General features: G+C 33.9%; 5 protein-coding genes across 5 annotated transcripts; 2 read left to right on the top strand and 3 right to left on the bottom strand.

Annotated features, from left to right (window-relative positions):
• Positions 1-47,736: 47,736 nt before the first annotated feature.
• Positions 47,737-51,869, bottom strand: LOC133197089 (NFX1-type zinc finger-containing protein 1-like). Its single transcript, XM_061332927.1, has 3 exons — positions 48,831-51,869; positions 48,346-48,735; positions 47,737-48,014 (listed from the first exon to the last, which is right to left on the bottom strand). Exons 1-3 carry the CDS (start codon positions 51,859-51,861, stop codon positions 47,947-47,949), a joined length of 3,489 nt encoding a protein of 1,162 aa, XP_061188911.1. The 5' UTR covers positions 51,862-51,869; the 3' UTR covers positions 47,737-47,946.
• A 26-nt stretch (positions 51,870-51,895) lies between these two features.
• Positions 51,896-54,903, bottom strand: LOC133196097 (NFX1-type zinc finger-containing protein 1-like). The gene is made up of 2 exons (XM_061332038.1): positions 52,081-54,903; positions 51,896-51,901 (listed from the first exon to the last, which is right to left on the bottom strand). The coding sequence occupies exons 1-2, from the start codon at positions 54,901-54,903 to the stop codon at positions 51,896-51,898; spliced, it is 2,829 nt and encodes a 942-aa protein (XP_061188022.1).
• Positions 54,904-75,524: 20,621 nt separating this feature from the next.
• Positions 75,525-100,083, top strand: LOC133196096 (kin of IRRE-like protein 3). Its single transcript, XM_061332037.1, has 7 exons — positions 75,525-75,723; positions 76,147-76,494; positions 76,769-76,879; positions 77,015-77,036; positions 77,210-77,286; positions 99,727-99,781; positions 99,886-100,083. Exons 1-7 carry the CDS (start codon positions 75,525-75,527, stop codon positions 99,917-99,919), a joined length of 846 nt encoding a protein of 281 aa, XP_061188021.1. The 3' UTR covers positions 99,920-100,083.
• A 272-nt stretch (positions 100,084-100,355) lies between these two features.
• LOC133197088 (amyloid-beta precursor-like protein) lies at positions 100,356-121,987 on the bottom strand. Its single transcript, XM_061332926.1, has 11 exons — positions 121,822-121,987; positions 114,577-114,744; positions 112,748-112,865; positions 111,966-112,178; positions 107,984-108,180; positions 107,378-107,473; positions 106,269-106,427; positions 105,679-105,907; positions 105,403-105,498; positions 103,532-103,722; positions 100,356-101,844 (listed from the first exon to the last, which is right to left on the bottom strand). The coding sequence occupies exons 1-11, from the start codon at positions 121,894-121,896 to the stop codon at positions 101,584-101,586; spliced, it is 1,803 nt and encodes a 600-aa protein (XP_061188910.1). The 5' UTR covers positions 121,897-121,987; the 3' UTR covers positions 100,356-101,583.
• Positions 121,988-122,294: 307 nt separating this feature from the next.
• LOC133197087 (sialin-like) lies at positions 122,295-139,427 on the top strand. Its single transcript, XM_061332925.1, has 13 exons — positions 122,295-122,370; positions 122,740-122,914; positions 123,284-123,369; positions 123,605-123,698; positions 123,908-124,053; positions 124,349-124,436; positions 125,960-126,053; positions 127,870-127,999; positions 129,512-129,661; positions 131,685-131,817; positions 137,120-137,265; positions 138,612-138,704; positions 139,047-139,427. The coding sequence occupies exons 2-13, from the start codon at positions 122,767-122,769 to the stop codon at positions 139,209-139,211; spliced, it is 1,473 nt and encodes a 490-aa protein (XP_061188909.1). The 5' UTR covers positions 122,295-122,370; positions 122,740-122,766; the 3' UTR covers positions 139,212-139,427.
• The last annotated feature ends 4,752 nt before the right edge of the window (positions 139,428-144,179 follow it).

Raw genomic sequence — 144,179 nt, 5'->3', positions numbered from 1 at the left:
TACACTTTAATCTATAAATTTTATACTTTAATCTGTAAAATTTACACTTTAATCTGTAAAATTTACACATTTATCTGTTGAATTCACATAATCAATTTGGCAACTTCATACATCTTAAGTAACACGCCATAAAGCCAACAAACCGTGAATCCTGCATGATAAAGTTTAATTTTGATTCATTGAACAATAAATGCGGAAAATAATTACTTATAAGATAGTATATATATATATATATATATATATATATATATATATATATATATATATATATATATATATATATATATATATATATATATATATATATATATATATATATATATATATATATATGGATATAATACTAATAGTAAACAATCCAGTATGACTGATATGAGAATTTCCTACAATATTTGAGAAAATTATGAATTCAGTGGATTTGAAGAGAAAATCAAACACACTTATTTTCTCAATGAATATGATATTGATATCACTGTACGCAAATTCATTTGATGCGCTCAGCAGTTCAATTATTGATAGCATTAATTAAATTACACTCTACATGTATTACGGGCAACAATTGAATTACTTATTGAATTGAGAATTTTTAGATATTAACTAATCAAAATATTTATCATTAAAGTATATACATGTATGAATAATTAAAGTATATGAGTTTATATTAATTTTAAAACAGCATAGAAATCAATATCCTTTGATCAATGTTGTTTATTTTTACGTTCTAAAATGACCGTAATTTTAACTGTTATATTTTACATTATGATCATAGACTCATAAATTTGTATATCAATCTGAACTGCAAATGAGAAGATATCTTAGATCTATATTATTTACTGTTCGTCGCTCTTTACTATAGTACTAAAGAAATATACTGGATTGAAAGCAGATTCCCGATATTTTGCTGGGGGAAAATTACGAGGCCCATGAGCAAATCGCCCATCCTTACTTATCATTTATACATGTATAAACTTTTATACAAACACTTGTGATCATCTCAGCTTTATACTATTTTTCAAATGTCATAGGTATAACACAATGAAACGACCGTTCAATTATTTTAGGAATGACTCTAATTCTTGGCCAAATTATTCGAGTATAACCTGGTTTGGGTCAGTTTACGCTTTATAATCCGCGAAGCGGATTATAAAACAGCGTAAACTGACCCAAACCAGGTTATACTCGAATAATTTGGCCAAGAATTAGAGTCATTCCTTATAATTTAATTTTAAAATCATTAAATAACTATGGGTGTAAAATTTCGTTGCTTTTTATTAGTTCAAATTTGACGCTCAATAATACAACCGTAGTAACGGAAGTAACGGAAGTGATGGGAAGCGAGGGGAGGTAAAAACTGATACATAGGCCTAGCAGCTTGTTTACATGTGGTAAGATCGAATTATTGTTTGAAGTTAAAGGTATATTTATTAAATCTGGAATTTTCCATGAATCCCGAGGACTGGAAATGAGAGGATTGTATGCATACAGATGATTCAGCTGGTTGTCAGGGGAGTGTGTCCCCATACCAAACCAGGTTATACAGAAATAATTTGTGTTCTTTTTTGGATATTAACCAATCAGAGGCTAGAATACAAACAAAATTAAATTATTACAGATTACAGTAAAAGTTTTTCAGATTAAAGTGTAAAATTTACAGATTAAATTGTAAAATTTACAGAATAAAGTGTAGAAATTAAAAAAATAAAAAGTGTCAAAATGACACCAAAACGCTTCCGTAGTTTCTACACAATCGATATGTTCATTTTATTATGAGAAGAATTTTTTTTTTCATTGCTATATTGCTAGGTGAAGGGATAGTAAGACTTGACAAACAGGGTCGGCAAAAAATCGGAAAATGCTCATATTTCCCAGGACAGTACTAGTGGGAAAAACTGGTAATTACCGGAAATTACTGATATTTCCCGGAAAATACAGGGAAATGAGAAATAGCTACAAATATAGCTATAGATTTTTTTTATTTCCTTAGCAGTATTCATTCTTCATTTTAGAAGTTCACTAAACTTGTAAGTTCACTACAGTCCGTGACTGTTACCAGTCGAGCAATTTAGAGGTATGTGCTTGTAGAATCGTGATAAAGTGCACATATCCACTCCACTAGAGGCAGTTGCAATGCGCACACATGATCATTTTTCAGGAAGCCTGGGACGAGAATCAATCAACCTTTAAATTATCGACTACGCATTTGAAGGTGTCCAAACTTTTGTAGTACAGATAATGGGATGTTGTAATTCTTTTGTGTATCAAAATATAAAATATAAAAATTTTGTGCAATACAAGGTCAGAAACCTACAAACTTTTAAAGTGCTTTTAAGTCTATTGATTTCAATAAAAAAGAATCTTACAACCGAGGTTTGGTGAATTCAATCATTTTTTGAAAGTAAAAATGATTCAACTTATAATGCATATAGAAAGTTACATGTAAACAAGAAATAAAGGGCTGCATTGAAAACTACATGTGGTAAAGTTATTTAAAAAATAGTTCATAATGTTGAGTAGTATTTATAATTCCCGGAAAATAAATAAGCAAAACAGACATTTTTTCGGAAAAAAATAACGCAATACCGGGTATATAGGTATTTCAATCTTCGAAAGTAACTATATATTCAACAAAAAATTGTTTTTAATGTGTAGTAAATCTATTTTTTTTTTTGGTTAAAAAGTATTTTTGATTGCACAATTACAAACATATATTACGTAAGCATTTTTTTTTTACACCTAACAAATATTTTGGTATTTTATTAAAAAGAGCCCTATGCAGATGCAATTGGATTTCTTCTGTATCAGTGACAAGTTCCTAGGACGATGGATCTGAATTCAACAAATTTTGTAAACCTCGTGGCAAAATGTAAAAAAAAATCGATTTAAAGATGAATATTTAATAAAGGAAAAAAGAGATTTGATTTGTCTACCTGAGCGGTGTGTCTGTCCTCCTTATAAGCGTATTTGCCCTGTTGTAGTATATTTTACTCTATACCAAAAGATCTGACCACCTTAAAAGAGTGTCCTTGGTCCTTAATTAAGGTTCTTTCTCCATTTTCAGAGATCTCTCTGAAAGGTCTCTAAAGGCCTTCGTTCTCTTAACAGCGTGATTTCATTATAAAAGAGGGTGTTTGCTCCTCACCAGATTTTTTTTTAGCAGGGGGTATTTCCTCGTTAGCAGAGAGTATTTCCTCTTACGCAGAGGGTTTTCTCCTCCTTATAAGAGGGTCTGTCCTCCTCATCAGTTTTTTGTCTCCTAAACAAAAGGTCTCTTCTCATTAGCAGAGGGTCTCTTCCATGTAACAGAGCTTTTATTATTTTTAGGAAAAGGTGCCTTCTCCTTAGCAGATAGCCTTTCCGTTTAACAGGCCAATTTTTTTGCATCGATATAATTGAAAATTAACTTCAAATTCAATATGTAGTCAGAATATATATATATATATGACTGCCGTCATGAGAAAAGGGCCCTTATCTTTTGACGTCACAATGCCCAGAAAACGACGTCAAAGTCGCGGTATTGTAAACACGGAAGTAAATTTTGTTGACTGCGTTTTTGTAGAAATACACGTGTAGATAGAATGAATTAAACTGGATTTCCTGGTGTGAAAAAAATAAAATCATACGAATTTCGAAGCGGAAAATTTTAATAAATAACATTTTTACCATTTAGTACATGTATTTATTCAGGTTTCTGTATTAATATTCTGTATAACATAATCCAAACGTTATGTTGAACGCATTATCAGATAGAGTGATTAAAAGCAACGTCTATATATGATGCAAGGCTACAGATATATACTAGTATATATATTTTTTTCTTTTTTTGACTGAGCTATTTGAAAATGCTTATATTTGACTTATACATTGATGTATTAATTAGTCATAGTACTGATAGGTAGTTAGTACATACATTTATATTTTTTTCAGAGGGAGAGAGAGGGGGGGGGGGAGGGGGGGCACTCAATGCACATATACATGTACGCGTTGTTTAAAAGTAAAAATACTTCTTTCATTTGGAAAAATATATTGGTATAATGTTATGACATATTTTTTTTTATTCCATTGCTCATCATATCAATAAGCGCAGTTAGACCAGTTCAAGTGTGTGGCGTCGTTTTCCAAGTGGAGATTGGGGGGGGGGGTATAATTAACAAGCCAAAAAAGTCTCCAAAGGTATAGATACTGTAATATGGGAAATTTGATGTTCCTATCACAACAATGGAAGGGGAGTGTATGCGGCAAAAGGCCTTTTCATAAATAAATAACAGCATGAGAATACTCTCCGGGAAAAATTTGGGGGGGGGGGGGTCCCTCTCCCCTTTGATTATACTGCCTAAGGATCAAAGAAAAGTGATGTGCGTATGTCTCTGGTAAATATGTAAGTTTTGAAATCGGGCATAATAAACATGTGTACATAGCATAAAAACTTGCACTATCGAATGTTTTCAAAGTTTTTTGTGTCTTTTCCACAATATTTTCGTATCCATTGTTTACTTGTAATCGATACGATATACCCCGATGAGCTTGAGATAAAAGATACCACACAGCCTGACACATCTGATTCATATTTGGATATTTTACTTGAAAAAGACGTTAATGGTAATCTAACAACCAAGCTTTACAATAAACGTGATGACTTTAACTATTCAATCGTCGACTTCCCTTACTTATGCAGCAATATACCTTCATCACCTGCATACGGGGTATATATCTCTCAGTTGATTCGATACGCAAGAGCATGCTCTACGTATGTACAATTTCTAAAACGAGGTAAATTACTGACAAACAAGTTGATGAAACAAGAATATCAGCTGTCTCGTTTAAAGTCATCATTTCGTAAGTTCTATGGTCGATACAATGACCTTGTCAGCAAATACAATTTATCATTGAGTCAAATGCTGACTGACGTTTTTCATACTGATTGTTAGGCCATTATTTACACACTGAATTGTCGACGGATTTTTCCGTAATTTCCCGATCATGACAAGGAGCTCACGGCAGGTGTGACCGGTCGGCAGGAGATGCTCACTCCTCCATGGCACCTGATCCCACCTCTGATGTTTGCAGGTCCGTGTTTGCTCTGCTTCTATTTTGTATTGTTTAATGGACTTTTGAGCTCGATTACTGTTCGTTATCTCCATATATTTCATTGTACATGTAAGAAAGCTCAAATCGAGAACTAATAAACGGTGAAATTACACGATCCCGGAAAACAATATTGCTGATGAATTTCATAATACAAAGTTTTTGCTTTAACAAAAGTTGAAGTACATTGTTATCATAAATATCGAAAAAAGTATTATTCTTTGATAACAAATACCTTTTTTCTATTTTGTTTAATTTGTTCTGATGAAAGTCAGCTTGAAATTAATTGAACTTGCATTTTGTTTAGGAATTAAATACAGTTAAGGTGGACCCCCCCCCCCCCCGAATAAGTAAACAACAGTCACTTCGATAGTAGTTTTATTCTTGAAAAAATGTATAAAGCAGAAGAAACAATAGATTAGGTTTTCAAGAAATTTATTTCGGATAAATGGCGATATGACGACAACCTTTGGTAGAAATAGAAAAAGTACTAGTAACAAGCTTAAGTGGTCGTGGGTGTCATTCAAAATGATATAAAAATTCTCAAATTGTCAATTTTAACATCAACTGCAAGCTCATTAAAGACAATCAACAGCGGCGGATCCAGAAATTTCATAACAGGGGGCGCAGTAGAAGGCAGGGACTCTGAGGGCTGCATTGAAGCCTCCAGCGGGTGCAGAGCAAGGCCCTGCTGGGGTCCGGGGGCGAATCCCCCGGAAACTGACGAATTCTAACAAATAAGAGGTGTTTTTTCCCTTGATTTTAGGATAATACAAACAAATTTTTTAAAAAAAAATTCAAATGGGGGGGGGGGGCACGCCCGGTGCTGGATCCGCCTTTGATCAAGAAATCTACATCATTGGAAAAATGAAAAAAAAAAAAAATAAAAAATAAGAGAACCGGTAATGATTTGAGCGAAAAAGGAGACGGGTTTTCACATCCAACTTTGTTGCTGCTGGTCTGTAGCTCGTTGATCTGCACAAAGAATTTAGAATAGAAAACCGGAGAGTTACAAGACGAACTATTGTAAATATAGCTTTATATTTGTTTCTTTCTGTGTACTACTATATTTCATTTGCCAGCTCAAAATATTGCAAACAATGAATTCCTAGCATGCATTCTACTTTTATTTCATGATCGTCTGAGAAATATGAGGATTTATTCAGTCAAGAAAAATCATATTTCCCGAGTCGAATTCGTTGACAAAAAGCATGACGACGACAGGGATATATAAAAATTTATGGCCTTGTCACTTAGCTGTCTGAAACCAATCAGATAACTCTTATATAGAACAATTATAATGAAGTTTAATAAATTCTGTTTCTTCTTCTTTTAAAACTTTGATGCCTGTGAAATATGTAAGGAAGAGTTTAATTTTTGTGAATAAATGAAATAAAGAAATGGATCAAAAATAAGCACGCGCGCGCACACACCTTTCAGCGTTTATTAGCTAAAATATTACAGGTGATTGCCGACTATTTTTCTATGTTTGGCAGGTAAGAATTAATTAATATATGATCGCATTTAGAAACATTTATTACAGAAACTTCATTTTGAGATTACAGTAGCGGCCCTTTTACAAATGTTTGATTTGTTGTGTACAAATGTTAGTAACGTCGAGAAGAGGAAAATATTTGAAATTTCACAGTAATGATTAAAGATAGCAAAGGTAAAAAAAAAAAAAAAGAAAAGAAAGAAAATAAAGGACAGAGGCATTTATAACAGCTTTTGATAACATATGATTTACTTGTAAAGAGAAATAAGTTGACAAACGTATGAATTTTCATACAGGGGCTATACTTTTATGAGACAATCCTAAGACCTGATTTTGTACCTCTATTTTCTGTTTCTACTTCATAAGTAAGGCAGGCGCAGAAACAAAATTGTATGAACAATGAAAATTTAATTTTTTTTTCAGCGTATACAAAAGAAAATGCGTTTGGAATTTTAAATAGAAAACAAATATTCTAATTGATCTTCCCTTACTCCAGAACTGTGTAGATTTTTTTTTTTTATATTTTAATGTACAAGTGCTTTATATATTCTTTAATTGAGCTAGAATAGAATGCCTAGTATGGAATTATTCAGTACATGCATTTTATTTTCGAATGAACATAATCCGTTTCTAGAGCCTGTCTAGCCCCCCCCCCCCCCCCCACCTTTTTCCAAATCCATGTAACTAGATCTGCCTCTAGAATTGTAAACATGTTAGAACAAAGGCAACTTCAGGGTTTATATTGACAAACTAGTAACTTGGAAGAAGAAATCAAATATCGGCTAGAGTTTATACGTATTATTAAGTTTATTTAATAATTTAAAACCGAATTTTACGCTCGTGACGTCATAACGTCTTCATGGAATAACGTCAATGTTGTTTTGATGCGCCTTACTAAAATGATCATAAAATAGAGAAAAAATAAGATATCTTTAAAGGTATTTGTATTTTTGCATTCAGAAAGAGTCAGGCTATCAAAATTTACCAAAAAGTCATTTTGTGAAATTTTGACCTTAAGGGCCCTTTTCTCATGACGGTAGTCATATATATATATATATATATATATATATATATATATATATATATATATATATATATATATATATATATATATATATATATATATATACATATATATAAATGTATATATATCAGGCTTGGGGTAAGGCTAAATGTAATGGCTAAATGTAATGGTAATGCATCGCAATGCATTACTTGAACTCAAAGAAATGCTAGTAAACTTTAAAGCCAAAATATTTGCTTTACATGTAATGGTAATGTAATGCATTACATTTTTCAAATCCAGAGTAATGCTGACATTACCTAGCATTATAAAGCATTATTTAGTATATACCTATTTTAATAATTTTTAAATGAACATGGAAATTATTGTTTATATTGAATAATTTTTTTAATGATAGAATTGAATGAATAAAGTTAACCTGTTTAAATAAAATCTCTGTATCTATTTACACTATCTACACTTTATATTCTGTTGAAAGTACAATTACCACACATTAAAATTTTCATACTTATTTTAGATAATATTTAATTTCCGAGAATATTTGAAAGAGTTTTTAAGAAAGTACTTTTAAAAAATACTTCCACTAATTAATGTTTTTCTATCAATCTCATTTTGACACAACATCATTAATGCAAATATACAACTACTGTTAAACGGAGAACAATAGACAAACATTCGCTGACTGTGTGTAAAGTCAGTGAAAAAGTGGGCGTCCTCATTATCGTTCGGAGATTCAAGAAATAGTGATGAAAATAGCTTCGTACTTTGTAAAAACATATTTTTTATTAATGTGATTACTTTAAGTTGTAGAAAAGATGTTGACCATTCCTTCAATTAAAAGAACAATGCTTGTTTCGAAAGTTTATTTTGCCGCAATTTCCGCATGTCCTTAAGTACAGTCATCCTTTAAATTAACATTCATCATTTAGTTTTGATGGGATGTGCATGTTTATGAAAAGCACAATTTTTTTTTAATTTCTATTGTAATGCATTACTTTACTAAAGTAACGGTAATGTAATGCATTACTTTACAATGTAATTCACCCCAAGCCCCGAGTCGTGGCGGAAGTGTGTATCATTATAGAAAGTGAATTTCTTTGTGCTTTCTATATTAATATTTCTTAACTTAGGGCAGTAATATCTTTATTAGTTTAACAAGGCCGAGTCTAATTACTTCTACCCTAGATATTTTGATAAAATTTCTTAAATGAATTTTTACTATAATACTAATTTTTTTTAAGATTAAAAAATCAAATGTTTACCATCCCGATTTCTTACGGGGTCATCTCAAAAGTTGTCAAATTTTACTATTGGACCGTAAGGGAATTTGTTGGAAAAGCGCCAAATTATAACATTTTCCCCATTTTTTTTTTGTATTTCTGCCCTAGAGATTTCCTTTTCATTCAAATACATGAAAATTATTGTAAAAAGGCACCAATTCGTGAAATTTCAAAAAAGTTAACCATCTGGTTTGGTCTAGGAATTATTACAAAGTTTATTTTTTTCCTATGCCCAATTCCTCCAAATTTGCCATATTACGGCGTACATTATATATATATATATATATATATATATATATATATATATATATATATATATATATATATATATATATATATATATATATATATCGGCGCAGATGAATTATTTTGATAAAAAATAACCATGTTTAGATTGCTGGTATGTTTCTTTTGATGTTCTGTCAACAGTTTTTAATAAAATTTCCATGGACGTCTTGAATACTCAACGAGTTATGCGTCGTTCTTCAGCGTCATGCATTGCTTACAGAACCAGAAAACAGTGACGTCGTGAAGGCCATTTTAGCGTTTATTCTTAATTATTGTCTTAAAAACACATTTAAAGACCCATAAACGTTACAGATAATATAATATTATGCATTTTTGTATTAAAATTACACTACTTAGGATAGGTGTTCTGTTGCAACTACGACTGCATGAAACAAAAATCTGCGCAAAGATATGCGCACTCGAATTAGACTCGGTCTCGTTAAGAGTTCTTGTAAAATGTGCTTCATAAATAAAAAAAAATAACTTCATTACAGTGTGTATCGGTAACGATCCACTAATAAAACTAATGTCCAACTTCCAATCTCAGTGACTGTGTTCATAGTGTAGGGCGGCGCTGCGAGAATTCCATTGGCATCGAAAGCAAGTTTTATTGACTTGCCTGGATGGCCGAGCAGTCTAGCATGCTGTTCCTGTACTGCTAGGGCACAGATTCCGTAGGTCGAGAGTTCAACCCCGGATTGGGGCGGACGGGTATCCTTATAAAAAGTGAATTTCTTAGAGCACTCTCTCTCTCTCTCTCTATATATATATATATATGAGATTGACAAAAAGGAATAAATTTTATATATATATATATATATATATATATATATATATATATATATATATATATATATATATATATATATATATATAAGGAATAACTGTCTAATTTTTTGGATTCATGATGCGATCAATCGAGTGGCTTGCGTGATAATTTGCATAAACGCCGAAGGCCTTTATGCAAAAAATTATCACGCAAGCCAATCGATTGATCATCGTCATGAATCCAAAAAATCTGACAGTTATTCCTTATATTTACATGCTCCTGATTCTGCAAATTCCCGTGCTAATAGCCCGGCTTCTGTCTCTATTTGTCCCGCCCCGCACATGATTTTTTTTAACCGCGCCTATCGATGAACCAGTAGATTTATGTAGAAATAAAGTATTTTTACAATTTGTAATTTTATCTCGGACAAAGACATTGGAAATGTAAATATATATATATATATATATATATATATATATATATATATATATATATATATATATATATATATATATATATATATATATATATATATATATATATATATATATATATATATTGTTATACAGATAATGAGTCGTTAGATTGGTATGGAAGTACAGATGATGGTTTTGTTACTAGTGATAAATCACCTGTCCTAGGATGAAAATCTCTGGGGTATGTTTTACAGAAATTTAATGCCCTGTTCACACGGAGAGTTTAATTCGAATTAAACGTGAGTTATTGCGAATTAAATTTGATCCGCGTTCACACGGAGAATTTAATGCGAATTAGTTTAATTCGAATTAGTTTACTGCGCATTAAATTATTTCGCATTAGCTCCGTGTGAACGCTAAGCGAAGCTAATTCGAATTAAATTTTGACGCATACTTAAGTGCAGAATTAAGTCACAGGCCACATGTCGATGGTCAAATACAGGTACTTATGCTATCTTTGAGTGGAAAACAAAGGAAAATGATGTTAATCAATGTGTACAGACACTATGACATTATGTCAAATGTATCTGCTCGGCACAATGTGACGTGATTTGTAAATGACGTCATAATAGCCTCACTGAATAGTCTTGTTGTAGAAATTTATAATTCGCATTAGTTTACTTCGCATTAGCTGTCGTGTGAACGCAATTTAATTTGCATTACTTTAATTTGCATCATTTTACTTCGCATTAATTTACTGCGAATTAAACTCTCCGTGTGAACAGGGCATAACACATGATATTCGCGCAAGACTGTTCTGACCCCAGATCTTTTTGTGACTAACAAAAACATTTGTTAGACGGTGTTGTGTAGATATTTTAGTGGCTGCAGGTGTTTCGAAAGGTTAAGGAGGGAGGGAGTCCAGTATGCTCACTTACTTATTGAAAAAAGTATGTTGGCCTGGTATGTATATTTTACTCTCCAGTAATGACCAATGATCGAAATCTGTTTAACATTACACAGTACATAAAAAAGAAATGAAAACACATGTAGATAACTTGTATAATTTCTTATGGAGAAGTTAATTCCTTCACGGTACTAGGCAATCTACAGAGAAATTCTTTGTTCACATCAATTGAATTTTGATTTGTTAGTTTCCAATAGATGCATATTTTTTCTTTACAAAAGATGAAAGATGTTAAAGAGTAAATAAAATGTAACTGTTTATTATAATGTTATATTAACTTTAACAAAATCAAGTGTGTGAAACATAGGCGAATCCATCATTTTCTTATATAGTTATAAATATCTAAATTACAGTTGTAATCATTTAAACTAAATATTAAAAGTAATTTTCCTGCATGGAGTCATTTTTATGAGTGAAAGTTGTTTATCACATTAGACAGCACAAGGTAAAATATATTATTGGATAAGTTAGTTTAATCACATTCTTGGTGCTGAGGTGTCAACAATATGAGCATACTGTCTTCATCTTCCTCATTCATTTAATGTATATACGTGTATTCACTTCAGCGACAGAGTTTCATCAAATGATAAAAAGCATTGGAACAAGATAAAGAATCAGAGTCCACAAAGGAGAGTTCTTGTAATTCAGTACATATGGCATGTCAAACGTTCAATGTTGTATAATATTATAATATACTTATATAATATTGTAAATTTTTTTTGATTGCAATGTATAATTTTTTTATTTGTATTGTATGATTTTTATTTGAATTCTATAATTTTTCATTTGTATTATATATTTTCCATTTGTATTGTATGTTTTTTTATTTGTATTGTATAATTTTTATTTGTTTTCTAAAATTTTCTATTTGTATTGTATAATTTTCAATTTGTATTGTATAAAATTTCTCATTTGTATTGCATATAATATAAATGGAAAATTAAACAATACTAATGGAAAAGATCGAATATTGCAACGTTTCACATTCCATAAGTGCATGCACAAATGTACAGTTCTGTGTAAAGATCAAGTTCACAAAATGTTGAAATTTGATCGCGGAAATTGGTTAATTCTCCGTTTATTGTGCAAGGCAATATTGGACTTCATTGTATTCATTTTCACCATCATTGGCGTAGCATGTTGATTTCACGTTGACGTTTGACCTACAAATTAGAAGTACCGGTAAGTAGATATGTAAAGTAGAAATTAGGTACAACTTGGAAAAAACAGCAAAAATACACGGAACCTTACCTTTTCTGTGTTAAGGCATTACTATTCTGGATTGTCTCTATCAAGAGAAAAAACGTCGTTAAACAATCATATCGAGATTCCATAGAAACAGTTTACTTAGATGAATAAAATGCAAGTATTTAAGTTTCAATTATTTAAGGAAAAATTGCACATACTACGGGGTTTCCTCATAACACAGAGGTAAAGAGTGATTAACACAATACAGGCCATTACAGGAATCGAACAAAGAGATGTCCAGAAGTAGATCCTACAAAAATCTAAACAAAAAATATCACGACACAATAAAATAATACTGTACATAAAGTTCTTATCTAGTAAATATTCCTAATTATTATTTTTCATGCTAAGTTTGATAAAAATATAGGCCAATCAATCCTCTTCTTTAAGAAAGTGAATTCAATGGATGAATAATGTAGAAAAAATCCAAGATGATATCAAAGACACTTTTTTGCCTAAATTACATAAATAAAATAGTAAAAAAAATAATTTAATGTTCTTGGTATTAAATTTCCTTTAAGACAGAAGAAATTGAAAATAAGAAATGGACCTTAGATCTCAGGTAATGATCCAAGGAATATCTTCAAGCTAAGTTTTCCTTTTAAGAACTAGTTCTCAAATAAAACCAGGCAAAATTGAAAAGAATCCACGGGGTGGGCGGGGGGTGGGGAGGGTCTACTTTTTCATAACTGATTATAGTTTCTAAATAAACATTATGCAATAAAGTATTACATAATAATATTGAATTATTTTTTATTTGGAATTGACAAAATTTAAGCAAAATATCAATGATTTACCTGATATGTGTTTCTGGATAATTTTGCATGAAATTATTTGAGGCAATCACTTAAAAATAGGTTGACGTCATGAGGAATAGAAAAGACCTAAGAGCAAAGCATATGTTGATTAATCTTTAAATCCTTACCATAATTAATAATAATTTACCTGTACCTATAGATTTTTTTTGAAACACAAGACCGTAAGAGAGAGAGAGAGAGAGAGAGAGAGAGAGAGAGAGAGAGAGAGAATCAAAGAAATGATGAATTCAGAAATACTCTTTTTTTGTGTCGCTGGATTATTTACCTTTACTGAAAGGTTCATTCTTTGCCGTTTTAAAATCAGGAAGCGAAAACGTAGTCTTGACATCACCTGCATTAATGTATTACGAGCATATTATAAGAACGTTTTGTTTGTTTGTATTTTGTTTAACGTCCCTCTCGAGAATTTTTCACTCTTATGGAGACGCTTATGAGAACATAAAATACATGTAGTTAGAAAAAAATAAAAAATGTTCTAGATTTTTTCTTCCTCTCCCCCACATGTCGAAATATATTTTTCGGGAATTACTGACTTTTCTAGATTTTGGGACAAAAATGTCAACACTTACCGGAGTCTGAATGCATAACCTCTAAATGTTTTGATGGTACCGTGGTTGAAAGTGACAAACAATCAGGAAGAATACAAGTGCTCTTGTATTAAATGATAAGAACGCAATGAATTGTTTAAAGAAGCTTCAATTTAATATTTCAGATCTTCTGGATTTTTTACTTCCTTGTTAAATGTATTCCAGTAATTATTTACTTCATTGGATATACGAGGGTCTGATTTTGTGGACACCAAATATTTTGATGTTATCGTTCTTGATGTTAATAAATGATTGTCCAGTGGGGATGTTTTTGACGTATATATTGGTATAAGTAAGAGTAAATTAAATAAATAAATGAAGTCATTTATCTGTTTAAATTCACTGTTTTGCATTTTTTATCGTAATGGATTTCGAAATATGTGCAGAACAAAAAGAAAAGCATAAAATATAACTTTCACGGATAAAGATCGAGACGAGAGATAACTCGGTTCAATACACAAAAACAACAACAAAAGAAAAGAAAAAAATCAAAATACTGCTTACTGAGTTTTTGTGTTGAGGGGGAAGCTTGAATCATACAATCTGTATCAAAATAAAATTTCATTTCATTATGATGATCAACAATTTACTTATATTGAATGTTAAAAGGAAATCATGTGTTAATTAATTTCATAATTCGAATGAGAAGCAATCGGTTAAAAACTCTTCTATATACTGTAAAATCACATATCTTCGTAGGGTCAAATTTTCGTGGTTTGAAGAAAAAATATTGGTTCGTGGAAATTTGATTTCGTGGATGAAAACTGTTTAGTAGTTGAGTATATGAAATTTTACATTTCGTGGTGGACATGAATTCGTGGGACTCTTCGTACCTCGAAAACAACGAAAAATTAACCCCCCCCCCACGAAATTAGTGATTTCACAGTAATATATTTTAGATATAAGACAATGAAATATAATCAAAGTATCAATAAATTCCAAAATATATTCCAGTACACGTATCATTGAATCAAAACAGAACAAACATTGAAATGGAATTAAAACTTTCTTCTAACAATTATAGCAAAACATTGATCTGTGAATTTGACTTCAAAGAATTCATTTTTCCCTTCAAATTCTTCCTGTTAAAAAAAACAAAACAAAAAAAAAACAAGGAAATTATCTACAAACCTATTCTGGAAAGAGCTACCAATGCGAACTGTAACACTTTTCTCTTTTTTAATCCCAGACATCGCACGGTTATTTCCTCCTACTGGTACCCATGTTATTGTGTACATCTGACCTGGTTCTGCATCATGATATGTGAAATTATTAGTTTCGGTAACGAGGCTGAGAGAATATTTCGGGTCATCTTTTATCCTGATTACTACTTGAAACTGAACATAACTTTCTGAACTCCATCGTAAAACAATTTTACATCCAACTACATCGGCGAAGTTTTCAAATACTTCAGACGCGGCATCTACATTGTAGGAAAAATAATTAAGAACAATAATTTTTGAAACAACAATTACAAACTTCTAGATTGTTAAATTCTACCCACACAGCATAGACATACAAGCTACCATTACAAGGTTCATGTATAATGAATAGGGCGTGTCTCTTCTGTAATTGATATATAATAATATATTTTAAATACAAGTCGCGTCAGTTGCTTTCATAAAACAACAAAATTTGGAACTAGTTATTTTGGAATATTTAATTATTTGCCACAATGTATTTGCAAATCAAAATAATGGCATATATGCAAATTTAAGTTTCATATTATGTTAGAACTCTAATTAAAAATCATTTTTTATCCTCTAAATAATATAAGGTCTTTTGCATACATAGTTGCAAAAATGAACATTATTCTTTTTTTGTAAAATCCACCCTTCCCTCAAAAGAAAATTCTCACGGCCAAGATTTGTTGAAGTCGAGCATTTGTCAAGAGGAAAAAATAACTATTCAGGATGTAAAAAGGAAGTGACATGTACATATAAAAGAACCAAATGCAAAGTACATGAAGTGCACATGGTTTATTATTATGCATAATGCAAAATACATGAAGTATCTATAATTCCAGGAAAATCAATAAGTGAAACGGATGTTTGTTTCATAAAATTACATTTTAATATAATATCCGGCTATTTCAGTCCTTTTAACTAACGATAATAAACACAGACAGGTTATGGCTGGTAATATTTGTTTAAAATTATTATTTTCAGCTGCATTTTATAGATGACAATAACTCTGTTACATGTACAAGTCTTTAACACATAACCAGCATTTTTTCTGTTCATAAACTTTCTTATCAAAGGATAACTCTGTGCACATGCAATTGGATTTTTCTTGTACTTATGATAATTTGTTACAGAAGATGGGAAAATATGGAGACTGAGGCATTACTTAAAAATTCTTAAACTTATCTGTGCAAAATTGTAATGACCATACAAATGTATGTTAAAATTTTATTTGAAAAATATTTTTATATACTTGTATTAACCGAAGATATTCATCCCTAAATCCTATGTTATATTTGAACCAGCGGCTTAAGATTTGTATAAGTTACTGATATCAGATAAGATCTAGTTATTTAGATGTATACATGACAGGTTGTTTAACCAAAGTTTTAATGATATATATATATATATATATATATATATATATATATATATATATATATATATATATATATATATATATATATATATATATACATATATATATATATATATAAAAGAAGAAAACACTTGCCTGGCCTTCAACTCGACTTTAGATATATCGACGATGTATTATCAATTAAAAATAGTTACTTCCATTTATATGTCGACTGTCACTCGATATATCCCAGTGAACTTAAAGCTGAACACGATTCGTAAAAGGAATGTGTCCGCCATATTCGATTGGTTTCTCGCTATATCTGAGGGCCCTTATATAAAGCCGCTGACTTGGTCACTGTTCAGTGTAATCAATCGTCACTGGTGTAGACAGACGTATGCTATACTGCACTCGGTAGTGACAAAATATAACTGTGTACTTCTTCTAATGCAGGGGAGAAAGATATCAAAGAAACTTACAACAGTTGCACTGGTCAGTGCAGCATACAAACAAACACTTCTAAATACACATAACTGCAATAAAATGTAAACAAAGGTAATGCAAGATAACCGGCACGAACACGGGTCGCCATTCCACGCCGATACCCGTGACAATAAAGCAGTCAGGTGTAAAGAATGCGCAGAGTATACCCCGATGCTGTTATCGTAGATAGTAATATCGAAAATGGCCTATACTTATTTACGAGTCGTGTTCAGCTTTAAAATAAATAATACCACAGGGTCTGACATATCTGTTTCATATTTGGATAATTTACTCGAAAAAGACGTTAATGTTAACCTAACAACTACGTTTTATGATATATATGTTTTTTCCCGATCATGACAAGGAGCACACGGCGGGTGTGACCGGTCGGCTGGGGATGCTCACTACTCCATGGCACCTGATCCCACCTCTGATGTTTGCCTGGCTCCTGATTTATATTGTTTGAATGGAATTTTGAACTTGAATAATGTTCGTTATCCCCATATTTCATAGGTGGTTATTGGTCCCTGCAAAATTGGTAAGAAAATATGTTTAGATACCATGGTGTTCTAGACAACTTATGTTTCGCCTGCGGTTTTACTCATATTTGTCTAGAAGTTTGACGATTCTTTTCAAACAAATAATTTTTGACTCAAGACGTACTAGTAAAATATATGGAGATAACGAACAGTATTCAAGCTCAAAGTCCATTAGACAATACAAAATAGGAGCAGAGCAAGCACGAACCTCCAAACATCAGAGGTGGGATCAGGTGCCATGGAGGAGTGAGCATCCCCTGCCGACCGGTCACACCCGCCGTGTGCTCCTTGTCATGATTGGGAAATTACGGAAAAATCCGTCGACAATTCAGTGTGTAAATAATGGCCTAACAATTAGTATGAAAAACGTCAGTCAGCATTTGACTCAATGATAAATTGTATTTGCTGACAAGGTCATTGTATCGACCATAGAACTTACGAAATGATGACTTTAAACGAGACAGCTGATATTCTTGTTTCATCAACTTATTTGTCAATAATTTACCTCGTTTTAGAAATTGTACATACGTAGAGCATGCTCTTGCGTATCGAATCAACTGAGAGATATATACCCCGTATGCAGGAGATGAAGGTATATTGCTGCATAAGTAAGGGAAGTTGACGATTGAAAAGTTAAAGTCATCACGTTTATCATAAAGCTTGGTTGTTAGATTACCATTAACGTCTTTTTCAAGTAAAATATCCAAATATGAAACAGATGTGTCAGACTCTGTGGTATCTTTTATCTCAAGTTCACCAGGATATATCGTATCGACATAAGAATGAAAATAGCCATTGTTAATTGACAATACGTCGTCGATATATCTAAATGTCGAGTTGAACGCCACAGCAAGTGTTTTCTTCTCTTCACGTACAAGATTTTGGACAAATTCTGCTTCATATGAATACAAAAAAAGGTCTTCTAATAACGGGGCGCAATTGGTACCCATACGAATTCTAATAGATTGTTGGAAGACCTGGTCTCCAAAAACCACATAGATATTGTCAATCAGAAACTCAAGCATCTTTTTAATGTCACCTTCAGAGTACTTGTGTGTACAATCAGAATGTTTTTTAACAAAATAATTTTGCAAATGACCAATGACAAGGTAAGTATATTTACGAGTTCCATTTTTATTGAAAAAGCAGCTGTCAATGATATCAAAAAGCCTGGACTTTAATTTATCGTGGGGAATGGTTGTGTATAAAGTTGAAAAGTCGTAAGTTTTTAAGCTGTTGATTTTGGTAAAATCTTGTGATTTCAAATTTTCCAAAAGTTCCTTGGAATTTTCAAGTATCCACATCTGATTTACACCACTTCTCGAATATATTGTTGCACAGTACTCTTGAAGTTTCTCCTTCACCACTGTTAATATCTTAGTGAGGAGTAAAGATAGAGGCTTGGTTGAACATTTACTGGAACCCGCTATGTATCTTTGTTTGTAAGGATTTTTATGAAGTTTCGGAATCCAATATAAATATGGTAATTCGAATTCATTTTGGTTGTTAGGAATATTAAAAATATTCAAAACTGACATATGATTCTGAAGAATTTCTTCCTTAGAAAGGGAACTATGAGTATAAGTTGGATTACCACTTGTAGAATTAAATCCAAGTTCCTCTAAAATACATTTAATATAATGAGCCTTACAAACAAAGACAATGTTGTTACCTGCATTGTCAGCAGGGACCAGTACGTACTGATCATGTAATCTATCTAATTCTTTTTTCACTCCTGGATTATTGAATACAGAAGGATAGATGGTTTTCATATTGCCTCTCAATCTTTTAATGCGCGATTTTAACATACATCTGATACATTTAATCCATTCTGACAAAGTGTCAAGGTCTTCTTTTTCATGTCTGGCCAATCGCCTGGCGTAGTCCTCTATAGAATCCATAATATTTATGACATTCTTACGCCAGTTGAAGGATCTGGGTTCCCTAAATTTAGGACCTTTTAAAATTAGTGATCTAAGGTCCTCATTATTAACTATATTTACGTCACCAGTAATTACGTGTCCAGCAGGACTATAGTTATAGGGCGAAGAACATGAACACGATGGAGGATTATGTTTCAGATATTCAATATCCAGGCCCTGTAAAGTTTTCTTGTAATTAAAAAGTTTGACTAGTATTTGACGATATTTATTTCGATTTTTAAGTCTTTTAATGAAATATAGGGAAAAGACAACTCATTTATGCCTGTAACTTAATAATGTCTCTGGTTCTATGCTAACAGGCATTAATGTTAACTGGTTTGATGTTTATTTTTAGTTTTAGTAACTCTAGCCTCTCCTGTGCCTCCTCCTTCTAACACAGCTAATCCTGGTCGCCGTGGGAAACACAGGACACGGATTGTTGAATTACTATGTTTTTTTTTGAAAGCCTCAGTTCTTGTTCCATTATCTTATAACACAGAAAAATTCTGAAGGATATTCGTGGATCGCTACTCTTGCGAAATAATTTTATAGACTTAATTTTCTCATTTATTAATTAACTGTAGTATTCCAAGGAACGCATGTGAGTAAATAAAAAAATGACCAGACACATACTTATTAACCTGCACTAAAAGAATAGGCATTGGGAATAAATTTCCACGTCTCAGCATGTCTTTTGATATTGTTTAAATACCGGCCAAATATCTCATTGATATCTCAAGTCACAAAAAGTTATGCCCAAAAATGATGCCAAAATGTCAGGAGTGTAACACCTTTTTGTAACATTTTGAAAATTCAATATTTTTTGAAAGATCTTTGAAATAAATAGTAGTGGTTTATGTTGGAAATAAAATTTTTCCTGTTAAAATTCAAAGTATTGAGCTTTAATGTAGACTGTTGTTCGACCAAATTGTGGTCATGGCTGATGCTGAAAAAAATATTATACCATGTCAGGAGAGCAACAGAAAAAATGTACTGTTGCCAAAAAACCCCATTGATTTTAAAAATCTGTATGAAAATGAAGTCCAAAAATAGAATTTTTAAAGTGTAAAACAATAACTGATACATGTATACCATTTACCCTCTAAAGTGCTATACAAATCACAAGCAGCATTAATGAGAGTCAAGTATCTGTGCATACCCAATTATGTCAGTAGTATAACATTTGTTGTTTTGCATGGAAAAACCTTTATCAGTATATGATTCTCTGAAATCCATTTTGGAAAATAAAGACACAAAGAACATTTTTAGATCTATCAAGTACAGGGTCTGTCTGTGTTTTAGATCTATATTTCTATGGTCGGGAGTGCAACACATTTTTTTTTATAAAGCTCCAAGTTCTATGATGAAAAGATTTCTATTCATACTGAAAATATTCTTTAATAAATAATGATCTATTTGAATAATTTATTTCTTATTTCTTATTTCTTATTTATTGACAGTTTTATTATTAAAATATGTCTTTCTCAATTTTATCAATCCAGATGTGTTTTTATCTTTTTTTTTTTTTTTTTTTTTTTTAATTTTTTATGAATGAAAAAAAAAAACCCAACAGACATACACACTGAAAAATTGTAATAAAATTCAAATAATTCCACCTCAACTTCACTGAAACAACAGAACACATTCTGATGTAATTTATCCTATTTTTGCGCACTATGGTTTTAATTTAAATTTTACAGCAGGCAGGAGAGCAACAAAACTGTTTTTAAATTATCAATGAACTTCACTTATCTTTGCTAAAAATAAATTGTAGAAAATGTTTGATACTATTTGTAGTTCAAATCAGTTTGTCTATCAACAAATTACAGATATTGTTTAGACATTTTACAGTCAATTCACCACTTAACATATATTTATATATTTTTAAATATATAATACGAAGCAAATAATAATATTTTGAAGTAAAGAAAAACTATCAAAACCGACCAACTGATTTACTAACTTTGAATGTGTAATTGTGTGTTATTATTTTTAAAACAATATTAATAAAATTCATATCAGATGTGAGAAGTGCGACAAAATAAGGTAAAATAGGATTACTTCAAAATCTAATATTTTTGGAAGAAAACTTGTATATAAAAATTCATTTTTGGCTTAGATTTAAAGAAATGACTTATATGGACTAAAAAAAAATTTTTGAGTAATTAATTGTGTCATCTTTCTTTTATATTAAAACTTTTCAAACCAGAATTGAAAAAAAAAAATTGATGTAAAATAATCAAAAAGTCAACTTCTTTCACATGTACAAGAGAGGAAACTCAATCAAGGTTTAGATCTAATCATTTAAACCATGACACCATTTTGAAGCATAAAAAGCTATAATTTCTTTTGGTTATGTATTTTAGAAAGTCTTTTAGGGTGTAGTAATATTTTCTTTTTTCAAATAAAGTTTTACAAATAAAAATTCTGAAACTTTCATGCAATTGTCTATTCAATTGCCACTTCAGGAATTTTAACTAGAATGCATGTACATTATGATGATATAAGTGAAAAATATGTTATGGTTAGTTGAACATTTTTAAAAAAATCAATTTGGTGGTCATTATATATGAATTAACCCATGTGTCGCTTGCTTTGTAGCTTCATAAAAGATGTAAATAAATCTAAGAGTAGTCACCTATCTATTTACTACTAGCAATATAGTTTATGCATTTGCCTGCAAAGTTAACTCAGTTTAATCAAACCGACCGGTACAGCGGAATTTTTTATTATTTATTTATTTATTCTCGCAAAATAGGTCAATGCTCAAGTGGACTGTATTTTTCATAATATTTTATGAGTAACAGTGCACATACTAAATTGTGGAGAATTATCTCATAAAAGTCAAAAATATGCTGTATATCGGCATTTTGAACTATTTTGAAAAGAAGATCAAAGGTCTTTTTTGCAAAAGCCCATAGTGCCAAGCAATGTATGTGCAAAATATCAAATCCATAACTCTTACAGTTCTCGAGATTATGATATAAAGTGTGATAGAGGGACAGACGGACAGACAAACAAATGCCGGATAAAGTGATCCCTTATAGTGTCATTCCGTTCTGCAGGCGACAAAATCCCCATCATCATACGGGAACCAAAATTGAAATGTTTCCACATTTGTTGGCAGTAGTAGAAATAAACCCCAAATGTTCCCTTCTTCTTGTAGGATATTTACTTCTTCATTTCGGATTTCTACTTCACTGCAAGAAAATACATTTAAATGTCTAATGCTGGCTTATTAATTTCAAAATCTTGATAGAGGATGACTAGTGTACTGAAAGGTACGCATGGTCTCTTTTATAGTTATCTTTCTTCCTTCAATATCTCATTAAAAATTAAGAAAGGAAAAAATGAATTAATTAATAAAAAGAAATGCTCTAAGACATATCTTTATCTCAGAATTTAAAACTCCTTTGAGGATCTGTAGTCAGACAACAAATAGATAAAAAAAACAACATAAGATATGACACCCTTCAGGGGCGTAGCTTGATTCAAAATTCTAGTGAGGCAAAACCATAGGGGCAGGGGGTATGGGGCCGCCTTAGGCCCCAAGTAGGTTCAGGGCAGCACCATGGTGGTGGTGGTTGGGGGAGGGGGAGAGTAGGGGGAGCACCATACACCCCTCCGGACAGAATATGGATTTGGGCGTTTTATCACACTTCTGCACAGAAGTTTAGTTAATTTTGCCGGTTTCATACCACATATTATTAAAGTATTTAATTAAAAGAGCATCGTCAGAAACCCACGAGGTAAGAGAAGCTAGACCGACCACAGGTTTCCGACGTTGGTAAAAGAGTTAATAAATATGTTTACTAAAACTAAAAGATTTTAAGATGAATACACGTTTTTTTAACTTTTGTTTTTATTTCGTCAAAACTATAATTGTCAAACATTTATCAGTTTTTAATTTTTTCCAATCATTGCCTACTTGGATTTTTCATTTATGGAGGTAGAGCCCGAACCTTAATGGTATGAACGTACATTATAGAATTGCTTAAATTATAATTTTTACAAGATATTTTCTGCAATGTATTATAAACTATGGGAGGGAGTGTTGGTGGTTAAAAATCTAGTGAGGCAGTTGCCTCATTGCCACAATGGAAGCTACGCCCCTGCCCTTTCAATTTTATGCGGGGGGGGGGGGGGGGTGTAACTGTTCTGCTCAACAACTTTCCATTTTTAATTTGCAAAAGACACATCTCATTTCATTAAATACATTTGTTAAGATAAGGCCAAAATAACGTAAGCTAATTCGCATTTCTGTTTTTTTTTCTCTCAACGATATGCAGAGAACTTTCCCGATAACGTGTCACTGTGACGTCACTCACTCCCCTACAAATGAATTTGGGACCTTTTATTTTCCGGTATTCTGCAAATTGTAATACCGAGGAGTTTGCAGTAGCTCTCGTGAGATTTAGTAAGACTACAGCGAAACTGTTAGCGGATAAGGTAAATTATTCCCGGAAGAAACTTAAGATTATGATCGTGATCGAAACGCAGGTCATGACCATGAACCAAAGTTCTTTTTGGAGGGGAGGGGGTGTGTGTGTGTGACGTTTATCCTTATCACCAGTAAGCAGCAAAGCTCACAAATAATCGTGCTTCATATATCTTCTTTTTTCTTTTTGTTTTACTACGACAGTTTAGTTGGAAACTTTTTAACGTTATTCCTTTAGCGTCATAGTGCAAAAATTATTGATTTATTGTTTTAGTTTACGAAAGCCGCTAATTTTTTTAAAATGAATCTATTACGTAAAAAAAGCCATGTGATTGCTCAATCCTTTTAGTAAATCGCATCTTGATATTTTTTATGCCATCTATATTTATTTGTATTTTTTTTTTGGACTGTATTTTTCGTCTGTAATTTTATTGGCACAGCACATTGAAAAATTATTTTGCAAGTAGTAACGACTAGGTGTTGGTGTGATTCCTATCTTTAAAAATTGGAAAGAGCTACCGCGCATGTGTCTACTGCGCAGGTAGAAACCCAGGAAGGTAGGTCGATTATTGGGAAGATCATTCACAAGAATATGTAGGCATATATTTTTAGATAATTATTACATGGCTAAAAAATAATTTGTAGATGCTTATCCTATTTTGATAAAATCTGATACTATAAATTACCTTGACAGTTACAATGGCAGAAAAAAATAGAGGAGTTCTATATATGCACTATATCAAGTTTTCCTCTTTTCTTCCAATCAATATTGAAATTTCTATTTGGAATTTCTCGTAAGAAACATGCGTTAAAAACATCACGAATTTCAGTAGATGATTTTTAAACATCAAATCTCCAATTAGCAATGTTTTATTATAATAAACAACAAAGATCGTGCGCTTATGTCCAGCTTTCTATCTTAAATGGGATATGTAAAAACTCTGTCTACATGGGCATGTTGCAAGATTAACAAGCACTTATAATAAAGTTATTTCTTTAATGTACTAAACCCTGAACTTGAATTTGTCTCAATAAAAAAGACAGAAAAGAAAAGTTGGTTTCTTATGGGATAGTCAATCAAAGAAAAATCTAATTAAACGTCACACTTCAAAGTTAAAAAGGATAATAAAAAGTATATAAAATAGAAAAAAAAAATAGAAATATCAAGTGTCACTAATCAATTACTAAAACATCATCTTACGTTGATTTTTTTTAATTTCAGTTTAGTTTTTGGATTACATTTTAGTTTTTCCTATGGATTAAATCTCTTTGTCTGGCATTAATTATTTTGTTTGTTTATGCATGTTTTGCTATTTAAAGAAAAAACTCCTCAGAACGACAGGTATGCCAGGTGTACAAGCATAATCAAACGACGCCTCTTTCGTTCTCACTCCTGTTTCACTCAATATGAGATGCTCTTACATCACCGTTAGTAACACCTTAGTCTTGAATTCGGATGATTATTGAATTTTTTAAAATCAAAAGGTTCTGCAATCTCAATAAATGAAAATAATGTATTCAGTCAGTTATACTTATTATGTGAGAAGAGAAAACGAAAAGCCTTATTGTGCAAAGAAGATGGGCGTATTTAGGGGATCTCATGTACGAATCATTCAAAGTTTAGATGTCCTGTCAGGGCTATTGCGCAAAACGATGATTTGTCACTATTTAGCTAAAGAATCAAATTGAGAATTTTAATGCATATAAAATACATAATTGACTGCACAGATGTATTTCAGATCGAATTCAAACAAATTGATCAAGTAGGGAAAAAACAGATCTTGTCCATATCCCTTCGAACCATTGTTTTCCCCTCAAACCAAGAAAATCTGACCCATATGACCCATTGAAATAAGTGGTTTTAGAGTAGTTATCATTTTTTAAATTTTGTATTTCCTTCTCCGTAGTAAATTCAAAATTTACAACAGAATGATTGACGACAATTTAATTCTATGGACAAGAATGATCACAATGTAACCAAAACAAAATAAAACAAGAATTAAAGGGTAAAATAATATAATGACTTTAAAGGGGTTGCTTAGCAACGGAGTATTTTTCTCAATTTTCGGACAGTTATTTTCATTTTTTTGCTAATCCTAGACACATTTATGTATTCCAGCACATTTTAAAGTCAGATATTAGCTCATAAAATTAAAAGGGATATAAAGCAGATAAATTGTCTTAAAGTTTGACCTCATTAAAACTATTTTTAGGAGATCAAAGGTCAAATAAGTGCAAAAATTCATGAACTTTTCAACACTTTTCAATATTCTTGCCAAAATTTTACACAATGGATGCTGAAATAGAAAATTCTGAATATACTCTCAAGAAGGCATCATGCTGAGCTGCAATATCCGTACACATTTCAGTTCAAATATGTGTTTAAAGACCTTTAATTGGTTGCTAAGCAACAACAACATTTTAAATTTTTTGGCAGTATATATTTGTTATCACTCATTCTAGACATTTTTTTGTGCATTCCATGATATTGCAAGTACGATATGAGCCAAAATAATGTAAAGAACATAACTGATTTAAGTTTTGACCCTGACACTACTGTTCTTGGGGGGGGGGGGGGGGTCAAGGTCATATCAGTATAGAATTCTCCCTTAAATTGCAAGAATATATCAATTTTAAATGCTGCAATTATTATGGATATATCATCTAATAGTTGACATAAAAAAATGTGAACAACAAAATCCTGAGAGAAATTTAAAAAATGAATTAATCTTTTTTATTTTGTATATCTTGGTTGCCATTCCAAAAATACATCTAAAACTTGTAAACTGAAATAAAATTTGTTAAATGTGATTACATGTATATCAACTTTAGTGACACATACTATTAAACTAATATGGTAAAAAAAGTAATGCAAGCAGTATAAAAAATTTTCATAAATTATACAGTTAGTACTTATTTCATAATTTTCAAAAAACTTACATTTTTCTTACAAGAATTATCTTACATTTTCTATTTTTAACAGATGTTCTATATTTACTGAGTCACTTGTTAAAACATTTTTGTCATTTGATAAGCATGAAGAAACCTCACAAGATGGGCAATGCATGGAACTTGGAATCTCTTTTACAAATTAGTGACTTTTGCATTACAATTCTTTCATTCACCTAACTTATGTGACATGTATTTGCTCATCTTTGCGAGCAAAGGATTCTGATCTGCTACTCTGCTCACAGACCCTTTGCCTATCATGCTATTAAAAGTCAGGATTGTTCATCCTCATTCAGGTACATCACCTGATCTTGAATCACAGCTTGCATCATACATAAAGAGCATCTGTAAATTAAAAGTGAAGTACCTGAAGAATAAATAACAAGCAGATAGGTTTATTTGTTAGTAAGTTTGCAATTCTTTATCTGCAATATAGATTCCAGATTATATTATGTGCACATAATCTTCATGTTGGATGATATGCCATAGCAATTTAAAGAATGGAATGTTATCTTATGAGTCATTGTTTACAAGGTTTTTTTTTACTGACTAAAGAAAGAAGATATCGTCATTTACTATACACTTGCTGATTGGTCAAATGATGTCAATAAAACTCCAAAAAACTCCAATTAACCCCAGAAAAAATCCTGACTTTTGATAGGAAAATAGATCAAGAATTTTTGAGAAGAATAGCAAAACCATTGGCTGGTGAAGACATCATTCACAAGCCATGTTTGATGAGGAACATTTGACTTGGTCTTTTCAGGCAATAATAAATTGACAATGCAAGTAAATTATAATAAATTCAGGTTGTCAAAAATTTGAAGTACAATTTGTGAACGGGGTTTCTTGTGTTCTTATTTAAAAAAAAAAACAGAATTCACAGCCATGATATCAAGTAAATAAAAAAACCCCCAGTACTTTCCACCAGTACAACTATGTTCCAATTTATGATGCATATTTACTAGCAAATTAAATTGACGGAGACCCGCAGCTGCTATACATTTCCTAAAAGATTTGGCTAATATAGGTTTTTAATTTTTTTCCTTCACTTAAGTTAACTTGAATTTCAATGAAAAATCACAAACTGGTTTGGCTGAACAGTGTTGTAAATATTACATAACAGTTACTACTACATGAATACAATTTTTCTGTTAAACAAATCCATTTTCTTGATGCCATTAAAAATAACCTTAATTTTCATGGATTTTTCCGCAGACTTTGATTCAACAAAAAAATAAATAAATAAAAAAAAAAAAATAAAAAAAATAAAAAAAATAAAAATAAATAAATAAACTAATTGATTTTATCACAAGATTTTTCTGGTAACAGTGATCAAGGGGTACAATAAAGACTTGACATGTCATCTTGGAGGGAAAAAATAATAATACATGGCAATAATTAACGCAAAACTGTTAAGTCAATCAGTTCAAAATGTGATCTTTTTACCCAAATATACAAATCCAGAAATATTGCCAGCTTGACATAATCATCTCGCATGTTCACAGGTATAAGATGTATATCAATACAAATAAGTCGCATGTCTACACAATTATGTTGCATCTATGATTTTCTGCCCCCCCCCCCCCCACCCCCACCCCTACTTGCAAGATAAATTATGTTAACACACGAGAAAAGTATGTCAACATGCAAAATAAATATGTCTACATGCGAAATAATGTTAAAGTCGTTGGTCTTGAGAGGTTTACTTCATTACTTATCAATCCCTTTATATATTTATAAAGGATACGATCTCAGACCTAACACTTTTCGCGTACTTGTTTTAGTGCAAATTTGTCGCAAAGTTAAATACTGAAAGCAAGCAAGCACTACATTTTTGCACCCAATCTTGGCGGAATTGAAAGAAATTATGAGAGCAATTAATACGTACAAGTTAACGAATGTTTTTCGTATTCAGATTTTGAATTGTTGAACAGTACGGACATGGTATACTCTTCACGTCACGAATATATACAGTTGAACTCCGGTGTCTCGAACACTGATATCTCGAATACCATGGATATGTAGAAGTGATATTTAAGTACTTACTGCTTATTCCTTCTGTATTCTACCCTGGATATCTCGAATCCTCGGTTATCTCGGAAGTATTTTTTTGGTCCCTTCGAGTTCGAGATAATGAGGTTTGACCATATATATATATATATATATATATATATATATATATATATATATATATATATATATATATATATATATATATATATATATATATATATATATATATATAATAAAAAGTCTCAGTGGTCGGAATAAAATACTTAAAATAAAGAAGAAAAACACGAAAAACCTCAGTAAAGCTTTAGGCCTTTCATTCTATCTTCAGAAGCTTTACAAAATAAACAATAATAATTTAATTTTGTTTGTATTCTAGCCTCTGATTGGCTAATATCCAAAAAGGAACACAAATTATTTTAGGAATGACTCTAATTCTTGGCCAAATTATTCGAGTATAACCTGGTTTGGGTCAGTTTACGCTTTATAATCCGCGAAGCGGATTATAAAACAGCGTAAACTGACCCAAACCAGGTTATACTCGAATAATTTGGCCAAGAATTAGAGTCATTCCTTATAATTTAATTTTAAAATCATTAAATAACTATGGGTGTAAAATTTCGTTACTTTTTATTAGTTCAAATTTGCCGCTCAATAATACAACCATAGTAACGGAAGTAACGGAAGTGATGGGAATCGAGGGGAGGTAAAAACTGATACATAGGCCTAGCAGCCATGTTGTTTGGTTACATGTGGTAAGATCGAATTATTGTTTGAAATTAAAGGTACATTTATTAAATCTGGAATTTTCCATGAATCCCGAGGACTGGAAACGAGAGGGTCCCCAGAAAAACGCGCTAAAATATAGTGTCGCCGTAGGCGACTTCAGTATATATGAGATCGCGTGAGCGATCGAAAAAAATTAAAAGTATGAGGTTTTTAGCCTTTTTGACCCCAAAATCGAATTCTACAGATAAAAGTTTAGTTTAAAACTTCGTTTTTAAACGAAGTTTTTAACCTCGTTTTCTGAAAAAAGTGATTAATATTATTTATTCAGTGAAAAGGAGACCAAAAATAATTGTCAACAGAACGCGTGCGGCGCATGCTTAGTGCCGCTTCTTTCGTACTTAGCCATTTTTTCATGTAAACAAACCAAAGAGATGTCGTTAAAGCTGAATTAAGATCTTGCAAAAATACAGATGCAGCTGAATTTCTTATTTTATCTTTAAAAAAAAACAAGACACTAACCCTAATCCCTCGGATGGTAAGTGAGGACTAACCCAAATCTCCCGGGCGGATGCTAGACTAACCCATGTGCGAGGACTAACACTAATCTCTTGGATGGATGCGAGACTAACCCTAATCAGTTGAAAACTTGTGCAAGGACTAACCCTAATCTCTCAGGTGGGTGCAAGACTAACCCTAACCAGTCAAAAAATGTGCAAGACTAAACCTTATCAGTTGAGTGACGTAAATCTTACGTCATAACGCAATGAGCGCGCGGATCTTGCGGATCTGGGGACCGGTAAAGTAAATTATCCTGCAACTACCCCTTGTATTGACCTAATAAAGGTAACCTAATGAACCAAAGCTTTATTCGGTCAATGCCCTAATAATGCCTCGTGCACGTATTCCAACGTTCTAAAAGCATTGTGACGTCATGAATATTGCAATGTTTACGCCATGGCGTCTTAGTTTCAACTGCAGAGATGTACCTAAATCGGTTGAAAACAGCTCGTTTTGGAGGTCCTGTAAAAATGTGTTGCAGGATAAACAAAATACATGGAGACTGTCTTGAAATATAAGCGATATCTGGGCTCGGGTCGAAAACGTGATAGAGGGCTCGGCAAGCCTCGCCCTCTATCACGTTTTCTTACCCTCGCCCAAATATCGCTTATATTTCAAGACAGTAACCATGTATTTTATATGTCTACCCAGGAGAGGATTGTATGGATACAGATGATTCAGCTGGTTGTCAAGGGGGTGTGTCCCCATACCAAACCAGGTTATACAGAAATAATTTGTGTTCCTTTTTGGATATTAACCAATCAGAGGCTAGAATACAAACAAAATTAAATTATTTTAGGAATGACTCTAATTCTTGGCCAAATTATTCGAGTATAACCTGGTTTGGGTCAGTTTACGCTTTATAATCCGCGAAGCGGATTATAAAACAGCGTAAACTGACCCAAACCAGGTTATACTCAAATAATTTGGCCAAGAATTAGAGTCATTCCTTATAATTTAATTCTAAAATCATTAAACAACTGTGGGTGTAAAATTTCGTTGCTTTTTATTAGTTCAAATTTGCCGCTCAATAATACAACCCTAGTAACGGAAGTGATGGGAAGCAAGGGGAGGTAAAAACTGATACATAGTCCTAGCAGCCATGTTTTTTGTTTACATGTGGTAAGATCCGAGTTACTGTTTGAAGCTAAAGGTACATTTATTAAATCTGGAATTTTCCATGAATCCCGAGGACTGGAAATGAGAAGATTGCATGGATACAGACGATTCAGCTGGTTGTCAGGGGGGGGTGTCCCCATACCAAACCAGGTTATACAGAAATAATTTGTGTTCCTTTTTGGATATTAACCAATCAGAGGCTAGAATACAAACAAAATTAAATTATTTCTGTATAACCTGGTTTGGTATGGGGACACCCCCCCCTGACAACCAGCTGAATCATCTGTATGCATACAATCCTCTCATTTCCAGTCCTCGGGATTCATGGAAAATTCCAGATTTAATAAATGTACCTTTAATTTCAAACAATAATTCGATCTTACCACATGTAAACAAGCTGCTAGGCCTATGTATCAGTTTTTACCTCCCCTCGATTCCCATCACTTCCGTTACTACGGTTGTATTATTGAGCGGCAAATTTGAACTAATAAAAACCAACGAAATTTTACACCCATAGTTATTTAATGATTTTAAAATTAAATTATAAGGAATGACTCTAATTCTTGGCCAAATTATTCGAGTATAACCTGGTTTGGGTCAGTTTACGCTGTTTTATAATCCGCTTCGCGGATAATTTGGCCAAGAATTAGAGTCATTTCTAAAGTAGTTACATAGTAACGTTACACAATATGATACGCGGAGTATATGACGTCGTAATAGTGAAGTCAAATCTACTATGACGTCATAGTCAATTGCTCTTTGCGTTCAGGTAAAAAGTTCGGGAAAACTTCAATAAAAATACAGATATACATATGCATATACTTCATTAAATTGATATATATATATATATATATATATATTAAATCAGATTGTTTAGCTTTGGTTTCAACGTACAAATAAAATGTTTTTCTTTTTGACGTCCACAAATATCATTTCCTCCTGTTATTTTATAAAAAGGAAATAGCTTGAATTTCTTTTGTCCACACACGTCTAAATGTTCACTAAGTGGTATCTGTCTGTATTCTGGCGTGTTGATATGCTGTTTATGAATACGAACCCGAGTACGGAAAGTGTTACTGGTCTCACCAATATAATATTCACTACACCCTGGACAGGTTATAACATGTAAAACATTTTGAGTATCACACGACATATTGGCGTTCACTGTAAATCTTCGGCCGTTAAAGTTAAAATAAAATAATACGAACCCGAGTATATATATATTGCATACTGTTCGGCTATTGAATAAGAGGATGATAGTATACACTTATCAAACCCGCAACAGGGAACTATTCCCCGAGGGCTTGCCCGAGGAGGAATAGTTCCTGTCAAGGGTTTGATGAAAGAGCTATCCCACTCACAGCCAGTGGATAAGCGTTTTATTATACTGGTGTATATCATAATTTCTGAGGGTTTGTATTACCTCATACATGTACCACGCTTCATAGGCAAAACATGAAAATAATTATTATTTTAAAAAGTTTGAACAAGTATTTGGAACACTGCTAGAATGAGCTGATATCATGATGACGTCACAATGCTACTGAAGTCCGGATGACATCATTAGTCTATAGATTGATTATAGGAAATCAAAATTGGCGGCAAAAATTGCATGAAAATTTTCCGAGGGGTGGGTAGCACAAACTATACCCCGGGTTATATTTTTGCTAGGCGTGGAAATTTTCAGACCATAAAAGACTGTTATTTTACCTTCTTAACTTTATATAGGATACATTTTAACAGAAGTATAATAATAGCCTTTATCATGTTTCAAATTCATATGTATCATTATGCTTTCCAGCGTTTGCAACAAAAGTGTTGCAACTTAAACATGTACTAGAAAAAAATAATGCTCTATCTTCATTTTTATATGATAAAAATTTAGCTACTTTTACATCAAGATACTGTCTTCTTACGTGCTTAGACATTCTGAGAAAATGAATAATCATTACAGCCAGATAGACAAATAAATATATCACAGTTCTATCAAATGTTCCAAATAGCTGGTAGCTCTGTCGGTAGAGCGCTTGTGTCTTGTGTTCGAATCATGGCCGCGACTGACCTAAGTCGATAAAAAACAGGTAACAACTGTTCCTTCACTGAGCCCTCGGCACTTCGAAGTAAAAAATGCGGGTCCTGCAGATGAGACCTTAAAAACCGAGGCCCCGTGTCACGGTAGGCGCTTGCACGATAAAGAACCCTCACTGCTCAATACCACTGAGTGCCGAGTGTAGGTCTAAATTTAAGCACTTCACCGGTTTTTATCACAATTCATATTTTTTTTAAACACAATTATATTCTTATAACATACTATTATTATTATTATTATTATATTATAACATATTATTATTCCGAGTCATCGGAAGAAAAATAGAGCTTCATTTTCAAGTTCTAAACATATATTACGATTTATCACTGAAATACCAGGCGCGTAGCCAGAATAGATGTGATGTGTACGCAGAGAACGGCAGGAGGTTGGTTGGGGGCGGTCTTGAGCCCCCCCCCCCCCCGCCCCAAGTGTTTAAGGGTTCTGGTCAGGCGCGTAATATAGCTTTTGCCAGCCAGGAAAAAATTACAACTTGAAAAATTTGTCAAGCAAGGACGAAAAAGGAAGATTGTCAAAATTCGAAGTCCTATTTCTTGAATATGTGTGTTTGTTGAACGGGGGAGGGGGTGTCCATCTTTCACAAACCAAATTTTTATTAATACATTACCAAATTACTATGATTTAACAATGGTGCAACAAACAGTGGGGGTTCACCCTTTCAATGTACATTTTCAATAGTAAAAGGCTAGGTTTTGGGAATAAGTAGCTCCCCTGATACTACGTGCCTGCTGGTGAGGACCCAGAAGCTCCGGAGTTTTACCAAATATTTCATTCATTTTCATGAAATATAAAAATTATGCCATTTAGTTTTTGTTTAGGAAATAAAAGACATAGTAATATTTATTGCTTTACCGAAAATTAATATTCCATGGAAACTTATTGTACATATAAATAAGGCTAAAAATTTAACCGATATGTTAATTGGTATCATATAATCATTCTTAACGTTTAAAAACACGTATACGAAATTTTAATTGTGAACAAAAAATATCGTATTGTAAAACATTAGATCATAGCATTCAACGATGTGACTGAAATTTGATTTTTCAAAGATCTTTAAAAAAAATATCAATGTATGATAGAACAATGACAAAATAATGAATGATTTATTTGGATTTGGATTTTGATTAAATAAAAGGATTGGATTTGGATTAAATAAAAGATTTCAAATTTTATCATACAGCCATAATAATTTAAAATTTAAATCGACACTGTATGACACAGAATAATTTGAAACACGAATATTTGTTGGATGGTATGAGATTTTTTTCTCCGAATAATTCTCTCTTTTTTCTTATCTTTTTGTCTTTTTTTCTGAAAATGATGTGTACGCACTTGCGTATTTGCGTATAGGCAGCTACGCGCCTGAATACTGAGTGCTAATTTTAAAATGCTTTGAAAATAAATTATCACCCACGTTAACCCACGGTTTATTTTACCTATTCCCACTTTTAGAAAATCATGATGGAAAAGGTTAAATTTTAAGTGGGAATAGGTGGAATACTTGTGTAAACAAATAATTAACTGTATTAACCAAAAACTACTGTATAAACAGTAATTAACTCATGTTGAGATGGAGGCCAGGTTAATTCGCTTTTTAAAAAATATATATATATATATATATAAATCTGATCTAAGGCTGAAACGACATTGTTAATTTTAAGTAAATTAAATGAAAAAAATCCATTTATTGTCTCTCTTAAGGTGTACATATTCTAAAAGCAGATGTTTAAGTGCCTTAAATTATATTTGCTTCGTAGATCTATTTATTTTATTTTCTAAAATCCAAACATCTAAATAAACTAAATCATTCTTTTCTTAAATCCATTTATTTTATTAAATGAAATTTCTGGAAACTATTTATTTTCTGTCTTAAGTTGTACAAAATACAGGTAAATCTAAGGTGGGACGTAATTTACCCGAATTGCTATAAAAAGAAATTAGCTATCAAATCATCTACTGTTATTTGCAAGTGGGAATAGGTGGAATTGAGATTTTTAAAAAGTGGGAATAGGTGGAAGGGAGGTCAACATTACAATTGCGAAAAATTTCAACTCATTACCGCTACATTTCGACGAAATTTCAGGTGATCGTTACCGCTACATTTTATCAATAAGACTCTTACCGATTTATACAGAATGAAGATAAAAAAGAAAATGAGGATGGAAATTTTCAGTGAACTCCCCCCCCCCCCCCCACTCACACACACGCAGAGTATGCAGTATGGTAAAATCTTTCCCAGTTAATGTATCCGTAATTATTTTTTTTGGAAAAGAGGAATTCAAAACTCAATATCCATACCCTTCCCCTCATTTTTTTTTAAAATCCTTTCGTAAAATGATAGGTGTGAACAGCAACTTGATACATGTACATTTTATTAGAAATATTACTACCTACCTTATTTCCCAAATGAATGAGGTTACTTACATCTCTGTTTTTTTTTTTTTAAATCTATCACATCAATAAAATTAAATCAATAACTTCGAAAGAACGAGTGCACTTAAGGGCCCCGGTAAAATGTGAAAAAAAAAAGAAGAATCAAATTAAGCATAATTTTTCATCTCAGATCATTAATTGATATCTAAACCATAAGATTCAACAAATTTTATCGCTGAAATTTATGAATATACAAAGAGCAAAGCCATACAATGTGGTAGGGGTCAGCCGACATTCTTGATTTTCTATAGTAAATCGAGGACGGTCATTCATTTCAAAGCTTTTGTTTACTGTCAGCCTAACGTTGTACAAACTTGTGCGAATGACAAAAAGCGCATTATACATTTATAAAACTTGCGTGAGAGTAGGAAATTTGTACAAGATTAGGCTTGTACTTAAAATATTAAAAATGTATGAAAAGTTTAATGTTTTTCCTATAGCAAGCGAAAGCTATTTACCTGTATGATCTATGTTGAACCCACCCGTGGAATAAATTATTTAAAATACCGGTAGTCACGAGAGTTCTACCCATGTAAACATTCCTCAAAGGTGCTCACTGTAAAAGATAGCCATGCACGTTTTGTATCATTATATCGAAGTCGTGCCGCATAGAGAAGTTTGTATGTATTTGGTTTTAGGAACACCGGAGGGTTAGGAGAGTTTAGTGTCGTTAAAATGTCATCATACATGCATAAAAGCGTCAAACATTTTTAACATTCATGCAAGACAATGCTACAGGTATTGAAAGTCACCTAAATACACTTTTTTCATTTTAAAATTTAAAGGAACTAATGTTAATACTTATTGTATTATTTCAAATGCAAGCGTGCAAATTTCTTAGTTTGATCACTGTGGCTACAGGCATCTATACAACTTCATTCGATTTTTTTTCTCAGGTAAAATAGCGCAAGAAGTATCATTCGGCAAACACGCCCGTCAATGATCCACCATCAGATTGTTCAAGTGTCCGATTTAAATGTCTCCTCCCCTTGATTTAATAGACGAAACTCAAATAGGTTCGGCGACTTTTCCGGATTTGGGGTATCTATAGGCATTTAAAAATCTTCATTTGTTTCAAATCCGTGCTGATTTAGGTGATGTTTTAACGTGATTTTAACTAGAAGTATCCACTTGTGTTTAACTATTACCAAGAGAGAACAATCTGGCAATATATTCTAAAGTAATACGGCACTGAAAAGGGCCCATTAAGCATTGCTTAAGTGCACTTGTCCTTTCTATACATTACTTCTTTTATTGATCGTTAGAAAACACACACACACACACACACACACACACACACCGAACACACACCCCTCACACACACACCCTCACCCTCACACACACACACACACACACACACACACACACAGAGAGAGAGAGAGAGAGAGAGAGAGAGAGAGAGAGAGAGATATTTAACTTGAAGGCATAGAGAATTATTTTTTATATCCTCCTTGCAAATTGAACTAAGGGTCCTTGATTGCGCGGTTTTACCGTGTATTACCCAGTCATTCGTGTTTTAATATACTGAAGCTCTAATTTTAAAATGCGTTGAAAAAATATTATAAACCAACGTTCCACAAGTCTTAATTTAAACAGAATCAAAAATACTTCATATCTTGACCAAAAGCATGGGCAATTCATTTCTTTGAGGTCAACCGTGCATACAGAAATTAGATATAAGATAGTTATGTATATACATATCATCTCATTAAAAAAAATAGATAAATTGGAAAATCAGTCTTGTTTTTTGTCGCAATATTTCTTAAAGGGTTTTTATCACACTTCATATTTTTTATTAAACACAATTATATTCTTATAACATATTATTATTGATTTACGTTTAATTAGGTAGAACAGTCTTCATTAGGTGATAAAATAAGAGTCATCGAAAAAAAATCTTCATTTTACAGTCCCAAACATATATAAGGATTTATCAGTAATATACTGAAGTGCTAATTTTGAAAATAAATTATTACTCACGTTAACCCACTATCCCAAGCTAGTAGGAAGCCATCACTTACTACTAGGCCAACTTCATAAAACTTCATTTTGTTACGCCTATTGAAAATATTTTCCTTTCCTCTTGGAAAGAAAGCAGGCAAACTGTTTGTATGGGTATAATGAGCATTAGCGATCAACCACATGAAATCCTAAACCCTTGTTCCGGGTGTCTTGCGTCAAAGTAGAAAACATTTATTTATTTTTTCGGTAGATAACCCCTTTTTTAACGCCTTTTCAAAAGGTGTACTAACTCTATTTTTAAAGGCGTAATAACTTCTTTTGAAAAGGCGAAATATCGCCTTTCCACTTTTCGTTATTAAGCCTTTTATTGTTTTTTCTTCCATAGATTGATACTAATAGGTTTTCGTTGCTTACCGAATTGAGGTCTCTATAAAAACAAAAAACAAAAAAAAAAAAACAAAAAATTTTTTTTTAAAAGAATTCATTTTGCATAATATCCTGGGGGGGGGGGGGGAGTAATGCAATACATTGTAAATATGCGATAGAATATTAATTTATAACACAACCCAACCTGGAGAAGAAAATATCTATATATCGGTGTGTATTCAAGCACCTTGGATTTGTTCTATTATAATAGCTGTTGCTAGCATGTAAACTGTAAGTATGAATGAGTCCAGTATTATCAAACAGGTGCACTAACGCAGTTACTGGATTGCTCCTTATACATGTATGTGTTCAACTAACAGCATAAAACATAATGAACATTAATAACCACGTACTTATCATATATGCTACCATGCCTGACCGTTTAATTGACCTATGCTGCTTCATTGATGTAAACCAATGGTAGCGGGTGTCCGAAACCAATTTGCACTTTACCAGCAGTAGTTATTTTTTTTTATTATTGAATATCACATGTTAGAAATTTCACTTCTTCGATGACACGGTTACTTCATTCTGTAGAATTTTTCATGAATGTCGGCCTATATCTTAAAAAATATTATTTCCTAAAAAAATATTAAAATAGTATAAAGAATGTGAGAGATTACTATGGTTCTGAATGGCTTTCTGGGTAAAAAGCCAAAGAGGACCCTTTTGAAAATTTTTTCTCCCGCCACGAAGAGTTTAGGGATTTTAAAATACATCCTTCTTGAACCCTTTCTTGTGTACATTTTTGGCGCCAAACACCACAAATTACACTATACTTACTGTCTATAATCTATTATCACATTTACTATCGAACATGTTTAATAGACGCAATAATTGATATCCGTTTTGTATACACAACAAGTGATAGCTTTTCAAAAAGTTTGCCCGATTGAGCATTTAATATCTATAGAACATATAAGCATGATAAGAAATGAATGTTTACGTCCATTTTTGAAGCTTGGTGGTTTTGGAGGTGGAGTTTGGGCGGGGGGGGGGTGTCGTAATATTCCATTATCTTACATTTTTAAGACTTTATACAAAGCATGATGAATGATTTTTATCTTAACACCCCCCCCCCCCGCCTACTTAGGGCCTGAAAAGAAGTAAGGACATATATGGACGTGCATGATGAAATTCCACTATGTTAGATACAGGGCAAAATTTATCAAACCAGTTAACCAAATGTTGACAAAAGATTATCATTATAAAGTAAAACTACACACACTTTCCTTTGTTGATGTGCAGTCTATTAAAAAAAATATCGTAAATATATGTCTGAAGGCTAAAGATTGATCGATTGATTGTATATTGTTTAACGTCCCATTCCAGAACTTTTCACTCATATAGAGACGTCGTTTGTCGTGTTATAATGTTATTTAAAAAAAGAGATAAAATTTTTAGTTAATATCTTTACCTTAAGAATGAAGTTAAAAGAACAAACTTTATTTATTTTCATGGAAGTTATCACACCCTTTCAATAGAACAATCCAAGAAAAAAGCGCGAAGATAATTTTACTCGTGAAAGTTGGCGTGAAATGATTGTGTCAACCCTTTCGTAAAGGACAAATATACTAATCCAATAGTTTAGAAACGCAGAAAAACCTATACTCCGTATAGGGAATCGCAAAGAATAAACAGGTGCATGCATAAAAAACTGAAGGAAGTAAAGATATCAATATTTTGCTTCAGTAATATTATTCTTTCTTCTGCAAGCTGTTTTTATTAAAATGCACAAATTCCTATGTATATCAGCTTTAAACCATGAATGCTGAAACACAACAGTAGTAACTTTCTAGTAAAGATATTAAAATTGGCGATTTTATTAGCACGTAAACTTTGAAATAAAAAAAAAAATCGAGTCGTGTTAAAAATTTAAAAAAGATCATCTGTACACTGCACATTGAAGAGTTCTAATTCTGTTAATTCAGAAGAAAAACAAACATTTTTTGTAACCATAAATTACCGAAATTAAAACAAAGTTCCCAACAAAGAAATTGCCCTTGCCTAAGATCTTATTGGGATCCGGAAAACATTTGGAAGATTGTGGTGCATAAAAAATCTAAATGACTGCAGTTTTAGTTAAAGAGGTGTCGAAAGGTTCCATGTGGGTGGGTCAAGCACGTATCTTTCTTTGTGAAAGGAATTATGATTCATTGCGTTAAGTCATTGACCATTATCTATTAAACAATACTTGCATTATTGTTTGTGAGCTTTTCCTTTGATCTCAGCCATTCATTTTTCCCTGATACACTACAGTTTTTTGTGGTGTATCTTTGTCAGATCTAACCTTTTTCATCAAGAGCAAGAAATTAAATAAATGTATTTATTATTTACAAATTCATGTGCTTACATGACGTTTAGTGAACTGTATACTCCACCGGTCCAGATGTTTTCTTCATCTTCCGGCAATACTGGATCAACTTTTTTTCACTTTGGTTCTTAAGCCCTTTGTTAACAGTTCCTTCATGTGCGCGTCTAGAACCTTGAGGAAAACGGCAAAGTGGTGGTCATGTTCATCAAGAACATTCATATTGTTAACGTTTTCCTCTCGCAAGTGACGCAATAATCAACAATGAAGTAGAGAGTACGCGGGGGATATTCACTGCCGTCCTGTTTACGTACCTCCAATACAAAGCTCTGTAACCAGTTATAAAGCATGGCTGCGTTCATTTCCTTCATGCAAGGTACATTCTCTCTTGATGCGCGCCATTTATTGAAAATTTCAACAGACAATTTCGTATTTCTCCAAGTACTAGGATATGTCTGAGGGTCAATCAGCTGACGCAGATCATATGACACAGCTTCAGCAAACATTCCATTCTGTGACTCAGTAGCACTGTGTCCTTTTTATGTCACTATCAATTTGATCTAGATCTAATGAATTCTCCAGCAGGAAAATCCCCAAGTCAAAATTTATAGTCTTAAAGTCCATGTGAGTAGGATCTTCACCCCCAAGATACCTACCAGTATATTGTGAAATGTTTAGGTTTCCTAAGTGACCTATAATATTTTCTATCATCATTTCGGTTTCCACCATTTATCATTGAGTCAAATGCTGATTGACGTTTTTCACACTAATTGTAAGGCCATTATTTACACACTGAATTGTCGACGGATTTTTCCGTTATTTCCCGATCATGCCAAGGAGCACACGGCGGGTGTGACCGGTCGGCAGGGGATGCTCACTCCTCCATGGCACCTGATCCCACCTCTGATGTTTGGAGGTCCGTGTTTGCTCTGCTCCTATTTTGTATTGATTGATGGACTTTTGAGCTTGAATACTGTTCGTTATCTCTATATATTTCATTCTAAGAATTGCAATAGCATAAAATCACAACAGTCATTCATGGCGTTCAGACTTGAATGGACGAGGTAGAAAGTTCAAGAAATACAGTGCGCTATACTTTTCAAATAAAGTGTTATTTTTCATTGGTCATATAAAATGGTTTAATGAAATTTTGATAGATCACACTAAGTCAGTGCAGTGCATGGGAATATAGTTAAATCACGTGCTATTAACGTTAAATTGATAGATCATGGGTAACCCAGTACGTGAAAACAATGATAATTAAGATAAAGAGTACCTATTAACTCGTGCATCTTTAGATATCAGACTCGGGGAACAAGCCCCCTCGTCTGATATCTGAAAATACACTCATTAAAGAGTACTCTATATATTACTCATTCGAATATGAAAAAAGCGATAAAATATCACGTGAATTATGACCACTTACATTTATATGTATTTACAAGTAGAAGATTTTTATTTTTCACAACATTACATGATAAGTACAACTGCATTTTATCTTAACACAGCATCTGAAAAAAAACTCTTTTTCCTAGTCAGGTTGTGCAAAATTGATGTAGATTGGTTGTTTAATTTCAAAGTTATAGAAAATTTAATCATTCTCCCTTTCTTGGCGATATAGATAAAATTTCTCTATTCGCATAGATTGATTTTTGATTTTTCTTAATATTTCATTGCTGCATATCATATACATGTGTTATTTTTTTCTACAATAACTGGATTTGTCTGAGGGTAGCGAGGTAATATAAAGCAAATATAGAAACTGTTTTAGAATGTATTAGTTATATTAACATAGGCAAAATCAAGAGTTTGAAACAAAAGCAATGTTCTATTTCAGTTAAATCTTTGATAATGTTTAATACCTAAATTAAATTTTAATCATTCAAACTTGAAACATCTCTGCTTGCACCCATTTCTTAAGAGTGAGAGTTGTTCTTCAAATCTTTATACTTTAAAAAGCACTAAAGATAAATCCTTTGTAGATACAGTTAATTTCATCATTTGTCTTGGAACAGAGGTGTAAAATAATTAATAAGGTCCTCTTCCTCATATTTATGATATAGGGTATCGATATTCACTTTTTTGAGTTTTATTAAATAATAAAAATCCTCTGAAGAAGAAGAAATACACTAATTTTTCATAAATCTGAGTAATTCAGTACAAGTATATTTAATATTTTTCGTTGAGAGTGAAAATAAATTAAAAGGTGTTGAATTTGATCGTGGAAATTGTTTACTTGTCAGTATAGATTGCAAGGCAATATTGGACTTCATCGTATTCATTTGCAACATCACTGATTTCATGTTGGCGTTTGACCTAAAATTTAGAATTAGCGTTAAGAAGATTAATATTCGAAGGAGAAATAAGGTACATGAACAAACTGGAACGAACAGTGAAAATATACGAAACATTACCCTTTTTTTGTAGAAACGTTACCATTTTGGATTGTTCCTAACGAAGGAAAATACTTCAGTTAAAATAGCATACAATGGCCTTATAACAAGTATATAAATAGCACTAGGATTTCATAAAAATAGATAAAACAAAATGCAATTACATGTAATTTCAATTTCAGTAATTATGCAGAATGGTCTATGCTACAGTGTTTCTTTAGTATGCAGAGGTAAAGGATGGCTGACCCAATACAAACTATTACAAGAATGGAACAAAAAGACGTCCAGACGTAGATTCTACAAAAATCTAAACAAAGAATTTCATCATATAATAAGTAAAATACCACGTTTTTTTTTCTTCAGAAAAACCCAGGAGTTATTGCAGGGTATTCCAAATAACATGCAACGTCAATGCGAAGCAGCGAATTTACCATGAATTTTTTTTTTTAGAAACTTCGATTTAGCAGAAGGATCTTTTGGACTTTTAAAACCTCATTTTAGGAGTAACTGATTTATCAAAAAAAAAAAAAAAAAAAAAAAAAATCAACGCCCACGGTGAGTTGGTTGTAAAGACTCCAAGTGAGTAGTACCATTGTTGAAGGTGACTTTATATACAGGAATCGAAAGCGTTCTCTTGAACATCCCCTGTATGAGAGTATTACAAGCAGCTTATACCATCGTTCTTGTCTTTTCTGAATGTAATCCATACTCTCAACCCATTGTCTACTCTGCTCTTTTTTTGCAAAACATAACATACTAACATATTTAAAGGAAATGTGTGTGGGCGAAAAAATAAAATGTACATCACATGTATTTAGAATATTTAAAGAGCACTTTTATATCCACATATATTTCCATTTCTATTTGTTTTCTCTGTGATAACTCTTTGAAAGTTAGGAGAGTTGATTTCTTGATCATTCCACCGGAATGCAAATTTCGCCCAGCGAAAGGTCAGGAGCTAAGAAGGCCTAATATGCATGTAATTCTCGTGCGGCTGTATTTGTGTCTGACTCTAATGAGGCCTAATATGCATGTAATTCTCGTGCGGCTGTCTTTGTGTTTGACGTCAGTGGGCGGGGACTGTTGAAATTGCCATGTGAGGCCTCGTGTAATTTAAATCTATTAGTCTACATTTTTAAAATCTAAATTTACAATTTTATTTCACAATGAAATGGAAATATAAGGAATCACTGTCTAGTTAGTAGAGTATGCCAGGGACATCAACGATAGTTGGAAACGTAGGATAATTTGCATAACGGGCAAATCAGGTATTTCCAGTGTGATTCCAGTGAAAAATGTTGTACAATTAGTACATGACCAACTACTTGTTTTCTTTTTCAATCTTGACAGTTTGTACGAGTAAGGGTAGATTTGGCACGTGCAAGGAAACTTGAGACATCCGAAAGTGGACTTTAAAAAATCAAACAGAAAATCCCGCTTTCTAACTCATCTTAGCCGAAGGTTCAAGTGAGATTTTTTGGTCGAAATCTGTCTGTTGTATGTCGTCGTCGTCGTTGTAAGCTTTTCACATTTTCATCTTCTTCTCAAGAACCACTGGCCCAATTTCAACCAAACTTGCCACAAAGTATCCTTGGGTAAAGGGGATTCAAGTTTGTTCATATGAAGAATTCGTGAAAAAATAATGGCATTTAAAAATCTTCTTCTCAAGAATCACTGTGCTAGAGAATATGAAACTTTTGTGGAAGCATCCTCAGGTAGTGTAGATTCAATTTTTATCAAATCATGACCCCCGGGGGTAGGGTGAGGCTATAGTGAGCAATCAACATAGGACATAGGAATATATAGGGAATATCTTTAAAAATCTTCTCAAGATCAGCAAAGCCATGATTAGACAAATTTATATGGAAGCATCCTCAGGTAGTGTAGATTCAAGTTTGTGCAAATCATGACCCCCAGGGTAAGAGTGGGGCCACAGTAAGCATTCAAATTTTTATTAAGGAATACATAGGGAGTATCTTTAAAAATCTTCTTCTCAAGAACAGCAAAGCCATAATTAGCATCCTCAGTAGTGTAGAATCAAGTCAGTTCAAATCATGACCTCTGGGGAGTAGTGTGGGCCACAATGGATGATCAAAGTTTTACATGGGAATACATAGAAAATCTTTAAAAATCTTCTCAAGAACAGCAAAGCTGTGATTGGTCATAATAAAATAAAAGCAACCTCAGGTAATGTACATTCAAATTTGTTCAACTCATGACCCCCAGGAGTATAGAGGGGCCATAACAGGGGATCATAGTCATACAAAAGAACATAAAGGATATTTCAATAAAAATGTCTCTTAAGAACAGCAAAATCATTATTTGTCATATTAATTAAAAGCATCTCCAGGTAGTGCAGATTCAAGTTTGTTCAAATTATAACTCCCCACCACTTTATATTTAAACTTTTCAATACTGAACTGATTTCTGCTTTTTCCTAGCCAAAGTGCTCCGGTGAGCGATGTGGCCAATGGGCCTCTCGTTTGTCCCCTTCGTCACCTATGACCAATGTCTGGCCACAATGTAATGATACTTTCATTGTCATTTCATTTTGTCTGATTTCAATTCAATTACTCTCGGGATAAGCATGAACCATTGCCAGGACGAATACAACCTAAGAGCAAAACGTAGAAAAACTGGATTTACAAGATTTTGCTTTATTACATTTTGCATAGAGATTAGCAAATTACATCTCTCAATTTTTTTAAAATACAAATTGAATGAATTTTTTTATCCAAGTATCTTATTTAAAACATTGCCGTTGTATTATATTTTATTGTATTGTATTGTCTCCGCTGAGAGGAATTTTATAGCCTCAATAAGTAAATAGTCTCTCCCTGAATCAGGCGGAGGAGGGCTAAGTTGAATATTACATCGTAAAATATAATATAATCCAAATGATAATCATTTCCATCTGCGCTATTATATTTTGCGTAAATCTCAATCATGAATATTAAGAAGACAAAATGAAAATATATTTAAATCAACATACCACAAATAAATTTTCTTATCTCTCAAACAGAAGAGTAACATTGCTCTTACTCCGATTTCCTTCAATGAAAATCTAATTAAGAAATTTCAATTATTTAAAATGTAAAAAAAAAGACTTGAAATTGTTTCCAAAAACTTTATACTAATAAAACCTCATAATATTTCTAAATTTAAGCAAAGTTAATTGAATTTTGAAAGAAACTATTTATTTTTGTTATTTTATCCTTATATATATTAGAATTTTATCGAAATATTTGTAAATATGATTTTAATAAATCAGCAATAATGTCTTAAATTTTAAAACAAAAAATGATGCAAAATGCTCACCTCGAAAGTGATTTACCAATTTGAAATCAGCTGAAATGCTGCCAGTGGAATTGACTTAACATTGTGACCATTCATTGAGGAGGGCAAAAGGTTAAGCAGTGGTATTTTATTAGGTTCACTTTTGGATATGTAACGAGAAATGACAAACACTTAGTCAGTTTGTAAGATTTGTAAAATATTCCTTAAAACCGTTCTTAACACATTTAAGGTAGAACCCATGTCGGAAAAGTCTTTGTCATAGGATTTTCAAACTTTTCAAAATGATAAATTAGCACTCGCTTATCAATCAGTTGAAATTATATGGCATGTTTCCTTGTTATTAAATGTAGTGCAGCCTGTGCAACGTTGAATGATAATTATACATTGCGACTACTCATTTTCAGCCATTTGGGGGGAGGGGAGGGGGCACTATCAGAAGGAGAATGAACAAGATAACAAAAATAGTTCTTCAAACATTGTCGTTAAAAGACTTTATTAAGTGAACAATAGTTAGCAAAATTATTCAAGAACGATTTCTATTTTATTCAATCGATATAAATGATTAAGCCCATATTTCAACAAATATAGCATGTGCGCTTAATATTTTTTGAGTCTATTTACCACCCTAAATTTTTTTGTAAATATTTTTTCTTAAATATGATGAAGAACATATCCAAATGATTATGAAAAGTGAATAAAACATATATCTTTTCCCGCAAACTTACCTTTTTGCACCTACACAGGATTTAATGATTAATTGACTGCTTTGAGGTTATGTTAAGATTTACAATGTGACTATTTATCAAAAATGGCATTTTTTGTATTTTAAAAGAGACTTTTTTAGGAAAACAATACTGTTATACACAAACCATTAAAAATACAAATGAAACAAATAATAATGAAAATGAATGCACCTCATTCCATGATAAATATTACAAACTTTAAACACAATCTCTAAAAAATATGACTCAGACACATATCTTCAAGATACTGTACTATTTATGATTCGGAAAATAAAGATTTTTTTTTTTTTTTTTTTTTTTTTTTTTTTTTTTTTTTAGAAATTGTGCATTTCTTCGAAATTAGTTGCATGCCATTCACATTATCACATTTGTGTATTTCATTAGATACGACAAGTCTTGGATTTGTCCACTTAACTATAACGTAGGTTCTACTTCAACTCCTGTAAAATGTATAAAAGGTGATTTCCCTATTTTGCAGCCAATATGTTTTGGCGCCACTGAGAAATGTACTGACAATCGGTTGGAGGAATCGCATCACAAATGATCATCTTAGTGGGAACCTACCAAAGATCACCTTCATTAACACGCTAAATAGGGACATATGAGTTGAGCTGGAGGAACTGCATGTCAGTATGCAAGAAAGAAAACAGTGGCCGAACGTTGTAGCTCAATCTGGAATGAGCTTGAAATTTATAGTATGTATAATATTAATGCATTAAAGTTTCATGGAGCTTACAGTAAATATATGAAAGTATTATGAAAAAAAAATTTTCATTATTCATTAAGCATTGTGATTTTTAATTTTTTTTAAACCTTTTTTCATATTAATAATAATTGAATATACTAAAACTAAATAACATGATAATAAATGCAAATAAATCCCAATCCAAAAGGTTTTTTGCCCATTGTCAACTGCACAGTCGTCACCAAAGTCCCTATCTTGAAGGAGTTTTATTCTTGAACGTGAAGTTTGCTGTTATGGTCATCTTCAAATAATTTGTTATTCTTATCTTGCTTGAGGTCTTTGAGGGTTGCAGTATCTGCAATTTGTTTCATTTCTCTGCATAATATGACCTATATCAAAAAACAAATTAGATTAAAAAATATAGAAAATGTTGGTGCCTAATAAGGAAAATGAAAAGAAAGAAAGAGAATGAGTATTGACATTTTATAATAATTCTTTTTTTTATTTAGAACTTAATTGTTGTCAAAGAAGTGTTACAGGATATATTAATCATATCTATGAAATTTAAATACAAACAAACGTCTTCCTTCAATTAACCAGCTTTTGATCTATCTCTTTACTATTCGACTAGACAGATGGCTGAGAATCACGTTTTCAGTTATCAATCAATTTCATCTATGTTTAGATACAATCTGCACAGAACGTAAGCTACCAACTTACCTTTATCACATGTTTTAATGAAGTTTGGGTCCATTGACAGTTCTTCACTTTCATTTTCTACTTTCAGTACATCTTGGGTTGTATCACTTTCTTTTGACTCCCAGTTACTCAATCGCATTGCTTGTTGTTTGCCTCGAAAACCTGTTTGGGTATCTCTGTTTATTCGTCCTTGTGTTGGTTGTCCTTTGAACTCTTTCTTATATGCAGGTATTACACTACGATTATGATCAGTCATGTTACTCTGTACTGAAGGCTTCCAAATTTTTCCAATTTCTCCAGCGATAGATAAGGCCTGCACAGTGTTAGGTCCTTTAAGACTAGTTACCGTAGTAATCATGATGTTGCAGGAACCACACTTACCTTTACCATTTGGTAAATGCGAAATGTGTCCTAAATAAAGGTTGTCAAAATTACACTTCATAACAACTTAATGAATTACATTTAATTTTGTAGATACTAAATATTAGCAAACATAAAGCACTTACCATATTTACATTTGAACCAAACGCCTTTTTCCCATGTCGCTTTGAAAGAATTGGCGAATCTGCTCTCTATATTCTTTGATATGCTTTTCCCCAACACCATTTCACTTCCACTCTTTATAGCTATCAAATTCAATATCTTTTTTAACTCGTCATCCAATGGCGACTGTCCAGAGAGAAAAGGACGAATTTTTGATCCGTATGTAATCAAATAAATGTTTTCTTCGGACAATGATCCGGTATTTGATAGTAATAAAAACTCAACCAAATACGCAAGTCCTTTTAGAATAGAGGACACATTTTGTATTTCTTGCTTGGAAAAGCACGATCTGTCAACAAAGATGTGGTGTTTTTGCCCCTTTTCAGATCTTGTTTCTACGCATTTAAACAGCCAATCGCGAATGAAATTAAGCTTTGTTGCCACTTGTTTCTCTTCTTTTGTTCCCTCAATGACGGAATCAGACATGAGTTGTAGAATTTCATATATGGCTGATAAAATTTCAATTTGTATCAAAGCAAGCTGTATTTGGTGATAGCCTGGTACATATGTTTTCTCTTTTACTAAAGGTAAAAGTATTCTCTTTACAATTTCGTCATTATCTCCCAATGACTTAGACATTTTCAGTACTCTCTGATGTTCACTTTTAAAATTGCTGTAAGCAAGTTTTTCACTTAAATATTTTGTTATTGCAACAGCATTTTTCCTACTCTCCTCGTAAACATTTTTATACCTATCTGTTCCATTTATAGGTTTTTCACAAGTAGGGCATGTTTTAGCCGCAATAATGCTATATGGCCTCTTTTCTTTATAAAATATGTAGTTATCTAAAGTTTGCGCTTCAAAAGTATGCCCACAGCTCTTCAAAGTAATTATTGGTTCGTGTTCTTCAAGGTTACACTGTTTTTCTGTCGATTGCATAATGCATACCTTGTCACATGTTTTACAGAAAGGAGGACATAGTTCTCCGCAAAGTCCAGAACACTGATGACCACATTCTCTGACCTTTACACAAGGAAATGTACAAGGAAGAATGCTGCATTTTTCATTACAAAGCTCACGGCATTTGGCATGCTTGCACCCCCTTGCACAGCGTTTATCACAAGGATCGCAAATTTCCCCACAAACCTTAGTGCACTTTGTATGGCGGCATGAAAACTCGCATTTTTTCTTGCATGGTGGACATCCTTCAACACATTTCTGCTTACAAATATGTCCACATATAAGTGTTTTTCCACAAGTTTGCTGGCATTGTATGTGTAACTGACCTTGCATGCACTCCCCACACGTCCCAGAACAAGCATGGCCACACAAAAGAATTGCAGTACATTTCACTGTGCACAATGGGCGAGATTTGATTTTGAAACACGGACCTTCCATAGTATGCCCACAATATAGGACTGATGTACATATTTCTTCACATGCTCGATGTCCTTTTATTTTTCTGCATTCCTCACATTTTCCTTGACAAGTATGCTGACAAGAAAGCATTTGATTACAAGTTTGCATACATTTAAAATCAGAAACATCTTTGGAACACGGCATAATATTTTCGTGCTTACAAGCTTTCATAGGTTTCCTTACAAGTTCTATGCATTTACCACAGTCCTGAAAACACTCTTTTTTGCATTTATGTCCAAGATGACAAATTGTTTTAGTACATGGCTGTGTGCATTTGTACTTCTTATGTTCTGGATCTTTATTGTGACAAAATTGCAAGCACTGGTGACCACATTGTAAGTATATATTACAAGGTTTTCCACAGCCACCTAAAGGCATTTTGTCAAAATCTGTATCACGCTGTACACAGCAGATAAAATCTGAATGATTTTCACATCTCAGTTTTAATGCTTTTCCAAACTTATCTTCATTTTTAACAGTACCAATGATTTTCTGCCACAATTCACTTTCTTCTTCAAAAAGACTAAAATTGCCAATTACGAATAAACCTTTACGAGCCCTTGAGAGAGCGACACATACCCTGTTATCTATCTTTAAGAATCCAACCTTTTGTTCTTCATTGCTTCTCACCAAAGACAGGATGATGATATCACTTTCTTCTCCTTGAAAATTGTCCACTGATGTAATTTTTACCCCTTCAGATTCATGTTTAGGTATTTCTCGCTTCAGAACTAATACTTGACCAGTGTATGGTGTCAGAATAACAATATCCTCCGGTTGATAATCTTGATCTAGTAAATATCTGCATAGTCTTTTCACAAATCTAGCTTCATGCAAGTTTGATCGACTTTTTGTTTCAAAATTTTTCTCCTCAGGTTCATCATGGTCAATGAAAAACAAATCCGAAGTAATTCCACGGATCCTATCATACTTAATAACACACGGGTGATCTTTTAATTCCGGATATATGTGTTTCATAAGCACAGATATTTCCGGGCGCATTCTATGTTGTAAATTCAGAGTGACGAAATTCAACTCATTCGTGACCATTCTTTCAAATAAAGATATCTCAAGTTTGTATTGTTTTGCTAATTGATAAACCGTGGGTGTCGGTCTCAGTTGTTTGTGGTCCCCAATAAGAATCATGTGTTGACACTCAGAGTTGATAGTGGTGACAATATGTGACTCCAGCACTTCTGCTGCCTCTTCAACAATGATGATTTTGGGTTTAATAGACTGCAAAATACTTCGAAATTTTGCAGCTCCGGTTGTTGTCAATCCAAGAACGTCGGCTCCTGCCATTATTTCTACACTTTCTAAATCAAGGGCTTCCTTGTAAGCTTTACATTTTTCGTTATATTCCTGTTCAGTATCTTTTATAGATTGCCTTTTCGCAATGATATACTGATCCACCCAATATCGATATAATCTTCTTCTATCGTCTAAGGATAGTTCCCAAACGTCCTCAATGTCTTCACTTTCGCTTTTTGTCATTGCATCACTACAGGTCAAAACCTTTTTGAGTTTCATTCGAATATGTTGTTTGGAAATATGTTCCATCCATGTTGACCTTTCAGAAAGGTTCAATTTATCTGAGAGAATTTCTACAGATGCTTTTGACAGGATAGTTGTCATAGGAAAGTCTTTTTCCTTTTCCCTCCAGTCAGTGTCACTTCTATGTGAATAGTCATCATCAAGAATGCGGTCATCAAAATCCTCTTCATCGCTATCCTCATCTTCGATCTTCCTTCCGTCTAATATTTCAGCGATACGATTGCAACTCTCTGTTGACCCATCAAAATTAAGCCACAAAAAGAAAGACTGTGACGACTGTGCATATCCCTGTATCTCTACGATCAGTTGACCCAGAAAAGGATTGACAAATGTTTTTATGACTTCTTCGTCCATAATTTCTTTTTCACTTGCCTTTAAAATGCCTATTAACTTATTGATATTTTGAATACTCGTGGTCATTTCTAATGGTGCATACGGCATGTTTAGATGATTAAGCGCATTATTATATCGCTTGAGATTTATGTCCAAATTCTTTTTCACCCCAGACTTAAATTCTGATAATAAAACTTTGAAAAGACTCCCCCTTTGTCTTAAATTTAATTTCCAGGGATTATGATAACGCTTGAGAAGTTTCATTGGCAAAGGATCGATTTTTCTGCCTCTGATTAGTTCCTGTTCCCATTGCAATAGAATTTCATATTTCTTTTTGAGAGCTTTTTCCTCTTCCGACTCTGTACCACAGTTTTTAAGTAAATACATTTCCCTGTCGATTTCCAACCATTCGTCAATGTAACTGCCACTTTCATTTTTTAATTCTGCAAAATGTTTTTTGGAAACGACAGCTTCCAATTCTTCTATGGAGAGAATGCCTAATTTTGCAATTTTAATTTTTCTACTTACACTTTCAATGGCTTTTCGGTGTTCTTCCATATTGTGATAACAGTCATTTTTTCTGTCGTAGACAGCCTGTGATAAAATGCGCGAGAATTTTGCCTTTCTTCTATACGAAGTTAAAGTGTACTCTTCAAGTTCCGGAACTTTTGATCGTGAACCGATTCGAACAAGTTTTTTGGTATAATTTTTTATGCCAAGAAGAAACTGGTCCAGTGCATGATTTGTATAGCAAACAACCAAAATCGGCTCAGGTTTATCCTTTTCAGCCCAAATATCTCTATTAAGTAATAATATCTGCGCAATTTTCATTCCAAGAAAAGTCTTTCCGGTACCGGGGGGACCTTGGATCAAGGCAATTTCTTTAGTCAAAGCTAACTGAAGAGCTTTATGTTGAGAATGATCCAAATGTAATGTCTCTGCGGAGGGCCATTTTGATGTACTGAGTATTGGAATCTCAGTTCGACATCTGCTTTTACTTTCACAGCTTGAAACGTCTGCGGGTCTCTTATCATCGTCTTCCTTATAAAGAAGGATTGAAAAGTCATAAAGCAAAACACCTGAAGACAGAAGATATTGAGGAGGTTTCGCATTTGCTTGACAATGTACAATATACTTCTGGAATGGCATTTCTTGCGTTATTTCTTTCATACCCTCCAGTATATGTCTGTAAGCTTCAAAGTATGCAGTGGTTTCAGCTACAACATACAAATGATTTGCTGTAGCTTTTTCAACTTTGCTTAGATCTTTTTCTTGAAACTTTACTTCTATTTCGCCATTTTCCAACATTCTCTCATTACGATCCGTAACACTTGCAAAGAGAATATTTTTGAATCCATCCTGAGATAAACAAAGCAGTGCCCCATACATTAACCTTCTTGAAGATTCCCATCTAATGTTTCTTAGTTTGGTCATATCTAAACGTATCAAATGTGCAATACCCTCATCTCTACACACAGGGCGGACTATCTGAACATTAGTATAAATTCTCACATCCCCAACTTTTCTGCGAAGATTTTTGTGTACTGACTGCTTTTTGTACTCCATAATTCCTTCTCGCAATGGCCGTAAAAAATCTTCTCGAAGCAATCTAAACTGAATGTCCAAATAATGATCTAAGTTGTCATATCCGCCTTTTATTTTGTTAGCCCTTAGAAAGGGCTTTTCATTGAAATCAAAATCTTTCATTTCGGGAAGAACAGAGAGCTGCCTGAAATTTTCAGGTGGTTCTTGCGATTCACAATCATCACTCGACAACGTTATTGCTTTTCTATTGTCGACCTTTTGAATATTATCTTTTGCAGCTTTGAACTCTTTCATTTTCGTAACGACCTCGGGCTTGTAATGGAGGATTCTACTAGAATTTTTGGCTACAACCCTATCTAGATATTCAATTAAAATGCTCCACTGAGATACGTGGCTTTGCATTCTTTGAATCAATGTATGAGTCAATGAACAAACGTTTTCCATTAAAGAAGAAAATTCGATGTCTTGTAACTTTACTTCCCCAAGTTCTATCTCTCCAAGAAAAAGAAGAAGATTAACCATTATGAAATTAGAAGTATTCAAAAGGGCCACCAGTTCCAGCTTTGTTTGGTGTTTTTCGGATTGAAATGATTTCACAAGAAGTGAAATAATCATTATCATCCAATCTGGTTTTAATTTCTGACTCAAGAGATCACCAAAACCATTCCTCTTTGTAACTAATTCTAGGAGAATTTCGTCAGCATTCCTTGATGAACTGTCTAAGTCTTTCAGTCTTCTGTAGCCCATTCTACGGCTTTGGACTTCATTGTGCATCTTCCCTTCATTAAAATTTTTATCAGCATTTTCGTTGTTTGTCCACCTGTCTTGTTCTTGATTGTAAAATGGACGTCTCCTGAAATTTCTTCGCCCCTGAAAATGCCCTCGATCCCGATTATAAAGTCCACGATGGTTGTGATGTTCTTTTTCATATTGATTGTGAATTGATTGTGTATCAACTACTGCTTTATAACCTCTTCTTGATGACCTTCGCATACCTGACCGTCCTCTTGATTCTGTATGTCTGGTTGCACTACGGTAACCTTGATGACTTTGGACATAGTTATATTCTTTATCGGAAATTTTGCTCGGTACATTAGATTCTATAAATTGAGATGGATCTACAAAATCCTCATCAGAGTATATATGCAACGGATATCTTTGTTTTTCCCCGGACTTTCTACTGCGCTGATCAAAATGAATTTCTTCCTCGTCGTTATCACTGCTATCAGGGTATTTTGCAGCCATAGCTATGTATTTTTGCAAACTGTCACAGTCCCAGCATGTATGATTGATCGATGTCTCTTCTCATTCTGCAAGAAAATTAATTTTAAAAGAAACACTTGAATTAATGGTGTTTCTACTTACATCCTCAACTAAAATTGAAGACAGTATACAAGTTATAGGATTTATATTTTCTCTTTCTGCTACATGCACAGGCTGACAATATCACTAACGTTTATGTAAAATATTACATTTGCTTGCATCTAAAGTTTTCAAAGAATATTAGATATAAATAGTATTAGCGTAATAAGATACCTTCTATACACACAAGAGCTTGTGCAGATGAATAATATGCCCTTATAGATCTTTTTAAGAAAAATGAATTGAAACACACAGTGTGATACTTAGTTTGTAATCTTTTCAAGCATACTTAAGACTTAAGGTCAAAACAAATTAATTGAATACTTATACTCGGCACTCAGAGCCATTGAGCAGTGAGGGTCTTTATCGTGCCAACGTCTACCGTGACACGGGACCTAGTTTTTTTTTTTTTTTTTTTTTTTTTTTTTTTTTAAGTCTCATCCGAAAGATCCGTGAATTTCCATAAATTTATTGGCGTGATAAATTCACAGCATTCAGGTCCAGCCTTAATTCCAACTATGTCCCAAAATATTATCTTTAAATGGTGTTAAATTAGAATTGAATAAAGTAATATTCATATTACATGGGAAATGCTTCTGTGGCACCAGACTAAGTTCACAATATGGAGTGATTTTTGATTGACAGGTGTAGCACCGTGCATGGACTTCGTGTGGCTATATATGTACAGATTGTGATTGACGGTGAAAATAATTAACAGTCAGATCTAAAGGAAAGACTGATCGTGATTGATATTGTAAATAAAACAAAGAAATTTAAATGACATTTGCTCTAGGTACTGTACATGAACCAGGCCCGTAGCGACGGTTTCAAAAGTGGGGGGGGGGGGGCTTCCAAAAAAAATCTGACAAATCAAAAAAAAAAATACATAAAACAAAAAACAGGAAAAAAAAAAAAAAAAAAAAAAAAAAAAAAAAAAAAAAAAAAACAACAACAACCAAGAACTAACCTGACCAAAAGTGGGGGCCAGCTTCCCAAAATTATTTGACATGTAAAAAAAAAAAAGAAAACCTATTTTACTGTCCAAATCCTGGAACTTTACAATATCAAAGAGTGGGGGGGGGGGCAACCTGCATTTATAGGAAAAGCTACAATGCAAAATATTATATTCAGCCCCTCCCCTTTTCTACGGGCCTGTGTACGTTATATGCTGATGCGTTCTCTCTCTCTCTCTCTCTCTCTGTCTCTCTCTCTCTGTGAATTCTACTTTATATCATCCATCCCGAAAAAAAACCCGTTTTGAAACAATTACCCAGAAAAGTGTTTTTTTCAAAGGGCACATTTATTAAAAGAAAATAATTTATTCTGTTTGGAAGATAAGTTCTGTAAATGATACGAGTAGTTTGCCTGCGCTGGCGATTCCGACTTATGTAGTAATACGAGGGGTGATCAAAAAGTTCGCGAACTATCTCAATATATAAAACCATAATTCAGATCAGAATAAAATTTGGCACACATATAGTCATACACATATTCTATAGATAGAAGGTATCATATGTTTTGCTCCTTGTTTGTGAAGTCACAATGTGAAAATGACGTCAATATGTAGGCGACTTGTGACAAAAAATGGTTGACTCAGTCGTACTCGAGCAACGAACGGCTGTAACGTTTAACGTATATTTTGGAAATTCCTTTGCAGTAGCATATAATAATTAGTACAAGGTTTATGAAGACAAAAGACTTGCCAGAAGTTGAGTCATTAATTGGATTGATTGTTTTAGTGAAGGCAGGGAGATGGTTAAAAATGATGTTTGTTCTGTTGCCCAGCGAAAGCAAGCCGGGGAAAAGGTGTGTCCTTAGTTGAGCAATTTGGCAAATTAAAATTAGAAAAAAAGTTGAATATCTTTACAATAATATAATTATTAAACCCTTAAATTTCGTTTACTTTAGACTTTAAGCATATGAGATATGATAAAAAAGAGGTAGTCCATACTTTATTCACATTGGATAAACGACTCTCCCGAGGCTGAGAACTCGGGTTTTGATGATTACCATGCTAATTCTGGGAAGGGATGTCCTTATCCACCCATCCTATTGCCGAGATTTGGCCATTTCAGACTGATGAAATGTTCTTGTTATAAAAAATAACTTGCATGGTAAGAAATATAAGACTTGGAAAAATCTTTTAGCTTCTGTGAACAGAATGCCACGGAGCATGTGACGTGACGGCCTGGATCACGTGATTCGCGCATGGGCAGAACAATGGCAGATGTGCATTATAATCGTAGAGGACTACTTTAAAAAATAATGAGCATTGAAACCTCATTTTATTTCTTTTAAGGAAGTCATTCAATTAGTTCGCGAACTTTTTGATCACCCCTCGTAGCTTGTGAATAATATATCATTAAAATGAAATTTTAACAGTGTACATGTATTGTTAATCATTTTCATCATAAGGTATCTAATAAGTTTGCAATGTTCATGTACAGGCATGTATGTTCTCATTGTACAATCTAAATTTTCGGAGCTGCACAATCATGCAGGTGGGATTGATCCTTTTGACACTCAGATTTTTAGTCCCATTAATCATTTAAAATCATACCACATAAAATTAATGATATTTACAATTCTGGACATACGAAATAAGTTTATAGGCACCTAAGCTATTACCGATATTATAATGTACTAAAAAATTATGATAACATAATACATGTATTTAAAAAAATCATTTATATATTGAATTACAACGCAAGAAGATATTTTGAAAATGAATGATGAATAACTAAACACAGCGATAGGTTTCTCTATAGCAGAGATCAAGAATAAAAATGGGGAAGACTACAAAACCAAATATGCTTTATGAAATTGCTTGTGCAGTTCAACATTACCTCCGAGTTTCATTGATAACAAATCTTTTGAAGGCATGCGTAGAATTCTAGATTAATGAAGGAACTGTCAAGTCGCGGACTTGGAATAGAGAGAAGACGCGCAGAAGTGATATCAGAGGAACAGGAGAATATGATTTGAACAAAGGGCATTCTTTGGACAGATTATCCTCAAAACTCCAAGCAATTCAATGAAGTGTCTTTAATAATGAGGACCATTATATAGTCAATTTAATCCCTTGGAATAATTTTCTTGAGAAGTCATCTCTCTTATCAGAGGGACATTATACCGTAAAATAATAAGCCTTACAAACAAAGGCAATGTTGCTACCTGCTTTGTCAGCTGGGACAAGTACAAACTGGTCTTGTAATCTATCTAATTCTTTTTTCACTTCAAAGTTACTGAACACAGAAGGATAGATGGTTTTAATATTGCCTATCAATTGCTTAATCGAGATTTTAACATCCATCTGATACATTTAATCCATTCTGACAAAGTGTAAAGGTCTTCTTTTTCATGTTTGGCTCAATGCCTGACGTAATCTTCCACAGAATTCATAATATTTATGAAATTATGACGCCAATTAAAAGATCGGGGTTCCCTAAACATTTTGGCCTTTTTAAAATAAGTGATTTAAGGTCCTCAGTAATTTAACAATATTAACGTCACCAGTAATGACGTGTCCTTCAGAACTATAGTTGTAGGGTGAAGAAGAACATAAACATGTTGGAGAATTATGTTTCAGATGTTCGATATCTAGGCCCTTTAGAGTTTTCTTGTAATTAAGAAGTTTGGAAGCAATAGTCGATGTATATTTGTAAGAAATACCAGGTGTTTACTTTATCTTGAAATATGGTGTAATACAAGACTGGTCCCTTTTGTAATTAAGAATATTACTTATATTAACTGCGTCAATTCCTTTTTCAGCATATTGAAAATTAAGGAAAATACGAGTTGTTTTAGCAGTATTTTCTTCCGTAAAACGTTGCGCTTTAAAAAACCTGTGATTTGCAAAATCAATAATGACAGATCCCAGCCTTTATCCTGGTGTCGAAGAATTCAAAAAGGGACTTTCCTTGACTTTTTCAAATAGACTATTTAAATGTTTCAAAGGGACAGAGTAAAGTTTGGTGCAAATGTGATGGAGACCTAACTGTTTATTTACATGAGGTAGTAGTGAATCAAGGAAGACATCGTGTTTAATAGGTTTATTTTAAGACTGATGTCCATGACTTCACTTAAGTCTCTGTGCACTGTTAAAATGTCCCATCACATTCACATTGCCACACTGTGGACTGGAGGATTTGACCGAACAGTCAAATCACTGTCTGCACACAGCTGACTGATGACACGAAATATCTCGAATACAAGAAGGATGTCTTCAAAACCAACAGAGGAGGATTGCAACATAGCAATGTAAAGGCAAAGATAACTAGGGCCTACCAAAACAAGACCACTCTAGAGAGATGCCCCGTTTTGGTGTATGAAAAATACCTGGAATCATCATTGTTCGTGGGGGATCAATGTTCGTGGATTTCGTGGGTCACCCTTACCCACGAATTTACATCCCCACGAACGACTTTTCTGTCAACGTACTGATTAATTAAATCTACCAAATAAACGAGCTGCCCACGAAATTACATCCCCACGAACCAATAAAATTTTGCTTACCCCCACGAATTTAAATGATTCCACAGTACTTTAAGGCAAGTAGTGTTTGAACATCAGTCTGTAGCAATTAAATAAGATTGCTTTTTTACATACTTTCTGAATTTTGTTTTTATTTTTCAGGTTTGAAAATGGCAGATGTGATGCTTTATACTTAAGACCCCTAAAATACACAAACCAGAATACATGGCTTGCAGATACAGTTGTTGGCGTCCACGTTCTTCAAAAACAGTTGGAAAGCTTTGTTCTCAAGCAGGATTTGAAGGACATTTTACAAATCGATTTTTGCGTGCAACAGCAGCAACGAGATTATATGAAGTTGGAATAGATGAGCAACTTATCACTGAGAAGACGGGCCATAGATCAACTGCTATATAAGATCATACAAACGAACAAACGATACTCAACTTCAAGACATCAGCAAGATTATTTTTGGGAATTTTAAAAGTTGTGATACACAAAAGACAGAGGAAGAGAAACAAGTGAAAGTGCCAAGGACTGGGAATACAACTTGTGATATCAAAATCAAAACTGGCAATGTTTCTTTTGAGTTCAAGCTTTGAAGATGTGTAAAATAAATTCTGTACATGTATTTAATGTTTTTCCTGTCGGGCACATGCCAATCTTTACCTGGTACTGTCCATTCTGTTTATTTTATTTGTCCATTCTGATTGAAAAAAAACTGTCTATTTTTTAAAGAATGGACATTTAAAAAAAAAGAAGAAAAGAATGGACACTTACAGGTAACATAATGGATTGTTTGGGGAGTTAGCTCAACAATTACCTATAGAATGGAATGGATAATTCGAAATGTGTACGTCATAATCACGTTTTATTAATACTAGTAAGTGCTAGATGCAAAATTTACTACATGATAACTACTCGTATGTATTCTTGTATTGGGTATCTTAGCCTATCTATTAAAATACAGATCGATCAAACAAATTGATCTGTTGGGAAAAAAGATCCCAATATAAATGCCGAGTCGGGGTTCTAAAGTTTTGTAATAAATGTTTTTATTTGAATATATATCCTAACAATCTTGTTTTAATCGATGCATCAATGAAATACGTATGTGAGGAATGTTTGGTCGATTTCATGTTTAAATGCATTGAATTTCACAATTTGGGATTATTAATCGGTAATGTAGAAGTGAAACGTAACGTGGCTATTTGTAGGTGTTTAAAACGATCGGTAGATTAAAATTAAACAAAACTTGAAATCAGAAACTGCTAAAAGGTTAGACGATATAATTGTGCAGTATATTGTAGCATGTGATAACGTTCGCATCAACACTGATACTTGTATAATAAATGATAATTGTATATAAATTTACTATGTTGAATTGCTTTAAAATGTAAAATTAGATTACATATACTGGATACATAAGAATATTACTCTTTCCATACGTCATTAGCTTTTGTGTCATTTTTATCTTTTTAATGACCATACGAGAGACAATTTTTAAAATATACAGTTTTTGTACATTGATAAAGGCACGATATCAAATGTGTTTGTTAATCTGGCAACATGCCCATGAAGAAATAGTTTTCACATATTATATTTATAAATGACTGGACATTAATGTACAATCTATTGTTGTTTACTAAAATAAAAAACTGTTATTTAAAGATTTATTACAAAAAACTGAAATGCGTATGCATCTTTTAAACAGATATTTAAAATGTGGGGAAAAAAATAACTTTCAATATCGATTCGAAGAAGAGAGAGAGAAAATTAAATTTGTATATGCAGTCCATTTATTGAACCGCTCTAGTGTTCTGTAAATGTCATTTATCCATGAGAGGTACATTTAGATTATCCAATTTTATCAAGATAGGATTAACATCTACAAATTATTTTTTAGGTAATAAAATAATAGAAAAATATGCTTACAAGTTCTTGTGAATGAACTTCCCAATAATCGATTTATCTTCCTGTCTGCGCAATAGACAGCTGCGCAATGGTCTTTTAAAAATTATTAGAAGATAGGGATCACTATGGGCGGCGGAAAGGGTACAATAGATATTAACGAACAATTAAATTTGCAAAAACATAATGTGATGTAAAATAATCAGACATTTAACTGAATTAACGCTATATGCCATGCAAAAAAAAAAACAACAACAAACAAACCAAAAAAAAAAAACAAACAAAAAAAACAAACAAACAAACAAACAAACAAACAAAACAAAACCCAGACATAATCTAAATTAAATTGACAGTTGGTTTTGCTGCGAAGTCCATTGATTTGACTTATTCAACGAAAGGCTATTCCGTTATTAAAGATTTCATGATGAAACTTGTAAGGTATATATTATCATGACCATTAAAAATAAAATTTTATTAATTCATTAATATTTAGGGCAAATATTTATACTCTATACCAACGACTTGAATGCCTTTTTGTGTAAAATCAGGAGTAGAAATGTACAACTTGAATGTAAAACTCGCGCAAAAGTGACGTCACAATGAGGCTAACGACATGGTAACGATATAATATAATTATATCTATAGGGCAGCAAAAAAAAAAACAAAAAACAAAAAAAAACCAAAAAAAAAAAAAAAAAACTAAACTCAAATCTTCAATATATTTTTGTTGTTTTTAAACATTTTGAATGTAAATATAAGGAATGTTTTTTTTAGTTTGTGTTATTGGTGTGTAAACCACACAGACTTGCACGTAGACATATTTTTCATGAAGCGCTAATAAATATGGCTACGTGACAAGTCTGTGTGATTAAAACACCAATAAAACTCACAAAATTAAATAAATATAAATAAATACAGCGTAGTTTTGAGCATTTCTCACTTTTTCCGTCAAAACTCTATGTCCAAATTATTAACCAATCCAATTCGCTTAAATTGAAAAAAAGTAATTATACGTTAGATATCATTTATCTTTTTTATCCAGAATAGTTGAAAATACGATGAAAATTCAGTGTCAAATCTATCACCAGAAAAGATATAAATATTTTGTATAGTTTTAATAAATACATTAATATTGACCAGTCCAACAATGTCCAACAATTAAAATTTAAATAAAAATGAAATAAGTATAGTTTTAATATCATATACCAACTTTCTTTCATAACTCATGATGAAATTTTATGTTCTTCTATGTTCTGTTGGGGCCACTCGCACCTTCGCCTTTAGGGCGATGATATGAGAGTGCCAAATTGCGAAGACGGAAGAGCGAAGATGCGAAGGTGAAGGAGCGATACCTTCACCTTTGCAACTTCGCACTCTCGCATCTTTGCTCTAAAGGCGAGGGTGCGAAGGTGCGAGTGGCACCATCGGAACACCATAGATTTTGTTTAACCACTTATCTACGAGGGTCATTTGAAAATGGTCCCATCCTACCCCCGGGGGTCATACTGAATCTACACTATCTGAGGATGCTTCCATATAAATATGACCAATCATAGCTTTGCTGTTCTTGAGAAGATTTTAAAAAAAAAAAAATTCCTATATACTCCAATGTAAAACTGTGATCGTCCATTGTGGTCCCACCTTACCCTCGGGGGTCAAGATTTGAACAAATTTGAATCTATACCACATGAGGATGCTTTCATATAAATATGACCAATTATGGCTTTGTTGGTCTTGAGAGGAAGATTTTTTTAAAAAAAAAAAAATCCTATATACTTCTTTATAAAACTTTGATCGTCCATTGTGGCCCCACCCTATCCCAGGGGATCATGATTTGAACAAACTTGAATCTAAATCACCTGAGGATGCTTCCCTATAAATATGACCGATCATGGCTTTGCTGTTCTTGAGAAGAAGATTTTTAAAGATTTTCCCTATATATATTCCAACTTGAAACTTTGATAGTCCATTGTGAGCCCACCATACCCCTCGGGGTTTATGATTTGAACAAACCTGAATCTACACTACCTGAGGATGCTTCCATATAAATATGACCAATCATGGCTTTGCTGTTCTTGAGAAGAAAGAAGATGGGTGAACAAGGCGTGCAGAATGCCTATAGCTTCAGATATTTGAAAAATCATATTCAATTTGTGAATTAAGTATTCAAAGTAAAAGTTCTCATTATTGAAATTTATGAAATTATGATCAACAAAACTTTTCTGAGAAAAAAAGATCTCGGAAAAAATTCTTCTTTTATTAAAAAAATAAAATGGTATTCGTGGGATTCGAACCCCAATCAATAAAATCCGGAGTATCATATTGCTTTGAGACTAACACGCTAACCACTACGCTACACAGCTCCTGATGAATAGTGGCATTTAAATCATGTTTGTGATATGACCCTTGACTTAATGGACTTCAAGTATTTCTCGGAAAGATGCGAATGCTTTGTCATACAAGTGTACTTTTAAGGTATAGTGGGTCTTTGCTCCATGTTTTTGTAAACCAAAAAATGTATATTTTTATGCAAACTTTTAGGATTAACTTTCAAAAAAATGGAGCGAAGACCCACTCATATCGAAAAAAATTGTTAAAGTGTGAGAAAATGATCCTTTTTGTCCTCTTTAGTGTGTGTATGCTATTTCGTAGGCAAATAATTTCAGTCTGTGTGAGATTTTTGTAAATTGTAGAGATTTTACATTAAGTATACTTTAAAGTGAGATGAAATATCAAAGAAAATTTTGATATAATTGAGATTTTATTTTTCACTTCATGTTTGTCGCACTATAGGCACTTCGCCCGCCTTGTTCACCCATCTTCTTTTTTAAGTCTTTCCCTATATATTCCTATGTAAAACTTTGATCGTCCATTGTGGCCCCACCCTACCCAAGGGGGTCATGATTTGAACAAAGGAGTATTCTACTTAAGTATAGTAGTGCGGTCCCTTTTTACACCCTTGGTTTACCGGTTAAATATTAGCATACGGTATTTTGTTTGTTTTCATTGTGTATAACGAAGTATTTCTAATTAAAACAGTGTGTATTTATAATGGATGATTAAACATATCAAAAAATACAAGCCTATTTTTAACACCTATCGCAATAAAAAATGCCGGAATATTTTCCCCCTATCAGACTACGGTTTCTCTACTACATGGAAATGGGCGGAGACATTTAGATTAGATACTATAAAAAGAAGATCTTGGTATGACATTTTTCTTTCAAAGACGAATTACTAGTACATGTATATGTTCAAGATTCACAATCAACTACAAATACAATTTTCTATTTATAAAACTTTGGCAATACAAGCTATACACATGTAACAAGATGAACCAAACAAGTCCATGCTGATCGATATAAAAATGAGTACGTTTCAACTGAGAACTAGCACGTTTACTGGGGGAATTTACCCGTAACGATACAAATCCATGTGGCTTGTTATGATTCTAAAGAGGTCATAAAGAGGTTAATCGCATGTAAATGAAGTCAGCGAAGAGATTCAAAATCATAATACTTTCAATTAGAAAACATAGAGCACAAGGTTGTTCAACAAAGATAGTTTCACTCAACCTTTACACATGTAATATACACATTATATTTCAAACTCGACTCTGAACAAACCTGTGATCGGTGTTTACGACAGCTTTGAAGTGTGTACCTATCACTGATTTTTTTTTTGATATTCATGAAAATCATAGGACCCTACCTTCAACGCGCAGCTTCGTATGCTGCCTATATCTATTGTTTGACATTTTTAGATGATGATTCAAATAATAAAGACATTAGTTAATAATAAAATTTAATTTCAAAAATTTTAATAAATGTTCGAAATTTAACGAGTAACCGGGGACCACAAATAAGCCTTATTGAGACTTGTTCTTTGAATCTACACTTCCTGAGGATGATTCCCCATAAATTTTATCTTTCCTGGCCCAGTAGTATTTGAGAAGATTTTTAAAAGATGCCATTTATTTCTCACTAATTTGTAATTATCTCCCCTTGGAAGAGTGCGTGACCCTTCATTTGAACAGATTTGAATCCCCATTACCCTAAGATACTTTGTGGCAAGTTTGGTTGAAATTGGTCCGGTAGTTCTGGAGAAGAGGATGAAATTGTGAAAAGTTTACAACGTTATTAGCAGATCTATTTTTGTATTCATATATGAAGCATAATTTATGCAAGAGGAAAAGAAAACTCTTGCTGTGCCCTTCAACTCCAAATTTAGATATATTGACGTTCTTTTATCAATTAACAATAGTTATTTCCATTCATATGTCGACACGATATATCACATTGAGCTTGAAATAAAAGATACCACAGAGTCTGACACATCTGTGTCATATTTAGATATTTTACTAGAAAAAGACGTTGTGTACTAGATGTTTATACCCAGACAAATTTGATTACAATTATGAAATCTGTATATATATATATATACATGTATGTGTATATATATATATATATATATATATATATATATATATATATATATATATATATATATATATATATATATATATATATATATATATATATAAAGCACTGAAAACCAACAACACTGTATATCCTAAGTGTCGGATCTACTGAGTAGATACAAGGTCACGGGACATGACAGGCAAAACCTATTACGCTACAAGGAGAAAGACAATAGCGGCAAGGTCCCTCTGGTAACCACATACCATCCCGTCCTTAAGAACCTCAGCGGTATCCTCCAAAAGAACCTGCCAATTCTCCATTCAAATAAACGAATGGCAGAGGTCTTTAAGGAGCCCCCATTGGCAGCATACAGACGCCCGAGGAACCTAAAGGACATGGTAGTAAGAATCAGATGGGACAATCCATTACCTAACGGGGGCTTTAAAACTTGACACAGACAGCTTTAACAGCCCCGTTACAGGCCACAGCTACAAAATACTAGGGAATTTGTCCTGTCAAACAGACAACTGCATTTATCTCATCAGTTGCAAAGTTTGCTCCAAACAGTATGTTGGTAAAACAGGAGATCTCCGTAGGAGAGTCAATAATCACCGTTCTACCATTAGGACCAAAAACTCAATGAACCCGTTGGGGAACATTTCAACCTTGAAGGTCACAAATGGGAGGACATGACAGTAGTGGTTATTGACCATAATCCAAGATGGACAGACGTTCAGAGAAAAGGCAAGGAAACGTTCTGGATGCACAGGCTGAAGTCAATACCCAATCCCGGACTGTAATAAACAAGTTCATTCTCTCTATATAGTGTAAACTTTACCGTTAATTCGCATTAGCTATTCCGGAACAACCTACGCAAATATTTATAGCTTACATTTTTGTTTATTTCTTTTATCCGATTTCCAAATTTATAATATATCCAAATTCATATTTTAAAATTGCCCTTCCATATTATCTTTCTTTAGTTTTTTTTAATCATGTATAGTTACGCTATTTTGAGAGAATAAGACAGTGTACGATTTATAACATGGTCGTAATTAATAAGCGATAATTAATTAGTTCAATTATGTAAATCGCACTTCACCATAGTATACCCGATAGACCGGACGCAATTCATAGCGCTCCGGATTTCCTTCTTCACAACTGTTTATAAACTTCAAATTAAACATGTAAAACTGTAAATATTTAGTGTTTGGTAGTTTAGTAGTAGTGCTAGTTGTTTTTGTTTCTCTTTTTCCTTTGTTTTTATGACTTCTTAATTTTTTCTTTGTCCTGAGAAAGGGACAGGTCGTCCCGAAAATTTGACAATTTTTATTGTTGGTCATTTTTAGTGCTCTCTCTCTCTCTATATATATACATGTATTTCTTATTTCCCTGTATTTCCCAGGAAATATTAGTTATTCTCGAGCATTATCAGTTTTTTCCCATTGCCCTGGGAAATATGAGTATTTTCCGGTTTTTTGTTAACCCTGTTTGTCAAGTCTTGTTATTCCTTCACCTAAGAACATAGTAATGAAAAAAAAAACAACAACTTTTTACTCATAAAAAAAATGAACAAATTTATTGATTTGTAGAAAACTATTGGTTAGTTTGAAAACTGTTGGAGGGCCTTCTAAAATATTTTGTACCAGACTTGGTGAACGGTAAAATCCTATTTTGGGATAGGAATAGTATACCAAATAGAAGACACAATAATTTTGATATAAAACATTGGAATTCCGTGTGAACACTTTTTCTTCTGTTTGTGGCTTCCTCATAGATTTTATTTTGGAAGTTTGGAAGAGTATAAATCATTGGGCATTTTGTACTTTGAACGATGGCATCCAAGTCATTTGAGACTGTAGTCAAATAAACTGGCTTCCGGAAATTAAAAAGGGAACACCGAAAGAATATTTTTCAAGTGGATGATTGCAAGGAAGAATTATCATAATAACGAATCTACTTTCAAATTGGTAACATTAGTTTTTGAATCGGGAGGTCATTTTTCAATTTTGCATCAACTGATAAGATAAAACAATAATTAATCTTCTGTATTTTTTGTTTATAAAAGAATTTTTTCAGATAGACGATATACATGTATATATTTCCATTTCTATTTGTTTTCTCTGTGATAACTCTTTGAAAGTTAGGAGAGTTGATTTCTTGATCATTCTACCGGAATGCAAATTTCGCCAAGCGAAAGGTCAGGAGCTAAGAAGGCCTAATATGCATGTAATTCTCGTGCGGCTGTCTTTGTGTCTGACTCTAAGGAGGGCTAATATGCATGTAATTCTCGTGCAGCTGTCTTTGTGTTTGACATCAGTGGGCGGGGACTATTGAAATTGACATGTGAGGCCTTGTGTAATTTAAATCTATTAGTCTACATTTTTGAAATCTAAATATTACAATTTTATTTCACAATGAAATGGAAATATAAGGAATCGCTGTCTAGTTAGTAGAGTATGCCAGGGACATCTACGATAGTTGGAAACGTGGGATAATTTACGCATAACTGGCTTCGCCCGTTATGCAGATTATCCCACGTTTCCAAAGTGTGTTCCCGTTTTGCACACATTTGATAATTAGGTATAGAATAATAGGTGTGAAATATGTTTTGATAGCAATTATAGTCTGATCTCCATCTGGGATTTACCTGGAATTACCTGTATTTTTTCAATGCATTATAATGAATATTAAAAAGAATACATTATGAAAATTTTACTTGTCCAAGTCAAGAGAAGATGAAGTTGATAATTTAGACAAATATCCCTATCGCAGTTCACCCTGTTTTTTTTTTATTATTATTATTTTATAAAGATAAATTGAATGAGTAAATAAATTAACTTGTCCAGTTAATATCATGTGTTGATGCCCTGGCATACTCTACTAACTAGACAGTGATTCCTTAAGTAGTTTCCTTCCTAAGATATATACTTAATCAATAAGGTATTCGCTCGTAAAAAAAGTTCTTGATATAATTAAACAGCTCACTATTTTTTTGATGTGGTCAATAGTATAATAAATCTTAACAGGTATTATATTCAAATAACTGTTAATCAGAAGTTATTTGTAAAAGCTAAATAACACAAATACCCTATAAGTGGAATTTTCAGTGAGATGCAAATTTAGCGATTTGTCCTGAAAAATCAGTCTCTGGCTGGAAGTACTAGTAATTTAATCGATTTAATGATGTCTAGAAAGACAACTATAAATTCCAAATCACCGTTCACGGTAGCTCAGTCGGTAGAGCGCTCGCTCCGTGATCGGGAGGTCGTGAGTTCGAATCTCGACCGCTACTAACCTAAATCGATAAAAACTGGGTAGCAACTGTTCCTTCGCCATGCACTCGGCACTTTGAAGTGAAAGTTGCGGGTCCTTCCGATGAGCCCTTAAAAACGAGGCTCCTTGTCACGGCAGACGTTGGCACGATAAAGATCCTTCACTGCTCAATGACCCTGAGTGCCGAGTAAAGGTCAAAATTTGAAGCCCTTCACCGGTATATAGTGACGTCTCTATATGAGTGAAAAATTCTTGAATGGGACGTAAAACAACACACAATCAATCAATCTTAAGATCTATACTTAGCCAATAGGGTATTCACTCATTTAAAAAAATGCTTGAACATAAATACCCGGTATTAAATTGAACTATACATAGTATTTGCATATACATAAGTATATGCTAATGAGAAATGTACCACACGCTTTTGTTACACACTCATGTAGCCAATCAGTTACCTTCCTTATTTTGTATGATATGTAAATTTTTCTAGCAATCTCATGTACATGTTTAATCGAAACAGAATGTTCTGGAGTTTGATATCCTTTGCTACAATAACGTATATGCTTAAGCCGTGTGGGTATAATATAATGATGTATAAGCTCGTGATTTATTGCTAACAATGTGTTTTTATTCATTTTTCTTAAACTGTAGGTACCACGACTAAAGCATTTGATAGCACCATCGCCTATGCAGTTGGATGTAAAATTTATGTTCACTGGAGCTCAAGTCATGATCACTACTTAAAATTCCATGTATTAATTAAGAAAAAAATATGACGCGAAATTTTACTTCAACCTTGACACAAGTGCCCTTAGTTTCACTTATAATGAGGAAGAACCGGCTCAGACATACATAATACATAATAACATGGATACCTATAGGAGAAAAGAGAAATCCAGTTTATGAGCGTCAGAAAAATAAAAGTGTTACAATTCGTAAGGGTATGTCCTTTCAGAATTAATTCATAAATTATATCCTTTTTTAAAGGAATAGAGAGAAAAAATTAAGTTCTTTGAAGTTAACAAAAAAGGTGATGAGTATTTAAGAAAACGATCATTTTCTTTGATATTGTTAGTTTTATTTTGATGAAAATTAAATATTTTAAATATGTTTTGGAATTAATTTACTTTGATTTTTTTCTGTTGTTTTGCATCTAGCATTGTACAGAGTACGGAAGTTTTATAAAAATCAATAATCTCCGTGTTTTTTTTTTTTTTAAATTAGAAAATCGAGAGATTTGTTCTAATACATTTTTTACAGCCAATTAAAATGTTACATCTATTCTAATATACTGTTAATTATTAATATCTATACATGTGTGACTTATTACGATGACAGTGCTTTATCCCCCATGAAAGTGTTTACAATACGCTTAGTTATCTGAGTTGAAATTAAGAATCAAATTGAATTGTTTTAGTTTAAAATATTTATGATTAAATAATTATATTTGGAAACAGACTGTACGATTCGACCTTCTATATCAACTGAAAAAGTGTCAATATCCGAACGTCGTAAGCTGTCTTATTTTTTTCCGTTGAATTGAACGAGGTAAAAATAATTATTTTTTATGTTGATGTCACGTGTGACATTTAAGAGATAAATACAGTTTTGTTTTTACACATATCTTAATCACGCAACACCAAAAATTTAATCAAAAAAAAATGTACATATAAATAATTTTCTTATTCATTCCTTTCTATATCCATATAATATACCACTTACACTAAACATTGTATTTGAGATTGTTTGTCAACTTCAACCATATTTGGAGTCCACACAACCAGACCCCCGTAAGTATTGAACAAGAGGCCCAGGGGCCACATCGCTCACCTGAGCACTGTGGCTAGAAAAAAAGCAAAAATCAGTTTAGTATTACAATGCTTAAATGCATAAGTGGTTCCGACCTACCCCTAAAAGGGAGGGGGGTATGATTTGAACAAAATTGAATCTACACTAACTAAGGATGCTTACATTTTCTTTTTTGACCAACTGTGACTTTTTTCCTACAAGTTTAAATTTCATTATGGCCCCTACCTACCCCTGAGGGTCATGATTTGATCAAACTTGAATCTACACTCTCTGAGGATGCTTCCATATATATAAATATGACCGATCATGGCTTTGCTGTTCTTGAGAACAAGATTTTTTTTTAAAGATTTCTCCTATATATTCCTATGTAAAACTTTGATCATCCATTGTGGCCCCACCCTACCCCTGGGGGTCATGATTTGATCAAATTTGAATCAACACCACCTGAGGATGCTTCCATATAAATATGACCAATCATAGCTTTTTTGTTCTTGAGAAGATTTTTTGAATTTTTTCTTATATACTCCTATGTAAAACTTTGATCGTCCATTGTGGTTCTGCCCTACCCCCAGGGGTCATAATTTGAACAAATTTGAATCTACACCACCTGAGAATGCTTCCATAAAATATGACCAATCATAGCTTTGCTGTTCTTGAGAACATGATTTTTGAATATATTCCCTTTATGTAAAAATTTGATCGCCCGCTGTGACCCTACCCTACCCCCAGGGGTCATGATTTGAAGAAACTTGAATCTACACTACCTGAGGATGCTTCCATATAAATATGACCAATCATGGCTTTGTTGTTCTTGAGAAGAAGGTTTTTAAAGATTTTCCCAATGTATTCCTGTAAAACTTTGATCGCCCACTGTGGCCCCACCCTACCCCTGGGGGTCATGGTTTGAACAAACTTGAATCTACACTACCCGAGGATGCTTCCACATAAGTTTCATATTTTCTAACAGAGTGGTTCTCGAGAAGAAGATTTTTGAAAGATGCCATAAATTTTTCATGAATTCGCAATTATTTCCCCTTGGAAGAAGGTATGTCCCTTCATTTGAACAAATTTGAATCCCCCTCACCCAAGGATACTCTGTGCCAAGTTTGGTTGAAATTGGCCCATTAGTTCTGGAGAAGTTGAAATTCTGAAAAGTTTACTATACAACAACGACGCCAACGACGACGACAGACAACGGACAAATTTTGATCAGAAAAGCTCACGTGAGCCTTTGGCACAGGTGAGCTAAAAACGAAATCTCGAATTCCAAATACAATTTGACATTGGGGTATAATTTAAAAAATCAAAAATTATCTGGAGTGATAAATTGAAGTTTCTAGAATTTATCATAAGTTTTGATAATTGTATTTATGTGCAACATAAAATAATTTAAACCACCGTATAGCATTGCATTGTATTGGTAATGTATTTTTTTCCGGATATTCCAATGCCACACTCAACTTCTGTTTATATCCGTACCTTGTTACGTCATCATTGTTTATCTCCATTCTCTATCCAGAGTTGTCGTTCCCGCAACGCTCCCACAGTGTTGGGAGCGCAGCGGAAGACAACTCTGGATAGAGAATGTGTTTATCTCTAGTCTGCACACTTTGTCTGAAAAAATGTTTTGACCCACCCACCGGGTGACCCCTACTATTATGATGCCTCTAAAATTTCATTGGTCGAAATGAATACTGTATTAAACCATATTATGCTGTCTACCCACATCATATTGTTAATGTGCCCCCTCCATGTGACCTACCCCCCCCCCCCCCCACACACACACACACATCAAATCAGCATGTCCCCTCCACGTACCATACTGTCCAGATCATATTCGATATAACACACAAGGAGCCTAATAACTGACGTCACATAAGCATCAAACGAAATGAACTTGATTAAAAAATCTTCGACAGGAGAAATTTGTTAGACTTAGAGGGGTAATACGGAAATATATGGGGTCCTAAAAAATATGCATATTGGGCTGTAGCCACTAGGTACCACGACTGGAGCGTTTGATAGCACCATCGCCTATGCAGCTGACGTGTATCTGTTTTGTCATTTTGTTTGTGTTGGAGATGACAATCTAAGTTGGAATAACTTGTGTCCAATCCTATGATGAACTAAATAGATGCATATCCTGTTACTTGCGGAATGTAGAGGGGCAGCATTCTTTCGCCTCTCCAGTTTCTGGTGTCCCATTAATAAGTGGGTGTTTTGTTTTTTTTTTGGCTGATGGGGTCCATTTGAATAATTAGGGATATAAGAAGTATTACAATAATTTGTGAGCTGTTATTGTTTCTTGATAAAGTCTATTAACAATGGTGGGTAAATCATATTTAGATTAATTATACATTTTACAACCACATATCTTAAACTCCATATGTGCAGTATGATTGGATGCAAACTCATATAATTATACATGTATATACATGTATTATATATCGTTTAATTTGTAGATATATGGTACCCCCCTGTAGTTGTTTTTGTTTTTTGGGGGGTGGGGGGGTGGGTGGGTGGGTTGGCTTTGTTTTGTTTTGTTTTTTGATCTTGTATATTATTTTGTAACATCATATTAAACTAACCATAATTTATTATTTTAGGGGGATCTTTTACATCTATGTGATTGTGGTATAAGTTTATAAACATAATTTTGAACCCCAATATGTATGATTCTAGCAATATCTTGCACCCTTATATCATTGGGGTTTACTTAAGCAATATCCTACACCCCTATAGGATCGGGGTTTAATTTTAGCAGGATCTTGCACCCCTATATGGTTGGTGTTTACATGTACTTAAGCAATAGCCAGCACCCGTCTATGGTCGGGGTTTAATTTTTGCAAGATTTTGCATCCCTTTATGGCCCTTATTTGGTAATTTTTTGTTTGGCATACAAATAAATGCTCCTTTACAACAACTAAAAGGTTTAGATACTGACTTCTTTCTCTTCTGTGATTTCAATAACGGAAGCCTATGGTTATATCAAAAGAGATGTGTATGTGAAATACCCTAGTTGTTGGACTCGATAGCAAGGGAAGGACATGGACACTATTTATATGGTGGGACTACTAGTATTTTGTTCATTTGGGTAATTTCTGTTTAAATGTCACCGATTCCATCTTGAATTTCAATGGACATTTCTGATGTGAATATAATCAGGTTCTAAGGGAGGTCATCCCGATAGGCAGGTTGCGTTTCCTTGGGTTCCACGGGGATATTTACACCTTTGTATAGATATTGATAAACAATCAACATTAAATGTAATTAATGTTTCATCAATAAACGTAATTAAAATTAATTTGTTGTCAATATCTATTGCATCTGGAATTATGAACATTTAGATGTTATACACACTGAGAACTGCAACGTACGTATCCTTGTTGCGAGTTTTCGAGTATTCAACTTAAGTTCTTTCAAAAATTACCTCTTATAATAAATAACCCTATGTTTTACATAGCTGACATTATAATTTTAATTGCACTATCTTGCAAAAGGAACTGGAACCTCGTAATGCGTTCATTTCCCGGTCATGACAAACAGATGTATATCCTTCCTTCTATACAATGTAATTGATTGGAAAATACCAAAATAAAAATGTATTTATTTTTCTTGATGCAGATGCTTTGTATTGTCTGGACATCAGTGTTTTGCGAACCCATCACAGGTAAAACCTATGTTTTTAATATTTGTCTCACGTTGTCTTTTTTTGTGATTTTCCGCTGGTGGATCTAGGTTTTTGTATATAGTTGGTGTAATGAGACCCCCCCCCCCCCCCCCCCGTAATGATTTTTTTTTATGGCGCTAAAAGTTGCTTGTAGTGAAACTATGATAACTTGATGTTTTAAGGCTTTCTCTGGAATATAAAATTAGTTATTAATATTTATCATTGATTCTCGAGAAACAATAAAAATTAGTGTTTATACATGTGAGTAACTAATTTAAATATTTATGCAGTACACATTACTTTCACTTTTACAAGTAATCTAGTGGCAGAATTGAGACATACGTCCCCTATGCCTTTCTTTGAATCTGCCCAGTTTTTGCTACAGTAAATCTGTAATGAATTAAGGATTTTAAAAATCTTACAATTTATTGTTTTAAATTCCAAGTTTGACTACATATAGCCTATACTGAGAGCTGTGTATTATACGTGACCTCCTCATCTGTTGACACCTGTTCTGTAACAATTTACAACGATTCCCTATCGTTTACAGTCTCAATTGACAACACTCCAGTAAATTTTCCTGTGGATTCTACCAGAACTTTTGAGGCAGTGAGTGATGGTTGCCATGAAAACCAAAAAATACTCAATGGCACATCAATTACAAATATATCTACAATTCCAGGTTTGAATGTTTTTATTTTCAATGTATAACGGCATTTAATTCCCAGATACAATATGTAGTTGTATAATTACATATCGCATGATTCGCCTAAAAATAGAGTTAGATAAACAATGATAACCCTTTTACAGCTCAGATGATAATGTTAAAACATTAGGGAATTTATAAAAACTTGTACTTGGTAGAGATATACGACTCATCTAATGTAACTGTCGTGAACACATCGGAGAGTACAGAACTAAACTGCATAGCAAGGGGGGCCATGAAAGACGTACAGAAACGCTGGTACAGACGTGGATCTGACAGTATTGTCAGCAATAAAACTACTCTCTTCTTCAAAAGTGTTTCCTATGCGGACACAGGAAGTTATATTTGTGTCATCAAGTACCAGTCATGTGATACTAATACAACCCAGAACGGAAGGAAAAATCTGACAAAAACAGTTCATCTAGACGTTCAAGGTGAGATCAACACATTTGATAAAGCTTGTATACAGTAAAACACGCTTATAGCGAAGTGTCATGAACGAAGGTTGTTGAATTGTTGTGATCCAATGTTTATAATACGTTTAAAACAATCCCTTGGCTGTAAGCGTGAGTTCATTATAAGCGTGTTCGTTGTTGTTACCGCTTTTTTTTCCTATGTCTCTTTACGCAAGATAGTTCAGGCAGTGAAATTTATTTTAAAAAAATGTATTTCTCGTTTTCGGTTGCAAAAAGAGTTTCTAAAAATAAAATTACTTCTTTTTTAAACATAAAGCATTTTAATACTGTCTCATATAATTGTATTAAATGTTTTATTTCCAAAATATGTTATCTATTGCTTTTATGACCAGTTTGTTGGCAAGGACAAATTTAGGATAATTTTCTTTTCATTCAAACCAGGTGCACCACTTTTAATTTTACCGGATAGGCGGAAATCATTCCATGTCGCCGAAGGGCAGTCTATTCTGTTTAATATTACAATAGCCAGTTCTCCCCCTCCTCTTCAATCTCTTACCATCGTAGAGTCTAACAACAGAAACCAACTTCAATTTGATGTTGAATTCAACAGGACGGTTATGTCGTTTTCTGATGATATAGCGATTTCTAAAGACGTGCCTGTGTACACAGCATACATACGTCTAAATAACATTACGTCTACCTGGACAGGGGAATACATTCTGTGCATCAACAATTCTTATGGATACGCTACCTATGAGTTCTCCATAAAAGTGTTCCGTCCAAATAAAGGTACTTTCTTTCGGTAAATATCAACCCGCTTTTCTTGCAAAGAAAAGTGTGTAATGGAATTGTCATATTTCCAGTTTTACATGCATTGGTAAAAACTGAACAAATGTACTATAATTCAGAAGAAACCCAAGGGTTGAAACCAATCTTTAAGTAAAAGAACCTTAAATTCTTTAATTTATACTGTCTATGTAGTTTCAGTCATGTATGGTTGTTATCATCTCTGTTGAAATGGATAAAAGCAGAGGACAATAAATCCTATATAATTTCTGTATAGTTTCAGTGTGGCAGTCTAGGGCCGTGGAGATTGTAGGAGGTGGTATAGGGGGGTTCATATTTCTGTTTCTAGTGGTCGGGATCATCTACATGTGTCAAACACGATACAAGCGTAAGTATTTACTAATGTATGGTTGTGCCCCCTCAAAGTGAAATTGCTTCCTACGGGCCTGATAGGTATGTAGCTCTGTTTCAAACCCTTGCAATATATGCATATATATATTTTTTAACTTTATTTTAATTGCAGAAAAGGCCCTACAAGAAAAAATGTAAGTAGCTTTTAGCACCCCAGTGCTTAGGAACAGGTTTTTGTTCTTGCATTTAATGCACTCATAGTTCGAATTTTGAAATATTGCTGATACGTGAGAGAGAGAGAGAGAGAGAGAGAGAGAGAGAGAGAGCAATTGAAAAGTATAAATTATGGTTTGCTGTAATTTTACAGCAAGGAATTTGTTGAAGCTGAGAGAAAAGGAAGTATGGAGAGTTTGGAAGTTTTGGGTCTTGGAAAAACAACTAAAGGTACTGTAAATGTTGTTCTCTATACTTGTACTGAGCTGTGTAAAATAGGGTTATGTACCATTGATTAATCTCCAAACTACCGAGGCCTACGGGGACTAAAATTACCCAAAACAATGCTAGGTCATAGATATTCTCCAGGAATCCTCATGACCTTATCACAATTCTTTTACCGTAAAAGTTAAAAGTAATCTGAAAGTTTCTCCATTTTATATACCCAACTAGCAGGATTTTCTCGTGGGTCACATATCTGGCGAATTTGGGTCTACAAGGTATACTACCCTTAAATTTGGCGGATATTGTTAAATCCTATTCTTTGTATTTGAAAACCATTCTTATTATGCATGTAAAATTTCTTTGATCAATTTTAAAAAAAATTCCAACCAAAAAAATGTACTCAAAGATGAAGGTAATAATGCCTTCATAACAAGGATGCTGTTTCTATTCACTTCCAAACCAAATACACGTTTCATGTATCTCACTTAAGATACTTTCTTGATCACGTTTGCAAAACAGTTTCCAGTGGCAAATACACAAACTGATAAAAAAAAAACTTTATCGTTTTATAACTGAATCGTTTGAATCTACTTCAATAGCTGGCGTTCACAGTTATGGTCAATGTAGACAATTTGTTAATGTCTGGCTCTCGTTTTCATTTTTGTATGTACATGAACTATAGAGCATATTCTTTCTTTCGTCTTGGGAAGTCCATGAATAGATGACCTTAACCCTATATATTTAAGCATTTAGATAAGACCTTATAAATGTCCGTCAGGTCACAGTATTAAAAACTATATATTGCTTATTTCAAAATTTAAGATAGTTGTAGGTACATGTAGGTTAAAACAGTGATGCATATACAGCTCTACTGATTTGTTTCTGTATTTTATTAACCTAAACAAATCTTAAAATAGAAAAAAAAGCAAAAGACGTTTAAAAATATAAATTACATCAGATAAAATAGGGCTAGGAATTTAAACTTATTAAAAAGGGATAATTCTACATATACGAATAACTTTTCATGAGTAAAAAAGAATCAAATATGATAATTCAAACTCCTTTAAATAAAGTTTTATTTGTATTCGATCTTGACTGGTGTAGGGCAAAAAGTCTCGACATGTTTCCCCCCTAAATTCAGGTACCATATGAATTTGTTCAGGATGTTTTTTATAAATTCGTTTCCGATATATATGCAATGGCTACAGTCTAATACTGCGTATATGTTTTTCCCTGTTTGTTAAAAATTCAATGTTTATGTTATTGTTTGTATTCTCGATGATTAGATTACGTATTATATCCATATAAAACTCTTTTAATTGTTTTTTTTTTTTCATAAAATGAATTTCGTTAATACCTGTTTCTTCTTTACAGAGTATACATATAGACTTACTTTCTTTCTTATTTCTAAACTAGTTGGTAGGTGCCTGTCATTAATCTCACTTTTATGTCCAGGTTTGATGTTTTCTAGCGCAAAGAATTACAATGTTTTTTCTTCCTCTACGAAGCGCAGGAGGATAAAACGTACGCTCAACTAGGACCTCGGGTCACCCGCAAATAGTTCGTCATTTTGCCTAGTAATAAAACATTATATGAACTCTTCAGGGATTAAAGGCACAAAAGTAAATTCATCTGTATCAATATGGTGACCTCAGGTCACCCTATATTTTGATTGAAATTTATTTTTAAAAAACATTTTTTTTCTGTCTTACTCCAATACAATTATAGTACCACCTTTATATAGATCTTTCTAATAGACTAGAAGAGACAGAAGGTAATTTTTTAAACATTAAAACATGACAAGTTGATGTCATAATTAAGGCTCGGTGTCGCACCCCCCCCCCCCTTTTCACAAATGTTTCACTGCTTAACTTTATCAAACAAAACATGTATTATTATCAGCAGTTTGAGAATCAATGTATTTGTTACTGTGTCAAAAATTGCACACAGGGAAATGAAGACTTCTTCATTCGTTCAGTCATAGACCTAAAGTGTTCAATTTAGGTTTATGGTTCAGTAATATCATCAGTAATCTACTATTCTTAACTCTGCTTAACTAAAAGACAACGAAAAAAGATAAAGGCAAAAAGTATGAAAATAAGCTTCTTAATACATGTAATCGTGTGAAGAATAAAATATTTCTTTCACTCTATAATTTCTCCTATCTTACTTAAACAAAGAGTACACCAGTTCTTTTATCATAACACAAATAAAGGTTATTTTATATCATAATACAAATAAAGGTTACCTCTTTTGCTATAGAAAAAGGAAAATCCACAGACTTTAAGAACTTTAATTGAAAATAAAATTAAGTTCAAATTAAGTTTTAATATCCTGAATTTGTTTTTAAATTAACTGATTTTCAACTACAAACATATAGTGAACAATTGAAATAAAAAGGTTGAGATAACAAACAGAGATTGATCTCAAAAATCCTATTAACAAAGGAAATTGAAAACAGAGTATAACACACATATCCCTAAGTTCAAGAGATAGGATCAGATGCGTAGGAGGGATCATCCCTGGTCACATCAAATTTATTGTCATAAGCCTGCTTTGAGCAATATCTTGCATATGGAATGATAAAATTATGTGTCATATCAATGCGGAGACCGGAGGTCATCAGGTATTATATATCAATAAGGAGACAAGAGTGTGCAAAACAGTCACCAGATACCACCAATGTGGAGACCAGTGGTAAACTAATGTTTCATATCAAAACGGAAACTAGAGATCACCTTATATTGTACATCAATAGGGAGACCTGAGGTCACCTTCTATTGCACATCAAACGGATACCAGAGGCTACCTTATCTTGTACATCAATAGGGAGACCAGAGGACACTGTATATTGTACATAATTATAGAGACAAGAGGTAACATGTTTTGTACATCAATAGGGAGACCAGAGGTCACCTTATATTATACATCAATAGGGAGACCAGAGGTCACTTATTATGTACATCAATAGGGAGACCAGAGGACACCTTATATTGTACAGAATTAGAGAGACCAGAGGTCACTTATTTTATACATCAATAGGGAAACCAGAGGTAACTCATTTTGAACATCAATAGGGAGACCAGTGGTGACCTTATATTTTACATAATTAGGGAGACCACAAATCACCTTATATTGTATATCAATAGGGAGACCATAGGTCACCTTATATTGTATATCAATAGGTCGACCAGAGGTCACTTATTTTGTGCATCAATATAGAGACCATAGGACACCTTATATTGTAGTTAATAGGGAGACCAAAGGTTACCTTATATAGTTCATCAATTGGAAGACCAGAGGTCACCGTATATTGTACATAATAAGGGAGACCAGAGGACACCCTATATTGTACATAATAAGAGAGACCAGAGGTCACCTTATATTGTACATCAATAGGGAGACAAGAGGTCACCTTATATTGTATATTGTACACCAAGAGGGAGACAAGAGGTCACCTTATTATATACATCAATAGGGAGAATAGAGTTCACCTTATATTGTACATCAATAGCAAGACAAGAGGTCACTTATTTTGTACATCAATAGAGAGACTAGAGGTCACCTTATATTGTACATAAATACGGAGACCAGAGGACATCGTATATTGTAAAGAATTAGGGAGACCAGAGGTAACTTATTTTGTACATCGATAGGGAGACCAGAGGTCACCTTATATTGTACATAATTAGGGGGACCAGAGGTCATCTTATATTGTACATTAATAGGGAGACCAGAGGACACTGTATATTGTACATAATTAGGGAGACCAGAGGTAACTTATTTTGTTAGGGAGACCAGAGACCAGAGATCACCTTATATTGTACATAATTAGGGAGACCAGAGGTCATCTTATATTGTACATTAATAGGGAGACCAGAGGACACTGTATAATGTACATAATTAGGGAGACCAGAGGTCACCTTATATTGTACATTAATAGGGAGACCAGAGGACACTGTATAATGTACATAATTAGGGAGACCAGAGGTCAACTTATATTGTACATCAATAGGGAGACCAGTGGACACCTTATTTTGTACATAATTAGGGAGACCAGAGATTACTTTATATTGAACATCTTGTTTCCCTATCAATGTACTTTATAAGTTGATCTCTGGTCTCCATAATGATATCTCTCAGTTGATGCAATACGGAAGAGCATGTTCTACGTATGAACAATTTTTAAAACGAGGTAAGTTATTGACAAAGAAGTTGATGAAGCAAGAATATCAGTAGTCTCGTTTAAAGTTATCATTTCGTAAGTTCTATGGTCGATACAATGACCTTGTTGGCAATATAGTCAAATGCTGACTGACTTTTTTCAAACTGATTGTTAGCCCATTATTCACACACTGAGTTGTCCACGGATTTTTCCGTTTTTTTCCAGAACATGATAAGGAGCACACGGCGAGTGTGACCGGTCGGCATAGGATGCTCACTCCTCCGTGGCACCTGATCCCACCTCTGATATTTAGGAGGTCCGTGTTTGCTCCGCTCCTATTTTGTAAGGTTTAATGGACTTTTGAGCTCGAATACTGTTCGTTATCTCCACATATTTCATAATCTTTATTTGTGTTATGATATAAAAGAACTGTTGCAATCTTTGTTTATGTAAGATATGAGAAATTATGGACTGAAAGAAGTAATTTTTTCTTCACATGATTAAATGTTCAGAAGCTTATTTCCATAATTATTGCCTTTATTTTGTTTTTGAGTTGTCTTTTAGTTAAACAAAGTCTAGTATCGTAGAAGCCTGATCTCTGCATCCACATAAACTTTTTGTGATATCTGGTCTCCCTATAACATTGTAATGTACAATATATGAAGACCTCTGGTCTCCGTATTCATTCACAACTTTACGTGACCTCTGCATTGTCTCCCTAATTATGTTTTATATAAGAGGACCTCTGGTCTTGGCATTTGTATAGACTCTATGTGACCTCTGGTCTCTCTAATGATCAACATAAGGTAACCTTTGGTCTCCACAATGAAGTCCAACATAAGCCTACTGATATACAACATAAGGTGACCTCTGCTCTCCCTATTGATGTACAATATTAGGTGACCCCTGGTCTCCCTATTGATGTATAATATCAGGTGAACTCTGGTCTCCCTATTGATGTACAATTTAAAGTGACCTTTGGAATCCCTTATGATGTACACTATAAGGTGTCCTCTGGTCTCCGTATTTATGTACAATATAAGTTGACCTCTAGTCTCCCTATTGATGTACAATATAAGGTGACCCCTGGTCTCCCTATTGATGTACAATATTAGGTGACCTTTGATTTCCCTATTAATGTAAAATATAAGGTGACCTCTGGTCTCCCAAGGTTGTACAATATAAGGGGACCTCTGGTCACCCTAATGAAGTACACCATATGGGGACCTCTGGTCTCCATATTCATATTAAACACAGCCTTATGTGATCAATGGTCTGCAAATGATGAACAATATAAGATGTTCTCTGGTCTTCATATTCATACACAACTTTATGTGACCTCTGGTCTCTGAATAATATACACCATAAGATGACCTCTGGTCTCCGTATTCATTAACACTTTTATGTAAAATATGGTCTCCCCAACGATTAACAAAATAAGGGGACCCCAGATCTCCGTATTCATGTACAATATAACTAGATGAAATCCCGCGCAAGCGCGGGGAATTGAATTCATACTACTACCGACAGAAAATATTTAGGTTCTACTGACAGCCTACAGGATTATAGCAGGAAGAAATACTTTGTTCAAATTCCCGCATGAAGTAGATGTACGTCCCCCCCCCCCCCCTTGTAAAAACTTGAAAATTAACATTTTTGAAACCTCTTATACTATGTTATGGATATTGTACTTCAGATGCTCTTATTTCATTTCCGTCAAGAATAAAAGCAGGGAATATGCACATTTTACTGATAAATTGATTGGTGGGGGGTCAAAATTCACAGGTACTTGGGTCTTTGTTTATAAATATGCTTGTACCTTACTGATATGTAAATAATGTACTTTACTTTTTTTACATATCAATAAGGTACATACATATTTATCAACCAAGACTCAAGTACTTGTGTAAAATTAGCTTTTAACGCCCTATGAATAGTATTTGATACAAAAGACTGTTTTCAGAAAAAAAATGAAATGCATTGATTAAAGCACAAAATACATCTTAATTGTTTTTGAACAATACCTTATTCATTAATTTTCTCTTTACATGTAAGCAAGTTTATTACGAAGTACAAATTGTACTTCGGGTTCGTTGCCACGATGCTCTCCGTAAGGAATATAGAAATGTTTCAAAAAATGTTTCATGTTACAAATTTTACCGATAAATTTATTAGGAAAACCTACTACATATATATATATATATATATATATATATATATATATATATATATATATATATATATATATATATATATATATATATATATATATAGGTAATAGTCTTTCGATATATAAATATATTCACAACTTTTAGTGTTATCAATGATTTACCATTATTTCAATGACCAATCACACAAAAGCCTTTTTTTATGTTATGCAGCTATATGCACCTCGTTTTTTTAAACATCGGGCTCGATGCTATATGATGTTCTAGAAGCTTCCGTCAATATTAAGATCGGTGAATGACGAAAATAATTTACAATTTCCCTTTTTAATCGGTTATCACAACTTATTTCCTTTAATATCATTTAAATCAAGTTTTGATTGAATAATTCAGTGATGACGTTTTATGAAATATATACACGATTGCTTGTTGTCAGTTTCATTAAAAATTGCCAGCAACTTAGATCCGCCAACCGGAAACGCCACCGTACTCACGTTTTTGCTATTTCATGGCTGTTTATAGAAAATAAAAGTAGACTTTTAATTTAATGTACGAAACTTACTTTGCGAGTGAAATATAAATATAGTTTACGGACATCATCTTGTATCTAGTGTATTGTTAGAGGAGTAAGTAAGAACTCTGGTGCACCCGTTTCGGAGTTTATTTGCAAAATTTATTAATTTATAAGTATAGATGTGACTTCTGTTCTCCCTACTAATGTACAATATAAGGTGACTTCTGGTCTCCCTATTGATGTAAAATAGAAGATGTCCTCTGGTTTCCATATTGATGTACAATATAAGGTGTCCTCTGGTCTCCCTACTAATGATGATATAAGGGGACCTTTGGTCTCCCTATTGCTGTACAATATAAGTGATCTCTGGTTTCCCTATTGATGTACAATATAAGGTGTCTTCTGGTCTCCCTACTGATGTAGGATATAAGGGGACCTGTGGTCTCCCTACTAATGTACAATATAAGGTGACCTCTGGTCTCCCTATTGATGTCAAATATAAGGTGTCTTCTGGTTTCCCTACTGATGTACAATATAAGTGTCCTCTGGTCTCCCTACTGATGTAGGATATAAGGGGACCTTTGGTCTCCCTATTGATGTACAATATAAGTGATCTCTGGTTTCCCTATTGATGTACAATATAAGGTGTCTTCTGGTCTCCCTACTGATGCAGGATATATGGTGACCTCTGGTCTCCCTAATGATGTACAATATAAGGTGTCCTCTGGTCTCCCTAGAGATGTAGGATATAAGGGGATCTCTGGTCTCCCTAATGATGTAGGATATAAGGGGACCTTTGGTGTTCCTATTGATCTACAATATAAGGTGACCTTGCTCTCCCTATTGATGTACAAAATAAGTTACCTCTAGTCTCCCTAATTATGTACAATATACAGTGTCCTCTGGTCTCCCTATTGATGTACAATATAAGATGACCTCTGGTCCCCCTTATTATGTACAATATAAGGTGTCCTCTGGTCTCCCTATCGATGTACAAAATAAGTTACTTCTGGTCTCCCTAATTCTTTACAATATAAGGTGTCCTCTGGTCTCCGTATTTATGTACAATACAATATATGTTACCTCTAGTCTCCCTATTGATGTACAAAGTAAGTGACCTCTTGTCTCCCTATTGATGTACAATATAAGGTGACCTCTGGTCCCCCTTATTATGTACAATATAAGGTGTCCTCTGGTCTCCCTATCGATGTACAAAATAAGTTACCTCTGGTCTCCCTAATTCTTTACAATATAAGGTGTCCTCTGGTCTCCGTATTTATGTACAATACAATATATGTTACCTCTAGTCTCCCTATTGATGTACAATATTAGGGGACCTCTGGTCTCCGTATTCATATTATACACAGCCTTATGTGACCAGTGGTCTGCATATGATGAACAATATAGGGTGTCCTCTGGTCTTCATATTCATACACAACTTTATGTGATCTCTGGTCTCTTGAATAATGTACAACATAAGACGCGATCTGGTCTCCGTATTTAAAAACACTTTTATATGAAATATGGTCACCCCAATGATTAATAAAATAAGGGGACCCCAGGTTTCCGTATTCATGTACAATATAATGTGACTTCTGGTCTCTCTACTAATGTACAATATAAGGTGACCTCTGGTCTCCCTATTGATGTTAAATATAAGGTATCCTTTGGTCTCCCTACTGATGTAGGGTATAAGGGGATCTTTGGTCTCCCTATTGGTGTACAATATAAGAAATCTCTGGTCTCCCTTTTGATGTACAATATAAGGTGTCCTCTGGTCTCCCTATGGATGTAGGATATAAGGGGACCTCTGGTCTCCCTGTTGGTGTACGATATAGGGGACCTCTGGTCTCCCTATTGATGTAATATATAAAGTGTCCTCTGGTCTCCCTACTGATGTAGGATATAAGGGGACCTTTGGTCTCCCTGTTGATGTACAAATGATCCCTGGGTTCCCTATTGATGTACAATACAAGGTGTCCTCTGGTCTCCCTAAAGATGTAGGATATGAGGGGACCTCTGGTCTCCCTATTAATATTGGATATAAGGTGACCTCTGGTCCCCCTAATTATGTACAATATAAGGTGTCCTCTGGTCTCCCTATAGATGTAGGATGTAAGGGGACCTCTGGTCTCCCTATAGATGTAGGATATAAGGGGACCTCTTGTCTTTCTTTTGATGTACAATACAATGTGATCTTTGATCCTCCCAATGATGTACAATATAAGGGGACCTATGGTCTCCCTATTCATATAAACTTTATGTTTCCTCTGCTCCCCACATAAAGAATATGGAAACATGAGTTTGTCTTATATTGTACATCAATAAGGATATCAGAGGTCAGACGAAGTGGTATATGAAACAGTAGACCAGAGGTAATCTTATATTGTTCATTATTAGGAAAACTTTTGAAGTTATAAGAAGACAATTTAAAAAATGTTCCATGTGAAGAATTATTTTTCAAATTCACTCCAAACAAAAATTGAGACCCTGTTTTTTTTGCAAGCCAACAATTTCACAATTTCTCCAAATTAATTTTCTAAATTTATGTAATTGGATGGGGATGACATTAGACAACTTTTCCTTCATATACAGTATATGTATCCCACAAGCAATTGACAATGAATCCATGTTTTTTAAGTTTATTATTTTGGAAAATATACTAGTAGTTTTGATTCGTTTATGAATTTGATAAGAGTAAATTCCAGGGAAAGGGGAGGAGAACTTCAGCCTCCATCCTTGCAAGACTGGGCATACATCTACTCTGTAAGATTAATATTAACCAGAGGTTTACTAGAGTGTTAAACTGATAAGGTCGCCTATTGAGGTATGACCTCAAAAGGGAGACCAGAGGACACCTAATATGATTTATTACCAAATAATTATTCCATTATCTTTAAGGATCAGTGAAGAGTCCGAGCGGGGTGGGGGGCAAGACCTATAATGTACTGTAACGCAACTGAGGGTAATGTAGCTTGTGATTATATCCAAATCTGCTTAAACCCCAGACAAGTCACAAAATTATGTGGATCCTGTGCTATTCGCAACACATGCGTAGGATTTTGAGATCTTTATAGATCAATAAGAACAACACTTTGCTTTTGTAGAACGAATTGTATTATGGAAATTTACATCAACATAACATCATAGTAAATCAAGAAATAGGGGAGAAGTGCCTGCCGCACATTCTCTCACCCTGTATATATACCTGTCGACAGCCCAATATAGTTAGGCTTCTATTAGGCATCCATTAGGCTTCTATTAGGCACCCAAATAATAGGGCCTCCTACTACCTAACATGATTAGGCCACCATTAGGTGTCGGGCACCAAGTTATAGGGCCTCTTACCACCTAACATGATTAGGCCTCTAAGACACCCAATGTTATTAGGGCGCCATTAGGCTACCTATAGCTAGCGATAAACAAAAATTTACTCTAAGTATAAAAGTTAACTACTTAAGTGTACTCAAATAGAAAATCGTATATTATGAAATAAAAAAACACTACAATGGTCCCTCCTTAAGAAGATTGGACTTCCACTGTCCATTAAAAAAAAACAAAGACAATTAAAAAAAAAAACGTATACAAACTTACTTGATCAATATAAAAAAAAACAATGTACAAATAACTGACTAGAACAATTTAAAAAAAAAAAACATATTAAAACGATGGATAATATGGTAAAATACAGTCATGTCGTTAGCACCCTAATAATTTTGCAAATGTCAAAATATATTTCAAAGTCACTTGATCCCTGAGTTAGCTTGAACACAATGAGTTTTTTTTTAGTCTAAGTCTTCCGCGTCACAATCCCTCTCGTGTTCTTCCTTAGCGTACTCAAGTATTTCATTTTGCAGATAGGAAAAGAAATTCATCCAGTCAATCTGTTCCGGTCGGATAAATCTAGAAGTAGATATTTGATGATTCCGCCTGATGGAAATACCATTGGGTGTTATTCTTCTCGTAGTTACTAGATTGATAGTGATGGTCTCTACGACTTCCGATACATCTGTTGCTGAAGAAGGCTCTCCTTGTTTAACATTCTCATCAGGATCACACTCTATTTCTTCGTTGTCTTTTGGCACGTCCTCTTCTAATGGTTGCACGATTTCTTTACTTTCATTCGAAATTTCTGACACATGATCATCTAATTCCTCTTTTTCTCCAGAAATTCCCTCTAAGAGAGTATTCACCCAGTCTTCCTCCAGTATATCAAAATCTATTGTCTCTTGTTCCTCTTTTGGCACGTCAATATCCAAAATGTCTTCTTCGTCCCCTAATACCAATGATGTGTTGTTATTCTCTCTATCCATCATCCTTTGTTTTTGACGGGCACGAATCTTCAGATTTATTTCCTTAATTTCCTCTCTCTCTTTAAGTTCTATTATCGATAATTTTGCGATTTCCTTAGCATCATTGTGCTGTTTTCCGTGAAATCTCTTCAGGTGGGACACTAAGTATTCTAATCTAAAGGTATAAATTCCACAGTTATCTAAGGGGCACTTCCTCACTTTGACAATGTTCTTGTGTCTTTGATTTTCATGTCGTTTTAGATTTTTCACGCTAGCAAATAACTTTCCACAATATTTACATAATACCGATTTCCGAACATCCATTCTTTAGCTGTACATTACTAACATAATCTTTAAATTTTTCGGGCTTTCTTACACTTCTTCCAAACCTCGTGGCATTTCTGTTTACAATAATTGCAGACTCTGTACCCGATCTCATTTCGGCGTCCGACTCCGATTCTAATTCGGTGTCTGCGTTAGGTCCCGGTTCGGCGTCTGCGAATTTGTCTTTATTTCTGGATTTTATTTCACAATTTCTTTCTAAATGGTCAGCATCTTTAAAAGCCTCTAAATTTGGTAGTTCTGTAGGCAAACTTTCTTCCTGAAATCCTCCATTAAACCAATTAATTTTCTTTTCCCCTTTGTATTCTTTTAAATTATCCCCGTGGACGACAACTCCAGGTAAGTCCTCCTTATGTTGGATTTTGTAGAGTACTTCACTAATCTTCTTTGTTATTACCCAGGGGCCATTCCAATTCCTGCATATTTTCTGTTTTTTTCCTGGTGTAACTATTTTCTGGTTCCTCCACACTAATTGACCTATCTCATAGCTCTTTTCCCTAACTTTCAAATCATACTGTTGTTTCTGCCTTTCTGACGATTTCTGCAAGGACTTGCGTGCAAATTCGTGAGCCTGGCACAAGTTATCTCTCAAATTCCGCACAAAATCTGTCTCAAACGTTTCCTCTTCAACTACATTATTCGCCATAAAGTCAAGTGGTAGTTTAATTTCTCTTCCAAATACCATTTTATGAGGCGATACACTAGTACTCTCATGAGGCGTTGAATTATATGCCAAGGTGATATAATCCAAATGTAGATCCCAGTCTTTTTGATGACTCTTTATGTACTTTGACAGCATGTCTTGTATGGTCCTATTCATCCTCTCTATCATGCCATCCGACCTTGGATGTAGAGGAGTTGTCCTCGTCTTATTAACCTGTAACATTCGACACAACTCAAGAAATAAAGCACTTTCATACTGTCTCCCTTGGTCGGAGTGCACCTCAGCTGGACAACCATATCTTTTTATCCATGCACGAAACAAAACATCAGCTACAGTCTCAGCTGTTATATTTTCTAATGGATACGCTTCCGTCAATTTGGTAAAATAATCTCCTATTACTAATATGTAGCGATTCCCCCTCTCAGTAGTTGGGAATGGTCCTGCGAGGTCCGTGGCAATTCTCTCAAATGGGCCGCCTACAACATACTTCTGTAGAAAATGACGCTTTTTGTTTGGGGGGTCTTTCCGTTCCTCACATATCTCGCATTTCTGCACATACTCTCTTATATCTCGTACAATACCCCACCAGTAAAATGGACAAATCTTTGCTTTTTCCACAGTTTTCTTAATTCCTTGATGTCCTGATAGCTTGGAGTCGTGTAGGTGCCACATTACAACATGCAAAATAGATTTTGGGGCACAGATCCGCCATCTTTTTGAACTATCTTCCCATAGGATACAAAGAACCCCATCTCTCACCTCCAATATCTCCCACCTTGACAACCAAAATTTAAATTCTGGACTCTCTGCTATAATTTTATCCTTTTCTGGTTTCTCAGCATTGCTCTCTTTCAGCTTAAGTATTTTTCCAATTACTGTATCATCCTCTTGCTCCTTTCTCAGTGTAGTGTAGTTAAGATCGAGCTTGGGTCTGAGTCTTTGTTTCGCAGGTGCGGGTCTGTTTACCTTTCTACCTCTCCTCAAAATAGGCATTCCATCAGCCACATTTGAATCATCTAGTCCACCATTACTTCCATTATTTGGGAATAAGTTAGGACTTTCAGATTCTGAATCCTCCTCTAAAACTTCTTCATTACTCACAGCTTGCACTCTATCATCTTGCTGTCCCTCTTTCATATATGGAACGTCTACTTCTGTAGGTCCTTGATACATGAAGTTACTCGGCATTTTGCATTGCTTACATACTTCTTTTGGTAATTCTGTTAACCTTGACATTGCATCTGCATTTCCATGTCTGCTTCCTGGCCTATGCACTATCTTCATGTGAAACTGACTAAGTTGCTGAATCCACCTGTGTATTTGGCCATCAGGTTCTTTGAAATTTTTCAGCCATGTGAGAGAACCATGATCAGTCCTAAGTGTAAACCTTTTCCCTAGTAGATAATGCTTGAAATACCTTGTAAAGTATACTACAGCCAACATTTCTCTTCTTGTAACACAATAATTCCTTTCTGGCTTATTAAGTGTCCTGCTTCCATAGGCTATAACCCTCTCCTTACCATCTTGCTTTTGAGACAAAACTGCTCCAATAGCAAAGGCACTAGCATCAGTATCAAGTATAAACTCGTCTCCTTCCATATTTGGATATGCCAAGATAGGTGCTGATGTCAACCTTAACTTAAGTTCTTCAAACGCTCTTTGGCAATCATCTGTCCAGAGATATTTCTTATCTTGCTTAGTGAGGTCGTATAGAGGCTTTGCAATCTTTGAGTAATCTTTTACAAACTTTCGATAATAGCAGGCTAATCCTAGGAAACTTCGCACTTCTTTAACAGAAGACGGTATTCGAATTTGATCTATTGCCTTTGTCTTCTCTGGATCTGTCTGTATACCTTCTTTTGAAACCACATGTCCCAAGAAACTTATTTTCTTCTTCAGGAAATGGCATTTCTTCGGCTTGAGCTTCAGGCCAGCCTTTGCTAATCGGTCCATAACCTCGTTTAAATTCTTAAAATGCTCTTCAAACGTCTTCCCAAATACTACAATATCATCCAGATACAGTACTGCAGCATACCACTGCAAATTGGTAAGAGCTTTTTCTATAATTCTTTGAAATGTACCTGCTGCATTGCACAGGCCGAAAGGCATGGTGATATACTGGTACAGTCCATCCCTAGGCGTGGCAAAAGCAGTTTTTTTCCTTGTCACCTTCTGCTAAAGGTACCTGGTGGTACGCCATATCTGAAACTAGGGAGGAAAACCATTCTGCACCATTGAGAGAATCTAAATTATCATTAATTCTTGTCAAAGGATATGCATCCTTTATGGTTTGTTCATTCAACTTCCTATAGTCAACACACATCCTCCATGATTTGTCCTTTTTCTGCACCATAACGATTTGAGATGACCAGGGACTTGTACTTTTTTCTATAAGGTTCTGTTTTTCTAATTTCTTAATTTCCTCCTCTAAAGCTTGTCTCTTGTGCAATGGAATTCTTCTTGGAGGTTCCCGAATAGGTTTTTCATCCTGAAGTTTTATCTCATGGTACCCAAGATTTGTTCTTCCTACTTCTCCTGGTCTTGCAAAACAATTTTGCTTACTTATGATGAATTCTTTGAATACTTTTGCTTGCGTTTCATCAAGGTGCTCGCATCCCTTTTTGTACACATTCTGTAGATATTCCGGGATGTCAATAGTCGAACTATCCTTCACTTCAACTTGCTCTATATTGCTATTACTTGTTTGTAATTTAAACACTGGTCCAACTTTATAAATTGGGGTAAATAACGCTATGTGCGTATGTCGGTAGATCTTCACATCCTCTGCTTTTGGGTTAAATATCCTAGCGTAGATTACCGCATTTTTAGAATCAACCAATGTCCTTGCTATAGCTAACCCATACCGTTCCATGAAAGGTCTCTCAGGCGTAAGAACTCCGAGGTATTCCCCTGAATTCGTTTTATTACGCCCAGTGAGTCCAGAAGGAACCAGGGCTTCACCACCAGCTGGGACAACTGTCGACTCTAGTGCTATCACTCTTCCAGGCCCTACTCCATCAGAGCCCCTCAAATGTACTTTGACCCCTTTTATAATAAAACTCTTTTCATCGTGATCCCATCCACAACGAAACTTTTCAATAAAATCTTCACCAAGGAGGTTATGCTTCACACCTCCTACAATAACTGGATGCTCAAAAGCATCGTCACCAAAGATTAGTACCATGGTAGCCTCTCCAGCACAATCCAAAGTTCGTCCATCCGCTACAACGTACGTGGCACTAACAGGACTTAGAGTGGGTTTCTCTAAGATGCTGTCAAAAGTTTTTTTTAGACACAAACGTCCGCTTTGCTCCAGTATCTATTTTCCACTCTATAGATGTCCCTTCAAGCATTCCTTTAACCCTCATATTGCGCATACCTTCAACTACGGTATGCTGTGTTTTCATTTCTGTCTTCTCCCGACTTCCGTTCTTCTCAATGACGTCATCTTTGATGTCATGATCCTGGTTGCTATTTACCTTACTTTTTCTTCTCTTTTTCCAATATATTTTCTTTCTCTCCTTCTTGTAATCTTCATTTCCTTGAGGCCTCTTAAATCCGACTGATACCCGGCCTTCCGCACCAGTCGCATTTAGTTTAAATCTTGCCTTTTCTCTTTATCAACACAATTCGCAGGTTCGCGAGGAATTGTGTACCTATTGTATCCCTGTTTGAACATTTCGGTGCTTAGGATAATAAGGGCGTCCCCTTCCTCCTAGCCTTCCATATCTACAAGTTTCGGGGTTTCTCAGATTTTCTTGGGTACCGGGGAATCCTTCACCCGCGCTTGGGGGCTTGGCGGTACCGGTAGCTACCTTAAAATTACTCTCCCCCGTCTCAGTTCCAATTTCATATATCTGTCGGTGGACGACTTTGTGGTCCTTCGACAATTCTCTTTCTCCTACTCGCAAGCATTCCTCTTGCATAGCATTTAGCACAGCTTCCTGCAGTGTCTTAGGCCTGGTCCTCTTCACTGCCAGACGAAAATCTTCAGACTGTCCACATTTGTCCAAAAATGACTTAATGGCATTTTCTTCAACTATGTCAGGGTTTTCTGGATAAGCCCTCCTGTAAAGGTCTTCAATCGCTTGTCCAAAATCCCTCAAGGACTCTCCAGATTGTCGCTTTCTTAGTTTAGCATCAGCTATATAGCGTTCCTTCATAGCCGAATGGCCAAATCGCTGCTCCATCTTTTGTTTAAGCTGTTCATAGTCCCTTTGAGTTGCAAGGGGTATCCCATAGGCGTAACTCTCTGCTTGGCCCCGCAGTGTACTCAACAGCACTCGACGAGACTTCTCTGGTCCCCATGAGTTCAGCTCAGCAATATTTTCAAAATATTGATAAAATTCATTCCAAACATCATTGTTTGTTCCTGAAAAAGTCCTCCTAACTGGATATTCATTTACCCGTGAGCCCATCTCATCCTGGGTCCTTTTAACTGGACCGCTAACAGGAGTTGCATCAGCAAGCGGCAGTTCTAAGTTATGCCCTATACCAAGAGAAGAACCTTGACCCACATTAGGGGCATTAGGCCTCAGATGCCCAACCACATTAGGTTCCTGATAGGTACCTTTTGGGCTGTTAGATGCCTCGCCACCAAAATAGCCAAAGTTCGATCCCTGATAAATTTCTTTTACCTGGTCATCAGCTTCAGAGCTTGTTCCCCCATTTTTCCATGATACTGTTATGATCAGTAACAGTATTACACTCACGGCGGATGCGAGAGAGATTGTTGCGTGTTCATAAGATCGCTGAACAATCTCTTTAAATGGAAAATAGGTCCAGGCTATGTACATTAAACAACACACAACCAAAGCAAAAAGAAACCAAATGAAAAGGATTCTCTTTAAGCTCGGTCTAGACTCACTCCTCTCTCTATAGATACTCATAGGAAACTCGGATTTTACAGGAGAGCAACCCTGCGAGCTACTTGTGGGCCTGCAGTCCTGAAAATCAGGTGTGCCTGGCCCAACTCGACCTGTGGGTAGTGCATCTCCCTCAAACCCTGGTGAGTTCCCAATTCCAGAGTCATTCAAATGACTTTCAAAATCTTGTTCTACCTTTCTCGGCGTTATCCTTCTCCTTATCATTGGTGTTTCCATCCTGCTCAGTGTAGGCTTAATCCAATATAGCACTTGAATAATTTCACTGGATCCCACCGCTGCCACCAATTGTAACGCAACTGAGGGTAATGTAGCTTGTGATTATATCCAAATCTGCTTAAACCCCAGACAAGTCACAAAATTATGTGGATCCTGTGCTATTCGCAACACATGCGTAGGATTTTGAGATCTTTATAGATCAATAAGAACAACACTTTGCTTTTGTAGAACGAATTGTATTATGGAAATTTACATCAACATAACATCATAGTAAATCAAGAAATAGGGGAGAAGTGCCTGCCGCACATATTCTCTCACCCTGTATATATACCTGTCGACAGCCCAATATAGTTAGGCTTCTATTAGGCATCCATTAGGCTTCTATTAGGCACCCAAATAATAGGGCCTCCTACTACCTAACATGATTAGGCCACCATTAGGTGTCGGGCACCAAGTTATAGGGCCTCTTACCACCTAACATGATTAGGCCTCTAAGACACCCAATGTTATTAGGGCGCCATTAGGCTACCTATAGCTAGCGATAAACAAAAATTTACTCTAAGTATAAAAGTTAACTACTTAAGTCTACTCAAATAGAAAATCGTATATTATGAAATAAAAAAACACTACAGTACCTCCTCCCCCTGCCTGTTGGATGTGCGAATGTGGAGACAGGAGGTCGCCTACCCTGATATATTAATAAGGAGATCAGAGGTTAGGTACTGTCTTAAATAGATACTGTTGCCTTACATGGAATAATAATATCATTAGGGAGACCACAGGTCACCCTACGTAATCCATTGCTGTATAACATATTTTACAATATATTGCAGTCAATGTTGCTCCCTCTGTATCTTTCCTCATATCAGATGATTATTCCTTTGACAAAAATAGATTTTCTGTTTGTTGTTTTACACTGTAAAAGCTTCACAGTAGTGCGATTTATTCTATTTTCACTTTAGGTTGCAGTGCACTACATTTTGTCGCGGAGTAAACAGGTTTGATAGTTGTGAACTGAGCCGGTGACCTAAGGTCCTAGTTGAGCGTACGTTTTATCCTTCTGCCTACGAAGCTCTGGTGCTTGTAAAATGCTATCGCTTGTGTTGCTTTGTTTTTGTTTGTTCTTGATGTAGTTTAGTGTTTCTAGAGCTGTTGGTAAGCCATATTTGATTAAAATTTTATTCAATTTGATAAACCAGCTTTGTTAATTTATCAATTTAAGTTGTATGATAGAGACCTGATGTTTCTTGGTTTGCTACTATTCTATGAAAAGCTGAGAGATATCGTTTATCTATCATTATTTCTTTTAGTATTTTTTTCCTATAATAAGTATGCTGTTGATATTACTGTAATATCTGGTAGTAACTGTAGCATCCTAAAGTTCTTTCTTTGTTCTAAGTCTACTTGTTTTCTGTCAGTTTTCCTGTCTATGTGTATCGGTAACGATCCTCTAATAAAACTAATGTTTAAATATATAAGTGTATCTCATTTCCATTCTCAATGATTGTGAAGTGTAGGGCGGCGCCGCGAGAATTCCATCGGCATCGAAAGCAAGTTTTAAGACTTGCCTAGATAGCCGAGCGGTCGCGCGCTGTTCCTGTACGTACTGCTAGGAGACAGATTCCGTAGGTCGAGAGTTCAACCCCGGGCGGAGGCGGAAGTGGGTATCCTTATAAAATGTGAATTTCTTTGTGCTTTCTCTCTCTCTCTCTCTCTCTGTATATATCATGGACATTGTCTCAATTTGGCTGTGTTCCTAAATGGACTACCTGATCCACCCAAATGTCATTCCATCTCATTGTATGTTCATTTACTGTGGGTGTAAGCCATTGCACGTTTGAAAGGGATTTTTCTAACAATCTGCAAAAGTCGGTGATGTTATGTTGAAAGTTCCTATTGTTGGTCCCATATTCATTTCACAAAAGAAATGTAGAAAACCATTGTTGAAGCGTTTGTACATAATAGATAGTTTTGCCCTTTTTCTTGCTCAATCTCTTAATTTTTCCTTTGATATATCTAAATAACGTAAGTTGTATTGTCAGCAGTTTGAAAAGAACATCCTGATTCTACGCACAAGTACTCTAAAGCTAATATTAAAATTTTTTTTTAGTTCCTCATTGACAACATTTATCTAGTCTTTGGAGATCAGGCCCTAGGATCATTAGGCAGTCTTAGACTTAAGCCAGAATTTGTAAATTATCTTAGATATTTATGATAGAAATCACATGAAGTTTGAAATGTTATTAATTCTCTTTCATGCTGTTAATTTTAATTTTCAAAAATCAGTTCCTATCAATATGAATAACTGAAATTTTGACTGAAGTCTAAGGCTGCTTCATGACCCTTGGGCAAGGTTTTCAAGAAATGTGTTAGAATTCTTATGGGTCTAATTGTGCCCCATTACTGGCGGACCCATTTTTGTATGAGAATTAATTCAAAAACTTTACATGAAAAGAAAAGCCTTCAATTCAACATAACCGGCCGCATTATCCTAGTGGTAGGTATGCTGTGTGATCGGGAAGTACCGTGTTTGATTCTCGTTCCCAGCGCCGCGTCAAACCTAAGACATTAACATAGGTTGTGATTGTTCCTTCGCCAAGCGTCCGGCATTAGAAGTGAAAGTTAGGGTTTTTCGGATGAGACCTTATAAACCGATCGAGGTCCCAGGTCACGGTAGGTGTTGGCATGATAAAAAGAATATTAGTACTTACTGCTCAATGGCTGTAAGTCAGAGTATAGGTCTAAATTTTAAGCCCTTCACCGGCATACGGGACTCACTTTATGAGTGAAAAAAATCTTGAATGGGACGTTAAACAACATACAGTCAATCAACTGGACATTAAGATATATCGGTGAACGTTTATAATACATAATTAATGAACAATTCTGTCTCCTCATTTTTTTTAAATACGCTGATTCGATATATCCAATTGAATTTGAAATAAACGAGATCCTGCGGGGTCTTGCACATCTGCTTCATATTTGGATATTTGACTAGAAAACTAACAACTAAATTTTATGATAAACGTGAACTTCAACTTTTCTATCGTCAACTTCCCCTATTGATGAAGCAAAATACCATTGCCACCTGCATATGGGGCTTATTTCTCCAAACTGATTTGATACAGGAGCTCAACTTCTAAACCAAGGCAGAATGCTGACAAGTAAGTTGATGATAAAAGGGTATCTACAATCCCATTTACAGTCAACATTTCGAAAATTCTATGGTCGAAACAATGACCATGTTGTTCTTAGGTCGAATGTTGACTGAAGTCTTTCATATAAATATTGTTAGGCCATTTTTTTTCCATATTTAATTGACTTTGGATTTCCCCGTTTACCCGGTCATGACAAAAGGCACACAGCAGGGGATGCTTACTCGACAGGGGATGCTTACTCCTTCCCTCCATGGCAGATGATCCCACCTCTAATGTTTTCAGAAGTTCGTGTTTACTCTCCTCACGACTTGTGTTGTTTTATTGGACTTTACAACATGGTTACTGTTCGTTTTCTTCACATTTCATAGAAAAGTGATCATCTCGTTTGTCATATAGTTCAATTGTTAGTTGGCCATTATCGTCTATCATCCAAATGTGAAACAGATGTTGCGAACTCTGTAGTGTCTTTTATTTCGAGTTCACCGTGATACATGGAGTAAACAACTTTATTTAATTGATAAAACTTTGTCGATAGATCTAAATGTGGGGTTGAAAGCAGGATCTTTCTTGTTCTCGTGCGGAAGTTTTGAATGAAGCCTGCTTCACAGGAATATAAAAACAGGTCTTCTATTAAAGGCGCACAATAAGTTCCCAGTGAAAATCCAACAGAATGTTGGAAGACACGATCTCTAAAGACTAAGTAGATATTATCAGATGTACTCAGGCATCTTTTTAGTATCAAACTCAGGGTATATATGTCAAAATGATTTTTAACTATAATTTCTAATAATCAGTCACAAGAGAAGAAATTCCTAAATTTCATTTTTCTTCAAGAAAGTTTAATCTTTAATTTAATCGTGAGGAATGTTTGTATAAAGTGTTGAAAAATCATACGCTTTGATGTAACTGTCTTAAAAAATTGCGATTTTAAAATTTTTAAAAGTTTAAAAGTTTGTAGGAGTTTTTGAAAATCCATATTTGATTTACACTTCATGAATATGTTGTAGCATAATGAGTGTGAAGTTTCTCTTTTACATCATGATCAGTGAATATTTTTGTGAGGAGTAATAATAGGGGCTAGGTAGAGCAGATAACCTGCATGTATCTTTGTAAGGACTTTCATGAAGTTTTAGAATCCAGTATAGGTAGGGTAAATCGTTTTTCACTTCCGTTGTTTGGAATATCAAAATTGGGGCGTGGTTTTTCAGGAATTTCATCCTTAGAAAAGTAAAATGTGGGAATATCAATAGGATTTCCAGAATAGAATTAAAAACTAAGTGATTTAAGCAAATTGGTTACTAGATGTCCTTGAGATGTGTAGGTAAATCAAAGCTATGCTTCGATATAAATTTTGATGTTTTAGATATCTGAGTACACGTATTGATTTTCCCGTTTTAGCTTATCTGGTAATACTGCATTATTGCGTTCATTATCATGGTAAGTACTGAGGACATTTCATTTTTGAAATGCTTCCACGTAGTCCTGCATAATAAGGAGCTCTCCCTCTCTTCGAGTTGATATCATTTTTGACACAATTTTCACTTACCGTTTTTTTTTTTGTTTTTTTTTTTAATCTTTTATTAAAGCTTAACACGACTCGTAAATTGCATACATTTTTTTCCCATCTCATATATCATCTCTGGGTATATACCCTTCACATTCGTTACACCTGATTGCAAACTGGAAGTCATGGCCAACGTGTGGCATTCTTGTGTTGTCTTACCGTTTACATTTTTATTTCACCATTGTTTGTTCGTAATGCACTTATCTGTGCAATTGAGGTTACTTTTTCTTCTGGCGTTGTATAGTTGCATACATTTGATGATCGTTATCGTATAGAAACAATGTCGATGTAAAAAGACTTCTACACAGATGAGATCTGTACAGCGAGATACTTCGAATCGTTAAGAAAAGTCCACTAGAACTTCAAAGCACCTTTTTAGTATATAATAAAATTAATTTGAAGAATATAAATGCAACACGTTTTCATACATGCTGTTCTTAGGAAGAGAACTTATTTTCTCCTTTTTCTCTTCCTGCACAGGGTTTGACAACTTCACCACCGAGGAAGAACATGACCATTTCCGCCAGCTTCAAAGGTTTACCTTTTAAACACTTTCCTTACAATATTTATTGGCTAAAAAATATTTTTGTTTTTTATTCAAAAATACATTTTCATAACCTATACTCTTCTTTACTTCAGTTTGAACACATTCAACAATCCAGAAGAAAACTGACAAGCAGTACTTTCCTGTACATCTACATGTACCAGCATATCCTTCCAATGGGACAAATCACATTACTGTTGAGTTAGCCTTGAAAATAAATCATCTTGGCACTAAAATGGTTTCCAAATTCACAGATCAGTACCTTAAAACTTGGCAGATTAACATGGACATAATGTTTCATGTGAAACGAGCGAGTGTTTGCAAAACCATCAGGATTTTAAATCATTTGTGAGTAACCATAACAAAATAAAATGACTAAATAAGAAATGAGTGTACAGTTTTATTTATAAAATGATAGAGGTCACAGTATTAAACATATAATGAAGTCACAATACAACCATCAAGCTACTGGCCGGGAAGTTTTCAAAGAACAGATTTCTTGGTAGAGGAAGAGAGGTTCAGACTTGGTTTACTGGAAGGAAAAGGCAGAAAAGATGGAATCTTCTGGTAAAGAAAGCTTGTACACTCATACAAAATTTAGCAGCATGATGATCATAATCTCTTCCACACAGTACAGAGATAATTTCTAGAAAAGAATGCAATCCGAATTTTCTCTACAAACTACCTCAATGGGATCACAATATATTAAACAGAGTGATCAGAGCAGCAGTTTATACTAAAAGAAAGAGACTATAACATCAATGAGAGTTTTTCTTATAGAAATTTGTTTAACTAGTATATGCCAAAGCAAGCTCATATTTGAATGGCGAATACATTGAGTAAGGTATGTGATTTTAAGCTACGTCTTTGGTTTTGACTACAATTCTTTGAATTTTATATAATTAAGAAAGTTAAAAAAATTGTAAGTACATTTTCATTTGATTAAATTTTGGATTCCCTAATTATGCAATCATAAATATATAAATCTTGTCTAAAAAAAAAAAATAATGCCTGCTCAAGTGTCGAAAAAAAAAAAATTAAAAAATTAAAAACTGCAAATATAACAAAAAAGCATTTCACAACAACTGCACATAAAAATGTTAGACATGTATCATGAAATTCATATCATCTTATGAAGACATTTTAAAAATATAAAACAATAAAACACCATCAGCTAAAAAAGCAGTCAATACACAGTTCCAATATTATCAAGGTTATGAATTGGTGTGCATTCTTTATCCCAACCCTACAATTCTAATTGATGATTACTAACTTAATTCTTTCTTCCCCATGATTCTTGTTCTCAATTATTGCTTTAGGGGATCTTTGTGAGACTCTAAATCTCCACATCTCGGTATGGAATGGTTTCCACTTCAGGACAACACAAATGAATAAATGGTATAGTTACAAATACTTACATGGTTTATAAGTAGTGGTACAGTGGCTACAGTACAGAATCATTCAAATGCTACAAAAAGTTCCATTTACAATGATATTCTACATTAACAAAGAATGATTAGGGACACATATAATGCAAAGTGGTGTTATATACAAACACTGTATAATAAATACATCTGTACAATCACTACCTTGTCTTTTAATTTTGTAGATTATAACCTGTTATTTACTTTGTAATGAGTATGTTATCCAAATTTCATACAATCACCATGTTATCAATGAAATCACAGTTTTTGTTTACAACAGTTAAGGCTTCACCCTGCAAATAAGAGTTACACTCAGTGGAATGAATTTGTTTATAAATTTGTAAGTTTTTGGAACAGTTTCTGAGGTTTTTATTTCTTGACATTGGTATTCAGTTCAAAGTATTTGTAGGTAGGATTTTCATAACCATTCATCTGCATTTTAGCCACATGACGTTCTTCTGGCGAGGCTGCTGGATCCATTTCAGCAAATCCATGAGTGACTGCGTGTCTATGGGAGCGCTTCCGCAACATGACAATAGCAACAATAATAATGACAAATACTGCTACACTTCCGATGGCAATTCCGAAAACACTGCTTGTGGAAGTTGCAACTTGTGAAGAATAACTTCCCTAAAAACAAAACCAAAAAACTGATAAATAAATAAATCATCACCTTTTCATCTTTTTGGTTTGCTAATTTTCTCCAGATATTTTTTTTAAAGAATGAAGAACTACGCACGCTAACTCTTGATTCCCACCTACATTTTACACCCATTTAATAAATTACTAATGGCAATTTGGCCATAAAATCTTTGTTGAATGCAAAGAACAGTTCCATGGTAATTGACTGATAATTTTAATACCAGTGTTAAATAGTTAATTACCCCAAATTCCACCTCTTTGAATAAGGGGGGTTGGGGGGGGGGACGATATTTTTCATTGAAATCGGGCTTTAAAGCATCACCACATTTTAAAATATTACTGTATATGAATAAATGTTCCTTAAAACTTTTCTTATGTTTTACTCATATAAAATTAAACGTTTATTATTAACAAAATACAATGTTTTAGTTGTAAACCCCTTTGATATTGATGAAAAAATAAGCATTTTTGTAGTTTTTTGTCTTTAAACGTATGTCCCCCCCCCCCCCCCCCTCCCTGAAACACAAAAAGCTTTGGTATGATTTTGTGAAATGACAGTCCATATTACCTATAAAAAGGAATTTTTGTTTCAAGGGGGGGGGGGGGGATGTTTTAAAAATATTTTCCATTTTCCGTTGATTTCTATGGTGAAAACACAAGTTTTACCCATATTACAGAGTTATCTCTCTTTGTTTTCCCAAAAAAGTAATGTTTTATGAAAATTCATATAAATATCTATATAGAAATGAAAAATCATTCAAATATATTAACTTTTGAAAATTGACCTGGAGGTAGGCGGGAGAACAATACTATCGTTCACAGTTCTTTAAATAAGAAAATGAAACTCCATTGAACAGATGTTCAAATTAATCAAAATGAAGTGCAGAAATCTTCCTCATCAAATACATATTGGATGCAATAAAATTTTTTAAATTTTACTCAGGTCAACATATTGATTTGGTATCTTAAAAGCTGACAGTAAAAGAGAAGAGATTCTCATTTACTTACCCAACTGAAGCTGGGAAGGTAAGAAGATAGTGGTAAATACCTACCTGACTGAAGCTGGTTTGGTTGTTTAGAAAAGATACATGCATCTACTTACCTGTTCATTTTGAAGAGATTCACATCTAATTACTGTAAACCAACTTTGTTTTGCATGTGAGAAATATTCGTGAGTTTTGCAATGTACTCCAACTTGCGAATATTAATCGCCGCGAACCATTCATTTTGCTTTGTATTTTTTTGAGAATGTTTCCCAAGTCGCAAAAATCAATCGTCTTGGACTGATTTCAATCGGACGAATCGCGAATAAAAGATGACACGAATAATAGTTGGTTTACAGTATCTAACTTGAATAAGCTTGGACTTTTAAGAGATTACTGTAGATTCCTAAAAATACGCGAGGAATAAATTATCACGTAATTACGCAAGAAGCACCACTCACGAAATAAAATTACTCACTTTTATTTTTATGGTGCTTTAATGTATGTAAAATCTCTAGATAAATCACCCATTCGCGAATTATTTTTCTCGCGATTTGACGCCCTTTAGCCATTTCGCGATATTAAGTACTCACGTAAAATAAGGAATCTACAGTACCTTATCCCATAGAAGAGATCCACACTTACTGATGGATGTTTGCTTGGTTGTTTAGAGGAAGCAAATATTTACTTACCCGACTGAAACTGGCTTGGTCATTTTCACGATGAGAGATGAAGACCTTGTTTTCCTCATGCTGGTCAAGCTCAATTCGGGGACTGAGTCCATCATCTTCCACAATCGGAGTTTTCTTGACTTCTTCCAGATGATCAGACAGGTCACCATCATCGTTCTCATCATCCAAGGTCACTTTGTCACTCCAGGTCACTAAAAATACAACGGTCATCAAAACAATCTTTAAAAATACTTGTCTATCTGAAATGTTTATAATGTATATATATGAGGGGTTATCAAAAAGTTTGTGGACTAGTGCCATAAAATTAAATCCGCTTGAGGTACATCAATATTTTTTTTTCACATTCAGTTAGCATCATCTTTTCTTTCTATAGAATAAACAATAAATCATGAGTTTTTATTTTTAATGAATTGTTGCAATGGCCTGACCAGGCGGCGCAACCTCAAAATACAACGTATTTCTACCCAAGTCTAATGCAGAAATACATTTTTTATCTGAGCATTTGTCATCCAATAATAATGTTAATTCACTCATGATACCACTCAATTTTTCTGTAAAATTTGCAATTTTTACCTCATTCTGTAAGTTCTATGAAATGTTATAAATTTTATATAGAATGCTCTAATCCAGATGTTAACAAGATGTGTTTGTGAACACTGATGCCCCCGTATGGCAGCTTATGGTGAAGGTTAAAGTTTCTCAAATGCAAGTCAAAATCCAGGCCAAAAGATAAAAAATGTTAAATTTGAAAGCCCTAGCTGCAACTGTTCAAAAGTTATGGTGAAGGTTAAAGTTTTTTAAATTTAAATTTAAATTTAAAATTGTCACAAGGATTACATATGTGAAGTATGAAAGCCCTAGCACCAACCATTCAAAAATTATGGCCAAGGTTAAAGTTTTTCAAATGTAGGTCAAACTCCTAGGTCAAGGTCAAAAGGTCAAAGTGGTTGGTATCCAAACGAAGGTCTTGTCACAAGGATTACATATGTGAAGTATGAAAGTCCTAGCTCTAAGTAGGTCAAACTCCTAGGTCAAGGTCAAAGAGGTCGATATCCAGAGGAAGGTCTTGTCACAAGGAAAACACATGTGAAGTTTGAAACCCCAAGCACCAACTGTTCAAAAGTTATGGCCAAGGTTAAAGTTTTTCAAAAGTAGGTCAAACTCCAAGGTCAAGGACAAAAATTTCTAATGCCCAACATAATTTATTTTAAAAATATAACAAGGGAACTGCAAAGAAGGAATTCCCCTAGCAAAACGGAACGATGATTCCAATATAAATAACTGATTTTGTAACTTCTGTAACACATGCATGCACTCACCCCTCCACACTCACAAGCTATAACTCCGTTGAGATGGGGAAAAAACCCTAACATTAATTTATAATTATATTACAATATTGTCTGCTATTTAAAATGCTTAACTGTCATGGCTAAAAAAATTGTAACTGAATGTGTAATTACTTGGCCATGACCACAAAATCATCCAGAATCTGATCATTTGAATCAAAAGTGAAAGTGTGTCATAAAAGTAATATTAGCCTTTTTGGAATCCAAAATCTTGAATTTGCAAGGTATCAAGTAATACATGTATCTAAGTATGTTGAATGACTAAATCCTTGAAAAAATAAAATTTATTGTTTCATTGTCATTGAAAAAAAGACCCTCAAAACATAATACACATTCATAGGAGACTATACAAGCATGGCACTTTCCCAAAATATTGCTTTGAGATTAACACTTACCATGATAATAGTCACTCATTTTCATATTTTGTGTGACAAATTAATTATTATAATAAACAATTGTACTGTAATTTTTCCCCATTTTGCCCAGAACCCTGTGTGTTGTGCATGCTCCCTACAATAGTGTTACCTTTATTGGACTCTTTCTTCTCCTGTACAGTTATGGGTCTCATCACAATGTTCTTGGCACTCTCTGCTAAACCACTGTAGTGCTTCATGAATTTATCTACAAGTTTTAAATAAAAAATATAAACTTAAAACTCTGACATTTATTTTGTATTAACTAACAACGTACAAACTTCATTATTTCCATTCATATTAAAGCCAGTCATCAAAAAATCGACCCATAATTTACACATTAGACTTCTTTACAAGCTTGCACTCAGAATACAGTCTCTACTCCTACCTATCTGTGGCTTCAGTTTGTTCTCCACCTTGGGGAAGTGATGAAGCATATCCAGACTCTGCTTGATGCGCTCATCAATGACCTTCATGTGTTCAATGACCTGTGACTGGATAAGCTTGGCTTCCTCTGGGTTTGTCTTTTTAACATGAGTGAAATGATTCAGTGAGTGTAAACGATCCTTCTCTTCCACACGAATGTAGTGCTCTAAATGCTTCATCACAGCACCAGACTAAATGAAATAAAGGAAGTGAACAGTAAAGACTTGTAAATCATACTATTTCATATAAGAATAAAATGTCTGAAATTCTTCAACTGAATCTTTAGCAATGGCTTTCCCATTTTTACCATTCTGTTCCTACTTCTAGGACTGAACATGTCAAACTGTGACATCAAATTGTTAAAACACATCACAGAAAGTGTATTCATCTTAAGGAATGCTTTGCAGTTCACCGTGTCCAACAGTGAGAACAGCATACATTTTAAAAACAATAATGTATATTTGAACAAAACTTTCTACGTAGTGGTGGAAGTCTAAGTACATGTATTGGAATTATTATTGTAAATCATCTCAAAGGACTCAATCAACAAACCTTGACATGGCTCTTCTGGAGTTCCCCCATGTAGGCCTCTAACTCCTTCCTCTTTTTACTGTTCAGTTCTCCCTGTCTGTGTTGGAGGTGGAGAGCCACTAACTGCTTCTTCTCCGCAGCGTCGGACTGCTGGTAGCTGTTGTACAACTTCTGGAATCGCTGACAACAGACAACAAACAAAACAAATTCAACAACATGGTAAAGTACATTGTACATAACAATTGGTATGCTTTAAATTAAATCATAAGAATTCATCTGTTAGCTTATCATCTAAAATATTTTGGAAAGTGTTTATTTTTTTTTTCTTGGAGAAACTTCAGCTCTGCTGCATTTGCAGTGTTTTTTTTTCTTGTATAACTGGTACTGATAAATGGTACCATTCCCATTGCCAAAAAATGTTAATTTTTCCCTATTTTGAGACTAAGAATTCCCAATTCCACTGCCAAGCAACAGAATATGATGACATCGTATTCTTTTTATATGAAACATTGTACAAGTTGACTAATTGTTTCACTTCCACTTAAATCGAAAGTAGAGATTAGTTGTAATATGGCGGGACCTGTGGTGTAGACAGCATAGTGTCATACATTTTGACAAATTGACAGCATGAAAATGCGAAAACAAGGGACATTGATATGAAAAACAGTAAATACTTGTTGTTTATTCATTAAAACACGGAGTAATATGTAATGAGGTTGGAATAAATGCAAAATATGTTTCATTTGTTTAAATGACAGAAAATCCTCCTTTGTTCTACTTCAATGCTATTTTTCCCAATCGAACCTGTACCGGACGCTTTCCCAGTGGTTAGAAAAAATTGCTGATTTGAATGCTTCAGCTTCAACCTTCTCAACTTTGTTTTAACATTTGTATAATACTTCTGCAAAACTCATGGAAGTCAATTTTGCAATGTGGTACAAAAGGTACCGATACAATGTAAGTGAACAACTCTAATGATTAAAACTGCCACTTTAAAAATACCAGTGTATTAACTTAGCTACAATACATATCATTTTTGCTTAAAATTGACTACCCTGACTTTCTTCAATGTCTCCCCCTGTGTTATATCACACAAAAAGTGAAGAAAAATAAAATAAACCCTAAGAGACCTGTAGGATGTTCTTGTTGAGTTTGTCAGCAGCTTTGGGATTTGTCTTCTTCATATTGTTGACATGTTTCCTGGCTGTCTGCCATTCTTTCATCATCTAAAATTCAAATCAATAACTAATTACTGTTAAGGGAACCTTGAGATAATTTCACTTTACAAGCCTTTCTGAGTCAAATACATCTATCTAATGGCATGGTAACATGCCTGACAGATATATCTGCCAAGGTAACTTTCCAAAACCTGACTACTGTAAAATACCTTTTATTCATGAGAAGTTTATATTTGAGTGTAATTATGCGAGATGGTATGCTTGCGAAAATTTCATTCTCGCATATATATATCTTTTTAGTATGGATTATATACAACTTCATGAAAATTTCGTCTAGCTCATAATACATGTATATATATGTGTGCCTTAAAAAATCTGGTGATCTACATTATATTTAATGTCTTACACAAGGTTTTTGAATAACAAAAATCTTACGCTTTCCTGTTCTCACAGTATAATATGTATCTGTGAAATTCACTTACATCCTACTCTTTCAAGACAGTACATGATCAAAAAGAAGTAAAACTTATTAATGTAAATGAAGCAAAAGTTAAACACCTTGGTAATTCTCCCGTGGTGGCGCATGTTCATGGCCTTCATAGCAGCTAAAAACTTGCTGTGCTCATTGCCAAATTTTTTGAGAAATTTTTCATCACCTCTGAGATATGCAATATATGCATCATATGTGTCATCTATTGTGATGTGCTCTGTTTGCTCTTTCACTGGTTTTAATGTGACTGCTTTGTCAATGGCCTCTGAAAAGTGAAATTAAAAAATTAGAAATGATGCACAAACATAACATGAATAGATGGTGTAGCCTTATACCTATAACCAGCTGAATCTCATTAAATCTTCAGTGTATGTGTGATTTTGCCTTAAGCATTAAATTTGTTTTTGTAAGGTGCATTCCCTTCATTAAAATACCTTTGATTAAGAACGCAATTTAGCTGACCATGATTCATGTGATTGTTAAAACATCCCCTCTCTAAGGCTTCAATCACACCAGCTTTTGAATCCTACCCTTGCATCTTTATCTTCAGTCGAGTTCTTATCAATGGTATTATGTAAATTATGGATGAAAATCACAAGAAATGTTTCAGTGAACAATTGCATTAAGATAAAGGCTATTATTTATTCCTTTTTCCAATTAACATGACTAACACTATGTTTACTAGATAGATTTGAAACATAAAATGCCTTTAGGAAACTGATCTCCTACTTCTTAATCTTTCTATCCCGAGTCTTAATTCTGCATTGTATGTCCTGTGCTATTTTTCAGAAAGGTATTTAAAAATTCTGAATATTTCTAATGATAAAAAACAAAAGTACATAGAGTATTAGACCCTGCTCTGTGTTAATCAGACTGATGTAAATATCTGGTCATGAAATGCTATTGGACAGACTGTGGTTTTATCCCAGAATTAGTGTTCATTATACATACAGCTGCCTTCATTCTGCTATCTATTGATTGAAATGCATCAAGGTTCTTTCTGACATAGGAACATGACAGAAAACTAATGGAAATATAACCATAAAAAGACCTGTCTGCTTGACAGACTATAGTAAATCACCCATTACAAGAGTTTGCCACATTTTGTATCCAATTTGCATAACTTATATCCTCTGCACTGCATATTGATCCTTTCCTTTGGTAAAGTAATTGCTGGAAACAGAATGTCTATTAGGGACTATGTTCTGTTCTGGAATTGCAGCATAATCCATCCTTTTTCTACAGTAGGATGGATCAATACACACACACAGCTCTGGGTTTATTCACTATTTATTAACTGAAGAACAATGCTAAATTAAATCAATTGTTTTTTGGGTATTAACAAAAGTAACATGAAAAGAAATATGGAATGTTCATCGATCCCCTCTCCAAGCCTGCTATTCTGTTCATTCATCCCAGTCCATTTCATGGTGATGGACTAACGTTAGGGTAGAATTGTGGGATGAGTAATACTCCTGATGATTCATTTATCTGTAGACTATTACTTGCTGCAATACAGTGATTCAGCACATAGGCCTATAGTCAGACCCTGTCTACATGTACTTTATATGCACAGTGAGCACAATTGCAATACGGAGTATACTAATTAAACTTATTTAGCACTGGTACATGTACATATGGATGACCTTGAGTACAACATTATATGTATTTACAGCTTGCAAGTCCAAGTCATTGACTATTCAGCAGCTGGCTTAAAAGGCTTTTTAATGAATACAACACAGTCACACTAGTTCTAAAAATCTTATCGTACAGGGCCAGTAAGTTTACACAATATACATGTATCAAGTATTTTTTTGTTTCTGACATCTGTGCACTTTTTACTGAAGAAATGAGAAATCCTCTCTGACCTAACAGTTAACCAAGAAACACTGAATGCTTCATCAGATATCCACATTATAAGTTCTAGAGCACTTGCTATCTGGTGAATTTGCTTTGTGGAAGAATTTTTTGATGCCTAATTTTCCGGCTGTTATAAAATCAATATTTTTATAACTCTTCATAGAGCTAGCATCAAAGAGGGCTGGCTAGATGCCAAAGCATCAACTGTTTCACACAGTCTGTTTCCAACAAATTCTTGTAGGCTATAACTTATTTACCTATCTCTGATACAATTTCCATAATGGCTTTTATCAGCAAGAAAAATCAACAAATAAAACACAAATTATCATGTAAGATTATTTACATATGAATATTACCCTAGTCTGTAGTGACTGTTTGCACACACATTAGTGTAAAGCTACAGAAAATGTTAAAATGTAATTAGGCTACTATAAATTCAATAATTTTAATCAATTCATAATGAGTATGGAGGCTCAAAACAATAGCCTGGAGTTTGGTTTCTACCCATAGTTCAGAGACAATAGAAATAATTCTTTCTATTTGTACTCTGCATGTAGAAGCATCACATTATCCATTGATTTTTTTCAATCTGAGGGTTCTGAAGCTGTACAAATTATTGACTGACTGCTATAATGGTGAATTCTGTGTAAATAGAAACTCTCATCCATAAAGATAAAGAATCCATTAATGAACCTTAGTTGATCACAAATGACTAACAGATTAACATTTTCTGTTTACAGCAAAAAGATTGCTAAAAGGTCAAAACACCAAGGAGAAAGTATATATCAAACTAACTATTCAGTATGGAAAGCAATATAAAATGAATGTCAGTAGCACAATTTCTTATTTCTGAATTTTGTATATTTGAAAATCATGATTGTCAAAATATCATAAACAGCTGCTTTCCCAATATTACATTCAATGTTAAGTTTCCAAATGACTTCCTCTCCAACCCACACTCTGTTGTCCTTATAGGCTAATTAAGTATGCATGAAAAATCATTATCTACATGAAGTGTCAAAAATAACAAGGAAATGGATTTAGCAAATCTGGTAATCATTGAAGTTAGCCTCAAATGATCTCTGAAGTTAAGCCCCTAACTATAAATACTGCTTACAATGTGCATTTGCAGTTGTAATTCCCATTATTAAGTACCTGTCAATCGTTTAAGGTTTTATGAGCTGTTTTCCTTGTCAAATAATCTGTTTTTTTTTTTTTTTTTTTTTTTTACATTTCGATTTTACAATTTGAGTATTATGAACAAAGTCCCATGATGTGTCATATACATTACAATCTTAGCTTTCTGTAATTTAGGCCCAAAAGAAGGATCCTCTGAATAGGACAAAAAATGACACCCCCTTTTTTCCACTGCTAAAATTAATTGGTAAAATGTCTAATATCTGTAATGTCAATCTAATTTGAATATTTATTATGCTATATTTTTGAAGCACAATTAAATCTAAATCAAAAAAGGAGGAAAACTAATACCAATTTGTCCCAGCTAATATTTCTTAGTCATAAAACAGCTTCTATCAATATCATAAACATGATATATACACAATTATGAAGAGTTGCTTTGTTTACTAATTATTGAAATAAGAGTTACATTGTGTAATTTATCTGCACACTCTCTGTAGCAGTTGAGGTGCTACAGGTGTACATGTTACCTGGAGACAACCCATGGCATTAAAATGTGTAAAATAAAATGTGAAAGATTTGATTATCATTGACACTCTTTAAAATTTAAGTTCTATAAGATTCTTGCAAGTTTACATCTTTCTATAATTTTCTCTCCATTATGAGATGATGGCATATTGTACTTGAAAATGTGATAAATAAAAAATCAAGTTTTCTCATCAACCTCCCAATCAAATAGTGTAATGAAAAAGAATTTTTTTTCTATTTTCAGTTACATGCAAATGTAAGAATCAGTTCTGCACTACATACTGCAATACGGAAAAGTGTTTCATTCCATAAAAAATCTTCAATGATTTCTAACTCTATTACGAATTCCATCAAGCGCATCTTGTTTCCCAAACATACACATGTCAATCTGTAGGAACAAGTCATTTATGCAAATGCAATGGTTACAACATGTACAAAGTAATTTACCCTCACCATCACACCATAATCACCTGAACCATGGTGATCACAGCAGATGTCTGACAGCTCTGCCGATTGATGACTTACTTTTCTCCTTGGGACAGCAGACATACTCCACCCCAGCAAACCTGTCAATGTCACAGTCCAGCAGCATGGAGAAGCTGTCGATCCTCATTCCCTTGGCCACACAGTCTGATGTGGCCCAGTCACCCCACTTCTTGTATGTGTCACACTGATTGTGTTCATGATAGAAGTGGCAATGTTGAGGGACTAAAAGAGCATCACTCTCAAATGGACCCACTATCAATGTCAAAAAAAAAAAAAAATACAATACATACTGTGCTTTTATCCTGGCAGTCACTGACTGATTCAAAATCAAATGGTTTATAAAACATCTGTGATTATTAATTGATACATAACAAATATTTCTAAGGCCAACTTTTTTTTATTTTCAGGCTTACAAACAAGAAAATGCTCGATTTTTTCATTGTTTGCAAAAAGGAAGGGGGTTAGGTGGGTGGGGACTAAGTTTTCTCTTCCAATGTCAAATTGGCACTAATGTTCCATTTTTAACCAACCAGTACTTCCTAATACATTTACAAACCAGTAGTAAACAAATACTAGGCATTAAAATTACCATATCCACACAAATTGCAAGTGGGTACTCCATTTTAAATTTTGTTGTCAGATTTTGAAGAAATATTAATAGCTAATAAATGTAGGTCAGTTTTTGAATGCTGAAATTGTACGTCCACTTATCATGCTTATGAAGTGTGTAAACAAGAAAACAAGACATAATACTACGTCTTCATTTTGGCATGCAGAATTGCAACTTTAATTTTCTGACATGATGTTAAATAAGTGCATACCAACACATCTGTATGGCTGTACTTTGTGGTTATGCTGATGACCATGTGAATCTGGCCAGTTTCTGATGGTTACTTCATGGTCCTCAACAATGTTTGTAATGGTCATATTGGGGTACAGCTGTAAAGATAGTAAGCCAAGTTATCAAGATTTGCATAAAAAAGCTTTGCATACTTTTGTAAACATTTTACAAATTTCTCCTCATGTCTCTAACTACCCATAAGCATATTTCACTTAATATTGTTATCCTTCAGAATAATACACTCAATCCGACTGGTCCAGAGCACATTGAATGCATGGAGACATTTGCGATGACTCCCTTGACATCTACCATATTTAATTCCTTACACGTAATGTCAATCCTTTGTGAACTCTAATTTACTGTACACAATTTTCTTTGCAATTTGATTTTTCTAATGACACTGACCATCTAGCATTACTGGGGGTAATGCATTGAAATTTATATATTCAGTATATATCTATATATATATACTGGAGTCTCTTATCTGTTAAACCAACAATGAGCAATATGCCTTATTATGTGTATGCCATCAGGCTCTAAGTAATCTCAGCTTTTTCTGAGGGTATAGATCTATGTCACATGATATCAAGAATTACAAAAATGACTGGTGAAATCAAAAATCATGACTGAAATAATCTGATACAATGATAAAGTGAAAATCATCTCAGTCTAGACAAGACATAAGTAAACTGATTTATCCCCCCCCCCCCCCCAATGCCTTAAATGAATGTATTGAGATTATCTAGGTATGCTCTAAAACACAAACACAATGAGGTACAAATAAATTAAAGGGCATGGCTTGCTACATGATACCAGGTTATTCCTACTCATATAATATATACTTTATTCATGACCACCTGAGCAGCAGTATGCAGGTCTATCCAATATACAGTCTCACTGCAATCAGTATAGCAAAATCAATATCAATGATCAAGTTGAGGCAGTGCCAGTCAGCTAAAACTGGTCCCCAAATGTCAGATCAGGCATAATGCAATACATATCTAATATCTTTTATGGTTCTAAAGAAGTATTTCATTATTTCTAGCCTTCCTGCAGGAATATGGTGCATGTACTAATTACTGTTACATGAACTTGTACCTCTAGATTTACAAACTTTGTGAACCATAAACTGATTGTAAATGAATAACACAAGTTAAAAGCACTTCATTACATTACATGTCCATTAAATTGGTTTGAATCCAGATTGAACTGGCCATTAAATTAAACAACTAATGATCAGTGTATTGTATTTTATATGTCTAGACCAACAGAAAATTCTCAATATCTAGATAAATGTGCAAAAAAAAAAAAACAAAACAAAACAAACCCCCACTATTACTTATTTCCATGTTTTCACTGCTGACATATGATCAGAACTATCAATTAACATAAAAATGTTAATAAATTAAGCAAATCTAACTACACAAGTCTGACAAAACAGAATATATTAGTCCCATTTCCTCTTACTCCTTTGTTTGTTTTCCCTAACTTTATTTGGTGCCCCACAAATACCACAAAACTGATTAAATAAGTGCACCTGGGAATACACCTTCATAATGTATGCATAATGCTCTTGGTTAGAAAAAATGACCTGTAAGTCTATCTTTTGAAATTTATAAAACTTAACTTTGAAATACCGGTACATGCTTTGCATTCATTATAAATAAGTCTGTTATTCTCAAACACATAATAATGTTGAACATGTTGAATTGAAGTCAAGGAATTGAAGGGGTCCATGAACATGATTGAGGGAAAGTACGGGAAAGTGGGAATGGACAATAACTGTGCACTCTTCTTTGCAATATTTACCTTTTGACAGTATTGAAGAATCTCCTTAGGCTCATGGAGACAGTCTTGTTTAGAGTCGGCCTGCCAGCCTACCGGAGATGTGTGCATGGTGGGCTTGTTACACATAAAGGCAACCATTGGAACAAACTTATAGTCATGACGCTGAAAGTCTGTGTTTGCTGCCAGGGACTGAAAAAAATTCGGTATTGAATAAGAGATCCGAATAAACCAATAAATCAGCAATATACATTACAAGTTCATACAAAATCATATATTCATATTTACAGGGTTTCTGACAATTAAGATACACAATATACATGGTTTGAATCCAAACATCAAATAAAATTAAAAAGTATATAATCATCATTAACAGGGATTAAAATTAACAGTCAACAACTCACTCAGGGCAAATATTAATATTAATACTCATACAGGTGACAATAACTTCATAGGGCACTAGCCTGGTGGGAGACCAGAATTTCCTCAAGGCCAGGTAAAATTAAACTTTAGATTCTCATCCCCGCCCGCCCCTCTCAAAGTGCCCCGCCCCGTTGTTTTTTTATTTTGGTTTTTGGGTATCAAAAGTTTTTACTTGTATTTTTACTCAGCAAGAATCACGGTCAAAATTTAAGAGTTATCTCCCGTCTGTATTAAAAGTCGCGTGGCACTATTTATAGCACAAAAGCCATGTGAAGAATGGAGAGAAATCGGCAGCTTAAATATATAGGGAAAAGATAATTAGCCAGTATAGAGAAGGCAGAAAAGCAAAAATAACTTAAATACATGTAGATACCATCACTAGCATGAGCAAGTTTTTAAAGAGATTTTAAACAAGTAAACACTGACGAAGAAAATGACATCTGGTCAAGTTATAAAAATCGCCAATTGTATGTGATTTTGTATTTTATAAAAAAGATCGTCGGCAGACTTTAGAGGATAATAGTGCTAAGGAAATGGTAAATCTTAAAACTGTTCAGCATAGGCTTCTCAGTAGAATATTTTACAGTTTTATACATCCTGTTTTGCAAAAATGACATATTTTAATGTCGAACGTGTCTCGTCTCAAGAACGAAAGTTTGGGAGCAGTGGAAATCTGTGATATTTCACACAAAACAAAAGGAGTTGTTGGTAAAACTTAAAAGGTATTTGGAGAAAAACCAATGAGAAGTCTTGAATACCTCATACATACAGCAAAGGCAATTTATTGGGATCCACACCCCATTTTGTGTGGCGTGTGCCGTATCTGTGTACTTGAAAATTCATTAATAAAAACTATAAATATTTTAATTTTCTGTAACAAAGATCTTTGTTAGATATTTAAAAGAATGAACAATAAAATCTATTCATATTGACATTAACATAATGTGAAAATTTTGTGCAAGAAGAGTGTTATGTAGATATTATCAATAATTAAAAATAAAAAATAAAATCCGTCCACCCGCCCCAATTTTTTAGCAAATTAGGATGAGAATCTAAATTTTAAATTTATATGGCCCAATGTCCACAGTTGTAATATCATTAATAAACATAGTTTTTTCCCACTGAAATCATGGTTATTGTTTCTTATTTAGATGAAATAATACAAAAATACAACCAACAGATGTCTACACAATTTTTTTTTTAACAAGACGCATTATGTAAATAAAATAACGGAATTTTATATGGTAAATCTAGGTACAGTGCTGTACTTATATTTATACGGTGTAATGTGTTTTCTGTTAAGCCGCATATCAGCGTGCATTAACTTCATGTGGCAATAAGTGATCTTTTTTATATGGGCTAGTAAATATTCTGGGATAGTGAAATTTGAAAGTAAGTAGCCCGTTTTGCTGCTAAATTTTAAAGGGTTAATTCTAATCCCTGATAAGCATATCATGATATTGAAATCCCAGAAAATACACAGTTTATAAATGAAGCTTCAATTTAGAGTTGTATGTCTATTCGATGCAGAAAACTCATTTTTCTTTCAAGTAACTTAAGGCCTTTGTGCTGCACAGTGAGAAAATGTAACATATCCAAGTATACAGCCTCTCTGGAGCACCTACCACAATCACATACAATATTATAAATTACAGTGTGCAAGTTGCTTGTTAATATATATGTAATAATCTCTTCCTAAAAGTAAATCTTAACTAGCATGTGAAAGTACTGCATTGTAGGCAAACACAATGAACCCTCAATAGGTCCATAAAGGTGAGGACAAGATATGCTTGCTCTATTCACTAAAATAACTAGGGTATGAAAGCCTCTTTGTAATGTGACATGGTGGATATAAATCTGATAAGACACCTGCATTCCTCACAATAAACTGCTTCAATCCACATCAAAGACCTCGGAGTCCATAGATTTCTCCTAACTCCTAACTCTTTAAGGGTATTTGATTGGTTCTGATGAAAAATTTCACACGTCAAGTAAACTAACCTTATTGGCACTGTGTAAATTCTATACATGTACATCTACAATCAGCATAGAGTGAAAATGTATTAATTCCACAAGATTACACAAAACTTGTTTTCGATATATCAGGCCTTTCAAAATCTGCTAGTGCCCAGTACTTTTATCCGGCTGAAATCATGATTGTACCAGCCAAAATATTTGATGGAGATAAATTTGATAACATATATAATTAAAATTGCTTCCAAGAGGTACCTCTTATTTTTTTTGAAAACATATTGCATGTTTTCTTTTTTTTCTTTTTTTTAAATCTTGTAGAAAGCCCTGATATACAGTAAATGAAATGTAGAAGGGTCTCTGTTTTGCATTATCTCTCGTCATTCTTTGATATTTGGGCTAATTAAGAATTTCAGAGATTGAAATTCTTTTATATAAAATTAACTACAGTGGCGCCGCGGTAATCCGGACGCCAATAATCCGGACGCTTCACCTTCCGGACGATATTATTTGGGAACCGATTTTTTCCACGTTATTCTGTCTTATTAATCCGGAAATTCACGTTCCAGATCCGGACGGTCAATTTCTACTACAAAACGCAATATTTCATTAAAAAATGACTCGTTTATCCAGACGGTAATTTTTCGAGGAACGACTTTTCACACCTTTCTTGCAGTAGTGATAATTATTGTAAAAACGTCCGTGGAGTCAGTTTGAACGCGGTTACCTGTGACCTCTAAACAATAGCGTCTATAATTAGCGTGTGTTTACCTCAGCTAAAACACACGTCTTTTATATTATAAAGCCCGAAGAATTTAGCTTATACTGTGCATTAATTAAATTGCTAACGTATATAAATTTATGAGAATTTTGGAGAGTTGTAAATAAAATTTTTACTGAATAATAAATCACGAGATTTCGTCGTGGTATCGAGTTACGTAAGTTTATCAAAATACGATCGTACATTATTTGAAACTTTTTTTTCTTTTCATAAGACAATTTATTATGATACATAATTCAAGAAAATATATTTCTATTAATGCACTAAGAAATACGTAACTGGCATTAGTTATAAATGCCGATCATGTCTTTTCAAGATATATAACGTGGAGTTTCTAGAAAAAGTATTGATAATCCTGAATATGGCTTGTGTTTACGTTGAATGTTTGCAATACGTACACTAATTGCAGTATTTAGTTACTTACTTCCCTATGTAGTGAATATACGCGGTTAATCATTTGAACATTCTCAATGGTGATAATGAACAGTTCTACTTAATATGAGCTTCAATAAATATAAAAAAAATGTGCCGAAATAAAACAGTAGCAGATCAAAATTTGATCAGCCCATGTAACTGCATGTCAAATAGAAGGCGAATAAAGTTTCCTGTGTTAGAAAAGGAAGTCTCAACATAAAACTGCCTATCCATTTTTCATCGTGTAAATTACATTTTAATTTTTTCTTTTTTTTAAATATCTATTATTTCTTTTAAAACTATAAAAATAAAATCAATAAGTCAAGGTAAAATAAAGGTGTTTTCTTTGTCTTCACATTTGATACCACTATCCTCATATGTATATGATTTAAGAGGGTACGCCTTTTAAGAAGTGATTCACTTATCCGGATGATTCATTTATCCGGACGATTTCGCTGGGGACGGAGGTGTCCGGATTAACGAGGCGCCACTGTAATTTGGATCTTCAACTTTCAAAGTCATAAAAACCACACAAACCCAAAACAATTAATAAAGTAACCTTAAAAGGTTGAATTTTTTCATTGGTCAGCAGAAAGATGTAAGAAAGAAAATATTTCTGGAAAAACTGTAAATAGTCGAATTTGTAAGTAGCTATAAGTAATCTTACTAATCTAATCTATAAGCTTTTTATCACTTACAACAAAACGGGTGTGTCAACAGTGTCAAATCAAGCAACAGAACATATTCTTCATCAACATGTTAAGTATTTTTAACCTGTCTTACTTAGCTATACCCTTTATCTCACATTAACCAATCATTTACAGGATAATGGAGTGATAACAGCTGTTTATGGGGCTTTCCAAGCAGTAAATCTCTGTTATGATCTACCATTACACTGAGGGCTGACCAGGCAATCTCATTGTTTGGCTTATAAATGTACATTTTTTCTGTCCTACAGTTACAAGCAGAATAAGTAATGGTTCTCACAGTGTTTCATAAAAAAAATGTTTACAAAAATAAGGGAAATAGAGCATTGACTGTAGCATTTTACCTTGTTTGGTTATTAATCTTTGTTTCAGATGATCCCCCTCCCCCTTTTCAAAAATAAAAAAATGTTGGATATTTCTTACGACATTCTTTCTACTAAATTATTTCATTAGGCCACACTAATTTAATTTCTTGTTCGTCGGACATTTGATGAAAAAAAGTACGAGCGGGCAAGCAGTTAAATAATAACAATATTATTACTTTTTTGTAGGCAAAATTTTTAGGCAGAGCATGAAAAAATTTGAGCAGACAATTATATTTTTTCTGATTTGCAGAGAAAGCACATTTAAAATATGAAAAATGGAGTGGAAATGGAATAGAAAATAGCAGTCTATGCGAAAGTTTTTTGCACCACACAGGACATTCGGTCCTGTGTAGTCAATGAATACACAGGACCGAACCAAATTTTGTCAGACTGATTTTTTACCATATTTGGAACAAAATGTGCAAGTCATGCCTACCTCCTAACTATATAAGCCATGATCGGCCATTTTTCCAATCAGTATTGAATCTTCTTGCAGGTCGTTTCGACTCATAGTCCTTATTCTCGAGTAGGCCTAACTGTAACAGCTTTTCTTTTACCAGGGATCGCTCCCGCGTAATACTTTAGACGGTCCATCATGATCATGGACTCCATGCGGTTTTAATTACATTCAGTTACGTACTTGGATTCCTGCGATATTTTTTACTTATAACAAACATTTAAATGACTCCGCGTCAAAATAGTAAAGCTCAAAATCCGACACTGAGACATCGGACATTCCGGTCCAGTGTAAAAAATGATGCATCGGACCAAAGGCACTGCACATCGGTCAGGTCCGACAGTCCGATGTCTTTAGCATAGACTGAAATAGCACAGAATTTCCATGGTGCGGGAAATTAAAATAAATATTATTTGTATAATTTTGCTTAAATACAAGCGCGTGGGTCCGACGAACAAAAATTTTTATTGGTGTGGCCTTACTCGAAATTCATAATTCAAATCAAGTGATATACTTTTTCTTCAAACCATGATAATTAAATAATTTTTAGCAATTTCACATCTTAATTTCATTAGTCATACATAATTATGATACATTGCTGGTCCTGGACCACCAATATTGTAATTTTATTTTCCCAAACTTGTTCAATAAAATATATCAGGATTAGTAGGTAGGGTTATTTTTTTCAAACTCAACTTTCGGATTATTCTTGAAGTTCCTTTTTTTTCTTCAGAACTTTGAGAAGGTCATTTGAGGATTTAATTATGTCTTTTCCAGGATTTTCCCTAAGAAATGAAATAGCATGGGACCTTTAAAAAGTAGAAGGGGGTTTGGGGTTCCTCCCCTAACAGATGGTTGAGGGGGAATACCAGGATAACTGGGGGATCACCTCATTATACACAGGAAATTCCCCAGCCCCTGCGTGACAACCCTGTTCTTCTTCATGAAAAGATTCAAGCACAGAGACCAAAACTAGCTTTAGTATCTGACACAATTTATTGGAAATCTACCTGCCCCAAAACGTCTGTCCAAAAAAAAGCCATTAATTCCAAAGCCAATGGCTTTCTTTGTTTTAGCAGTCTTCTGGATGATCCCTTTTTCTATTGTAATAGGAACTTAAGGATGAAATTAAACTCAGGACCATCACTAGTCAAGTGTTCTAATCACTGAGCTACCTAGGCTGACATTAAAGGCCCACATTGCCAAATCTACTATATTCCTCCCTCCCTAAATTGTCTTTGCCTTTAAAGACACACAACCCAAATATCTTAGTCCCTGACCGTAAATAACTTTCATTTAAAAATTTAATCCATATAATGGAAGAATTCAACACTTTTTCACCAACGTTTTTTACTCGTTTCAAATTTAGTATTTACTAACCATGTTGACACTCGGAATTCTTAAGACTTTCATAATAAATGCACTGAGCTAGATTTATCTCCCGTATTTTCTTTGCTACACTGACAGTACACGGAACGCATTCTATTGTTAAACCTGGTCCGTAGGACATTTATCATTTTAACAATCGATAGAACATTCTATCTAAGAGGAAGTCAACTGCACTAAATGTAACAGAACAGTAGAAAATGTATAGCTGGACAAAGAAGTAAATACTCGATCCCTGCTCTAAGCAATGAGCTACCCAGGTTTATACCCATAGTTCCCTTTTGACCAAACCACTACACTATGATGATTTGGACATTAGGTTTCCTGCTTAAAAATTACATCTTCCTTTTAATACTTCTTGTACAAACTCAACTGTCCCAACATGTTCTGTCCTGATATGTATATAACTTTCTAATTCAAATATTTTTGTTAAAAACATAAACAGCTGATAATCATGATAATGGTACCTTTCATATCAATAACCCCCCCCCCCCCCCACCCCTTCTTTCACGACTTGGCCTCTGTGATTCAAAGATGACAGAACTATTCATCATCTTCATCGCAGCGCATTTTTAATTTGTTTTTATTCTTCGTTACGTTGGTGACAAAAATCTACTAACATTAAAGAAAGACTGGTGACATTGCATGGTGATGACAGACTATAAATATATTCAACATGGACGACACATTCCAATTCGAGACACATTCAATGCAATAAGAAAATATGGCAACAATATATTTGTGTTAAAACTCGATAATATTCACCTCTATATATCCAACACTGATCTGGACAAACACACAGACGCAGGCTAGCACCGATGGAAGCGTTAGCTGCCCCATCTTGGAAACAAAAACGAGGATTGTCCGCTTATTATTCCTTTCTCAGTGGAAGTCACAGATTACTGAGCCCGACAAAGTGATGTCATGAGAAATATCGGAACTTTTGATTGGCTGATTTCTCTCATAAAATATGATAATATTTAACATAATTATCCTCTAGAAAGATCAATCATTTGCGTTTTAAAAATAATTTTTAGAAGTTCATGGTTGAAATTATATGATATATTCATTTTCATTCATATTATTATCAAAATATTAATTTCTAATCGAAAAGTTAGACAATGAGCTACAGTCTATGCAGAAAAATCAACCAATTAAAAGCCTTGTTCTAATTGTCGATTGGATGAAAAAACGTAAACAAAGATGGAGGGAAGGGTTACATGTGCGACCATATCATGCATATGGTGCATCCAAACAAGTGTTTTTTGTTCATCTAGTTCACGGGAATGATAATATTTAGATTGCATCTAAGCAGTGTGTTTATTTGAGTTTGTATGTATTTTTTCTACAAGAAAATCTAATTTTTTACATGAGTTTTTTGATATTGATGATGCAGTCATGCATGCCGATTTTGACAACTCTCTGATGATACGTATTTTTCATGCCTTTAAATAATTTGAAAGTCTCTGTGTTATCTTTTTGGTTAGTGTCGGTAGTTTACCTTTTGGAGTATTCGCTCTTTTAAAGAGAAATATCAATTTTCAGCACAAATCTCATTTCTGATAAATAACTAGTTTCATTTATGTTTTGAAGACCCCCCTCTCCCCGAAAAAAAATCAGGTATCACACTTCTAACTTCAAATACTGGGATAAACATATGTGCAGTAGAAAATTATTTTACAGAGAGTATCCAGACCAGAAATTACAATCATGCCAGAGAGTTTTGGAGAGAGACAGCCAATTGCAGAATCCTTTCACTCAGCTGAAGAACATCATGACCTATGCAACAGAAAGCTATCACTGTTGGGTAGATTCCCAAAACGATACATTGTGGGCATCATGGCTTTCTTTGGATTCTGTAAGCAAGTTTTAACAAATCTAATGTATTTTATTTATGAGTGATTCATACATGTATGTAGCCAGTTGCAAACATCTTATTGTACAACACACAGAATATCAATAAAATAGACCAAAGTTTGGCTCTTAATAATTTTTTTCTTGTTTATAACAAGAGGTTAGTTGATTACATGAATGCAATGGTAACTGGTATTTGTCCTAAAACATTGCTTCCTCTTGTCGTGAGGTCTTCTGATTCTCTGATTTGACTTCAAAAAATATATTAAGTTATTAGGTTTATTCATATATGGAAGAATTATAATATCATGATGGCTTATTTGTTTTAATTTTGCTTAAAGAACAACAGTAATTTTTGTTTGTTTTTTTAAAGGTAATATTTATGCATTAAGAGCAAACTTGAGTATAGCTATTGTTGGTATGGTGGCAAAATACAACATTACTAATGAGTCTACCACAGTAAGTAAAAATCCTTAAAGAAAATAACTCTGAAATAAAGCATGATGAAAATCAAGTATATTAATTAATTTAATAGAAAATAAGAAACCAATAATCATTAACAAAGGATCATTTGGTTTGCAGAGAAAACAAAATCATTTTTGCTTTCTTTGTTGAGATATATTTTTAATTAGAGTTGCTCAACTTTGACAGATTTTTGTTGACGTAATGAGTAAAACTTGAGTGAATGTTTCAGCTGATTGAGCCAGGCTTTGACTGGAGCAGTAAACAGCAGGGACTCATTCTTGGAGCTTTCTTTTATGGTTATATCTTCACTCAACTACCAGGAGGTATAACAAATAAAATTCATAGCTGCAGGATAGTAGCTTTGTTCTCTAGATTGAACATGGTTTAAAGTAGTAAAGTAAGCTACCAGAAATATTTTTGAAACATGCAGAATATAATTTTATTGCAAGTAGACAGACTAACCAAAAAATAGGAAATCAAAGTATGAAAAAATTAGTTAAGAAATTATTTCTATGTTTGCATATTTTCTCAGGTTTTCTTGCCAATCGATTTGGAGGGAAGTTTTTGTTTGGTGGAGGGATATTTATAACTGCAGTATTAACAATCCTTACACCATTCTGTGCTCAACAGAACATTGCTCTTCTGGTCACTGTTCGTGTTCTAGAGGGATTCTGTGAGGTCAGACTTGTCAAATGCATAGCTCAATTTAAGCAAATCTGTGATAAGAACCACAAAAACGCATAACAGTATCTGTATAGGGAAGGATGGTTTATAGGAGGAGATGACAATGTTTGCTCTAAATATGTCCAATGCAGAAAGTGTACAGACATTTTTAGTGGATCTACTTTATTCATTATGATTTTGAAAAATTAAAATAAGTATTACAATTTAAAAATTCAGTATTTCAATGTAAAATTTCCTGAGTTTGTTTTTAGAATGAGTCTACTATAATTGTAATATTTTATTTTTTAAGGGAGTTACTTATCCCTCCATCCATGCCATTTGGGCCAAATGGGCACCTCCCCTGGAGAAGACCAGATTGGTAGCTTTTGCATTTTCAGGTTTGAATGTCAATTTCTCAGTTTGTCATGTTACATAAAATTTATAGTACAGTAATTTAAATCACCATTCTAATTTAGCATACTGATTGACTTGCAGTAAAGGCCAAGATAGGTTAAGACCCCTTTAAGGGATAGGATACTAGGGGTAAACAGGGCTCGAAATAATTGATGGCCCGCTGGTCTGGGGCCAGTGAATTTTCAATACGGGCTAGTACATTGCAGAAGGCATGTGCCCTTTGGGTCAGCATTTTTTATGCATAATAAAATTCTTTCACAGTGCGGCTAGTTAACTTGACAGGGTTGTGTGTCCCAACTTCTGCTGTTTCTTGTTTTGTTAAATTGTACTTCTAAGTATCACAATATAAAAAAAAATAATACTATCATTATTATAGTTTTGGGCCAGTCTTTTTTAAATCTACTGGCCCAGTGGGACAGTGAAAGTACTAAGCTGACCAGTAAAAATTTAAGGCGATAGCCCGAGTGACCAGTAAACAAAAATAATTATTTCTAGCCCTGGGTAAAATGAATTGCCTCCTTCATGATATGATATATAATATACAATTTTCATGGTCAAATCAATTCACTACATTTTGACAAAAGGAAAAAAATTCCAAGTTGTTTTATGTCGATCTTGTTACTTGATTAATGCACAAGTTGACTAGAAGAAATTTACTGGAATGAATTTCTATAAACTATTTTTCTTGAAGAATCTTATTATTAAGATTTCATAATTGCTGTGTGATGTGTTTTTTATGAATGCCAAATCTGACTGAAAAACATTCCAATCAAAAAGTGAACAGAACCAAAAACTGAGATTTTGTACTGTGTATCAATCCGGAAAAAATACTACGGTGAGCCGTTTGACCATAGTACAAGGTCTGGTCTGCACAACGTCACAAAATTTGTCAATTTTCAAATTTAAGACAATTTTTTTTTCAATTTACACAGGGTGAAAGCTTGCTTATATCTAGCAATAATTACATACTGTAGACATACTTTTTCCACTTGAGATTAATTTATGCTATGTACATGATAACAATTTATCTACAGAAATTTGCCACATCAGACTTAAAATACAATAAGGACATATAATGTCAATCCAAGAAATTGGTGTAATTTTCTACTCCTGGATTGAACAGAATTTATAATATTCCCGGAACAATGACCCCTTGGGAAAAAGGTATGTTTTCTTAATAGTATTTTATGCACTAGTATGAAATGTATCTTTTGTATGAGAATCTTGATAGGCAAGCTTGCACCCTGTGTTTCTGAAATGAAAAGTATCTCAAATTTGACAAAATTCCATCAGAACTGAGGAAATTGAAATAAAATGATTTTATTTGTGGCCTCCATGTACATATATTTTTGAATTAAAATCAATGCTGGCCAGGTTTAAAAACAAGCATTGTTTTTTTCATATTAAATAAGGCTGTTACCATACTTTGTCCTTTATAGCTTATTATGTCTTACTTTGCTTAAATGAATGATCCATGTATGTACAATCACTACTGCTTCTTTTATAGGTTCCTATATTGGTACTGTCTTTGCTATGCTGATATCTGGGGGTCTGTTTTCTGCTGGATACAAGTGGCAGTCTATCTTCTATCTGTTTGGTAGGTTTACATGATCTTCTCTGTATAACGTGTTTATTTAAAAAATAAGGTATCATTTTAAAACTTTTTTCGGTATGTAAATATGGGTAGGTCATGTGATCAAATCCCATGAAGCCCAAAGGTCTTTATTGTAGATTTAATCATGTGCCAACCCATATTTACATCCCAATAAAAGTTTTAAAATGATACCTAATTAATTATATAATTATTTACATTTGTGACTGTTTTCATTACAAATACTGTAAAAGCAGAAATATTCCTTGGGGATTAAATTCATGACCCCCAGGGGTAGGGCAGGGCCACAATGGATGATCAAAGTTTAACATAGGAAACATCTTTGAAAATCTTCTCCTGAAGAACAGCAAATCCATGATTGCTCATATTTGTGTGGAAACATCCTCAGGCAGTGTAGATTCAAGTTTGTTCAAATCATGACCCCGGGGGGTTAGGGCGGGGCCAGAGTGGACGATCAAAGTTTGACATAGTTTGGAATACATAGGAAACATCCTTAAAAATCTTCTCCTCAAGAACAGCAAATCCATGATTGCTCATATTTGTACGGAAGAATTGTCAGGCTGTTTAGATTCAAGTTTGTTCAAATCATGACCTCCTGGGGTAGGGCAGGGCCACAATGGACAATCAAAGTTTAGCATAGAAATACATAGGAAACATCTTAGAAAATCTTATCCTCAAGAACAGCAAATCCATGATTGCTCTTGTTTGTATGGAAGCATTGTCAGGCAGTGTTGTAGATTTAAGATTGTTCAAATCATGACCCAGGCCTGGGGGCAGGGCAGAGCCACATTCGACAATCAAAGTTTTAGATAGAAATACATTGGAAACATCTTTAAGAATCTCCTCCTCAAGAACAGCAAACCAATATTTAGTCATATTTATAGAAGTGTCTTCAGGTAGTGTACTAGATATAAAAAATACATAGGAAAAATCTTTTTAAATCTTAGAAAAACTTCTTCTCAAGAACAGCAAAGCCATGATTGGTCATATTTGTAAGGAAGCATTGTCAGGCAGTGTAGATTCAAGTTTGTTGAAATCACGAAACCCAGGGAAGTGGTGGGCCACAACAGAAATCAAACTTAAAGGGAAAAAAATCTTTAAAAATCTTTTAAGACCATTATTAATTTAAGAATTATGGTAGAATCCTCAGTTAGTGAAGATTCAAGTTTGTTTAAATCATGTGCTTCCCCCTCCTCCCTCCCTCCCCCCCCCCCCCCCCAATTAGGGGAAGGTTGGAACCACTTATATATTTAAACTTTTCAATACCAAACTGAATTATGCTTTTTCATAGCCAAAAGCATAGGTGAGCAATGTGGCCCATGGGCTCATACATGGGGAAACATTGGTAAGAGAAGAAATGTGGAAAGATTTTGAGACAATCAGAGGTCAAAATCAACATATTTTCATTACATTTTCACACAGCACAAAACACAGATATCATTTTCACTATACAAAGACCCAGCCAGTAGATTCTGAGGCCACCCTACAAGTACTCAATGCCAAGGTTGAAAACATATTGATAAATGCATATTATGGGGCCTTGTACATAAATGTGTGTTCATGTTGTTGATTCTGTCAATTATTTAGTCTGTAGACTTGATCATTACTGTTAGGATTATGAATAAAAAAAAGTATTATTACATACCTGTATATGCATAGACAGGTACATGTATACTGGACACACTTTATTAGAATATAACTGTCATTTTCTGTTTTTATCTATCACATTGGATGTTATTTTCCACATCATTAAAAATCCCAGATTTTGATCCCACAGACTTTTTTCTGGTGTAAATTGTAGGTAGCCTTGGTATACTGTGGTTTGTATGCTGGTGCTTTTTGATTGCTGAGAGTCCAGCCAAACATTCCACCATTACAGACGCAGAACTGGACTACATACAGTCCAGTATAGGCTACACTGAGGAACAAACACAGGTAAATATAGCATGTAAAATAAACTACTTCAGTATAGGCTTATACACTGAGGAACAAACAGAGGTAAATATAATACAGCATGTAATATATACCAGTCCAGTATAGGCTACACTGAGGAACAAACAGAGGTGAATGAAACAAGAATGTGGTTCCCTGCTTTCGGTTAAGTACCCCCCCCCCCCCCCCCCAGTACAGTATATGTTTTGGTGCAAAAGTTATGGCTAATGTTCAAGTTTTTGAAAGTCAAATTTGGAGGTGTACTTATAGGACATGGGGTCAAAAATCATCATCTTGTCACTGCAAGGTAATGAACATATGAAAATATGTGAAACGTCTTTCTCTTCTAGTGCGAAAATTACAGCTTAAGTTAAAAATTTTAAAATCCAGGTCAAACTTCATGATTAAGGTTAAAAATCATAGTACACTCAGGAAAATCATGTTCACAGGTAATACACTTGAAAAAATATGAAACTCCTGTTTCTTCTGGTGCAAAAGTTTTAAAGCCAACATGCAAAGTTTAAAAATTTTAGAACTAGGTATAACTTCAAGGTCATGCAGTAAAAAATTTTGGTCCCTTTTTACCAGATTTCTGTTCAGGTTTGGTTTGTATATTAGAAACTGTTTTATACAAAAAATGGTGTCGAAATCAAAAAACAAGTGGAAAAATAACCTCGGATGTGTTACATAGGCGTCCATAACAACCCCCTTTTCAGAAACATTTGAATAAATGTATGGAGATCTCTTATATATAGAGTATGGAGCTGATAGTCATTGAATGTAAAATTATTTCCTAAAATATACCATAGAAGGGGCAATCAACAATGTGTATTCAGTACTAAATAAATAGGAATTGACTCCATTATGTATAAAATGTTAAGATCTGGTGATGTAAATACCTAAAATACTTTGCTATATTCATAAATTTGCTCTATTAATTGCTGTTCAAAGAAAGAGTTTTGCTGTAAGCATAATGATTAAATTCCATGTGTTTAAAATTTCACCTTTTTATGTTTGTACATTTCATATGGTCTTATTTAAGTTTGTATGCATTCAGTTTCTCATTACCAGTAGTATCTATAAAATAATTGCAATTTATATTTATTTAACAAAGAAAGTTTATGGAAATGATTTAAAACAAATGCATCCAGTAAATAACTATATTTTGATAAATCTCAGGTTATCTAACTATTTCAGTGACAATCATTACTTACTAGCCAGTTACTATTTTGATATCAGGGAATAGGAAAACAGGGTTTCAAAATACATGGGACATATCTGATATATTCAATATATGGATGTTAGATTGACATGTATCTACAAAAATCTTGATGGCTTAGTTTTTTTTGAGAATTCTTTGATTGCCAAGTTAAAACATAATAAAACCACCAAAGCAGCACAATGTATTCCATTTTCAAAATACTTTATGGCTTAATTATTTACCAGTATTTCATGTTAATTTAATTTGTCTTCAGCAGTATTGACTATTGTAACTGTGATTTTTATTCTGTTTAGAACCTACTTCCACCCTGGTTGGACATCTTTAGATCCCCAGCAGTGTGGGCTATTGTTGCCGCTCATTTTGCTGAGAACTGGGGATTTTACACCTGGCTCACAGAACTTCCCAGCTTCATGAAGTATGCACTCAATTTCGACATACAAAATGTAAGTTTACAAATATGTTAACTTTCAATTGTATTTGTTTTTAGCTCACCAGAGCCTTAGGCCATTTTCAACAAAACTTACCACAAGGCATCATTAGGTAAAGGGGATTCAAGTGTAATCAAATGAAGAACCATGGTCTCTTTTAACAGGAGATAATTAAGAATTAGTCAGAATTTATTGGCATCTTTTCAAAATATTTTTCCTATGAACCACTGGGCCAAATAAGATGATTCAGAAATTTGTATTATTGTATGATATAGATTCAGGTTTCTTCAGATCATTCCCCAAGGTAGGGTGGAGTCTAATTAGGGAATCAAATATACAGTAAAACTTCATTATCTTGAACAAAGATATCTCAAATACCAGGGATATGTAAAGGTGTGTTGGCAGTTAAAAACCACTTTTTAGCTCACCTTGACAAAGTCAAGATGAGTTTATGCTATACCCCCAGTGTTGGTATTGGCATCCGGGTTCAAGTTTGAAAGTCCATTCAAAAGTAACTGTAAACCCTACCTTGACCAAACTTGCATGGATGATGTAACAATGGATTGAAACTACCCAACTTGCTTTGGATGCTGGATCTGACCTACATTTTTCAGATGAGTGACCAGGTGAAATATAGGTCCATTCCTAAGTAACTTTAAGCCCTAACTAGACCAACTTGCATGGTGCATCTAGGGATGCTAATAACAGACTTGCTTTGGATGCTGGATCTAACCTACATTTCCCAGATGAGTGAATATTACTCTTTACCTGAACCAACTTGCATGGATGATGCATCTAGAGATGGACAATACCAGACTTGCTTCAGATGCTTGATCTGATCTACATTTTCTGGAAAAGTAAATAGGTATGCTGTTTTAGAGCAGGTTCATTCTCATGTAACTACAGGCCTACCAAACTTGAAGGGATGATGCATCTAGTGATGTACTTTATCAGACTTGCCTCTGATGCTAGATCTTACCTACATGTACCAGGGGTAGAAACTCCCTAAAATTACAACTCGCAAATAATTGTGAGTACCAAAAAAATAAACTCACAATTTCAAAAGACAACTCTCAATTTTAAAATGAATGCTTTTTTTAAAAAATGCCAATGTGGCCATCTATCCATCTTCTAAAAAATTTTGTAATTTTCGACATGATCATCGGACATGGCACATGGTCGTTCATTTAAAAATGACGAAATAAACAGTAACTAAAGAGAGAAAGATTAAAACTGGATTGAAATGGATATTTTTTCCCAGGTAAAATTTACATTGAAAAAAAATCAACTTGCATTTTTTTGCGAGTAACAAAATTTTTAACTCGCAATTTGGATATTCTAACTCACATTTTGCGAGTGAATTTCGAACCCTGCTGTACATTTTGCAAATGAGTGAATATTAGCCCTACCTGAACCAAACTTGCAGCCCTCCACTGGCAAGTGGTGACGTCTCCATTTGAATGAAAAATTCTCAAGAGGGACGTTAAACAACAAACAAACAGAAACCAAACTTGCATTGTTGATGCTTTTAGGGATGTACATTTTCTGTTCTGCTTATGAAGATGAATCTAAGCTACATTTTCCAGTTGAACGAATATAAGCCTTACCTGAACCAAACTAGCATGGATGATACATCTAGGGATGGACACTACCTGATTTGCATTGGATGCTGGATTTGACCTACATTTTCCAGAGGAGTGTACATGTTAAAGATTTTTGAGCTGGTCCATTCCCAAGTAACTATTAGTCTTAATTAAACCAAACTTGCTTGGATATTGATCTTGGAATGCGCACTAACTAGAAAAAAAATGAAGATGTTATAAATGTAATAACCCTGTGTCATGGTCATATAGAAAAGGTCAATGTCAAAGGATTTGAGGAGGAGAATTTTTGTTCATGTCATAATTTTATAATGGAATATCTTTATAAAGAACTCACTTGGTCAAATGTTCATTATGATCATTATAAGGATATGTCATGGCCCTGACCAAGATCATTAATTATGAAATTTTGATATATATAGGTTATGTATATTTAGGCTGGATATCTAGCAGCCCTTCCCTATGCTGTGATGGGTCTGGTGGTGATGACCTGTGGTTTCCTAGCCGACTCCCTATTGGCACACTGCCAGCTATCAGTTGTTGCTGTCAGGAAAATGTTCACATGTGGAGGTAAGAAGATACTTGTTTGATAAACAGCTGAGAGTTTTTGGAGGGTTTTTTTTTGAGAGTAAGAGTCTTGCATTAATTTTGCCTTATTCAGGGTTTAAACTCAAATCTTTTAATTCACTTAATAATTAATTGAACCATATAATTAGTTAATTCCCTCCATACCTGCTGTTTAATATCAGAAATATATATAGAATAATAAATTAAAGAGATGAAACTTCTAATTTTCATTGAGAGTAATTTGAAAGATTGTACATGTGTGAAGGTTATTGATACCTTTTGCTCTGCATTCATTTCCGGGATTTTGCATAGCATTTCCGGCATTTTTTTAATTTCATTTTTAGCTCACCTGAGCTGAAAGCTCAAGTGAGCTTTTCTGATCACCAGTTGTCTGTCGTCCGTCCGTCCGTCTGTCTAGCTGTCCGTCTGTCCATCTGTAAACTTTTCACATTTTCAACTTCTTCTCAAGAACCACTGGGCCAATTTTAACCAAACTTGGTACAAAGTATCCTTGGGTGAAGGGGGAGTTTAAATTGTTAAAATAAAGGGCCAAGTCCCCTTACAAGGGGAGATAATCAAGAAAAGACAAAAATAGGGGGGGTCATTAAAAAATCTTCTTCTTAAGAACCACTGGGCCAGAAAAGCTGAAACTTACGTGGAAGCATCCTGGGATAGTGTAGATTCTAAATTGTCAAAATCATGACCCCCGGGGGTAGGGCGGGGCCACAATAGGGAATCCAAGTTTTACATTGAAATATATAGGAAAAATCTTTAAAAATCTTCTTCTCAAGAACCACTGAGCCAGAAAAGTTGAAACTTATGTGGAAGCATTCTGGGATAGTGTAGATTCTAAATTGTTCAAATCATGACCCCGGGGGTAGGGCGGGGCCACAATAGGAAATACAAGTTTTATATTGAAATATATAGGAAAAATCTTTTAAAATCTTCTTCTGAAGAACCACTGAGCCAAAAAAGCTGAAACTTATGTGGAAGCATCCTGGGGGTAGTGTAGATTCTAAATTGTTAAAATCATGACCCCCGGGGGTAGGGCTGGGCCACAATAGGGAATCCAAGTTTTACATTGAAATATATAGGAAAAATCTTTAAAAATCTTCTTCTCAAGAACTACTGGGCCAGAAAAGCTGAAACTTATGTGGAAGCATCCTGGGGTAGTGTAGATTCTGAATTGTTCATATCATGACCCCTGGGGGTAGGGCGGGGCCACAATAGGGAATACAAGTTTTACATTGAAATATATAGGAAAAATCTTTAAAAATCTTCTTCTCAAGAACCACTGAGCCAGAAAAGCTGAAACTTATGTGGAAGCATCCTGGGATAGTGTAGATTCTAAATTGTCAAAATCATGACCCCCGGGGGTAGGGCGGGGCCACAATAGGGAATCCAAGTTTTACATTGAAATATATAGGAAAAATCTTTAAAAATCTTCTTCTCAAGAACCACTGAGCCAGAAAAGTTGAAACTTATGTGGAAGCATTCTGGGATAGTGTAGATTCTAAATTGTTCAAATCATGACCCCGGGGGTAGGGCGGGGCCACAATAGGAAATACAAGTTTTATATTGAAATATATAGGAAAAATCTTTTAAAATCTTCTTCTGAAGAACCACTGAGCCAAAAAAGCTGAAACTTATGTGGAAGCATCCTGGGGGTAGTGTAGATTCTAAATTGTTAAAATCATGACCCCCGGGGGTAGGGCTGGGCCACAATAGGGAATCCAAGTTTTACATTGAAATATATAGGAAAAATCTTTAAAAATCTTCTTCTCAAGAACTACTGGGCCAGAAAAGCTGAAACTTATGTGGAAGCATCCTGGGGCAGTGTAGATTCTGAATTGTTCATATCATGACCCCCGGGGGTAGGGCGGGGCCACAATAGGGAATACAAGTTTTACATTGAAATATATAGGAAAAATCTTTAAAAATCTTCTTCTCAAGAACCACTGAGCCAGAAAAGCTGAAACTCATGTGGAAGATTCCTGGGGTATTGTAGATTCTGAATTGTTCATATCATGACCCCCGGGGATAGGGCGAGGCCACAATAGGGAATACAAGTTTTACATTGAAATATATAGGAAAAATCTTTAAAAATCTTCTTCTTAAGAACCACTGAGCCAGAAAAGCTGAAACTTATGTGGAAGCATCCTGGGATAGTGTAGATTTTAAATTGTTCAAATCATGACCCCCGGGGATAGGGCGGGGCCACAATAGGGAATCCCAGTTTTACATTGAAATATATAGGAAAAATGTTTAAAAATCTTCTTCTGAAGAACCACTGAGCCAGAAAAGCTGAAACTTATGTAGAATCATACTGGGGGTAGTGTAGATTCTAAATTGTTCAAATCATGACCCCCGGGGGTAGGGCTGGGCCACAATATAAAATACAAGTTTTACATCGAAATATATAGGAAAAATCTTTAAAAATCTTCTTCTCAAGAACTACTGGGCCAGAAAAGCTGAAACTTATGTGGAAGCATCCTGGGGTAGTGAAGATTCTGAATTGTTCAAATCATGGCCCCCGGGGGTAGGGCGGGACCACAATAGGGAATACAAGTTTTACATTGAAATATATAGGAAAAATCTTTAAAAATCTTCTTCTTAAGAACCACTGAGCCTGAAAAGCTGAAACTCATGTGGAAGATTCCTGGTGTATTGTAGATTCTGAATTGTTCATATCATGACCACCGGGGGTAGGGCGAGGCCACAATAGGGAATACAAGTTTTACATTGAAATATATAGGAAAAATCTTTAAAAATCTTCTTCTGAAGAACCAGTGAGCCAGAAAAGCTAAACTTATGTGGAAGCATCCTGGGGTAGTGTAGATTCTGAATTGTTCAAATCATGACCCCCGGGGATAGGGCGGGGCCACAATAGGGAATCCCAGTTTTACATTGAAATATATAGGAAAAATCTTTAAAAATCTTCTTCTGAAGAACCACTGAGCCAGAAAAGCTGAAGATTATGTAGAATCATACTGGGGGTAGTGTAGATTCTAAATTGTTCAAATCATGACCCCCGGGGGTAGGGCTGGGCCACAATATAAAATACAAGTTTTACATCGAAATATATAGGAAAAATCTTTAAAAATCTTCTTCTCAAGAACTACTGGGCCAGAAAAGCTGAAACTTATGTGGAAGCATCCTGGGGTAGTGAAGATTCTGAATTGTTCAAATCATGGCCCCCGGGGGTAGGGCGGGGCCACAATAGGGAATACAAGTTTTACATTGAAATATATAGGAAAAATCTTTAAAAATCTTCTTCTGAAGAACCACTGAGCCAGAAAAGCTGAAACTCATGTGGAAGATTCCTGGGGTATTGTAGATTCTGAATTGTTCATATCATGACCACCGGGGGTAGGGCGGGGCCACAATAGGGAATACAAGTTTTACATTGAAATATATAGGAAAAATCTTTAAAAATCTTCTTCTCAAGAACCAGTGAGCCAGAAAAGCTAAACTTATGTGGAAGCATCCTGGGGTAGTGTAGATTCTGAATTGTTCAAATCATGACCCCCGAGGGTAGGGCGGGGCCACAATAGGGAATACAAGTTTTACATTGAAATATATAGGAAAAATCTTTAAAAATCTTCTTCTGAAGAACCACTGAGCCAGAAAAGCTGAAACTCATGTGGAAGCATCCTGGGGTAGTGTAGATTCTGAATTGTTCATATCATGACCCCCGGGGGTAGGGCAAGGCCACAATAGGGAATCCAAGTTTTACATTGAAATATATAGGAAAAATCTTTAAAAATCTTCTTCTGAAGAACCACTGAGCCAGAAAAGCTGAAACTTATTTGGAAGCATCCTGGGGTAATGTAGATTCTAAATTGTTCAAATCATGGCCCCCGGGGGTAGGGTGGGGCCACAATAGGTATTACAAATGGGGAAGTCTGGTAATGAACAGCATGGCCAAAGTTACTCAGGTGAACGATGTGGCCCATGGGCCTCTTGTTTATTTTCATTTCCGACATTTTTTTTTTCATTTTCGGAATTTTTGCAGGATACCTCTTCAGCAATTGAATGTTTTCAGAGTAGGTAGAAATGGAATTTTCAAAGAATTTAATTCAAACCACATTTTCAAAGTATGCCTTATAATGTCCATCTTAACATATCTGATTTCAAACTTAAACTGAACATTTGAAAAGGAGCAAAAGTTCACACACTTACAAGTGCCTCGGGAAAGTAAAAAAAAATCTTAATCATTTTCGCTTCATTGATAGCTGAGCAAAACTCATTATTTGGATTTCAATGATTTATTCAGGATTTATTCTTTAAAATTTTTATAAGTGAAGTCTTCAATCTTGCTTTCATTGTTGAAAAGTACTACTTGAAAAATGGCAGAGATGAAAACTTGAAAATGTCGGAAATGAAAAATTGAAAATTTCAAAAAATTCCAGAAATGAAATGCAGCTAACTTTTGAAAATTACCTATAATATTCAGGTGACCATCAGAGCCCAAGAGCCTTTTGGAAATAAAATGGGACCAGGAAACTCTTTTTAAGTTTTATTAAGCAGACTTCAACATTTTATTCTTATCTGAAATAAATTCACTTAAAGATATTCATTCAGAGATTCATATTGTCCAATGTAGTTTCTTGCTTAAATGAGAATCCTTTGGCTCCCTATTGTTGAAGTTTTTATGCCCCGTGATTGGAAATTTCGGCACATGTAGTTTTCAGTCTGTAAGTTTGGCTGTTTTCCCCAAAAACTTTCACAATGATCTCATGTCCTTGATCTTGGAGTTTGACTTACTTTTAAAGAATTTTAATTTAACTTTAACCTTGGGCATATCTTTTGAATGAATGGTGCTTAGACTTTCACATTTTCCATGCGTATTCCTTGTGACAAGGCCTTTCTTTGGGTATCAACATTTTGACCTCAAACCTTGGAGTTTGACCACTTTTGACAGACTTAAACCTTAACTTTAGAACTGTTTGTGCTAGGGCTTTTGTATTTCACATGTATATTCCTTGTGACAATTAAGACCTTTTTGGGTACCATTATTTTTGACCCATGACCTTACCTTGGAGTTTGACCTACCTTTGAATAACTTTAACCTTGGCCTTGAGCTGCCATTTAGGGACACAAGTGTTTCATAAAGATATTTATCTTGTTCTGTTTTGTTATTTGTATGTCCTTACATACACTAGATACATAATTTACTTTAAAAAAATCCAATATATTCCCAGATATTTGCTATGGTTGTATATTGTCATGTTTTTCAAAATTGAAAAATTGCTGCATTGTAGCAGAGTTTGACTGTAGACATCCAATATGTGTGTCATTTTAGCCTTTCTGAGTCAATTGGTGTTTATGGTAGCAGCAGGTTATCTGATGACCCCAGTAGCCGCAGTTGTTTGTGTGACCATTGCAGTGGGACTAGGAGGTTTTGCTTGGGGAGGATTCAGTGTCAACCATCTAGATATTGCTCCACAGGTAAATACAAGTGAAATCTTTCAAAACAATTCTTCACAAGTAACTGTCTAATCATTGCTAAGTGTCTGTCTAATCATTACTATACAGTAGAGATGTCTACATCATCCTAAATATATTTGTGGGTTTAAATAAATAAATTTATTATATCTCTGTGTATTTATTTTCTTTATAAGAATATGTCAAATAAACTTTCTATCTTTTTCTGAACACCCTCTGTTGTAAAATAGTTTTTGTGCTATTTGCCCATGGTGTAATAGTCCTCAAACTTTTTAACGGCAGCATTTTATTTCCTTTGTTTTTCATCTCAGAACTTTTCTGATTTTATCTGAATCGTGATGTCAAAGTCTGATAACTCTTACTTGTTTACCAAGACAACAACCCTGGCAGAACGCTTTGCACAAGAAAAGTCTACTTTGGTATAAAACAATTCTTCACAAGTAACTGTCTAATCATTGCTAAGTGTCTGTCTAATCATTGCTATACAGTAGAGATGTCTACATCATCCTAAATATATTTGTGGGTTTAAATAAATAAATTTATTCTTCTTACATTACTTGATATATTTTATTGTTTGGTCTTAAAAGAAAGAAACTGAACACAATAATAACAACACAATGATTTAAACTGATCTTCTATAGATGAAATTTTCCTATAATACTTACCTTCTTTCTGAACCCTGATCTGAAGCTTCATTTGAGCCTAATAGCTCTTCAGCCTTTTTTTCTGAATTAAGGTTTCAAACATTTGTTTGATGCAATTTGATCCTCTTACAAACAGTAGGGATTTTAAGCTCATTTTCTTATTCTTTATACAATGTTATCATTAATTAAACAAAAGTTTAAGGAGAACATTTCAACTTTTATCAATAATGACCATACTTAAAATGTGTATTCTAAAAATTTTCTGTTCTGGTCTGTCTTAATTATGGAATTAAATGATAATCACACTTAATGGCATAGTGTTAATGATTTAGACAGTTATTCAATCAGTTGTTTCCAGGGGTCTGTTTAAGAAAAACCTATGAGATATTAAAGAATGCATTTGTACAGTTGTTTTAATTTATGATTTTAATGTTGCTTCATCTAATTAATTGAAATGGTTCCCTTGGGAAGCGTGCTAGCCAGACGAAAATTTGAGCAAATATGAAATCACAATATAGATATCCTCTAAAAATGAAAATATTGTTTGGCCTTGCATTGCAAGTGGAATTTATGAATTATGATGGTTAATTGAGTATTTTGGCCTAGATGCCTTTACTACAGTATTTAGTTTTTAAATAGATTCTGATACATAAGTGATGTTGGATGAAAATGAATGTACTGATTGCTAGTAATTTATGATTGCAGTATGCCAGTATTTTAATGGGAATATCCAACACATTTGCCACTATTCCTGGAATAGTCAGCCCAGGGCTAACTGGTGTGATAGTCAGTGATCAGGTAATTAAAGTTTTCCAAGTCTTAAAATTTCTGCAACAGTTTAAACACTGGACATATATTGTACATGTAAACATTGAAGTTGATGGGATTCCCATGGACTGCATACATTTGAATTTGCTTGGCACACATGCATTACTAAATAAAGAGCCACAAAATCTTGGTTGGATAAAAGCATAGCAATTATCTTATTATATGGTACAAATAACATAAGTCCACTTTCTTTAGAAATACATTATGAAGTAGAATTGCTCTGTATGAATTCAAAAACTGAACAAATACCAATGAAAAGCAAGAAATAGCCCCTGCCTTTAATGAAACACTAAATATCCCCTTTTATTTCAGCATGACAAGAGTGAGTGGCAAATTGTATTTTACCTGGCAGCAGGAATCTACCTGGCAGGGGGTGTTATATATGGACTGCTGGCCTCGGGCCACAGACAGGAGTGGGCAGAGGTTCCTACAGGGTACATGTCACAAGTGGACGAAAATATCAAAGATGATCTTTGATGAGAGGATAAAGGTACCATATTAAATAAAACAACAAAGAGGAGGAGGAGAAAGGACACCAAAGAGGAGGGGGATAGCCATTTAGTATTCACCTCAGGATCTCTGGAATTATGTCAAAATATTGTTATTAAATGTGCAATAGAATGAGCTTTAGTGAGAAAGTAATTTATCTGTTGTTGGTCTGTATTTTAATTACATGTAATATGGTAGTAAATGTTTGAGTAAACTTTTTTCTCAGCTTTAGTTTTAAAAAAGACATTCTGTTATATTGATATCATAGTTCTAGTATTCAATTCTGTAAAATCCATTGTGAAAATTGAGGGAAAGTAAAACGTGAACCCCAGAGTGAGAATTAAAGAGATAAATAATGTATCATACCTACTTGTAAATTTAGCATCACAAAACCTATGTTCCCTGGTGTTATTGAAGGACAACTCTTTTCTTGAATTGCATTGATACAGAATAAAGAATAACTGACACGTTTCTAATATGATAAATCTCAGACTTTTGTAATCATCAAGTTTAATCTCCACAGTCCTATGAAGGAAGAATAAAGATACTGTTTTGATGTAATATTCAGTAAATTTAAACTTTAATATCTTAAACGTTGGTATCTTGAATATCATGGATATGTCAGATTAAGTTGGGAATCCTTGTTAGCTCTACTGGTCAGAAACCAGAAGAGCTTATACGATAGTAAGGTGTCTGTCCGTCTGTCTTTCTGTCCGTCTGTCTGTAAACAATTTTTCAAAACACTACTCCTCCTACAGTTTTAGTCTGATTTCAATATAACTTGGCACACAAGTAGACTACACTAAGATACGTAATTTATTGCATCGGTTTTTTATTTTGATGAAAGATGTTGCCATGGTTACTAAAAATAGAAATTTCTGTGAAATTCCTTTAAAAAGGCTACTCCTCCTACAGTTTTGGTCTGATTTCAATATAACTTGGCACACAAGTAGACTACACTAAGATACATGATTTAGTGCATTGGTTTTCGATGAACGATGTTGCCATGGTTACTAAAAATAGAAATTTCTGTGAAATTCCTTTAAAACGCTACTCCTCCTACAGTTTTGGTCTGATTTTAATATAACTTGGCACACAAGTAGAGGACACTACGATTCATAATTTAGTGCATATGTTTTTGATTTTGATGAACGGTGTTGCCATGGTTACTAAAAATAGAAATTTCTGTGAAATTCCTGATAAATGCTATTCCTCCTACAGTTTTGGTCTGATTTTAATATAATTTGGCACACAAGTAGACTACACTAAGATAAATGATTTAGTGCATCGGTTTTTGATTTTGATGAACGGTGTTGCCACGGTTACTGAAAATAGAATTTTCCTTGAAATTCCTTTAAAACGCTACTCCTCCTACAGTTTTGGTCTGATTTCAATATAACTTGGCACACAAGTAGACTACGCTGAGATACATAAATTATTGCATCAGTTTTTGATTTCAATGAACGGTGTTGCCATGGTTACTAAAAATAGAAATGTCCATGAAATTCCTTTAAAATGCTACTCCTCCTACAGTATTGGTCTGATTTTAGTATAACTTGGCATACAAGTAGACTACACTAAGATACATAATTTGGTGCATCGGTTTTTGCTTTTGATGGATGGTGTTGCCATGATTACTAAAAATAGAAATTTCTGTGAAATTCCTTAAAAACACTACTCCTCCTACAGTTTTGGTCTGATTTTAATATAACTTGGCATACAAGTAGACTACACTAAGATACATAATTTAATGCATTGGTTTTTGATTTCCATGAACGGTGTTGCCATGGTTACTAAAAATAGAAATTTCTGTGAAATTCCTTTAAAACGCTACTCCTCTTACAGTTTTGGTCTGATTTCATTCTAATTTGGCACACAATTAGAATACACTACGATACATATTATGTATTTCAGTTTTTGATTTCAGTGAATGGTATTGTCATGGTTACTAAAAATAGAAATTTCTGTGAAATACTTTCAAAACGTTACTCCTCCTACAGTTTTGGTCTGATTTCAATATAACTTGGCACAGAAGTAGACTACATTAAGATACATAATTCTATTTATTGTTGCATGTTGCAAAGTTTCAAATCCAAGTGCTATTTTTCCTTTGTTGTATGTACAGACCAGTAGAGCTACAGTCTCATCAGAGACTTCTGATCTCTTATTAGTCCCCTACCAGTGAAACCGGAGGGGACTATAGGTTTCCTCTGAGTCTGTCTGTCCGTCTGTCTGTCCGTCTGTCTGTCTGTCTGTCTGTCCCTCTGTCTGTGTGTCAGTCTGTCCCACTTGGTTTTCCGCACTTTTTTCCTAAACGCTTGCAGATATTGAGCTGATTTTTGGTATGTGAGTGTATCTTGATGAGTTACAGATCAAGTTTGCATTTCGTTCCGCTTCAATGATTTTTGACGGAATTACGGCCTTTTCAATTTTTAGGGGTTTTCCACAATTTTCTTCTAAACGCTTTCAGATATTGAGCTGATTTTTGGTATGTGACTTTACCTTGATTAGTTCTAGATCAAGTTTGCATTTCGCCCCGCTTCATTGATTTTTTATGGAATTATGGCATTTTCAATTCTTAACGGGAACCAGATTACACTTGCCGGTAGGGGACTAGTATTGCTAATGCAATACTTTCAGAATGCTTGTTATGTATTTTAACATCAATATCTCAAATCCTCAGGTATTTCAAAGTTTTTCATATCAAGTTCAAGAAAATGATGTTTGACTGTATATTTGAAATGCAGAATAAGATAGAAATTATTATATGACTTTTTTACCATGATAGTAATCAAAAGCTTTTCTTAGTATTTTCGAAAACTTTATTTTAGAGTGATACTGATTTTTTTTTTATTCTGATAATCTGAGATTTCAGTTACAATTCATAAAAAGATTATGAAATTTAATTATTGTCTAAATCCATATTTAGAACAACTACTTCCAAGTGTGTTCGAAAAATAAGATATAATATAGATATAGCCCTATTTTTCTTTTGATTTTAAGTGAAATTAGAATATTTTGTATATTCCGTAATGGTATGACAGGAATTTCTGATTAAATAACCAGGAATTAGTACAATATATTAAATCATTTCTGTGTCTTTAACAAAAAGTGCTGAAGTTAAAGAATATTTTCATTTTAAATTTTTGAGTGGCATTTTCTTAAAATGTAGGAATTTATGAAAATGATCTATATATTTTTTATAATCTTGCAGCATTGATAGACAAGTTTTGTCTGGATGAGCTATTATAATGGTTTAAATATGATAATGAATTTAAACTTTTTATATATAGGTACAGCTGATAGTTAGTTATGATTAAATGCTGAGAAACAGAGACAGTGAAAGTTATGTTAGTTATGTTACCGGTATGTTTATTACATTGATTTAGCATGTTAATTACATTCCAACCCTTATACTTAAGACATCATTCCTTTACTATAAAGACAATCGTAATAGAATTTTTTTTTTTCAATTACTGTGCTTTCTCTATTTTATTATGCATCTTCCATCAGTTACCTGTAAATTTGAGTCTTACCTTTTAGGTCATTTAGAATATATATGTAATTAGAATGTATCAATGAAGGTAAATATAACCTGGAAGTACATGTACATGAAACATGACATAACTATATTTTAAGTGAAAGCTAATTGAGAGAGAGAGATTTTCTTATTATCCTTGGTGGTAAAAGATCATACTGAAAAAATGTATTTATGACACTTCAACTTTTTCTCAAGGAGCTTAAGTTAGATTTCTATTGATGTCTTCACAATATTTTTCCACGCTTTAAAAAATGATCAGAAAATGGCATGCTTGGAAACACTCCATGTAATGTTAATCAAGTAAGGCTCATGTTAGTACTACTAATTTAATAAAATCAATCTTTTATGAAAGATTCACTGAGAAATTCTTGTTCCTTTGGGTGTTGTACTACACAATTCACAGCCAGCTTATGCTCATTTTCACAACTGTAATCATTCCAAAAAAGGGGGAGGGTGAGTACATTTTTGAAGAAAAAATAAATGAAGATCTGTTAATTTTTCTTTAATTCAGGGGATTGGAATTTTGTAAACACTGCCATTATGAGATTTTTCATTTAATGAGCTGAAACATGTTATAATATATGTCTATTATTTGGTACATATAATACATTTCACTAATTGCAGTGCAATATTATGTGATTTCATTTATTTTTTTTTTATTCCAATATATTATCAGGTAAAGCACAAACAATTCAGATCTAAAGTTTTTTGTCCTGTTGTTGTAATTTCTTGTTATAATCTTTTATTGTTGATGTTGTATAATCTTTTTATTTTTTGAATAATTTATTTCCACACATGCAATATGTAAAATCAAATTTTAAAGCTTAGTATACATTACGGTATGTTTGAGGTGTAAACATTGATATAAACCGTATACATAATGAAACTTTACACCAAATATTTTAAGGAAGTGCTAGAATTTTTTTTCAAAGTTTTTGTGTAATACTTGCTATAGGCAGTGTAATTTAAAAAAAATATTATGGTGTTGTTCATGATCTCAGTTTTATGCCATAAATATGTAATTTGATGATTTTGTGGAGACAGTAAATTAAATGTGTTATTGCTAGTTCATGTTTTTAAATGGGAAAACCCCTAAATAACCGTTCCATACATACGGGAAAAAAATCAAAATAACTCAATCACGGGTGTCTTGTAGAAAAGGTCGTGCATTATTTTTTTTTATGAGCATCGCATTGTCTTAATGTAAGACTGAGCAATGGAACTGGCGTATCTAAAATTTCATCGATTTTTCAGTAAATATAAGATATAATACCTATAGAAAAATATACATCTATTAATTACTTTTTCTCTTTTATTGATAAAATCAGTAGGTGCACCGACGAATTTTTGATTGAAGTTTAAAAAAATCAATGATGTAATTAATCAGCAGGTGAACCAATACTTTATTATGACTT

Source organism: Saccostrea echinata, unplaced genomic scaffold (assembly GCF_033153115.1).
Source record: "Saccostrea echinata isolate AGI-Se365-2 ecotype Australia unplaced genomic scaffold, CSIRO_AGI_Sech_v1 ptg000030l, whole genome shotgun sequence".
NCBI classification, from domain to species: Eukaryota; Metazoa; Mollusca; class Bivalvia; order Ostreida; family Ostreidae; genus Saccostrea; species Saccostrea echinata.
Note: the sequence above shows the minus strand (reverse complement) of the source record. Positions and strands in the feature narration are given on the sequence as shown.

Coding starts and splice junctions, on each gene's coding strand:
- LOC133197089 (XM_061332927.1), bottom strand. CDS start 51,861: ATGACAACTATCCTGTCAAAAGCATCTGTAGAAATTCTCTCAGATAAA. Junction 48,736..48,830: donor TTGGTTCAAATGTAAATATG/GTAAGTGCTTTA, acceptor ACCTTTATTTAG/GACACATTTCGCATTTACCA. Junction 48,015..48,345: donor CATTAAAACATGTGATAAAG/GTAAGTTGGTAG, acceptor TTTTTGATATAG/GTCATATTATGCAGAGAAAT.
- LOC133196097 (XM_061332038.1), bottom strand. CDS start 54,903: ATGGCTGCAAAATACCCTGATAGCAGTGATAACGACGAGGAAGAAATT.
- LOC133196096 (XM_061332037.1), top strand. CDS start 75,525: ATGAAAGACGTACAGAAACGCTGGTACAGACGTGGATCTGACAGTATT. Junction 75,724..76,146: donor AGTTCATCTAGACGTTCAAG/GTGAGATCAACA, acceptor CATTCAAACCAG/GTGCACCACTTTTAATTTTA. Junction 77,037..77,209: donor AAGGCCCTACAAGAAAAAAT/GTAAGTAGCTTT, acceptor GTAATTTTACAG/CAAGGAATTTGTTGAAGCTG.
- LOC133197088 (XM_061332926.1), bottom strand. CDS start 121,896: ATGGGGCAGCTAACGCTTCCATCGGTGCTAGCCTGCGTCTGTGTGTTT. Junction 106,428..107,377: donor TCAACAAGAACATCCTACAG/GTCTCTTAGGGT, acceptor GTCTGTTGTCAG/CGATTCCAGAAGTTGTACAA. Junction 103,723..105,402: donor GAAGAAAGAGTCCAATAAAG/GTAACACTATTG, acceptor TTGTATTTTTAG/TGACCTGGAGTGACAAAGTG.
- LOC133197087 (XM_061332925.1), top strand. CDS start 122,767: ATGCCAGAGAGTTTTGGAGAGAGACAGCCAATTGCAGAATCCTTTCAC. Junction 126,054..127,869: donor ATCTTCTATCTGTTTGGTAG/GTTTACATGATC, acceptor AATTGTAGGTAG/CCTTGGTATACTGTGGTTTG. Junction 138,705..139,046: donor GTGTGATAGTCAGTGATCAG/GTAATTAAAGTT, acceptor CTTTTATTTCAG/CATGACAAGAGTGAGTGGCA.